At 44.0% G+C, this 144,179-nt stretch overlaps 1 protein-coding gene across 1 annotated transcript; it reads right to left on the bottom strand.

Annotated features, from left to right (window-relative positions):
* Positions 1-68,619: 68,619 nt before the first annotated feature.
* On the bottom strand, positions 68,620-143,937 carry LOC135521224 (R-spondin-2-like). The gene is made up of 6 exons (XM_064947152.1): positions 143,451-143,937; positions 142,858-143,156; positions 104,272-104,460; positions 91,326-91,469; positions 90,750-90,938; positions 68,620-69,906 (listed from the first exon to the last, which is right to left on the bottom strand). Exons 2-6 carry the CDS (start codon positions 142,955-142,957, stop codon positions 69,788-69,790), a joined length of 741 nt encoding a protein of 246 aa, XP_064803224.1. The 5' UTR covers positions 142,958-143,156; positions 143,451-143,937; the 3' UTR covers positions 68,620-69,787.
* Positions 143,938-144,179: the final 242 nt, after the last annotated feature.

The following is a 144,179-nucleotide window of genomic DNA, read 5'->3' as shown; positions in this document are numbered from 1 at the left end:
AAATCTCTTCCACACAGAAGCACCCTCATTTCTCACTGATTGCTCACAGGAATAAACATATGACCTTTTAGGGACTTTGTTTGAGTAGTTACCCGCTAGAAGAATGCTCAACTGTTTCAAGTCCATTTCAATCCATACCCTCTCTCTGGAGCGGAAAACATGTTTCCATCAGCCAATTGCTCCTCTCTCAGTAAGAAGGACCATCTTTCATTTGAATATAAATAAAAGTGCTATCAAACAGTGCTTGTTCTCTCGTACAGTCCTCCTTCACAGAGTATACAGACAGACACGTCCGTTTAAAAACTCACCGCAGCACAAGACTCCACATTAAAGAAGAGGTCCAATTAGGGCCATGGAAAACAACACACACTGTGACCATTCACACTAAATCCATTCCATCCTGATACCTTTATCTGCTATGCATTCTGTGCTGTGTGTGTGTGTGTATGTGTGTGTGTGGGTCCGAGTGTATGTGTGTGTGGGGGGGGGGGGAGTGTGAGTGTGCGTGTGCGTGTGCGTGTGCGTGTGCGTGTGTGTGTGTGTGTGTGTGTGTGTGTGTGTGTGTGTGTGTGTGACTATGTTTGACAGTGTTATTTTACAGATGAGTCTGCAGGAGCAATAAGATTACTCCTATATGTTGTCATTGCTTACTGAAGCCTTGGGGCAGCCGTCACAGACACATAGTGCAGTCAATAGAGCCTAACCCTGGTAGCCCTAGACAGAGGAACAGAGGAACAGAGGAACAGAGGAACAGAGGAACAGGGAGAGATGGAGGAAGAAAGAGAGGCATTGTGTCAAACACAGTCCAGGTGCAAACAGTGTTTTTCCACATAATTCCCGACAACAGTTGAATGAAAGTCATGTGTCTCCATGAAAACTGTTGCAAAAAAATGATGTGGGGACTCCTGCTTGTACGTAGCATATAATCGACCCGAGGTTGAAACTAAAGCAGGGGTAAAAAGTTATCTGGTACGCTGAGCTGTCACTCCATCAAACGCTGACACCTGTCACTCAGCTAAACTGTCAATCATGCCGCTTTCAAACAAAGATGGCTGAGAAACATCAAATAAAGATGTCACGTCATGTAGTTTGAGGAGAAGAGATGAGGTGGACAAAAACCATGACAGTAAGCGAATGGGACGGCTCAGCATTTCACCGACTTTATCAGCAGACTGCAGATCAGTCTGTTCAGCATGTTCAGAGGCTCAGATGGTGTGTGTGTGTGTGTGTGTGCACTCCATCACGTGTAATGTTTGACAACATTGTTAAAAACTGAATTTCAACAGACACATTACGCGCGAGGAAGTTCACACACACACACACACACAAACACACACACAGACAGAGACACAGACAGAGACACCGACACAGACAGAGACACAGACAGAGACACAGAAAGAGACAGACAGAGACACAGACAAACACAGACAGAGATACAGACAGAGACACAGACAGAGAGCAGATTTTACTGTGGGACTTGCTGTAATCCTAGCAAACAGAACAGTAGCTTCTGCACAGCTATGCCTCTCTGACAGGAAACGGACAGTAAATAATTGCGAAGGCTCCCAGCGGACTCTGCAAAGTCCATATAAGGCCGGAGGAATCTCTGTAAAGCATCTATTATCATCCCTCCTGGCCGGTCATAGCTGGAAGGGTCTAGCCATGACCGGCCAGGACGTATTCCAGCTTTTGTCAAATTAAAGTCCAAAGGTTAAAAAAAATGGCATTTTAGCTAACCTTAACCCTTTTCCTAACCTTAACCTTCTTTTCCTAACCTGATACGTTAATTATCCTAAGGTGCTGCATAAGTTCTCCTAACCTGCTACGAAAATCAAATCTGACGTTCATTTGACAAAAGCTGGATCCCGGCTAGCCATGACCCTCCTGGCCTTGAAGTGACCTCCCACCTGAGCTGTGTGTCAGTGCTGATCTATCCCGGGCTGCTGCCACCGGCCCTAAGAATGCTGACATGACAGGAATACAGAAACACATAGAGGCCGGGAAAAGACCCGGAATAACCCGCCGTCTTTCCCTCAGCATGGTTCAGACGCCTCTCAGAGTTAAGTCCGACGGAACAAAGGACTCTCTCTCTCTCCCACTCACACTTTACCCGTCTCTCTCCCCCCCACGCTCTCTCTCCCCCCTCTCTTTCTCTAACACACACTCCCTCGCTCGCTCTCTTTTTTCACTCTCACACAGTCTGAGCCCGCTGCATTTCTGCTGCAACGACTTCAAAGACATACTGTACAGAACATTTCCATTACTGAGATTTTCCTTTTCAATTTTTGCTCCGGAAAACTGCCAACTTAAGCTCTTTGAAAGGGACCATTTTGGTAGCCACTCAATTAAGGAAAACGTCCCCATAATGTCACACATTTTACACAGCACACATCACACACACACTTTGAATTTCTACCTAGGCACAATTGTTCATGACTTCCTTTAGCATTCACATGTCATTTGCGGTGCCTGGTTGACCTCTGCGTCAGTTCTGTGTGCGCGTGCGCGTGTGTGTGTGTGTGTGTGTGTGTGTGTGTGTGTGTGTGTGTGTGTGTGTGTGTGTGTGTGTGTGTGTGTGTGTGTGTGTGTGTGTGTGTGTGTGTGTGTGTGTGTGTGTGTGTGTGATTCACAGAGCTACAGCCATAGGGGCCACTGTAGGGCAATGCTTCAGAGGGTGAGGGGCGATTTTCGAGTAGACACAAGCACTGAGGGTACTACTGGAAAATCACAGGTACGTTGTCAGCAAAGCAATTTAAGACAGCACAGTAGGCTACAGCACCTGATTCCAATGCACCTGTGTTGGAGTCAATGAGGAGAGGGACAATGCTTACCTGTGAGATAGAACACAAGACAGACAGAGACACGTGAGCAGCATGGTTCTCAAATATATGTATTATTCAATTTCAGTACTTCTGCGGCAAGCTAAATGCAAGTGGTATGTGAATAGCTTCATACACACTGCATATGTATGGATTTCCATTTCAAGTGGTTACACAAACACACATAAAAGGGTATATTTAAAGTAACACTTTTGAGAGTCCTTAATTCAGCCGGTCGACGGGAGACGGACATGCATGGAGAGTCTTAGAGAAAGAGAGAGGGGGAGTAATAGAGAGAGAGAGAGAGAGAGAGAGAGAGAGAGAGAGAGAGAGCAGTGATTCATGGAGATCTGACGTGTCACTGACCCTGATCCTTAGAATCCCCATCACTTCAGCCTATCAGCCACAAGAAGCTCCTCGGGCCCACCACACACACATCACTCACTAGCCTGTCCATTGGGGAAACCTGATCTGCCAGCTCATATACACACTGAACAATAATATAAACGCAACGTGCAACAATTTCAATGCTTTTACTGAGTTAAAGTTCATGTAAGGAAATCAAGCAATTTAAATAAATTCAGTGGGCTCTAATCCAGGGATCATCAACTAGATTCAGCTACGGGACGATTTCTTTTGAGAGGATGGTCGGGGGGACGGAACGTAATTACAAATCATTTGTAGAGTGCAAATTGACCACAAGAAGCCGAATAGATATATTTTGACCAAAACATAATGATTTCAAACCTTGCTTACACTTGTATATGATCACATCTCTCTATTATGCGTGGAAAAACCTGGGAACAGATTTTCTAAATTAAAATCACTTGGAGCTGATTTCCTTGTGTTTTTACAGTTTTTTTATGTCTAACAATGAAAATAAAATATATATATATTTTTTTTTTTTTTTCAGAAAACTTGGGGGTCGAATAAAACCAACCAGCATTGGCTGCGCCCCTGCCCAGTCATGTGAAATCCATAGATTAGGGCAGGGTTCCCCAACTGGCGGCCCGCAAGCTGAATTTGACCCACGGGTGGCTTTATTTGGCCCCCCAAAAACATTTTAAAAACTATAAAAACACCAGGAAATCAGCTCCAAGTGATTTTAATTAGGGAAATCTGTAGTCTGTGGTTGTGAGGCCGGTTGGATGCACTGCCAAGATCTCTAAAACGCCATTGGAAGCGGCTTATGGTTGAGAAATTAACATTTAATTATCTGGAAACAGCTATGTTGGACATTCCTGCTGGCAGCATACCAACTGCACACAACCTCAAATCTTGAGAAATCTGTAGGATTGTGTTGTGTGACAACTGATCATGTGCTGTGCAGCTGTGTAATGATCATGCTGTTTAATCAGCTTATTGATATGCCACACCTGTCAGGGGGATGGATTATCTTGACAAAGGAGAAATGCTCACTAACAGGGATGTATACACATTTGTGCACAACATTTTTTGTGGGTACAGAAAATGTCTGGGATCTTTTACTTCAGCTCATGAAACATGGCACCAACACTTTACATTTTGCGTTTATATTTCTGTTCAGTATATACAGTATACGCATTCACTCACCGCTTTAAAGCAGACAAAGTCACGACAGTCGCACATTACATCGCAACAGTAGAATAGACACCACTGGTTTTAAATAGTTTGTTCATTCATAAAGCTGGGTGACTGACCACTTCCCAAAGGACTTTACACAAGGCCCCTAAATATAACTTAAGTCATCCACTGACAGATTCTTTATTGATCTATGGAGATTCATCAAGTTGGGCTTGTCACAACTCACCACAGTCTTTTCTTGTGAGCGCACCCCTCACTTTCTGCAACCTGCAACCTTTGCTTTTAGCATGAGTAATGATTCCATCATTCCATAGCATAAGCACATTTATATCAAATCAAACTATTAACCACAGTCCATATATGTATGTGTTTAATAACCCAGAATAAGATGGTACAATCAGTCTGCCCTCGAGCCAAAAATAACTATTTAATTGGCTGGCCGAATAAGGCTGAGGTTATATTTGGGGGTTATTTTAAGCCCCCGCGGGGCATAGGAAGGCGCCGTGGAAGATGGCGGTGGGAGAGAGCGTGGATGCCAACCGTAGTCCGCCTGGCACGTCCATCCAGACTGGGGCAATCCCCCTCACCGGCGGCCCAGTGACGACCCGTCTACATCACCTGCCGTCACAAATTGCATTAGAGGACGCTGGGAAGCCCGCCAGCCACAGTAGCCCGCGTGCCTCCCTCACTCCCTTCGCCATGCTGGGACAGTGAGACAGCACAAGTGAATGAAATAGGTAGAGCACAGGCTGACTAACTTCCAAGGAGGGATATGTTCCCTTCCCATTCGGGTGGCGCTCGGCGGTCGTCGTCGACGGCCTACTAGCTGCCACTGATTCTTTCCTCCCCCTCCTTATGCGTTTATTGGTTACACCTGTTTTGAGTTTGTTGTAATTAGTTGAGCTTTATTAGTCAGCCGGCCCGCCCGTTTCTTTGTGCGGGATTAATTATTGTAACCTTTGTGTTTGGTGTAGACGAACGTATTGGTGGAGTTTGCTGGACAGTTTTCGTCCCCCGTGTCTGGGGCGTTTGTTTTGAGCAACCAGTGTTTTGTGGGGTGGCCGTTGTTCACCGTCTGTGCATTGAAAGAGCACTATATTGAACTCTCTGTTTCCTGCGCCTGACTTCCCATTCACGACACCCAGAAAGTTACACACATTCGATGTACTGTACATACTGTGATGAATGTAAGACCCAAGTGTCATGTTGTCCATCTGGCGGTATGACAGAATGGGGGGTGAGAATTTTCAAATAGTTGTTTCATCACCTTCTACCGTAGATAAACTCTGACTAGTGCAATGGAGGAGCATCAGTACAAAGTACCAGAGCAATGGTTTAGCATTCTATTCAGACATATTTACCTCATCTCACATAATATGCATCACCAACTTTCTTCTCTCATTGAATATAATAATTTCTGAATCATCGGCTGACAACTCCACCCCAGACTTCGAGCGAGGTCATTCAAGTGTTCCATAATCTGGCACTTCTATGGCAACCACTCCTCCTTCTAACAGTGAGGCGAGGAGCACACTACAGCTCAAAACAAATGGGGAATTCTCCGGTGAGTGGTGAGTGTGGACAATGAAATTAAATCTCCCAGTGAAACACCAACACTGTCACGGTATGCTGCCATGGCTAAAGACGCCTGGCGGAAGAACAAACTAGACATGTGAACTGCGAGCCACCTGGCAATGTTTACCGACTAAATACTTTCTATTATCGGACATCAGCAGGCACACTAGGTCCTACTATATGCCGAGAGATACACAGAGAAGAACAAGAATAAGAGTTGAAGGCAAAAGGGGGTTTACAAGAAGTCTGATGAGTCATGACCTGAGATTCACCTGTGCAGGTTCAGATTAAAACAATTAACTCAAGAGACAGAATGAGACACACTGGGAGAGATGGCGAAAGACGGAGAAAGAAAGAGAGAGAGACAGAGATACTGGGAGGGATGGCGAGGGACAGAGAGTGGGGGTGATACAGAGAGAGACAGAGACTGGGAGGAATGGAGAGAGAGAAAGAGACAGACAGAGATACAGGGACGGACAGAGAGCAAAAGAGAGAGCGGGGTCTGAGACAGAGAGAGACTGGGAGGAATGGAGAGAGACAGATGAGCAGCTCATTGCCCCCCTGACTCCTGTGCCTTAATAAGGAGAGCAGAGCAGGACAGTCTTGCCTGTTCTACGTTCCTTGCCTGTAGGACAGATACTGTGAATACAGAACACAGAGGAACGTCTCAAATATAAACACCTGCCTGGCTGCCACCGTTCTTGGCCATGCGTTCTATAACCCCCCTGGAGTTGAGTCGCTTGGCGGTTCCCCCTTGTGATCGGTCCCCCAAAAAGCACACACAGACACACACACACGGTGAACTCAGCTTGAAATAAAGCAAAACACACGTGTATGCATGCCCGCCCCCCCCCCAAATAGTTCACAAACAGAAACCCACAAACGTGCAGATCCACCCAGCAACAGCTAAATTGATTCAGCACCGGGGCTCATTCTCCAGATTCTCTCGGGGGGAAGAAAAAAAAACTGGGGCGATATTTATAGATGAGCTCTCTGTTTTCTGAAGGAAGGACTGGCTGGAAGGACTACTTCCTCGGGGAAAGCAGAATGGGGATACATAAAGGGGAGCGAAATGCAGGGAGAAGGAGAGAGAAGGGACACCAGGATGAGAGAGATGGGGGGAGTTAGAGCTTTGATATCCAGAACAGTAAAGGAATAAGGAAAGACATGCAGAGAGATGGGGATATGGAGAGGAGTTATGGGTACAAAGACACACCAATGCAGGTGTGTGAAATAGCAATGGAGGAGTTCCGGGGCGTGTGGACGAGGTTTTCTGCTGATGAATGAGGCCTGATCGTCAATGGACGCAGTATGATATGATTGAGGTAGTGCATAATCACCTGTGCATCCCAAAACCCACTTCTGACTGGGGGCTCAATTCAATCAAGTCCACATTGCAGTATTGCATTTACACATTAGCTCTTTTTTCCCCATGGTGATATAAAATCACAGACTGGTCTGGGGTTGCTGTATAGAGCCCTATACAGACGACCAGGTAGACTCTCCACACGGGTACGCCTTCACTTTTCAGACGTGCGGAAGCAGGGTGACATTTTTAAACAAAGCCTCTGCACTGAACAAAAAGAGGTGATTGACATTCCAACCAGTGGATGTGACAGACTATGAACGACAGAGCATTCTTTATCAGGAACATTAGCCAAGTGGCTCAAAAGAGACAATTAAAGAGAACATTAATTGTATTAATTGTGGTAATAATTGACGGACAGTACATTTCATTGTAGAGAAACAACCCCTGTCCACGTCCCATGAACTGCAGCTGGGCAAAAGATAACACAATCAGATGAGCACTTACAGTACACGTAAGACCCTCTCCGCTCCATTTCATTAAGGTCAAAGGTTAGAATGGTAGACCTAGTTGGCTATGGCCACATGTCAAAGTAGAGCAGTGGAGTAAATCAACAGTGAACTTTGACAACCTCCACTGAGAGTGACCAGCAGAGTGGCAGCAAACGTGGTCCAATCAACACTTCACTCAGCACTCTGGAGGAGCCGTGTGTGGCTGGCCGCCTGCACTCCCTGTTGCACACACACACACACACACACACACACACACACACACACACACAACACACGCACACACACACACACACACACACACACACACACGAACACACGCACACACGCACACACGCACACACACACACACACACTTGACGTGAAGAAAGACAGATGAAGGTGCACAGGCTTATACAAACACGTGCTGTTAACACCCCAGTGCAGAGCTACCGATATCACACACTCTCCCTCTCCCCCACACCTCCTCACACACACGCACTCAATCCTGTCATCGCCGGCACCAGTAGCAGCAGTCACCCCTCTATGTGAGTGTGTGGGCCCTAGCTGGCATGTACCTTTGTACTTCTCCCTGACGTTCTCATACGCTTGGATGAAGTCCTGCTCCTCTGCATTGGGGGGCAGGCATGCGGGTTCGTACATGGCCATGGCCGGCGCTGTCTATCAACGGGGCACGTCACCCTCTGCTCCTCTTTTTGTTGTTCTCCTCTGCCTTCTTCTCCTTTTGAGGTCAGGGGGCTCCCTCTCTCTCGTTCCCTGTTCGTGCGACAACCCCTGCTGTCTGTCTGCCTGCTCTGTAGTTCTCTCAGTAGGTTATGAGCTCTCCCCAGCTCTCAACTTCATTCCAGTGGTCAGCACCCCCCCCCCCCCCTTGTAACAGAGAAATATGAATGCCAGGCTCCTCCTCTTAAGCTCTTAAAGACACATGGCATTGGAAGCACAGAGAGAGAGAGAGAGAGAGAGAGAGAGAGAGAGAGAGAGAGAGAGAGAGAGAGAGCACACAATCAAACCATTGCATGGTAGTAAAGCACCACATGGGTTTAGCATGTACTTTCCTAACCAAACTCACAGTCACACCCAGTAACAACTCCTACACAAATGAATACACAAGCTGCTACAGCATTTCTACAGCGGGCCCAATTCCTGACTTAGGGTTAAAAAAGGAAGAACAAATTCTCAACATAAGATGCAAGACCCAAACACAAACAGTGAAAAAAATTTTTTTTATATATATATATATAATCAAATGTACAGTATATGCAATTCTAATCACAGAAACAAAATAAAAGCTCAATTTAATTATAAAAAACAAACCAAATAAAAACAATTCTCATGATCAAGGATATTTTTCCCTCCCTTCCTCAGTTTATGCCAATGCACTATGCTGTTGCTGCCTAGCTGGCGTGTCCGGGTCATTCACCAGGCAGTGGACGTCAATGTTTTGATGCTGCTGCCTCTCAATTGATGAATACGTTAAAAACTAGTTACAATGCAGATATGCCCTTGTCATCCTCTTGGAACAAGCTCCTTCGAAAGCAGGCAACATTGAATATTCAGCAGCTCCTCTACTTGACAATCCAGGGATAACTATTATTTATTTTTTATGTCATGACTTCATCAATTTAATATCACACCTGATTTGGCGGCCTCACTACGGTACCCATACAAGCCACATAACAGGTTTGGTGAATCATCTGTATCGGTGCGAAAGCAATAAAACAACTAACAATGCTGACATTTGACAATGCTGACATCTTCCAACCGTTGAAAGTGCCGTGCCCAGTTGATAATCACTCTGATAATTACCTCGAAACGGAACCTAAACTATACTGAAACTAATTTCACACATGCAACAACAGATTACAGTTTTTTTCGATTGCTAAACGACAGTGGGCACAACTGGAGTCACATGTGCAAAACTCTAACTACAGTCTGCACTACCAACAGTCACCTGAGCTAAACAGTTCACATCACCTGCAAAACTCATTCCAAGCAACACAACTCTTAACACATGGCTCAAAACACACTCAGTGCAGCCAAACACTATGCACAACCCTCACTGAGATAACACACACTGTCACTCAGAACACACTGAGAGTAAAAACACTAGCATCAAACACCAATACAGAAAATGCAAACTTTTCATCTTTACATTTGAACAATTTCAGTGACTTCATACAAAGTAATATTTTCTTCAAAGAAAAGTGACATTCTTTCATATGATTTATTAAACTTTTTAGAACATAACAATTATTTAAGGTAAATGAAAATTAGCAGTTTGCTTCAATAGTCTGTAGTAATTTACGGAATTACAGTAATGAGAAAAAAAGGTAGAAACTAAAAGTACATACTGTAATTCGAACAAATAATTGAGGGGCTAATCCTGCCTCTCTCTAGCATCAGGCCACAGGTTTTCTTCAACATCACATCTAATGTTTTCTCTTGCCATGCACCTGGGGAAGAACCTTCTGGAGTGCCTTATCCATCCCTGACAGTCCTCTGGACTCGTGTCCTCACATCCGGCACGCATGGCTTCCAAAAGAGACATTTGGTCATGTGGGTGGTGACCAAACACTTTCCACCTCCAGGCAGAGAAAAACTCCTCTATTGGGTTGAGGAAGGGTGAATATGCAGGCAGGTACAAAATCATAAATCTGTGATGTGCTGCAAACCAATCTGTGACAGCTGCAGAGTGGTGAAAAGCAACGTTATCGCAAACTATGACAAAAACTTGGGGGTTTCTTACTGGCTCCCCTGTTCTGCTGGCACTAGCTGAGCATAGAGCTGTTCTAGGAAAGCTATAAGCCTTTCTGTGTTGTATGGGCCAATGAGTGGTGTGTTGAGAAGCAAACCATCATTGGCCATTGCAGCACACATGGTGATATTTCCCCCTTTGGCCTGGAACCTCCACAGTGGCCCTTTGACCTATAACATTCCTTCCTCTGCGCCGTGTTTTGGCAAGGTTAAATCCAGCTTCATCGATAAATACAAATGAATGTGGTCTTTCCAGTGCTTCCACCTCCATTACTCTCTGAAAAACAGTAAGTGCACAGTTTTACTGTAGAAATGCTAGTGTTTTTTTTACTGTAAATATTTTGTATAGCTGTGTACGTAACCTCAGACGTCTTACCTGGACATATTGGTATCTTTGCTCTTTTACCCGTTCACTGTTTCTCTCAAACGGTACAGTGTATAACTGTTTCATTGTAACTTGGTGTTTCTTTAGGACTCGAGCAATAGTTGTTGTGCTGACAGAATTAACATTTTCAAATATATCATTATCAGCCAGCACTCTATCTTGAATCTCCCGCAGTTTTATTGCATTGTTGACAACAACCATGTCAACAATAGCATTTTCCTGCGCATCTGAAAATATTTTTCCTCTTCCTCCTGTTGGGGGCAGCCTTTGGGTCCTGTTGTAAAAATATATTTTACAGTCAAACTTACTGTAATATATATCTGTGTAAATATTCTATAATTGCAATACAAAATAGATTCCTGTAATGTTTTCATTTACTGTAAGGATGTAACTCTCACCTGTTTGTATGATGGAAAATTCGCATTACAGATGCCACTGTGGATCTTTGCAGATTGGGTTGCACCCTCAACCCTGCCTCTCTCAATGAGAGACCATGGTTCACGACATGGTCTATAAGTGTAGCCCTTATTTCATCTGAAATAATAGCTCTTTGTCTTCTTTGTCTTCCTCCACGCATCCGCCCTCTCCCTGCCACCCTTCTCCCTCCACGAACCCATCTTCCTTGTTCCATTTCCAAAATCAGTCTTTCTGAGCTCTACCTATATATACTGTAATATGTGTGTGTGGTCACTAACAAGTCTAAAACAAGACACCTGGTTAGCCTTTCAGCTGAAATTGCAATCAGCAGTGTTTGAAAGGCACAAGGCTGAAATCTATTCCGTTTTGAATGTGTGGTTCACAGTTTTGACAGCAGTGTGTTAGCATTTGGACAAAGTGCTGTAAATCCACAGTGTTTTGCAGGTTGTGGTTAAAGTCATGGGATAAGTGTGTAGAGTTTTGAAAACTGTGTTCAAGCAATGAAAAACGAACTAGAGTTTGGTCCACATGAACTGCTGCTGTGCAGACTGTAATATATCCCATTTAGCAGACGCTTTTGTCCAAAGCGACTTACAAGTCGGCTGGGGCCACTACTTTTGCATATGGGTGGCCCCAGTGGGAAACGAACCCACGACGCTTGGCGTTGCAAGCGCCATGCTCTACCGACTGAGCCACACAGGACTGTAGTTAGAGTTTTGCACATGTGACTCCAGTTGTGTCCACTGTCGTTTAGCAATCGAACAAAACTGTAAATAAATTATGTAAAAGCATGATGGGGAGAAAGGGGGGGGAACGGATGAGTTGATGAACGAGGGGATGCGAACAACACATAATTATGTAATCAGCCATTGTGAATGAAGAACAGGGCGGCCCATTCTATTGTATTGATCCTCTCTCATTCTAATCTTAAAATTGTATGTACCCGACATCAGTCCTTCGAATCAAAGCAGTCCTATCAGTGTTGCAGAATGTGGTGAGTGTTGCAGAATGTGGTGATGAGGCAAGGGGAGAAATGTCACTATGGCCAAGTTGCTTGCAAAGAAAACAAGTCTGGCTGGCACCGTGAACAAAGCTCCCTCCCTCTGCGCAAAATAAGGCCCCTATAAAGAGAAAACCGGAGACCATTACGCACGACAACCAAACAAAGGTATGTCAAAGTGTGTCAACGAGTGAAAGTTACAAACATTTTGTCAACTGTTAGGACAAGGGATAACAGCTAAATGAAATCCAACTAACTCCGTTGCGTGAAGACGCACACAAGCACATGCTGATAATAATTGACTATTTTTGACTGCAGCCATATCGACACTTATATTCATTATAATGTCATTATTGCTTTTGTGCTGAGTTTCACTATTTATCAAGGCCACTTGGTGCATATAATGATGTTTAGGCTACCAATGTTTTCATCAGTTGACCGCGCATCTTGACCCTGCATCTTGGTGGCTGGGCTATTTTTAGTCTATTGAGTTGTTATAAAACGAAGCTGTTACCGTGTTCAGACACATTTCTGCTTCATAGTTCTAACAAACACTAATAAAATTGATTGAACACGTATTTATTTTACATGGAGCCTACTGTAACATAAACTGATAATTAGATTTTGATATAAAATATTATATTATAAAATAATATAAAATAAAGTAATCTAACGTTACCCACAGCCTTCATAAACACTACCAAATTATTATTTTTGCAAAAGCATATATGAAATGTATTAATTACACTGTTAGAATGTTGCAGTCAGAATGACTGCTCATTAGCTTGAAGGGGGGTCCCTCGAGGCCCAATGGTTCTAGTGTTAACTCCTCCAAGTATTGTTATATTTCAGTGTCTTTAAACATCAGATCCCCTCAGCAGCACAATGACAGGGAGTAGAGGCAGTACCGTAGGAATATCCCCCTCGTTGTTTCACTGCTGTCCTGGCCGTTCTATCAGCGAGTTTCTCATGACCAAGGCCAGTCCCTGACATCAGCCAGGGGGCTTTCCTGTGAGGAAACAGGATAAGTCCAAACGCCTCACTCGCCTCTGGAAAAGGAGCCGTTGTTGCCGTTCCAGACAAACGCCCACACTTCGACAGGAAATGGAAACTGTTTCACTACTGGCACAGGATAGGACTAGGACTACACAGACCTGATCTAGCCTGGTCCCAGATCTGTTGATGCTGTCTTGCCAACTCCTATGAACATTGTTGGTCATTCCTCTGATCACTGTCCCTTTCCATCTTTGGAGGATGCACACACTCAAAGACTTGGCCTCTATTGGTTTACCTGACTATAGCTAGGCTACTCATAAGGATGTGTTGCTTGTTTTTTTAAGCACTTTCAGCCTGTTATGAAAAGCACAAAATAAAAAAATGTTTTCATTATTATTATTATCAAGCTAAACATTAGCGACTCAGTGACCATAGGAGTTGGCAAGTCAACACAAACAGATACGAGACCAAGCTTGCATCCATACTTTACTGCACTGTTTGTACTGTGCTGAAGCTAACTCTAGTATTCTATCGTTGCCATGTGCCATAACAATAGAAAACTCGAGTAGCCTTCGGCATATGGTAGATGCGGTAAAGAGGCCAATCAAACTCGACTAAAATAATGAAATTTCCATGGAAACGCGCGGGGGAAAGGGCCATGGGGGAAAGAGTCTCCTCATTGCCCCCTTGCAAAATTAGCCTACATTTAGGTTATTGTTTGTATGTGTATTTAACACTATGTTGAGGTAGAAATCTGAGTATAATTGTTGTATGGATGTTAACCCCAACACATGTTCATGTCATCGTTACCAATCAATTGCATTACAGTTCAAAAACGACGTTGACTACCACCGCCGATTTCTGTATGCTAGCTATGCTAACCATCTTATACAAACGGGAATTAGCATTCACTTCTTCTAAACCTGAAATGGGAAAGACCTAGGCAATTGTACAACTGAATGCTTTAACTGAAATGTGTCTTCCGCAAATAACCCAAGCACTCTTTAATCAGAGAGGTACGGGGAGCTACCTTTGTTGACATCCGCTGCCCTGTTCAGGGGTAGAACGACAGATTTTCTTTTACCTTGTCAGCTCGGGGCTTTGAGCTTGCAACCGCTCGGTTACTAGTCCAACTCTCTAACCACTAGGCTAAAGGACTGAAGGTATTAGAAGACTGTACTGTGGCTTAACATATGGGAGTGGAGTGGTGTGTTTCTGTATAAACCCATTTACACCATTTCTCTACACCTCACCTGGAGATGAACACATGCATAGATATACACACACACACACACATCACGTCACACATTCATACTTGTTACTGGTGTTTCAGCAACAGGCCCTTTAGAAAAATGTACATTTACACTTACTTCTTTCCGTGCCTCGACATTTCATCTAACCCCCTAAAAATAGGTGAGTTGTGAGTTGTTAACAAGATACAAGTTAACGACATCTTTGAGGACTCTCCAGTTGTCTATATGAGGTGAAAGATGACCAGTGTGTGTGTGTGTGTGTGTGTGTGTGTGTGTGTGTGTGTGTGTGTGTGTGTGTGTGTGTGTGTGTGTGTGTGTGTGTGTGTGTGCGTGTGCGTGTGCGTGTGTGTGTGTGTGTGTGTGTGTGTGTGTGCGTGCATGCGTGCGTGTGTGTGTGTTTGAATGTGCATCTATGTATATCTAACTTTGTGTCAACACAATCTGAGATGATTGTTTGCAGTTTCCCAGCGCCCAATGCAGACAACAGGTGTGCTACGCTGTGTGCTTAGGTATGGGGCAGTTTGCATGTGGCTTGAGATACTCACACACACTGTCCACATGAGAGGGTTTGAGAAGGTGTGCATGTGTGTGCATGTCTATTACATTTACATTGTAGTCATTTAGCAGACGCTGTTATCCAGAGCGACTTATAGTTAGTGCATTCTTCCTAAGATCGATAGGTGACACAACCACATATCACAGTCATAGTAAGTACATTTTCCTCAATAAAGAAAGTATCAGCAAAGTCTGGTAGGAAAGTCAAGAGCAAGATTCTTTTTTGTGTGGGGTTGGGGGTGTAGTGTGTAGTAGTGATGAAGTTGGTTGGGGGTATTAACTATGAGAACTATGAAACTGAACTATGAAACTGTCTCTAACCACAATAGAAAGAGGAGTGGGAGGCCCAGGTGCACAACTGAGACAGAGAACAAATACATTATAGTGTCTAGTTTGTGAAACACAAGTCCTCAACTCGCAGCTTATTAAATAGTACCGGCAAAACACCAATCTCAATGTCAACAGTGAAGAGGCGATTCCGGGATGCTGGCCTTCTAGGCAGATTTGCAAAGAAAAAGCCATATCTCAGACTGGCCAATAAAAAGAAAAGATTAAGATGGGCAAAAGAACACAGACACTGTACAGGAATTCTGCCTAGAAGGCCAGCATCCCGGAGTAGCCTCTTCACTGTTGACGTTGAGACTGGTGTTTGCGGGTACTATTTCATGAAGCTGCCAGTTGAGGATATGTGAGGCGTCTGTTTCTCAAACTAGACACTAATGTACTTGTCCTCTTCCTCAGTTGTGCACCGGGGCCTCCCACTCTTTCTATTCTGGTTATAGCCAGTTTGCGCTGTTCTGTGAAGGGAGTAGTGCACAGTGTTGTACGAGATCTTCAGTTCCTTGGCAATTTCTCGCATGGGATAGCCTTAATTTCTAAGAACAAGAATAGACTGACGAGTTGCAGAAGAAAGTCTTTGTTTCTGGCCATTTTGAGCCTGTAATCGAACCCACAAATGCTGATGCTCCAGATACTTAACTAGTCTAAAGAAGGCCAGTTTCATTCCTTCAATAATCAATTTGCCTTTTAAAATGATAAACTGGATTAGCTAACACAACGTGACATTGGAACACAGGAGTGATGGTTGCTGATAATGGGCCTCTGTACGCCTATGTAGATATTCCATTAAAAATCAGCCATTTCCAGCTACAATAGTCATTTACAACATTAACAACATCTACACTGTATTTCTGATCAATTTGATGTTATTTTAATGGACAAAAAAATGTGCTTTTCTTTCAAAAACAAGGACATTTCTAAGTGACCCCAAACTTTTGAACGGTAGTGTATACAGTTGAAGAGTCAGAGTCATTAAAACTAGGTTTTCAACCACTCCACAAATGTCTTGTAAACAAACAATAGTTTTGGCAAGTCAGTTAGGACATCTACTTTGTGCATGACACAATTAATTTTTCCAACAATTGTTTACAGACAGATTATTTCACTGTATCTAAATTCCAGTAGGTCAGAAGTTTACATACACTAAGTTTAAACAACTTGGAAAATTCCAGAAAATGATATCATGGCTTTAGAAGCTTCTGTTTGTCTAATTGACATCATTTGAGTCAATTGGAGGTGTACCTGTGGATGCATTTCAAGGTCCACCTTCAAACTCAGTGCCTCTGCTTGATATCATGGGAAAATCAAAAGAAATCAGCCAAGACCTCCACAAGAAAATTGTAGACCTTCACAAGTCTGGTTCATCCTTGATAGAAATTTCCAAACGCCTGAAGTACCACGTTCATCTCAGTTACACCAGCTCTGTCAGGAGGAATGGGCGAAAATTCACCCAACTTATTGTGGGAAGCTTGTGGAAGGCTACCCGAAACGTTTCATCCAAGTTAAACACTTTAAAGACAATGCTACCAAATACTAATTGAGTGTAGGTAAATGTCTGACTCACTGGGAATGTGATGAAAGAAACAAAAGCTGAAATAAATCATTCTCTCTACGATTATTCTGACATTTCACATTCTTAAAATAAAGTGGTGATCCTAACTGACCGAAGACAGGGAATTTTTACTAGGATTAAATGTCAGGAATGGTGAAAAACTGAGTTTAAATGTATTTGGCTAAGGTGTATGTAAACTTCCAACTTCAACTGTAGACATCAATACTAAGTGATATCCGTAAAGCCGTAGAATACACCACTGCTGTCATCCTTACCTCCAAGCGTTTATTCAAGTTGGATAGTCTTTGGATGCTGACAGCAGTTGTACCATTGGACTGTAGCCTACAAAAGCCTATTCCTGCTCTTTTCCCGCAATGCATCAAACCCATTTGGTGTGTCATCATAGTGTTCTCTGACTTGTGGTCAGACTCGCTCAGGTGGAACAAACTGAAACTTGCACGTCATTGAGAAAACAGAGAAGTATCAAAGATTTTTTTTGCAAACCTCCTCTCTGAATTTAAAAGTAATCCTCAAAGTAATCATCTAGTTTTTCAAAATATCTGTAATCTGATTACAATATTTTTGCTGGTAACGTAACAGATTACAGTTACCATTTTTTTTGTAATCCCTTACATGTAACAGATTACAAATAATCAGTTACTCCCCAACCCTGCGTGTGTGTGTGTCTGTGTGTACAGTTGGTGAGATGTCCATTTTAGCAATCGAATAACTATAGCTATGCTAGGTGATGGTTTGGTTTATCATGTAAATGTCTATGTAGAAGAAAACTGTAGGAGTAAGTGGAGAGGACTCAGGGACAGGTATCAGAGAGAGAGAGAATAGTGAGAGAGAAGGGCAGAGACAGAGAAAAAGAGATCTGGGTCAGCAGCTTCAGGCCAGCGGCCTTGGCGCCTCTGCCACATTCTTTCTTTTCTGGATCCATTTATTGTGCCTAGGGCAACGGGTGGCGATTTTACAGCCAGAACCTCTATGTCTTTCACAAGTGAGGGCGCCACCGGTGCATCAAGACCTTCTACGTCATCGATAAGTGCGACGACCACTGGTGCAGCGAGACCCTCTACGACGTCTACGTCATCCACAAGTATGACCACAACCGGCACCGGTGCATCAAGAACCTCTACGTCATCCACAAGTGTGACCTCCACTGCAGCAAGACCCTTTACGTTGCCTATGTCATCCACAAGCACAACCACCACCTCCGACGGTGCATCAAGAACCTCTACGTCATCCACAAGTGCTACCACCACTGCCACCGGTACAGAGATGGAAGACTAAGATTAACAACATCACACCAGGCGTCATTGTAAGTACCAGCCCCCAGATCCGCTCAACTCATTCCAGCAGATGCTCCTCCAAGCAACAGCGTGATTAAGACCACCTTCCTCAACGTTGGTCTCATTGTTGAAAGCACCTACTCTCTACTATCTTGACTATTTCTTATTGCAATTATTGCAAAAATATATTATAGGCTATCACAAGGGCCTTGGTCAGGGGTGACCAAGAACCTGATGGTCATTCTGAAAGAGCTCCAGAGTTCCTCTGTGGATATGGGAGAACCTTCCAGAAGGACAACAATCTATGCAGAACTCCACCAATCAGGCCTTTATTGTAGAGTGACCAGATGGAAGCCGCTCCTCAGTAAAAGGCAGATGACAGCCCGCTTGGAGTTTGCCAAAAGTCATCTAATGACTTTCAGACCAGGAGAAACTAGACTCTGGTCTGACGAAACCAAGATTGAACTCATTGGGCTGAATGCCAAGCGTCACGTCTGGAGGAAAGCTGGCACCATCCCTACGGTGAAGCATGGTGGTGGCAGCATCATGCTGTGGGGATGTTTTTCAGCAGTAGGGACTGGGAGACTTGTCAGGAGAGGGAAAGATGAACGTAGCAAAGTACAGAGAGATCCTTGATGAAAACCTGCTCCAGAGCGCTCAGGACCTCAGACTGGGGCAAAGGTTCACGTTCCAACAGGACATCTACCCTAAGCACACAACCAAGAAAACACAAGATTGGCTTCAGGACAAGCCTCTGAATGTCCTTGAGTGGCCCAGCCGGACTTGAACCCGATCAAACAACTCTGGAGAGACCTGAAAATAGCTGTGCGGCGACGCTCCCCATCCAACCTGACAGAGTTTGAGAGGATTTGCAGAGAAGAATGAGAGAAACTCCCCAAATACATGTGTGCCAAGCTTGTAGCGTCATACCCTAAAAGACTTGAGGCTATAGTCGCTGCCAAAGGTGCTTCAACAAAGTACTGAGTAAAGGGTCTGAATACTGATGTAAATGTGATATCATTTTTAAAAATCTGAATACTTTCCAAATGCACTGTATCCAGCTCAGGGCTAAAGCTATCCATTTGGTTTGCCTACTTGCTAGCTATGTGGCTAGATGTTAAGAACAAGCTTCTTGTTAACATCTTAGATTTCTTATAGTTCAATTCCCTCCTGGATATATATTTTTTTAAATAGCGCCCCTTGTGTGCACTTTCGGTAATACCATATGCCCCGGAACGGTACAGAAACGGTATGATGGTATGATTGTTGGATGTCTTTGAACACACTGTCATACATCCCTGCAACGAGCCATTGAAGAGAAGTGGGACATGAAGTCCAATGTACTGACCACTGAGAAAATGGAGGAGAGGCACACAGCTGAGAACCTAAAAAACTTAATTTACTACCCATGTTGCTGAGTGGGTGGGGGACAGTAATAAGGTGAGCGCCGTATGGTAGCCAAGACTGCGGTAGATTGAACTGAATGGCCCCCTAGTGGTCATATGCAGCACCATATCTGCATTATGAATTCACATGTACATTTTTTTGTTATTGTTTAAACTGTAAAACTGCAGTTTAAACGTTAAAACATGTTTACATTTGTCACATCCTTAGTGTGCATGTGTGTGATGTATGATTCTGGGGATGTATAACCCTGTACAAACCCATGTACACAACTAACATGGGAGTGAATATGTCCACTTCGGCCTATGAGGTGAGTGATATGACACTGCATGAACACGTTAACATGTAAACACAGCTGGCACAAACACGGAATTAAACATGCCCAACTTGACCTGTGACCTGTGCCCTTTACTTTGACTCAAGGTGGCTTGTGAGTCCTTCATAGTTTTCTCATGTGTGTAATGCCATTGATGAAGCCAGACAGGCTTGAAACATGACCCCTCAGTAACCTCACACCTCTAGGTCTCTGCACTCTCTGTTCTTCTGCAGGAAGTAGGTCTATACTTAGAGAAAAAGGTGCTTCCTAGAACCATAAAGGGTTCTTGGACTGTCCCTGTAGGGAGAGCCCCGTTTGGTTCCAGGTAGAACTCTTTTTGGTTCCAAGTAGAACCTTTTGTTTGGGGTTTCTTGACTGGGTAAAAGGGTTCTACATGGAACCAAAAAAAGTGTTCTCCAACCGGGACAGTTCTCCTACAGGAACAGCCATAGAACCCTTTATGATCCGTTTGTTGTTTTAAGAATGTATGTCATTAATCCCAGGGCCCGCGCCAACCTCAGCAGCTTTTATAAATGTATGTCTAAGTTATTAATGAATACTCTGCTGGAGGATAGTGGCGATGAGCGCATTTACTGTAAGCAGAGCGGGTGCAGGGACACTGCAGATTGCAAGCAAAGGCACACACACACACAAAGACACAAGTATGCACACGCGTGTACACACAGGTGCGCGTGCACATACACACGCACACACAGTTAAGCACAAACGCACGCGCAAGAAGGAGCTAATTTTGGCAGTAAAGGCGGGCCAGAGATAACAGACTCCTGAGCTGTAATTCTGAAGCCATAACTACAACTGTGTGTGTGTGTGGGTCTTTGTTTATGCACGCTATGATTTATAGTCCTTTGCAACGGGGAGGAAATTAATATGGCAAGTGAGAAATGAAACTGGAATTGAAGGGCGTAGAGAGATACTGTCCTACAGGGCTAATATTTCAATGTTCTATTGAAACAATATCAGCTTTTTTGGCAATTGCTTTTGCACTGGGTTAGGCACTCTTGCTTGTTTCAAATTAGATTTGTTTGCAACAAATCAAATCTGTGTCACAGACTAACATCTATGCCGATGACCAAGATGGCTGACACAATTACTCATGTCAGGCTACTACGTCACCCACATACTGTAAATGTGTCACCATTCTGTGTGTGTTTCAAAGTGACCTTCCTGCCAGCTGTCCCTTAATGCCTTGAGTGTGTGTGTGTGTGTGTGGGGGGGGGGGGGGGGTAGGAGGGCTACAGAGACCCATCTCTCAGTTTATCGATCGCTCCCTCTCTCACTCCTACCTCTTGACAACATATCTCCATGCTAATCAGTTACAGCCAGGACAGGAGTCTCTAAACATGTCTCGGGTTCATGTGTAATTACATATAGAATCCCTATAAGCCTCCAGCTTATATGGCGTATTCTGAGCAGTGTACTACTTGTCTAACGAGTGTGTACGGACTGTGCAATGATGTTGACAGTACAGGAGAATGCCATGGAAACAGGCTGGTGCCACCCTCTGGTTACTGACAAGTCATTCAGTCTGACATTCTTATCTTGGTGACATCAGGGACATGCCTATCTAGTCTATCTCATGCTCTACCTTGCCTCTAACTAGTCACCATCAGGCACCACTGTAATACCCCACCTTCTACTCTTCATACTCGTAATGTCATTAATTTGCGTGAGCAAGCAATGGGGCTTCGTCAGTGAGCCAATTTGTGTCCAAAAAGTCCTTTACCACACATAAAAAGGAAATTGAACCCCTCTGACTGACTTTTCAGTAAGTATAAAACTTGTCCTCTGTGAAATGAAAGGAGAGCCATTGTGGCCAATAAGATCGGCCGCAACAAATATGTAACACATTCTATTGAAAACGATAGAGAATGAGGCACATTTTCCAGAGGCTCAAAGGGTTTCCAGGGCTACTCCAGGAACCGGTTGGGAAACTTTCCCATGCGGACTGACACCTGGTGGTGAATACGGCTACTGCAGCCTGGAGGCTTCTGGAGGGATGGAGAAAAGGGTCCACTGACCCACGACAGGCCTCTGTTGAGCAAATGCCTAAGATGTTTTGGAGATCTGCGAGAGACAAATAAGACGCCTGCTGTACCACAGTGTGGAATGACAGACAGCCTGTTCTTTTTAGTGCTTCTACTGATGGCAGCCCTCAAGGCATGGCTTCAACCCAAAGTCCCTCAGTGACTGAGACAGTACCAATGCGTGTGAATGGTGGATTATTTATTACACTGACTGAAGAGACTCTCTTTCACTCTGTTTACAGCACAGTGAACACACTCTGAGAGGAACAGAGAGGACGCATGACTCATCCAGTCATCAATATGCAGTCAGTGCAGAATCACACGGCCCTATGAATCAAATGGCTCTTTCCTACATTAAAATCTGCTCTCTCTGTGTGTGTGTGTGTGTGTGTGTGTGTGTGTGTGTGTGTGTGTGTGTGTGTGTGTGTGTGTGTGTGTGTGTGTGTGTGTGTGTGTGTGTGTGTGTGCGTGCGTGTGTGCGAGCGTGCGTGCGTGTGTGTGTGTGTGTGTGTACGCGGCGCCGTGACTTTGACAGCTTTAGATCATAGCAGCTCTGTTATGAATAATAGACAGCCACTCAGTAGGGATGTTAGCCGGTTAAGTAAAGCCTTACCCCAGAGGAGGGCCCTATCAGAAACAGACACCGTTCACACACATTACAGCTCTGAACACAACAAGGCCGTCAAAGTGTGCAACTAGCATGGCACCAGATGTTGTAATACATTTATTTTAATGTGTCAACAGTGTCAACATATTTATTCATGACTCCTGTCTGAGGTGAAAGCATTGAATGATTCTCTTCAGCCCTCTAAAATCAAAGCTAGCATATCTAGCGGTGTTGGATGGCATTCAAAACACCTATTGTATTGTAATCCACAGTGAATTTTCTGGTAGGGGTATACACTAGTTCTACCAAGGCTGTACACTATGAATGGTGAATCTTCTCTCAACCACTGGGTAGCTGTCCTGAGTCTCTTCCTCTCCCTTGACCTTTTGGTGTGAGTGACTGAAAAGCGGGGACACTGCTCTGGAGTTCAGGTCCCAGGGGACACATTAAGGATGACACACATTCTTCGGCCCTGGCGCTTACACAACCTTTCACCTCCCGGTTCCCTAGTTTGACCTCACTTTTCACCCTTTTCAAGAACACTGGTAGAGGAGCTGAGAAGAACTCCCTCTGGGAGAATTGAGTTGAACTCAACAAGAGCCTTTTGACACGAGTGTAAATGAGACAGATTGAACCATTCCCAACTGTTCCAAGTGTGCCAAAGGAGAGTGCTATATGACAAATAGCCATACCCCACATGTCACTGCTAGGGGATGCAGCTTCATGGTATTTAATTTATAACCGAACACATGAAGGAGGAGCCCAACAACTCCCCTGCTCTTCTGAGCCAGAGAGCTCCCGTAAGTGATTCAAATCAGCCTCGATGAAGTAATTAGATACATAGTAGTACATTTTAAAACCTGTCTGTCTAAGACCCGCCACGCGAGGGAGACATTAGTGGATACATGTGTTTAAGGGAGAACTATCTGCAGAATGCACCGTTCTCCAGTTCCTGCCAGTATGCACACACACACCTGCCTCTAGGGAACACTGCTGCACTCAGAGCAAAGCCTACTAATTAGCGCCTGTCCCACACAGCACAGGAGGCTGGTGGCACCTTAATTGGGGAGGACGGGCTGGTGGTAATGACTGGAGGGGAACGGGTGGAATGGTATCAAAATACATCAACCACATGGTTTCCATGTGTTGACGCCGTTCCAATTGTGTCGTTCCGGACATTATTACGAGCCGTTCTTCCCTCAGCAGCATCCTGTGCCACACATACAGTGCCTTGCGAAAGTATTCGGCCCCCTTGAACTTTGCGACCTTTTGCCACATTTCAGGCTTCAAACATAAAGATATAAAACTGTATTTTTTGTGAAGAATCAACAACAAGTGGGACACAATCATGAAGTGGAACGACATTTATTGGATATTTGAAACTTTTTTAACAAATCACAAACTGAAAAATTGGGCGTGCAAAACTATTCAGCCCCTTTACTTTCAGTGCAGCAAACTCTCTCCAGAAGTTCAGTGAGGATCTCTGAATGATCCAATGTTGACCTAAATGACTAATGATGATAAATACAATCCACCTGTGTGTAATCAAGTCTCCGTATGCACTGTGATAGTCTCAGAGGTCCGTTAAAAGCGCAGAGAGCATCATGAAGAACAAGGAACACACCAGGCAGGTCCGAGATACTGTTGTGAAGAAGTTTAAAGCCGGATTTGGATACAAAAATATTTCCCAAGCTTTAAACATCCCAAGGAGCACTGTGCAAGCGATAATATTGAAATGGAAGGAGTATCAGACCACTGCAAATCTACCAAGACCTGGCCGTCCCTCTAAACTTTCAGCTCATACAAGGAGAAGACTGATCAGAGATGCAGCCAAGAGGCCCATGATCACTCTGGATGAACTGCAGAGATCTACAGCTGAGGTGGGAGACTCTGTCCATAGGACAACAATCAGTCGTATATTGCACAATTGAACTTTTTGAACTTATTGAACTTTTTGGCAACAATGCAAAACGTTATGTTTGGCGTAAAAGCAACACAGCTCATCACTCTGAATACACCATCCCCACTGTCAAACATGGTGGTGGCAGCATCATGGTTTGGGCCTGCTTTTCTTCAGCAGGGACAGGGAAGATGGTTAAAATTGATGGGAAGATGGATGGAGCCAAATACAGGACCATTCTGGAAGAAAACCTGATGGAGTCTGCAAAAGACCTGAGACTGGGACGGAGATTTGTCTTCCAACAAGACAATGATCCAAAACATAAAGCAAAATCTACAATGGAATGGTTCAAAAATAAACATATCCAGGTGTTAAAATGGCCAAGTCAAAGTCCAGACCTGAATCCAATCGAGAATCTGTGGAAAGAACTGAAAACTGCTGTTCACGAATGCTCTCCATCCAACCTCACTGAGCTCGAGCTGTTTTGCAAGGAGGAATGGGAAAAATTCTCAGTCTCTCGATGTGCAAAACTGATAGAGACATACCCGAATCGACTTACAGCTGTAATCGCAGCAAAAGGTGGCGCTACAAAGTATTAACTTAAGGGGGCTGAATAATTTTGCACGCCCAATTTTTCAGTTTTTGATTTGTTAAAAAAGTTTTAAATATCCAATAAATGTCGTTCCACTTCATGATTGTGTCCCACTTGTTGTTGATTCTTCACAAAAAAAATACAATTTTATATCTTTATGTTTGAAGCCTGAAATGTGGCAAAAGGTCGCAAAGTTCAAGGGGGCCGAATACTTTCGCAAGGCACTATACATGGCTTTAATTGGTGCCATACACCTGTGACTGACAAACATGACTGATGTGGGTCCCAATTCTCCACACTTTTCCCAAATGTGAGCATTAGCACTAACTACCATCGTTAAAGCCATGATATGGAATGTGCAAGTGCACACTTTGGGAGAAGTGTAGCAAATTCGGATGCACCCCAGCAAAGGATTCCCACGTAGTGTACACACACCCAAGTACCTGTGCAGTGCACACACACACAGATGTAGCCGCAGAGGCAGTCCACTTGCCATTTGAAATGTGCACACCCCAGACCTATCTTAATGCCCCGGCTGGCTGTTGGAGAGCTAGAGGCTGAGATATATGCATGATTCCCCGTACTGTCGGGGTTTATAGCCTTCTCTGGGCAGCATGTCAGCAGAGAATAGAACAAAGGCTGCCCCATGTGTGCTGACACAGCCGAACCAGGTCCTATGGCAGAGGAAGAGCATAGGAGATAGGAGACAGGAGACAACCCCCCCCCCCCACACACAAAAAAAAAAATGATAATCATACAGTATATAATGAAAAAGACTAGGCTATAACTTAGACTTATTTTCAATCTCAGCAGATGCAATGGACATGCTTAGGCCTCAAAGCCATCAGCAAATGCTGGGTAGATCTAACCTTACTTTAACCAGAGAGGAGACCAGCAAAACACGGAATAGTTTCATTGAAATGAGCTAGATGTCGATAATGATCCTGATGTATTAATGTTTCTTTGTGTTTGATGTCAAAAATGTTATAGTGAAGCAAAGGCACATTTTCACATGCATGGTGTGTGGACAATGATGTTGTTCTTATTCCAATTATGCTACAGAATGAGGGGAAGGAACATGCATTTCCTCCAAGCATCTAATGAAGACGATTTGTAATGAGCAGGGGTGATTTTAGCACTGTTAATTGCGACCAGATATGGGACTCAGGGGAAGGTGTAGGCACTCCAACGTGCACCTGAGGTCGTAAACTCAAACTCCATGTTGCCGTGGCAACACAATGGTGAAATGTAATCTGATTGGGCCATTGATGTCCATTACACTGCCATCAGGGACTTCAATAGTACAGACAGACTGAGTGAATATGGTGTCAGTATACTGTAAGGAATGTACAACCGTCCCCACGGTAGGATGTTCTCGGCTACCAGTTGAGGGACGCAGTTGTCACAAATATGTAACATAGATTATTTAATGTCTCTGAAACTGTTCTGTTGTCTCGCTGCACAACCACCCAACGAATTACGGTGTTATGGGTGGAGCAGCTAATAAGAAGGCAACATCAACGTTACGTGCTCCAACTATCTAAATAAATCATGTGAATTAGATATCCCTCTATTGACTGAGCCCTGTAAGGACAATCACACCTAACACTTGGGTATAGCCCCACACTCTGTGGACCCACACATCCTGTTCAGTTGGTGAAACTTAGTCCAGAGACACCTGCCTGACACAGCACTCGTACACACACACACACACACACACACACACACACACACACACACACACACACACACACACACACACACACACACACACACACACACACACACACACGCACGCACGCACACTCGGCTACTGCCAATGAAAACAGTCAACAAAATTCTACAGAAATCAACTACTTCAATGGCTGGTATGATAAACACACTCATACACAGAACGTGTCATTAGCCCCATTCAGACAAGGCTAGTTCAGACCCAATTTTCTAGCATGAGGCCTGTTGGGAACAATAGCATGGCAAAGCAGCATGTGTGAGAGGTGGCAGGAGGAGTGTCGTGGGGCTGCAGACAGCAGACTGCCTACCTGCGATGCGGATGACGGCCCGCTCAGCCGGGTCCAGGACGTCCCCGGCGCCCGAGGCAGACTTAGAGCGTTTGACCCTCTGGTGTTTAGCCAGGTTCCAGGGGAGTGTGTCCCCAGGGAAGGGGGCAGGGAAGCTCCTCTCTCCATAGCTGTCTAGCAGGGCCCTCTCCCTCTGCCGGTCCCTGTCCTTCTGTCTGTCCTTACGCCCCGACGCCATCACCTATATTACAGCACTGTACAACGACATGGAGGAGAGCAGAAGTAAGACATGGCACGTGTATAGGCCTATGCACACTTGAAACATACAGTACCAGTCAAAAGTTTGGACACACCTACTCATTCAAGGGTTTTTCTTTATTTGTACTATTTTCTAAATTGTAGAAAAATAGAGAAGTCATCAAAACGACTATGTAATAAACATGTGTTAAACATATTAAAATATATTTTAGATTTTAGATTTGTCAAAGTAGCCACCCTTTTCCTTGTTGACAGCTTTGCACACTCTTGGCATTCTCTCAGCCAGCTTCATGAGGTAGTCACGTAGAGTGCATTTCAATTAACAGATGTGCCGTGTTAAAAGTAAATTTGTGGAATTTCTTTCCTTCTTAATGCGTTTGAGCCAATCAGTTGTGTTGTGACAAGGTAGGGGTCCATATTATGACAAGAACAGCTCAAATAAGCAGAGAAAGGACAGTCCATCATTACTTTAAGACATGAAGGTCAGTCAATGCGTAATCATTTCAAGAACTTCGAAAGTTTCTTCAAGTGCAATCGCATAAACCATCAAGCGCTATGATGAAATTCGCTCTCAAGAGGACCGCCACAGTAAAGGAAGACCCAGAGTTACCTCTGCTGCAGAGGATAAGTTCATTAGAGTTTCCAGCCTCAAAAATTGCAGCCCAAAGAAATGCTTCACAGAGTTCAAGTTACAGACACATCAACATCAACCTTTCACGGGGGCCTGCGTGAATCAGGCCTTCGTGGTCAAATTGCTGCAAAGAAACCACTACTAAAGGACACCAATAAGAAAAAGAGACTTGCCTGGGCCAAGAAACACAAGCAATGGACATTAGACCGGTGGAAATCTGTCCTTTGACACCAAATGTGAGATTCTTGGTTCCAACCGCTGTGTCTTTGTGAGACGCACAGCAGGTAAACGGATGAGCTCCATGTGTGGTTCCCACCGTGAAGAATGGAGGAGGAGGTGTGATGGTGTGGTGGTGCTTTGCTGGTGATACTGTCTGTGATTTATTTAGAATTCAAGGCACACTTAACTAGCATGGCTCCCACAGCATTCTGCAGCGAATTGCCATCCCATCTGGTTTGTGCTTAGTGGGACTATCATTTGTTTTTCAACAGGACAATGACCAAACATACCTCCATGCTGTGTAAGGTCTATTTGACCAATAAGGAGAGTGATGGAGTGCTGCATTAGATGACTTGGCCTCCACAATCACCCAACCCAATTGAGATGGTTTGGGATGAGTTGGACCGCAGAGTGAAGGAAGAGCAGCCAACAAGTGCGCAGCATATGTGGGAACTCCTTCAAGACTGTTGGAAAAGTATTCCAGGTGAAGCTGGTTCAGTGAATGCAAAGCTGTCACAAAGCTTTCACAAAGGCAAATGGTGGCTACTTTGAAGTGTATAGATATATAGAATATAGAATATATTTTGATTTGTTTAACAATGCAGAAAATAGTACAAATAAAGAAAAACCCTTGAATGAGCAGGTGTGTCCAAACGTTTTACTGGTACTGTACATTGTTCATATTTGAATACTTTGAGATCCACAATTTAACACTGGATACAGTCCACGTGATACAAATATACACAGCCACAGGTACACACATGGTCAATGTCCATAACATGTTCAGTTGGAAGCCTTGCCTAACATGGGTCCAGTGGATACACTGGGCCTCCCGGGTGGCGCAGTGGTTAAGGGCGCTGTACTGCAGCGCCAGCTGTACCATCAGAGACTCTGGGTTCGCACCCAGGCTCTGTCGTAACCGGCCGCGACCGGGAGGTCCGTGGGGCGACGCACAATGGCCTAGCGTCATCCGGGTTAGGGAGGGCTTGGAAGGTAGGGACGTCCTTGTCTCAACGCACACCAGCGACTCCTGTGGCAGGACGTGCGCAGTGCGCGCTAACCAAGGTTGCCAGGTACACGGTGTTTCCTCCGGCACATTGGTGCGGCTGGCTTCCGGGTTAAATGCGCGCTGTGTTAAGAAGCAGTGCGGCTGGTTGGGTTGTGTATCGGAGGAGGCATGACTTTCAACCTTCGTTGACTTTCAACCTTCGTCTCTCCCGAGCCCGTACGGGAGTTGTAGCGATGAGACAAGATAGTAGCTACTACAACAATTGGATACCACAAAATTGGAGAGAAAAATGGGTAAAAATAAAAGTGGATACACTGGAACTACTGTGGTTTACAGTACGACTCTCTGGAATCGCCTGGCATGTCTGGCGGCATCGAAACAATTGTCCACCAATGACAGAGCATGCATCCATGTTAGTTGAAAAGATAGTCCAGACTGGTTTTCAGATATCAGTAGGATAATGACGACAGCATTCTATGATCTACTTGCCACATGATAAATGACAAGCCTCAGCCAACACAGTAGGATATCATCCAGCTGCTGCCAGTCAAGGTGCCTAAAAAGCACCCAACATTTATAACTGAGTTAGGGTCCGGTAGGCAATTCTCACGTGTTAAAGGAGGGACACTTTCGCTGTGACCCAACTCCCAGTTGATTATTAACCACCATGAAAATATGCAGCCAAGATAAATGTTAAGAAAAATATTTCCATATTACAGTCATAGAGTGGAACAAAGTGCAAACTACCATTTGCATCCCTTACTGTCCGTAGACTTGGGCACTTGATAGGAAAACGAGACGAGGCTGACTATGAACTATTGAGTTTCCTGGAAAAAGTCTGACTAAGTGGCCACTATCGGTAAGTGATGGACCTTAAGCTCTGATCGGAATGCAAAAACCCGCTCTGCTAATGTTACCCAATAACAATGCACTAATGTCGTTTTTGGGGGGGTAAAAACATGTAAGCGGTGCCAAATCTGTTAATATTTGTAATCAAAGTATTGGATTATACTGTAACTAGATGAAGACAAAAGCATAAGGCATAGATTTTTAGATGACACATTGGTCACACTTTCTTTGGATAGCCTGTAGATGCTCTACAGACGGTCATACTATCAGCAAACTATCTGTTGATAAGCAACTGCATGCTAAGGTTACGGTTAGGGTAAAGGTTTAGAATAAGGGTTAGGGTAACGGTTAGCATCTAGAAATGGACTATCCCCGATACATACGTTTGTTGTAAAGTAAATGAGAAACGAGTGTGATGTAAAGACTCTCATCTCGAAGGTGTGTTGCTATGACAACCAGGCCACGTGGGAGCACGTTTTGCGGCTTCAGTTTGTGATGTTTACAGGAAAACATAACTAATACACTATCTATCTATCTCAGCCTTGCTCTTCCCTGTGCATGGTAAGGATTCGTTTTAATTAACAGTCCCTGAAGTTATGATTTCCTGTTTTGTTGGGTGTGTTTATTTTGGTGGACAAGGAACTAAAGTCATTCAATTTTCTTGTTTATGTCTAATACATTGTCACTGCGCCGACATTGTCTAGTAGTTCATCAAAGAAAATGGCCATAATCTCATAATCTCCCAAAACCAAATCTCACATCTTTCACGAGAGACTATGGTATTTGCTTCACATATGGTCCTTTCGGAAATGTTGTAAATCCCAAAATTAAAGGGACCTGAAGGAGTTGCGGCTCCAAAATCGATATGTAAAATGGTGAAACACAAAGCAAAGAAAACAGCCACATATATGCAAAGTCGTTCCTGTACGACTTCCTGTACGTTCCAATTAGCATTTTGAAGCCAGCCGTAAGGCAAACCGCCACACCATTGAAGTCATGTGATGAAATTGGAAAATTTGCTCTGGTATTATGAAACTGAAACTACCCATCACATGACCAATCACCTTCAGTGCATAGTTTTATCAACTTGTCACTTTCTGACCATCGTTCGTGTGTGTTTTCCTTGTTTTAGTGTTGGTCAGGACGTGAGCTGGGTGGGCATTCTATGTTGTGTGTCTGGTTTGTCCATTTCTATGTTAGGCCTGATATGGTTCTCAATCAGAGGCAGGTGTTAGTCATTGTCTCTGATTGGGAACCATATTTAGGTAGCCTGTTTTGTGTTGGGTTTTGTGGGTGATTGTTCCTGTCTTTGTGTTTGTAGCACCAGATAGGACTGTTTTGGTTTTTGCACGTTTTGTAGATTGTTGTACTTTCATCTTTATTAAAGATGCACAAAACTAACCACGCTGCATTTTGGTCCGCCTCTCTTTCCCCACAAGAAAAACATTACACAACTTGTTCAGATTTCGACCCCTCCTGACCCCGGACATATTTACTTGCTTCCCATATAATCCTTGTTTGGCATGGTGACAGACAGAGAGGCTCTCTGGCAGTGGAATGTAGGTCTGACTGATACCAAACTCGAAGTCCTCCTGACTTCTGGAAAAGGCTGGAAAGGCTATTTTGATGTTGTCGGCACGATGTGTTGATAAAGAAGGCGGGTGTGCTTTTACTGATTGGTTCTCCTCTGTGTCGTTCTCACTGTGCGATGCCCCCTTCAATTACAGCTGTTGGATTTTCTCATGCAAACAACCCCCCCAGAAAGAAAGAAAAAAAAAACATTGGAGATAATCAATCAACGTGGCCACTCAATTTCTGAGCAAATATTGCATTAGCAAACGACCTCCTTTCCAGACCAGTGAGTCACAGCTCTTCTGTGTGGTCACTAGTAAAATGTCACACTACACAACACATGATGTCATACCCAGCTAGACAAGACCCCTCCCCATCAGCCCCTAACCCAAAACCTCCCCACACAGATGCACACACCCTCACATACTATGCACGCTATGCACACACACACACAGGGTGGCTACGAGCTATTAGTGATTACATTTTATGCCATTCCCACACACACACACTGGCGATACAGTGAAGCCAGTAAAATATAGGGGTACAGTGAAATTAACCTCAGCTATGAGGATGTGGGTCAGACTAGGCCTCATTATAGCCAATGGAGCAAGAGGGATTTCTGTTTATTCAACTGTGTTTCCTGAAAGGGTTACCAAAGAGATGGATAGCATGATAAGTTCACTAGTGTCTCACTGTCACCTCATGAAACGTGACAATCAGCAATGTGGTGTGAGTGTCAATGCCACAACAAAGACCAACTGTAGCTGATGTAGAGAAGAACCGTGGTATCTTCATAGGCATGCATATTGCATATTTGAGTTGCAAATTATTAGTACCAATGGCAGAGTGACACGCCTACTCTGACACATAGCATATGGGTGTAAAAGCAGTCCTGTGGCTCCAAGGTCCTAGACAGTGAAGCACTATCCCAGAGACATGCTACTGGGACGTGTCAGCCTGGACTGAGTGCAAATGAGTCCTTCATAGAGACATAGTGCATCTGGTGGCAGTAGATAGCCCAAAAACAGACCAGTAGCTGGAAGGTTGCTGGTTTCAGTTCCTCTGTATCATCTCCGGCCGTTATGCCCTCGAGAAAGGAACTTAACACCAACATATCTCCAAGGGCACTGCACCGCGGATGCCCTGTGCTCCATTCAACGTGTGTTGTGTGTAGTCTGGTGGACAGTCGTTAGCAGAGTAGAAGAATTCCCATTTCGGATGGACTAATAAAGTAAAATTCTATTCTTCTGTTCTATTCCATTCAACCCAGTATGTCTAGGTTTCCTTGAGAAATATGTAGTTTACTGTCACATTCTTACTGTATGTTACGATGGTTTAGAGATGGATTGGACCAAGGTGCAGCATGGTAGGCGTACATTTTACTTTTATTTAAATGACACTGAAAAAACAACAAAAATACAAAAACGAATGTAAAGCTACATGCGGTGCAGAAAGCAACTACACACAAACAAGATCCCATATGGATTGATGGCAGCATTCGCGTGAACTGGGCCCCGCCCTGTGCAACTGGGTACTGGACTTCCTGACGGGCCGCCCCCAGGTGGTGAGGGTAGGCAACAACATCTCCACCCCGCTGATCCTCAACACTGGGGCCCCACAAGGGTGCGTTCTGAGCCCTCTCCTGTACTCCCTGTTCACCCATGACTGCGTGGCAACGCACGCCTCCAGCTCAATCATCAAGTTTGCGGACAACACAACAGTGGTAGGCTTGATTACCAACAACGACGAGACGGCCTAACAGAAAGGAGGTGAGGGCCCTCGGAGTGTGGTGTCAGGACAATAACCTCACACTCAACGTCAACAAAACTAAGGAGATGATTGTGGACTTCAGGAAACAGCAGAGGGAACACCCCCCTATCCACATCGATGGAACAGTAGTGGAGAGGGTAGTAAGTTTTAACTTCCTCGGCATACACATCACAGACAAACTGAATTGGTCCACTCACACAGACAGCATCGTGAAGAAGGCGCAGCAGCGCCTCTTCAACCTCAGGAGGCTGAAGAAATTCGGCTTGTCACAAAAAGCACTCACAAACTTCTACAGATGCACAATCGAGAGCATCCTGGCGGGCTGTATCACCGCCTGGTACGGCAACTGCTCCGCCCACAACCGTAAGGCTCTCCAGAGGGTAGTGAGGTCTGCACAATGTATCAACGGGGGCAAACTACCTGCCCTCCAGGACACCTACACCACCCGATGTTCCAGGAAGGCCACAAAGATCATCAAGGACAACACCCACCCGAGCCACTGCCTGTTCACCCCGCTATCATCCAGAAGGCGAGGTCAGTACAGGTGCATCAAAGCTGGGACCGAGAGACTGAAAAACAGCTTCTATCTCAAGGCCATCAGACTGTTAAACAGCAACCACTAACATTGAGTGGCTGCTGCCAACACACTGACTCAACTCCAGCCACTTCAATAATGGGAATTGATGGGAAAGGATGTAAAATATATCACTAGCCACTTTAAACAATGCTACCTAATATAATGTTTACATACCCTACATTATTCATCTCATATGTATACATCTACTGCATCCTTATGTAATACATGTATCACTAGCCACTTTAACTATGCCACTTTGTTTACATACTCATCTCATATGTATATACTGTACTCGATACCATCTACTGTATCTTGCCTATGCTGCTCTACACCATCACTCATTCATATCTTTATGTACATATTCTTTATCCCCTTACACTGTGTATAAGAAATTAGTTTTGGAATTGTTAGTTACAGATTACTTGTTGGTTATTACTGCATTGTCGGAACTGGAAGCACAAGCATTTCGCTACACTCGCATTAACATCTGCTAACCATGTGTATGTGACAAATAAAATTTGATTTGATTTGATTTGCCAAAAATTAAAGGTGGAAAAAATGCTGCCTAAGTATGATCCCCAATCTGAGACAACGATAGACAGCTGCGTCTGATTGGGAACCATACCCGGCCAACAAAGAAATAGAAAATCTAGAATGCCCACCCAAATCACACCCCGACCTAACCAAATAGAGAAATAAAAAGGCTTTCTAAGGTCAAGGCATGACAGTACCAGACCGTGGATTGTCGCCGGAGGCTCTGGAACGTGGATCGTCGCCGGGGACTCCGGACCGTAGATCGTCACCGGGGACTCCGGACCGTAGATCGTCGCTGGGGACTCCGGACCGTAGATCATCGCCGGGGACTCCGGACCGTAGATCGTCGCCGGGGACTCCGGACCATAGATCGTTGCAGGAGGCTCCGGACCGTAGATCGTTGCAGGAGGCTCCGGACTGGGAATCCCCGCTGGAGGCTCTGGACTGGGAACCCCCGCTGGAGGCTCTAGGCCGCAGACCGTCGCTGAAGGCTCTGGACTGCAGACCGTCGCTGGATGCTCTGGACTGCCGACCGTTGCTGGTGGCTCTGGACCGCAGACCATCACTGGAGGCTCTGGACTGCAGACGGTCGCTGGAGACTCCAGACCTTGGATTGTCTCTGGAGGCTCTGGGCCATGGATCATCACTGGAGGCTTCGGGCCATGGATCATCACTGGAGGCTCCGGGCCATGGATCATAACTGGAGGCTCCGGGCCATGGATCATCACTGGTGGCTCCGGGCCATGGATCATCACTGGAGGCTCCGGGCCATGGATCATCACTGGAGGCTTCGGGCCATGGATCATCACTGGAGGCTTCGTGCAATGGATCATCACTGGAGGCTTCGGGCCATGGATCATCACAGGAGGCTTCTTGCAAGGAGCAGGCACAGGACGTACCAGGCTGGAGACACGCACTGGAGGCCGGGTGCATGGAACTGGCACAGGATATACTGGACCGTGGAGGCGCCCTGGAGGTCTGAAGCGTAGAGCTGGCACAACCCATCCTGGCTGGATGCTCACTTTAGCCCGGCAAGTGCGGGGCCCTGGCACAGGACGCACTGGGCTGTGAAGGCACACTGGAAGCCAGATGTGTGAAACTGGTGCATATGACACCGGACTGGTGTCACACTCCTCAGCACGCCCGCTCTGCAGTGCTCTCAACGCCCACACCTTTCTCCAGAATCTTTCGTCGAGTTCCTCACTTGACTCCCTGACTGGCTCTGGTTCACCCCTCGGCTCCACTGACCACTCCGTGTGCCCCCACCCAAACACCTCTCGGGCTTCCGTCGTGGTTGTGAACCCCGAAGTTGTCGTTGGTCCTTCTTCCCTGCCTCCGCCTGCTTCCGTGGCAGGGTCTTGTCTCCAGCCATAATCTCCTCCCATGTCCATGATGTCCTCCACTCCCTTTTCTCCCGGGCCCAGGATCCCTGCTCCTCCTGGCCATGCTGCTTAGTCCTTTGAGAGATGGATTGGACGGAGTTGGATTGGACCAAGGTGCAGCGTGGTAGGCGTACATTTTACTTTTATTTAAATGACACCAAAAAAACAACAAAAATACAAAAACATAAAGCTACATGCAGTGCAGAAAGCAACTACACACAAACAAGATCTCACAAACTAAAGGTGGAAAAAAGGCTGCTTAAGTATGATCCCCAATCAGAGACAATGATAGACAGCTGTCCCTGATTGGGAACCATACCCTGCCAACAAAGAAATAAAAAATCTAGAATGCCCACCCAAATCACACCCCGACCTAACCAAATAGAGAAATAAAAAGGCTCTCTAAGGTCAGGGAGTGACACTGTACCTTTGACCCCTGGAAATGAGCATGGACAATGTACTGTACAGATGTTGGATCTAAATTTGACCCATTTCGTCACAGGAGGAAAATAATCCTGCAGCAGGAGGATTTGAATATCTGAATAAATATTTAGAATCACCGCCAGGAGGGCAGCTGGAAGCGGTATTTGTATAACATGCAGTATCGTACCTACATTGTAGGCTACCTTATGTAGGCTATGGTGACAACGATGTAGACTGTGTGTAGCGGTTAGCGGTGAGCAGGAGCTCACCAGAGCTGAGTACTGGCACCTCAAGTTTTCTATTGCTTGAGCTCCTGTTCCTCTTATAGAATATTAGCTCAAAAGTATTGTGGAGCTCCTGCACCTAAATATAATCAGTACCAGCACCCAAAATGAGTGCTGGCACCTATTTCAGTAAACCACTGGCGGTTATGGTATGTAGGTTTGGTTTGGAACGTTTTTTTTGCCTGGTCACAGACAGCTGTTGTGTTATGCACCGAAGTCCACTAGAGAAGGGAAAAGGTGAGTGGAGCATGAAGATGCAAGAAGGAATTATACAACAAGCAAAGTGATGATGCTGTTTGTATGTGGCTGCTATGAAAGTGAACTGTGTGCGCGGTTGATCAGGGGTGTATTAATTCTGATTTTCTTAAAAGGAAGCAAACAGTACGAAGCGGTCATAAACCTACCTGAATTTGTCCAATAGAAACTCCTGTTTGGACAAATGATTACACCCTAGATCAGCTACATGCAGACAAGATGTGTCACTATTTGCCACCTCCAACTTGTCTCTCGACCTGTGCACCTACATTATAAACTTTTATTCATAGGCTGGGTTGTAGCAAGACGGGTATAGGGAAAATGTTTGTACTATGTAGTAGTCTAAACCTATCGATGTTACATTGAACTGGGTGAATGGAATATAAATGACAGTCTTCCAATATCCTTTCAAAGAAATAAGGCCATGCTCATTATAAAAAGCACACTCCCTAATCTTAAAACAGCAACAACTGCCACTGACGGGTTCCTACCAAACTATTGACCAATCATTGTCCCTTACATGAAGGCAATGATGCTATGTAAAAGTATAATTGTGTTGCACCATTAGGCCTAAGCTTCAAATTCTTGTGCGCAATTCAAAGTGACCGAACATCTCATGGAACTACCACTTTACTACTGAAAAAAGTCAATGATGTTTCATAATGAAAGTATTAAACACCTGCTGCAAATGGAGCCCATAATTCCCCCCCAGTGGATAAGTGAATCGACCATGGAACCTACAGTATTGATACACTCTGTAGTCTAGGCTACTCGACATTGCATTAAATAGTGATACACAAACTGAATATTAAAGTACAGTACTGTGTAGTTGTTGTGAGTGACAAAATAGCCTTACCGTACCCTATGTTGGTTCTGCTTGCTGCTTTACGGGCTCCTGTCAGATAGCCATGAATGCGGGTGTCCATACGACTTCGCTGCAACCGAAACAAATGCACTTGCTCCCTGTCAACGACCGTTCTTGCATGTGTAACGTTTCAATAGCCACTCCTTTTCAGGAGGCAGGGTATGAGAGACGAGCCGAATTGCAGAATCTGCAGTCCTCTAACCGTATTATGTACCCTCGGCGCATTTGTGAATGTGAACGTCTCCTTCGCTCTCACTCACCATCCCCTCCCGCGTCTGTTGTTGGATCTAAACGTTAACCGATAGAGAATATTACAAATATATACCACTGTCATCATTTAGAGATGGAGGCAGAAGATCAGACTTCATTGCGAGGTACGACACGCTCGGGAGCAATTGACTGTACCTTCACGGGCTGGGTCTGCTGGGAGAATCTGATGCAGTGAATTTAACCCAGAGCCCGTGCTTCGTTGTTCGATTAGTTATCCTGGTCCTGAGGAGAGCTAGAGCCCAGTCGAGGTTAGAGAGATGCTCTTGACGCATGTTTCTGAAATCAGAAGACTAACCTGAAATACTGATTAATCTAATAGAGTGATAGCCCAGTTGTCTTCGTCACTACCATCATCATCTTCCTCAGCATCAGTAGCATGCCTGTTATTGCGTGGCTGTTATTATATGTTCGAAATTATTACATGCAAATGACTATCCCATATAATACTTACTTTTTATTTTTCTAATTCCAAAAAACAATTATTGTGGGTTAGGCTATGATTTCGAAGATTCGGGTGGAAACAATTCATAATGGAATGATTGATTTCCCCCTATTTCTGTGCCCAGGTCCTCTGCCATGGAAACAGAGGTAAGTGAGAGTAGTATACAGAAGAGAGCGTAGCTGCAAGAGCTGAGCCCACAAGCATCAACCTCTAGGTCCCCCAAGCACAAGTATCATAATAGCACCATGCACAGCTGTGAAATGGAGAAGAAATCTAGTGAACATGCCATCCTTTTAATGAACATAAAGTGCAGTATTAAACTGGGAAAACCATAAGCCTGCAGTAGCATTTCACTGAATCCATGGCTGTATTCTCATGGAGAAATTGAGACACAGGGGAGAAGTCTCATACTGCACTGCAGTGATGAATACGTAGGCTCTGTGGGTAATAGGAGTGCTTGACAAAGCCCGATATCTTCTGCCACTGAGTCATCCGGAGATTATGTAGAATGTATTGCTGACTAAATGATCTTGCTGTCAAGGTGTTCTGAATTATTCCTCAAGAAAGCACTCCTTTAAACACACAGCCCAACCAGATTATACATCACTATCACACACTGGTAATAAACTTTGCAAATCATTCTGTCTAACGAACAGGACAAAATGTGCTAGGCTACAACCTAGCCCAAGATCTACTGTTAAAGGGTCCAATGGAGCCATTTTTTATCTCAATATCAAATCATTTCTGAGTAACAATTATGTACCTTACTGTGATTGTTTTCAATTAAAATGGCCAAAAAAAAAAAAAAAAAAAAAAAAAAAAAAAAAGCTTCTTAGCCAAGAACAATTTCTCAAGCAAGAATTTTGCTAGGATTGTCTGTGGGGTGTGGGAAATGGAAAACTGGCTGTTATTGGCAGAGAGGTTTGGAACTCTCTTTCTTATTGGTCTATTAACTAATTTACCAACTGGTGATGTCACCAAAACAGGCAGTATTTTCAAACAGCTCTTCCACTAAAAAAGGCATTATCAAATTTTTCACAATTTCACAGTATTATTAGACATCTCATTTTGTGGAAATATATATAAGACAAAGGAAAATCACATTTTTGACTGCACTGGGCTTTGAAGAGACAATTTATGATTAATCCGAAATTCTGGTCGGAGGCTTTGTATGGAGAGGCCAAACTTATGTATTTATTTTTCACTCCGTTTATAACAATGCCCAGGGCTCCGTATAGCTCAGCATTGACATGATTGGTTGATGGTAGGTGGGGGCATGAGGTCCCGTAGAAACACAAAATCACTTCAGCTCTGCACTGCTCCACGAAGTGCTGGCGTCTGGATACACTGTAAATGCTGGACCAATGCAGACGCAGATTGACCATGCAGGTCCTTTAAGGAGTCTAGGCTAGCCTACTCTTTTAACATCCAAGGACCGTATATGTTTTGTTTAGAGGTAAACTGTCTCTGGCAGCCAAAACATCTAAATTCTTCATCGAAACGTCAATCGATTCTCAATTGCGATACGGTTGTAGAAACATAAAGCCTTCTCCTTTCATATCACATCCGAATCATTTTACAAATACAAAATATACACTTACTGTACACTGTTTCAACACATATATATCAGACAGTATTTCTCAGTTACAACACTTTCCTGGCGTCCTTCACCTGTTATACACAGGTGTTTGGGGAGCTAGATAGCTAGTTAGAACAGGTGGTCATCTCTCTCTTCTGTAAACAAGCTGTAACATGGAAATAAGGCCGTGTCGAATCATGTTTCAAGGGCGTGTAATAATTGCCAAAACCTATCGCAAGCGTGGATTATTAACATGTAGACAGAGTGTTGAGACTGTTGTTAACATTCCTGTGCCTTCATTAATGGTTGAGCGAGAGCTAGGCTACACCAAACGAGGCCGCAGCTGATTGTCACCCACACTAACTCTCAGACACTGACAGGGTTGACTTTCGTTGTGTCTGACTATCATCATGTTGATTGACGTTGTGTTTGACTCACTGCAATTGATATGATCCAAACTCACTCATAAACAGTGCACAGATGTGACTCGGACTTCCTAAAGACTTGGACACTTTTTTTTGTCACTGGGCCGACTCACCTCTGCTTGACAAGAGGACAACTCGATTATGTTACATTTCCGTAGGCAGGATTTGCAGTCATTTTTGTTTCCACTTCTACAGTATTGTAGTGACCCTGTGTATATAACCGCTTGATCTACTCTTCCACATGAGCAGGCTTTTGTGGCACAGTCAATGGCACGCTGGCTACGGGCCAGAAGGTTGGGGGTTCAAATACCACTGTGGACAAGCACGCTTCCTAGCCTGGCTGACGCAACCCATGTGACTCAGAGTGCAAGGAGAGCTGTGACCACATTGGTCTGGAAAGGAGGCTGTCAATGCAGCATTCGCTCCAAAATTCGTTGATTGGTTCTCTCAACAACAACAACCATTATTGGGGGTAGAGACCTGTCGTTGTCTGTATTTGAAAATCCAACCGTTGTGTTGGAAGAGGGGCGGTGCTCGGGGACTGTGTGTGGCTGTGCGTATGAGTGTTTGAGTGAGAAAGACACAGAGAGCCAACCAGTAAAAGCACAGACCCCTTCATTATTGACACATTGTGCAGACAAAAACAAAGAACCATTCCGAAGTCAGGAGCTCTTCTTGAATTAGGTGTTAGCCAGAGTACACGCTCCCTGCCTGTTTCATCACACTGGTGCCGGAAGTGATCGGCCCTTGCATCCACCAACATGCGTGTGCTTGGCCGCTGAGCGTGTTCCTGTAAGGCGTGGTTCTGTTACGGCTAGAGCGAGGAAGCGCTCTTTGAAAAGAGGGAGTTGTGCAGCGACCCAGTGTTTATAAGCACGGATACCCCACCTGTTTTCTTTAAAACATAAAAGGTGGGCCTCCCGGGTGGCACAGTGGCTAAGGGCGCTGTGCGCCAGCCATGCCACCAGAGACTCTGGGTTCGCGCCCAGGCTCTGTCGTAACTGACCGCGACCGGGAGGTCCGTGGGGCGATGTACAATTGGCATAGCGTCATCCGGGTTAGGGAGGGGTTGACCGGTAGGGATATCCTTGTCTCACCAATGACTCCTGTGGCTGGCCGGGTGCAGTGCACGCTAACCAAGGTTGCCAGTTGCACGGTGTTTCCTCCAACACATTGGTGCAGCTGGCTTCCGGGTTGGATGCAGTGCGGCTTGGTTGGGTTGTGTATCAGAGGACGCATGACTTCAACCTTCGTCTCTCGAGCCCGCACGGGAGTTGTAGTGATGAGACAAGATAGTAGCTACTAACAATTGGATACCTTGAAAAAGGGGGTCAAACTTAATTTAAAGAAATATGTAAATAAAAAAAACATAAAAGGTGCACGAGTCCAACTCAGCTTCTTTTAGCCTTTTACGTTTCAACAGAGATTTTCAACAAGCAAAATAAAAAAAAGTCCTATCATTGGCCAGCCAAAGGGCTCCCGAGTGGCACAGCGGTCTAAGGCATTGCATCTCAGCATCACTACAGACACCATGGTTAAAATCCAGGCTGTATCACAACCGGGCTGTGATTGTGAGTCCCATAGGGCGGTGCACAACTGGCCCAGTGTCGTTTGGGTTTGGCCGGTGTAGGCCGTCATTTAAATAAGAATTTGTTCTTAAATTACTTGCCTAATTAAATAAAGGATCAATAAAAAGAGGTTTAGGCCCTCAAAGTTGTCAGGTGTAGTGATGGGAAGCTTGATACTGGAGCTGCGATGCTCAGATGCAGTTTTCAAAGTACAAAGTACTACTGATCCGACACAATGTGAGCATTGTGAAGCTTGCGGCATTAAGGTCAAATGATCATACAACTAATAAAAAAGTAAAAGTCCTCCTGAAATGTTTTTATTTGACCGTTACTGGATGTTTTTCTGTTTAAAAATCACCAAAATTATAGTTTAAAGTTACTGATATTTAAGTAATATAAAAAAACGGACTAACAATGAAAATCTTCATGATATGACAATGAATCCTATCAGTAGAGGGTCTGAGGATTACAAACCCATCTCTTTACTGATGATAACTTCTATAGTTCAAATGGTACAGTGGCAAATATGTGTAGAGAGCTGTAAATAAGGCCTTTATTGAGAATGTCAATTTTTGTCAGTGGTGACAGCTTTCTCAAAAAAGATACCAACAGGAGATTGCACGCCAGTGATTTAGCTGATCTTACTTTCATACCAGACAGCTGCAACTTTCGCTGTCTAGGTTCTCTTTTCCCACGCTCAATGAAATAACAATCTATCAGGAGTATAAGATACCATAAGGCTGATGTATGTCAAATAGTTATTATAAGAACCGTAGTAGGGCTATACTTCATTCAAACATTTCAGCGTAAATGTCAAAATATGTGCCATTTGAAACAACTTTGTTAGACTACAAAATCATTTGACTGAATATTATAGCTTACTTAACTCACGATTGACTTGATTTAGTTACACATTTCATATGCACAGTGTAGGGAGAGTTTGGCAGCAATCAGGAATACAAGCTGACTACTACATCCGCTTTAAGGTGCGGTCAATTAAGCCTTGTTCACATTGGCAGTTTGAGAACTCAAATCCTATTTTCATTTCAGATTTACAATCTGTTATTTTTCCTGCAGTCTGAACAACTTAAAGGCACATGAACCGGCAATTTCAAGCCACAAAGGTGGTTTGAAGTCAGATACAAATCTGATTCCAGGCCATGTAACTTGTGTCTGAATGGTCATATCAGATTTATTTGCCCTCAAGGGGTTTTTAGACTGTTATTAGGCATATTTTGTCGCTTGCTAGCTACTCTGTTGACAGATTGACAATAACATGTGTTAGATAACTAGCTTGTTAATTGTTTACAAATATATGAGTGCATGTGCTAGAAAGCTAAACAGCTAGCTAGCTAGCTAGCTGGTTGACTGCTTTGGCTAGCCAAAAATGACTTGCTTGGAAAGTTGGATGCATCACATCAGGCCGTGATTGGGAGTCCCATAGGGCGGCGTACAATTGGCCCAGCGTCGTCCGGGTTTGGCCAGGGTAGGCCGTCATTGTAAATAAGAATTTGATCTTAACTGACTTGCCTAGTTAAATAAAGGTTACATTTAAAATATATATAATAATTAAAAAGTAAAGTGTCACGGGACTCGTCTGAAGGTAACCCATACAAATGAATGGAAGTACGGAGGAACAAAATAGGGGTTAAATATGTGTCCAAAAAATAACAATTTTCCCGAGCTTTCTTTTATCTCTTAGATATAGGACATGATATGATTTATTTTTTGACTGTCATTTATGAATGTGTTAAATCAAATAGCTAGATGATCCATGGTATGACCATCTTAAAACAATTCCACATTTATTTATTTATTTTATTTTTATTTAACCTTTATTTAACCAGGTAGGCAAGTTGAGAAAACGTTATAATTTACAATTGCGACCTGAAATAAAACATGTTAGCTTTTTTTTACGCCAGGAGTATACAATTGAGATTTTCCATTGGTGTCCTATGGAGTTGTCTTCCTTGTGCTTTAGTAGAGAGTAAAGATTGTGGATAAATGAAGATAGTTCACTCAAGCCTTTTACCATTGAAGAAATGGTCAGTTCTGGTCAACTGTGTGTTTCTCCCATAGACACTAACGCAATAGCAGCTGGGTCTGGTCTACTTAGTTCATTGACCTTCATTGAACCAGAAAAAAACGACAAAATCCAGCGAGTGGGGTGTCTCGCTTCCTCTTCTGTCTCTGGTAGAGAACACCTTTGTAATTACAAAATGGCTACCACAGCAGTTTCCTGAGCTGCAGCCAGGATTTGTGTGACAAATTAGTTCTGGACAAGAAAGACCATTGGCAACCTTTATTCATGAATCAAAAACAAAATCCTTATTAGTAGGATGTTTTTATTTGATAAGGATTCAGAGAAACAATGACTTATGCGACAAGGATAACACAGCAACAATGAATGGCTGATGCAGATGTGTCCTGTAATAGAGGGGTTATGAAGAAGTACAGCCAGCCATCCTGAATTTATTTTTATTTTTTTTACCTTTATTTAACCAGGCAAGTCAGTTAAGAACAAATTCTTATATTCAATGACGGCCTGGGAACAGTGGGTTAACTACCTGTTCAGGGGCAGAACAACAGATTTGTACCTTGTCAGCTCGGGGGTTTGAACTCGCAACCTTCCGGTTACTAGCCCAACACTCTAGCCACTAGGCTACCCTGCCGCCCAAAATGCCACCCCAAATGAACCTCAACCAGAGATATAATTATCTATGGCTGATGTTAATGATACTTATAGAGCCAGAGAGAGAGTCAACCCCAAGATGAGTGTAAGCTATTAGCCAGGGGCCTCAGTGGAGCCTTATCACAAGTTACAGCAGTAAATATATTTTCCCCTTTGTTTTAAATATGAGATGTTCTGTTGATAACCTTAGTTTTCCAATGATCACTTCTCTGCCTTCTGCCCTACTGATTTGTAGAGAAACTGAGCGTTTGAGAGATCAGATAATGTACCTCTCAACCAATGTTTCATCACTATAGCTCCATGAAGCACAGCTATTTGATCGTCTCTTGGATAATGTATCTTAGGGCTATGGTTTCAATAGTAACAGATTGCATGTATGCCATCATTCAGAGCAGATCTCAATAAAGTCATGGCAATCTGACTATATCCTCAGTAATTTCCAACAAACTTTTCGCTTTCTTTGGGCAAATCTAACATTCAGCTCACTCAGTCCTCTCATCAGTCTCTCTGAAGTCTTTGTTTGGATCCAAACCATCACTATAAAACCCCTAGATTTGGCCATGCAGCCAAAAGCATCAGAATGACTGAACAAAGCTGTGCTCTGTGAGCGGTTAGGCTGCTGCTGCTCTTCTGCTTGTGTGGTGGTGCTGCTATTGCGACAGTTCATTCAGTAGCACAGACCCTGTGTAACGGACTGTCTGGAGCCTCACTCATCCAGCCGTCTCTCACCCCACTCTGGCTGGGCTCTTCAGTGTGGGCTTCAGAGAAACAGCACTGACACTAACTCTCTGTACCTAAGACCAATCTAGAAATAGCCCACTTGTCAGGAGTCCAAGCAGGCCCACTTTCACAGGGAGCTGAGTCATTGTAATGTGCTTGGCTTGTCCAGTAAGGCTGTCCCAAGAGCCAAGAGGAGTCAGTCCAGTCCAAAAGTCCCCAGACCTGACCTAAATCCCCTCCATATCATTCTGAAATAGGTTGACTATTCAATATTCACTGAACATCATATTATTTAATTACTTAGCTAATAATTTGACATGGGTGTTTGAGCTCATGCTTTATTTTTCTTTCACATATACTGTAATATTTATAGTTGTCTCTCACATATTTCCATAGGATATTTACATTTCGTAATCAAAAGTGTAACATCACATTTTGAGGAGACATTTGAGTGGTCAGTACAGGAGTGGTCATCTTCTTGGAGAGGGAAGGGTTAAGGCAGTGGGATACACACAAAGGATCTTGGAAACGGACGGGGAGATGATCGCAGACCCATGTACATTGTTATTATCAGACTTATGCTGTCCTCCAGAGGACAGAAGAGGAAATGCGTTACACAGAGCTGTTCCGTGCTCCCCCGTCTTGTTATTGTCTAATATTCCACCTGTATATCAAGTCATGATAACACATATGATACATATGATTGGACAAAGAGCTGTGGCACCCTTGTTGTGGTCGTCTTTTAGTCACGAAGATGGAGCCAAAAAGTGTCGGCAATGGATGGTCATGGCCACAAGACAAAGCGGTAATGTGGCATTTTGCTCTGACATTCCCAAAGTCGTCCCCAATCTCAATTTACACATCAGCCGGAGCATTTTGAGATCTGTTTGACAAGAGCACACTCTCAAGACATTTACTTCCATCGCCAATACCTAATGTCACCCTTGCTTCTCAACGTCTTTTTTATATTTAAAACATTATGAGTGCGTGTCGAAATGTACTTTTTGTAGCTTCAGAGAGTAATTGCGCCAACACGACCACATTTGACATAATGCACGGATGGAAACCTGGCAAAATGGGGAAAAGTAGTGTTTTGGAACGGATAGTAAGAATGATATGGTAGGGTACATTAGCATGTGGGCCCTGGAGGGCAGCAGAGTGCTTTATTTGGATTATATTCACTGAGAGGAATGTTTAGTTGGAGATACCCCTCCCTCAACCACACACGTGTACTGTATACGTGCACGCTTAGGGAAAAAAAGGTGCTATCTGGAACCTTACAGGGTTCTTCGGCTGTTCCCATAGGATAACCGTTTGAATACACTTTTTTGGTTGCAGGTAGAACCTTTTGTGGTTCCATTTAGAAGCCTTCCTAGAAAAGGGTCCAACCTAGAACCAAAAAGGGTTATCCTATGGGGACAGCCGAAGAACCCTTTTGGAACCCTTTTTACACACACACACACACAAACACACACACACACACACACCAGAAACATCCTCCCTCTGTGTTGCAGACCCAGACATCGTGTACCAGTGCACCTCACACAGGGAGCCACAGGCAGCAGGGGCAGTAGCAGTAGCAGCAACAGATGGGCACCAGCTGTATGCATCAGAGCCCTAAGTACACAGCTACTGAATGACACACACAAACACACGCATGCACACACACATATACGCACACACATACATATGCATCCACCAATACACACACACTTTTGTGAGCATAGTCCAGGAGGGCCACACTCACCGTGTACTAGCCACTGCTTATGAGCGTATTGCCATCCAGGGGGATGAATGGTTTACATACTACAGTGCACTGACCAGAACAGGTCTCAGTTGGGATATCGTTAGATTTACCATACTTACTGTAAGTCACAGCTTAGGAAATTGATTTATAATGACTATTATCACTTTGTCTGGTGAAGAACGGTCAGCAAAAACATTTTCATGGGTTCCCTCTCTAACCATGGGCCTACAGAACATTCCCTGATCCCTCAAACAACCCAGGCTTAGTGAGGGGGATGGATTCCGGAGGTGTTTTTCTTGACTTGCCCTCACCAACCCTATACTTTCTGATCCAACCAAAGCCGTTGACTTATATACTATGTATCAGCTGAACTGGGTCCTTAACATAATTCTAAAACACGACCTTGTGAAAACCTAAGCCCTCGTTCTCTGCTTACTGCTAATGCCCCAAATTCTGTTGTGCCTCCCCCCCCCCGAATGTCATTAGCTCCGTGTCTCAGTTACACTGCTGTTCCCTCTTATTAGATTGACTTTGAACACAAGCTGTCTCGTTAAGTAGATATACGGCATTGTGTAAAGTATACTTAGGGTGCAATTCATCAGTGCTTAAGATTCTGCTGTGACCACTGTGTCCTTCATCCCTGTGGGGCTGCTCCGTTGCAATAAAACCTGACATTAAGGATGACAGGACGTCACGGGTTCTGACTGGCTGATGTCAACGTCACGGGTCTTACGGTTGCCTTGCGGTCTCAAGTGGTAAAGAGGACTGAGCACGAGTGGGAGGAAAAAGAACAAAATGGAAACGGTATTGTGAGTGTGGCTGCCACGGTCGTCCTATGATTTCACCCCTAAGCCCCTGATGTGGTGGGCCCAGTGTGGGTTTAGAGGGCACTCTTCTGGAGCAGGAGTTTCATTGGGCCTGCCTCTCTGTGGTCACACAGGATGCCTTGTTGACCACAGTGTATTTGAACTGTCACATCTCACCATGTTACAGGTCAACCATACTCACTGGCACATGCACAACATGAAAAGGAATGTGCAGAGTTAAATAAGAAAAATATGAAAGCTTGAAATTAAATCCGGGAAATGTAGTCGCTGTTAAAAAGACCACAACTGTCTAACAATAACAATAAAGAATGCCTTTAGTTGTATATTCTTAAACCTGGTTTTAATCCCAGACAAAGGCATGAGGCCTTCCTAAATGTTAGATCTAAATTTAGAGGCATCTAATCTAGAGAACCGTTCTCATCATACGGTAACTTTGATGTGACCTCAGACAAAGGTTATGGACAAAACAATAGTAACAGTTTATTCCTGTGGTACCTGTCTATATAAGGTCCCACAGTTTACAGTGCATGTCAGAGCAAAAACCAAGCCATGAGGTCGAAGGAATTTTCCGTAGAGCTCAGAGACAGGATTGTGTCACGGTACAGATCTGGGGAAGGGTACCAACCAAGTTCTGCAGCATTGAAGGTCCCCGTTTTGTGTGCAGTTTGTTCTATACAAGACCAAGGTAATGCTGTTTAGAATTGTCTTTACTTAAGCATGACTCGGTAGCATGCATACAGCTCCATCCAGTGCATAGTAAGTCATGCCTAACTTGGCTAGCTAGTCCCAAAGAACACAGTGACCTCCATCATTCTTAAATGGAAGAAGTTTGGGACCACCAAAACTCCTCCTAGAACTTGCCGCCTGGCCAAACTGAGCAATTGCTGGAGAAGGGCCTTGGTCATGAGGTGACCAAGAACCCGGTGGTCATTTTGACAGAGCTCCAGAGTTCCTCTGTGGAGATGGGAGAACCTTCCAGAAGGACATCCCTACGGTGAAGCATGGTGGTGGCAGTATCATGCTGGGGGGGGGGATGTTTTCAGGGACTGGGAGACTTGTCAGGATAGAGGGAAAGTTGAACGGATGAAAGTACAGAGAGATCTTTGATGAAAACCTGCTGAGGACCTCAGACTGAGGCGAAGGTTCACCGCCCAACAGGACAACGACCCTAAGCATACAGCCAAGACAACACAGGAATGGCTTCTGGACAAGTGTAACGTCCGTCGTTCGAATGAGACCAAGATGCAGCTTGGGGTAGGTTAATCATATTCTTTAATGATAACCAAAAAAACAAGAAAGAGAGAACCAACGAAACGTACAGCCTTGTAGGGCTCAACAGCAACAATACAAGGACAAGATCCCACAACATAGGTGGGAAAAAAGGCTACCTAAGTATGACTCCCGATCAGAGACAACGATAGACAGCTGCCTCTGATTGGGAACCACACTCGGCCAAACGCAAAGAAATACAACACATAGAATGCCCACCCAAATCACACCCTGACCAAACCAAATAGAGACATAAAAAGGCTCTCTAAGGTCAGGGCGTGACATTTTGCTTTGTCATTATGGGGTATTGTGTGTAGATTGATGAGGGAATTTTTTATTTTTTTAATCAATTTTAGAATAATGCCTGAACGTAACATAATGTTGAAAAAGCCAAGTGGTCTCAATACTTTCCAAATGCAATGTAAATTCACATTTGTAGAGCATGAGGTTACCTACTACAGTATGTCCACAAGATGGGGTCACTGGTATGAGCATGTAGGAGCGTGAACCATAGTGCCTGACTCTTGTGGCAGCCAGAAATAGAAAACAATATGACCCCATTATGTGGTGATGGTTCAGTGACCGCAAGTGTTGATATGGCGCATATTGTTTCCATTTCTCCGGATTGTTGTTCAAGACCATGCGATAAGAAACTCAAAACATTTTCTACCCAAGTTTGATCTTGTGGGCTCTTGTGAAACTGGAAATGAACAGTGATTAGATATGATAAACTACAGGGTGTCATGTGAAATGTTGAGTGCCAAAGAACAATTGTTTTCTCAATTGATATTACTGGTGATTACAACATATTTCTAGGATATAAACTGAGTATACCAGACATTAGAAACACCTTCCTAATATTGAGTTGCACCCCCACCCCCCCAGCACAGCACAGCCTCAAACCCAGCAGCATTGCAGTTCTTGACACAAACCGCCCGGCACCTACAACCATACCCTGTTCAAAAGAAATTAAATATTTTGTTATTCCCATTCACCCTCTGAATGGCACACAACCACGATAAATGTCTCAATCGTCTCAAGGCTTAAAAATCCTTCTTTAACCTGTCTCCTCATAGCTTTCACCTGGATTCACCTGGCCAGTCTATGTCATGGAAAGAGCAGGTGTCCCTAATGTTTTGTATACCCAGTGTATATGTTTCCTTGTTGAAAGTATAGATGTTTTCAGTACTATGTGTATGTTGCCATGTCAACTGTGGGCAAAGGTGTATGCAGTTATATTACACCACGTTCTATTCTCTTACTGACAAATTCATGGACCTTTAGTACCTCTAACTTCCCAGCCTCCGTGTTGATGTGCGTTGCAGTGGGAGATTGCATTCTGGGGAGTGTTAGAGGGATATGGCTGTGATTAAAGCAGGCACTAAAGCAAAGGTGGTAATTGAGACCAATAAACACTCACTTTCCGTTCACCCCTCTAATGAAGCGCTCATGTTTATTTTGAGCGCGCAGATTCATCAAAAATACTGCCACCACTTAACTTCTCTTTAAGACATTTTTGTTGTTTGTTGTTGGAACTTGTAACACCTCTCACCTTATACCGTTCCTGAACAGTTGCACACACATGCACATGCCAGGATGCAAATCACACACAATTCCCCCGTGCATGCAGGCAAACACATGCATGCATGCAGGCGCGCACGCCTGCACGCACACACACACACACACACACACACACACACACACACACACACACACACACACACACACACAGCAGACGAAGAAACACTGGGACCTAGATCAGAACATCTGCTGCCTGGGACTGCTCCTTATTTTTCACATGGGAAATTGAGACCATAAAACAGAGGTCTTTACAGCAGTGAGGATGAGATACAGTAGCACTGTGGCTCAGAAGGCACGAGGGGTCAAACCCCGGCCATAACTCCTTGGCATAGCACTCATTTTCACCCTTTTTCTCTCCTAACATCCGAAAGGACAGCAGCGTAGCTAACAGATGATGGAGCTGTCAAGCGTGGCAGTGCAGAGTTAGTTTACTGCAGCTGTGGGGCCTGGCTGGCCTTCCTGACACCCCGAGTGTTGAGCTGAGACACAGCCATTGGGGTAGATAGCCCAGGAACTGGAATCTCATAATAATCATAAATATTAGGAGGATATTTACTTAGTTGCTTTTCTCATCAGTGCAGAAGTGTTTTCCATCAAGACAGAAGAGTAAAAGTCATAGCTTGTTCTATTGAGGCATGATACGGAGGGCTGTTGGACGGAGCCATAGTCACTGTCACTCTGTGTGATATTGATTTTAATAACGTACGTGTATTCCCCTCGCAGAATCAAGACATCCAAGATGTCAGAGAGGCTGAGTTAGGGACAACAACAAGAGTTTATGTTCACTGTTTTGACATAATCTTTATTATCATTGGAAGTCTTTAACTAAATATCACGTTTGCCACCTGGCTGCCGAGACTGAAATCTATAAAACATGACCTTTGCTTTACCCTTCACCGCAACATATATCTATTATGAAGTTCAACCGAAAAAGTCAACCGGACTTTTCCATTGTTAACGTGATTCTTTTTGGACTTTAACCGTGCGCCCAGAATCTAGGCACGTTAATTCATGGTAATCCTTTGAAGGTTTGACCTGGAGGAAGCACACTCACAGTGTTCCCCTCGTTGTTCCAACTCTAAATGCTTTGTGGCATGTTTGACATAGGGAATGAAACAAATAACGCAGGTTGTCAGGTAGGAAGGAGCTGGGCGGCTACGAGGCCACAGCAATTAGGAAAACTCTGTCCTGCGTTAGGCACGACTTCAATAAAATACCTCCAGCACCGCTTTTAAAAGCATTAGTCCAAGGCAAATTAAAAAGTCGAGCGCAATTAAAAGAAATCACTGTATAAATGTTAGCATGTGGAAGTTTTTTTATTTTCCCTTCTCTTCTCTTCTCTTTAGTGAAAAACAAAGAATGCCCTGGGGGCAGGGTTGCACAGCTGTTGAATATTACTACGTACATGTGTATTAAATAAGGCGCCGTTATAATCAAAACACAAAGTTCATGTATTTGTGTAGATTTTTTTAGTAGTTCATCGAATGACTTCGAGGAAAACAGCTTCAGCAGCATTCGTAAGTACAAAGGTAATGTATATTCTACAGTACATAAAGAGTGTACATTTTGTGAGCCTTATTCTTATCTGGGGACAGATGATTCTTGCACTTGAGTGCGCCTTGTTGTTGTGCTCAGTTTTCACAGTTTAGATAGACCTTTTCCGAATCAAACCTTGGGATTTCAGAACATCATGTAACAAACAGTTGGCAATAACATACCAAGGAGAAAAGAAAACAACCCTGTGTAGGAAATTGATCTCCACATGAGAAGTTCTTACACAGGCTCTTATCCAAAACAACTTTTAATCAGTAAATTCAACTTAAATCTAGAAGTAGGGCCTTATTAAATCCATGTGTTTTCGGACCTTCCCTTGGTCGTATTCTCGCTGGGCAGAAATCTCAGAGACCAATTGGTAAACTCTGATTTACCACCCCAAGATATTCCTGAACGTCTATTTGCGCCCCTACTGGATGGAAATTACAAATGTAATGGCTGTGCTCAATGCAATGGCACTTATAAATGTAGATCCTTCAAACACCCCCAAACAGGGAAATCGATCCCAATCAAAGGTGTTATTACGTGCTCCACCAAGGCAGTTATTTATCTTATAACTTGTCCTTGTGGTAAAAACTATGTAGGTAAAACAAAGCGCGAATTAAAAGTACGTATCTCAGAGCATCGTAGCACCATTAGGTGTAAAAACTTCACTTATCCAGTTGCGGCCCACTTCTTGGAGGCAGGCCACTCGATTTCGTCTCCGTGTTATATTGGCATCGAACATGTCACCCTCCCTAGGAGAGGGGGTGACCTTGATAATTTATTGTTAAAACGAGAGGCTGCCTGGATCTTTAATTTAAAGACCCTTGGGCCCTTCGGTCTCAACGTAGACTTTGATCTGAAGCCATTCTTGTGATTATTGTGACTTTGCCATTGTAATTGTTTGTAAATTTGTGTAGTCTAAAATTAATCTATGATCGTATGCTATCCATTTGTTGTTTGTATGCTGTTCTTTGTATGACATTTTAACATTTGATTATTAACCAATGATATTAGGCCACTCTTGGCCATGATTACAGACACCTGTGTCTTTTGACACTATATAAACGAGTCATCCCGCAGTGTTTGTGATTATACCCTGATGAAGATAGCTTGGCTGTCGAAACGTTGGTATTATATTTTTGCATCTGAGCTCCTAGAGTGTGCGGCTCTCTTTTATTTTCAAGTTTCTACTCCGCCAGCCAGCACCTTGTCTTATTAGGCATGCGTTTCTTTTTCTTCTAGATCACCTTATTAAATCCAAACAGGTAACCGGATATACACTACATGGCCAAAATGTATGTGGATACCTGCTCGTCGAACATCTCATTCCAAAATCATGGGCATTAATATGGAGTTGGTCCCCCCCTTTGCTGCTATAACAGCCTCCGCTCTTCTGGGAAGGATTTCCACTAGATGTTGGAACATTACTGCTGGGACTTGCTTCCATTCAGCCACAAGAGCATTAGTGAGGTCGGGCACTGATGTCTGGCGATTAGCTCTGGCTCGCCGTCGCATTCCAATTCATCCCAAAGGGGTATGATGGGGTTGAAGTCAGGGCTCTGTGCAGGCCATTCAAGTTCTTCCACACCAATCTCAGCAAACCATTTGTCATGCTGAAACAGGAAAGGGCCTTCCCAAACTGTTGCCACAAAGTTGGAAGCACAGAATTGTCTCGAATGTCAGTATGCTATAGAGTTAAGATTTCCCTTGACTGGAACTAAGGGAGCAAGCCCGAACCATGGAAAATAGCTCCAGACCATTATTCCTCCCCCACCAAACTTTACAGTTGGCACTATGCATTCGGGCAGGTAGCATTCTCATGGCATCCGCCAAACCCATAAAAGTCCTTCCAACTGCCAGATGGTGAAGCGTGATTCATCACTCCAGAGAACCCTGCTCCAGTGTCCAATGGCGGTGAGCTTTACACCACTGCAGCCAACTTTTGGAATTGTGCATGGTGATCAAGCTTGTGTGTGGCTGCTCGGCCACCATACAAATGCCTCTGGTTGTTTTAGCAAGGCTACTTAAAAATCAAGAACCTTGGCTTGTATATACATAACAAACATGATAATTTGTTAATGCAGAAAATAACGTAGACAACGTTGCTTCCAGAGGCATTTTGGAACTCTGTAGTGGGTGTTGCAACTGGGGACAGACGATCTTCACACGCTACGCGCTTCGGCGCTCAACGGTACCATTCTGTGAGCTTGTGTGGCGTACAACTTCGTGGCTGAGCCCTTGTTGCTCCTAGACGTTTCCACTTCACAATAACATCACTTACAGTTGACCAGGGCACCTCTAGCAGGGCAGAAATCTGACAAACTGATTTGTTAGAAAGGTGTAATTCTATGAAGGTGCCACGTTGAAAGTCACTGAGCTCTTCAGTACGGGCCATTCTACTGCCAATGTTTGTCTGTCGATTTTATACACCTGTCAGCAATGGTGCGGCTGAAATTTGTCAAATCCACTAATTTGAAGGGGTGTCCACATACCTTTGGCAATGTAGTGTAAGTAGAACATTACATTTCACATCTGCATTCTTACAGTGTACAGATTTTAATCCCAGGAACTCAGAGTTTGATTAAATAAAGACCAGTATAGAGGGCAATACGTTTAGAAGGTGCACGTCAGAGCAGGACAGTGTAGAATGCTGAAGGCTGTGAAAAGGCGAGCCACTCAAACCTTCCTCTTAAACCAATGTCTCCAGCTCCCTATTACCAGACCTCAGAAGAACCTTAATTTAAGTGACATAACTCTGTGCTTGCCCGAATATGCTCTCCTCTCCCTAAAGTCACTGGGTGTCGCCTCACATCAGCGAGAGACGAGAGTCGGGACAGATGAGTTTCCACATGAAGAACGAAACTGTCTGGCCAAATCCACTTTTCCCCCATATTAAAATTGATATTTCCGAGCTGTCAGAGGGTCTGGGTTTTGAGAGTGTCTCTCCGGTGAAAGAGGACTTCGTTTCCCTATCGGTTCTCTCTATCCCTCGCAACTCCCTCCCTCTCATAACATGTGGGCAGTGGGCTCCCCACGGATCACAAACCAGCGCGGCGCTTGGCTGGCAAGCGGCTCACTTTTCACTTAACTGCACGCACTAATTTACTGAGACCCGAGACTGCTCCGTGTCCGCGGTGCGATTCCTACGTTCCAGCTGAGAAAATATATCATTAGTCCCTTACCATGTAATACTTGCCACATTACGTTATAAAAGCTGGGTGTAAAGCAACATAGATAAAAAAAAGGAGCGATTTCCAATGTGCCTCATTTTGACAGCATGCTGGAAGAAATGGTGGGCGAGAAACCAACGAAAGGAGGACATAACGTGGTGTTGAAAAAGCCATTTTGCTTACTAAATGGTCCTGGGTGGCTGCAAGACAAGACTAAGCATTTCCACTGCGAATGTCTCCATAATGTAATACAAGTGCTAGTGTATGTCTTTACGAGTATGTTTTCAGAGTTCCTTTGCAAGCAAATTAAGATTTCCCGGCTAATTGCAGTCGAGTCTAGTAGGTAGGCTAGACTTACAAGTAGTAAGCTAATGAGATGTAGACAGAGGATAGAGATTCCACCACAAGCTATTTCCACCACTGGAGAGACATTGAATGAATATAGGATGTTAATTGGCTTGCCTGAGGTTTAGCAGCTTACTTTACAGTACTGTTTTGTAGACATGGTTTTTAGGCGCTTTAGTAGTGAAAAGTTTTAATACTTGTGTTCACTGACAGCTAAAATAAGAACAGGTTCGTGTGTAATTCCCTTGGGTAGATAGATAGCTGAAGAAACTTGAGGGCTGCTCTGGCTTCACTTAGCTGACATCCATGGGACCTATGATGACTGACTGTGACCTGTGGATTCGTTTTGCTCTTTCATTACGCCCTACTATTTGTATGTGAAGACCCTTTTTCGGCATGAGCACCACAGCTCCGAGAGGTTTTCACTTCACAAACATTTTTACAACTTCAACTGTAATCTCCAACCGAGAAGGCCACGGCGCACAGCAACCTCCTTTAAACAACCACCCCGCGGTGCCACAATAGACCGCTAAATATATCTGCCTCCATCAGGAAAGGAAGATATAAGAACAGTTGAGCCTGATGTAGGTACAGGACCAGTGTTGGGGAAGCTACTCTCAAAATATAGTTTACAAGCTACCAATTACTTCACACTAGAAGAAGTTAAGCTATACTAAAGCTACCCATAATAAAAAGGCAGTTTACTTCACTAAAGCTACTTTAATAAAGTAGTTCACCACATCCAAACTACTTCATGAAAAATAATCATAGAAATTGGAAATGTCATAGAACACAATTTGCAAGAACAGATCACTATGTCATCAGATGTTAATATAATGTGTCATTTATAATAATTTACAACATAATGTGTTCCAGTAACATGGTAAAAAAAAATACTGAAAACACTACCAATATTTGAATTTAGTTCAGCTACCACCAAGCTACTGCAAAATGTAGTTAAATGACTAGTTGAACTACGTATAGTTCACTACTCCCAAACACTGCACAGAACACAGTAAATAAGAGACCAACACAACTTGAGTAACTGGATGGATCCACATGGTGGCCACGATGTGATCAGCTCCTCTCACATCCCTCACCCTCCGTCTCCCACGCTCAGAGCCCCTTACCTAGATGATTGTGTTGTGTCGACACACTGGTCATTCCTCAGGCTTGGATTGTGTAGATGCTGAAGATGCGTTCAAGTTTGGCCGTGTCCCTTTAGGGCTCAATTATGCACCATAGGAACCTAATTTCAACCTTTTTGTCCCCTTCGTTTTCCAATCACAAGTGCACAAGGCGTTCATGTGGCAGCAATTTGGCCGGCTGACACCCAGTGGAGAGCGAGCCTGACCCCCTCCCTGCCCCCTCCAAACCCCCTGACACCCTCTGAAAAACCACATCTATAGGGCAGGAACCAGCAAAGCACTAACTGGCAGCCCCCAGCCCATTAAAGGAGGGCCGTCTGCTGTGTGCGCAGGTTCTAACCAGAGGCTCTGGGCAAGCTGTTCCTAACCAGTACAGCCGTCTCCTCAGTAATGACCATGGCAGCCTATTGTAACAGTATTAAACCAGAAACATGTCACCCTGCTCAGTACCTCAGTACCTCTATAAACCACTATTCATGCAGTCTCTCATGGCTGTTTTTAATGGATGCTCCAAACAAGCGTCCATGTTACCTAGCACATAATTAAAAAAGAGAATCAAATCAGCATGCTCTCCTTATGCAATCCCTCGTCCACGTTCGTTCATATATATTTTATCGGGGTTAATGCGATCATAAAAAAAAGGTCTTGAATTAAAACAAAAATCCACACGCACATTTTTATTGCATCCTCATATTATAAAAAATAAAGGAGAGCAGTTCCACATTTTGCTTCCTCGGTAGTAGAACACCGGATTTGTTAGTGCAAGTGCTCCCGTGAACTGGTTTCATTGCCACCGAATGAGAGAGCCCTTTGACACGGCGCAGAAGACATCATGCGCTTACAAGGTCTCACAATAAAAGCCATGCGTGCCACAATAAAGCTCTGCTTTGTTTCCAATACATCCACTTTAAAACATTTATTAGGCTAATTACACCAGTCTCCCATAGAATTTTCTTCCTGTGTTACAGTTGCCTTGGCAGAGTTCCCATGTCACAATGTATTTTTATTCATGGCTCTGGACATTGCCAGAGGAAGGAGGGAAAGAAACACTTTAGCCTAAATGTGAATTTTGGAGAGACGTTCGCCCTGGTTGCCCTTTGTTCACCTTCACTCTGATGTGACGTCACCCACCATAAGTGACACACTTTTATTTATTTAACCTTTTTTTAACAAGGCAAGTCAGTTAAGAACAAATTCTTATTTACAATGACAGCCTAGAAACAGTGGGTTATCTGCCTTGTTCAGGGACAGAATGACAGATTTTTACTTTGTCAGTTCGGGGATTCAATCTAGCAACCTTTTGGTTACTGGCCCAATGCTCTAACCACTAAGCTACCTGCTGCCCCAAATAGGTCAGCTTGGGTGTCACTATAAATATTAAATGTCACTATATTTGAGGAAATATAGTATACCATATGTGCGTGTATGCATGAGAGAGTGACCTTTGTAACAAGGAAGAGGCTGCTTCAACCAATGAAAAAACATAGATGAGAGCGGAATAACCCCGCCCCCCTTCCAAAATGTCTCTGATTTGCACATCCTGTAATGCAGGAATCATCAACTATATGTAGATTCAGTCGCGGGCCAATTTTTGTCTTGATCGGATGGTTGGGGGGGGGTCATAATTACAAATAATATAATTTATAGACTAAGAAGTTGTTGACTCAAATTATTTCAAATTATTTCAAACCTTGCTTACATTTGTAAACGATCACTTGTCGAATCTCTTAATAGCCTGTTGGTGACTTACCATATCAACCATCGTCAATGATTTGCTCCCACCTAGAACCATTTTGAGTTGTTTCAGGGAGAGACACTTTTAGTCAATATGGGGAGTGAATGGTTGTGTATTTTTTATTTTACCAGGATATCTAATCAAATTGTATTGGCCACATACACATATTTAGCAGATATTATTGCGGGTGTAGCAAAATGATTGTGTTCCTAGCTCCAACAGTACAGTGTATCTAACAATTCACAACAATACACTCAAATCTAAAAGTAAAAGAATGGAATTAAGAAAAGAAAATATTTATTTAATCATATAAATATTATGAAAAGCAATGTTGAAGTGGCATTGACTAAAATACAGTAGAGTAGAAGACGGTACATACATATGAGATGAGTAAAGCGGTATGTAAACATTATTAACATGACTAGTGTTCCATTGTTAAAGTGGCCAGCGATTCTATGTATATAGGGCCGCATTCTCTATGGTACATGGTTGAGTAACTGGGTGGTTGCCGACATGTGACGGCTATTTAACTGTCCGATGGCCTTGAGATAGAAGCTATTTTTCAGTCTCTCGATCCCACCTTTGACGCACCTGCACTGACCTCGCCTTCTGGAAGATACCGGGGTGAACAGGCCGTGGCCTTGATGATCATTTTGGCCTTTCCTGTGACATTGGGTGCTAAAGGTGTCCTGGAGGGGTTAACACTCCAATATTTGAGGTCAAGTTACATGTAAATGTTTGTTGTTCATACTATCCTTCTGACCTCTTGTCAGGTCGGCCTTACCAAAGACGTTTCTAACCTTGGGTCTTTCCTGGTTAAATATTGGTTCAAGAATGATCACAGGGAAACAGAACCTTTATAAAACAGTGAAGGCTTTGAGCCTACCTCTTTCCAGCCTGGAATTTCCACTCGTGTACCACACAGGAGAATGGAGAGCCACATAGGAAAAAGCTTGTCTACAGGCTCAACACACCGGGGCAACTTGATTTTCCTAGGGTGGTCTTCCATCCAAGTGCTAACCAAGCACAGCCCCACTCGCCGTTATAATGGCCACTAAGTTCGTTAATGGCATGGTGTTAATTAGGTGAGAAAATTAAGTGTAGAAAAACACAGACTGAGATGTGTTCACACATTGTAATCTGCTGTCAGTTGCTGTGGCATACAGTGGGGCAAAAAAGTATTTAGTCAGCCACCAATTGTGCAAGTTCTCCCACTTAAAAAGATGAGAGAGGCCTGTAATTTTCATCATAGGTACACTTCAACTATGACAGACAAAATGAACAAAAAAAAAATCTCATTGTAGGATTTTTAATGAATTTATTTGCAAATTATGGTGTAAAATAAGTATATGGTCAATAACAAAAGTTTATCTCAATACTTTGTTATATACCCTTTGTTGGCAATGACAGAGGTCAAACGTTTTCTGTAAGTCTTCACAAGGTTTTTGGCCCATTCCTCCGTGCAGATCTCCTCTAGAGCAGTGATGTTTTGGGGCTGTTGCTGGGCAACACAGACTTTCAACTCCCTCCAAAGATTTTCTATGGGGTTGAGAACTGGAGACTGGCTAGGCCACTCCAGGACCTTGAAATGCTTCTTACGAAGCCACTCCTTCGTTGCCCGTGCTGTGTGTTTGGGATCATTGTCATGCTGAAAGACCCAGCCACGTTTCATCTTCAATGCCCTTGCTGATGGAAGGTTTTCACTCAAAATCTCACGATACACATGGCTCCATTCATTCTTTCCTTTACACGGATCACGACGGGCCTGGATATGTACTGGCTTAAGCAGGGGGGCACGTCTGGCACTGCAGGATTTGAGTCCCTGGCAGCGTAGTGTATTACTGATGGTAGCCTTTGTTACTTTGGTCCCAGCTCTCTGCAGGTCATTCACTAGGTCCCCCCGTGTGGTTCTGGGATTTTTGCTCACCGTTCTTGTGATCATTTTGACCCCACGGGGTGAGATCTTGCGTGGAGCCCCAGATCGAGGGAGATTATCAGTGGTCTTGTATGTCTTCCATTTCCTAATAATTGCTCCCACAGTTGATTTCTTCAAACCAAGCTGCTTACCTATTGCAGATTCAGTCTTCCCAGCCTGGTGCAGGTCTACAATTTTTTGTCTGGTGTCCTTTGACAGCTCTTTGGGGTTGTGGACAGGTGTCTTTTATACTGATAACAAGTTCAAACAGGTGCCATTAATACAGGTAACGAGTGGAGGACAGAGGAGCCTCTTAAAAAGAAGCGTGTGAGAGCCAGAAATCTTGCTTGTTTGTAGGTGACCAAATACTTATTTTCCACCATAATTTGAAAATAAATTCATAACAAATCCTACAATGTGATTTTCAGGATTTTTTTTCTCATTTTGTCTGTCATAGTTGAAGTGTACCTATGATGAAAATTACAGGCCTCTCTCATATTTTTAAGTGGGAGAACTTGCACAATTGGTGACTGACTAAATACTTTTTTGCCCCACTGTATGTGTGATCTGTCTGATTGTAAGTGGATGTCAATAGTGTATGTGTGTGGGCACTAGTAAACCCATGGTCTCCATAAGCCTGTTAGATTGGGGCTTAACCCCACCACAGAGACTGGAGCCTGCCTGCTAGACTCCCACAGAGACTGGAGCCTGCCTGCTAGACCTCCGAGCAGCCAACCATTGCAGGGGGTTGAGCAGTACACTGCCATGCTTAGCGCCCAGACAGATGCCCGCTATACACCCCCGTACCAGCACAAAACCGCTGCCAAGCCGAGCCACACAGGGAGACAGACAATGAAGGCAGAGAGCTAGGTCCGGCAGCTGTCTCGCGCGCGCACACACACACACACACACACACACAAACACACAAACACACACACACACACACACACACACACACACACACACACACACACACACACACACACACACACACACACACACACACACACACACACACACACACACACACACACACACACACACACACACACACACAGACCATGTGGTTTATTTTTATTTCACACAATGCATACAAGCCAGGCAGGCAACAGCAATTAAATGTCTGTCTCATTGGTTTGCTCCAGTATACTGGCCTTATAAATCTTCACGGTAGTGTTATAAAGTGCAGGCATTTCCACACAGGGCGGTAAAACTGAGGATCCCACAGGATGCTGCCATTGTTAGTCATTTGATTAGCAGACACTCGTCGCTGGATGCGTTACAAAACCGGTTAAATGCTACTGAGGGTCCTGCTGAAGTACTTTATTTGATAGTACAACCTGAATATGGCGTTACTGTATATTCTCTGCTCCAATGGCTTAACTGCTTACTCCTTGGCTCTCCCAGCTAATAAGTACATGCTATGGATATATATGCCAGAACATCTACTGTATGTTTGTTTGGTAATGTGAGACTTGGTAGGAGGTGGATTTGCTCAGCCTACTGTAAAAACAAATCACTGTGATAATGAGACAACCACCTTAAAATCCACGCACGCACGCACACACATTAACACATACACACACACCTCAGAGGGATGTAGCTTGTGCATGTACTGGATCATTGCTTGTTCTGGAACTTATTAGCATTTAACTTAAACTGATTGTTGTGGATAATGTGCAGTTATATGGATTGCACTGTCTGTCATTACTTTCTTACAATTGATCACTTTTACCAACAAAGAGTCCTGAGTGTGAACTAGTGGCTGAACCACAGATCACACTTCACACCAAGGCTTGGGAACCATTGACATGAGGTCACGACCTCCCCTATGGTTAGTTGATTAAACCCATTTCTGAGACCCACCGCACAATGCAGCCAATAAAAGCTGGCGCTGGCTGCTAAGGAGGACTGACGGGCAGGCGGGTGTCTGAGGGAGGCTGATGGAGTGGAGGGTGTTCTATGGCTGGCTCCATGGCTCCAGACAACAGAGGAGTCAGGAGAGACAGCAGCCATGACACCCTGCTGCAGCCTGGCCCGGCTCCAGCCCAGATCAGACCCACACCTACCACCTCTAAGAGGAGACCGCCATCGCTGGCTGGAAGCAGGAAACAACAGGCTCCTTATTGTGGTGTAGATTGTGTGTGGTGTGTGTGTGTGTGTTTGTGGGCGCACACGCGCGTGCATATGTGTGTGCATGCGTGCATGTGTGTTTATGTGCGTGTGTGGTGTGTCTGGATGAAGATTTCCACTCAAGACCCTCCAAGTCGAGGCAGAGGTTGACTATGAAGCATGGCGCTGCATAATCCCCCTCTCAATGAAGACATGGGGGAAGGTGAGGTGAACATTCCAGGACAATGAGACCCTCTTACCCTCTACTTTATACCCTCCTAACCACCCTTACCCCCTCTCACCATGAATGCAGGACTCTTGGCTCTCATGCCTAAATGGCCCCCACTGGAACCTGTGCTCCCCTACACGATAGCGGACAGCCCCTTCTTCAGGGGCCACTTGAGTCAGCTCCATGGAACTGATATGGCCCTTTTGGGCCTTTGCTGGTCACATTATATCCAACACGAGTGGTCTTAACATGGTTTAATAAGAACTGTTTTTGATTAATTCTCCCTTGAAACCAGTGGTAACGCGGCTACTAGGCACATATAAAAAGTCAATGAATGGAGAAGGGCTGCCAAAAAAAGGGGGGGAAAATAGTAGTCTTCGTGGACGTCCTTAGCAGCTGGCTCCCGAGGTAAATACAGTTATGCCAATGGCTCTCTGTCTGCCAGTAAGGGGAATTGTTTGCTCCTCTAGGTGATCACTAATGTGTTTTAAGTGCACAGTATGATTCAGCTGGGGTCATAAAGACCATGTGTGTCACATCCTGAATGGAAGGACAGGGTCCCTGTGCTTATTTCCCTCAGGTGGGGGTGAGGGACAATGGTTGTGTGTTTTCATTGTTTGGGCCTCACTGTTGATTTATTGAACCTGAGGGAAAAAGCAACACTCGCTCCGGGGTGCTGCTGGTGGTGGTTCACCATCAGTAAAATGAGTCATTGGAAAGGAGATGAGGAATGTTAGGTGAAACAGGCCGAAAACGACTGCCAAGCCCTTAAGTAAACCTCATACCAGGTCAGGAATATAATGTAGATTTGCTCTTCTGGGGAGTGTATTATGGAACTGCATGGTCCCATTTCTGCACCTGTTGAAATGTAGCCAAAGAAACACAGCCCAAGGAAATGAGTCATAAATATCCCCCTGCTTGACAAAGTCGGTGTCTGGACATCATAAATATCCCCCTGCTTGACAAAGTCGGAGTCTGGACATCATAAATATCCCCCTGCTTGACAAAGTCGAAGACTGGACATCATAAATATCCCCCTGCTTGGCAAAGTCGGAGTCTGGACATCATAAATATCCCCCTGCTTGACAAAGTCGGAGTCTGGACATCATAAATATCCCCCTGCTTGGCGAAGTCGGAGTCTGGACATCATAAATATCCCCCTGCTTGGCGAAGTCGGAGTCTGGACATCATAAATATCCCCCTGCTTGATGAAGTCGGAGTCTGGACATCATAAATATCCCCCTGCTTGATGAAGTCGGAGTCTGGACATCATAAATATCCCCCTGCTTGACAAAGTCGAAGGCTGGACATCATAAATATCCCCCTGCTTGGCAAAGTCGGAGTCTGGACATCATAAATATCCCCCTGCTTGGCGAAGTCGGAGTCTGGACATCATAAATATCCCCCTGCTTGGCGAAGTCGGAGTCTGGACATCATAAATATCCCCCTGCTTGACAAAGTCAGAGTCTGGACATCATAAATATCCCCCTGCTTGACAAAGTCGGAGTCTGGACATCATAAATATCCCCCTGCTTGGCAAAGTCGGAGTCTGGACATCATAAATATCCCCCTGCTTGGCAAGTCGGAGTCTGGACATCATAAATATCCCCCTGCTTGGCTCGGAGTCTGGACATCATAAATATCCCCCTGCTTGACAAAGTCAGAGTCTGGACATCATAAATATCCCCCTGCTTGACAAAGTCGAAGGCTGGACATCATAAATATCCCCCTGCTTGGCAAAGTCGGAGTCTGGACATCATAAATATCCCCCTGCTTGACAAAGTCGGAGTCTGGACATCATAAATATCCCCCTGCTTGGCGAAGTCAGAGTCTGGACATCATAAATATCCCCCTGCTTGGCGAAGTCAGAGTCTGGACATCATAAATATCCCCCTGCTTGACAAAGTCGAAGGCTGGACATCATAAATATCCCCCTGCTTGACAAAGTCAGAGTCTGGACATCATAAATATCCCCCTGCTTGACAAAGTCGAAGGCTGGACATCATAAATATCCCCCTGCTTGGCAAAGTCGGAGTCTGGACATCATAAATATCCCCCTGCTTGACAAAGTCGGAGTCTGGACATCATAAATATCCCCCTGCTTGGCGAAGTCGGAGTCTGGACATCATAAATATCCCCCTGCTTGACAAAGTCAGAGTCTGGACATCATAAATATCCCCCTGCTTGACAAAGTCGGAGTCTGGACATCATAAATATCCCCCTGCATGACAAAGTCGGAGTCTGGACATTATAAATATCCCCCTGCTTGACAAAGTCGAAGGCTGGACATCATAAATATCCCCCTGCTTGACAAAGTCGAAGGCTGGACATTTGAAAGAATCGAAACAGAGCATGATGAGGGCAATGTAAACAGGAAACAATTGACTTCAGTAAGAGTCATTAGGTTGGTCCGTCTCTCTCCAGCAGGTGGGACAGGTGTATAAGAGGTCAGACGGCTATAGTCACGAGCACTGCCTAAGATAGCCACCTTCAAAGCATCACTTCAGCTGCACTCAGGCAGAACACACCAGCATTAGCTATGGAATCCCATTACCGGGCCTGGTCCCTTTCAATTTCCCGTCCGATTTGTCTCCCAAGAACGCAGAGAGAGGGTCACAGACAATTACCTTTTATTGACGTATTTATTTATGCCTGTAATAAACGTGTTACTTAGCAACTTTCTCTTAATGAAGCCAATCTGCTTTTCAAAAGGAAGTGGATACCGGATACCATTTTGCAATTACGAGGGAATTTGTCCGAATTTGGTGGATGAAAGACACAGCGTCTATGCCTCCACTCAGTACCCCTGCATATGATAGCTGACATATGGTAAACTTGTAGAAGTCTTAGACTGGTTTCATTGTACCTACTCTGTGCGGCCTGCAAAAGGCTGTGCCAAGCGTCATCATAACCCATGTGAACGCAAATAGTTCCAGATTTCCTTCAGCTCAAAGGGCAACCGATGCCCAATTATATAGTTATTAAACACAGCAAATGATTTCAACGTTTATTGTCCCAGGCAATGTTATTAACCCGCCAATGGCATAACTTCCACTTCTGCCATCTGGGGTTGGAACGAATGTGTCACTCACAAAGTGCTGCACATTTGAAGTAGCTGAAGAGAGGGACTGCAATATATGTATGCTTGAAAACCTTAAATCCGTCATCTGCATTGGCCGTGCAGAATTTATGGTGATATGGCAGAGCAGAGCTGCAGAGCTGTTGAGCAGAACTGTTGTGAAGGAAGCTGTCAAGGAAGTGAGTTTGTGTTTCGGCAGGACCTCCCACCCCCACCTACCGTCAACCAATCATGTCAATGCGGAGCAATATGGAGCCCTCCAAATTGTTAAAATAAAATTGGAGATAGAACGAAGCTCGATTTGGCCTATTCATGCCTTCGGAGGCACCGCAATTGCGTCACAACCTCCATTCGGAGCATAAATTGGCTTTTACCTTTGTTACCTGCAAGATACACAGTTCTTAAAGATATAGCCATCAAATTTACAAAAGTACATGATTTGGGCATTTTGGTAACCTGTCAAAACTGGATGTTAGTATACAATTTAGGTGAACTGTCCCTTTAACAGTACTTCACTGTGCTCCTCCTGTATTACAGTATGGCTCTCTAGTGTGCAAAGGCCACTGGGACATTTCCTGTTTGTGGTTTCACTTGTTGGACCTTTGAAGAGGGCTTTAATAATAGGACTGAACTGAACTAATGACAATGCACCCAGTCACATGAAAAGGGAGCGTCAGCCTCAACAACCTAGCTATATCCTTCAACCACACACACACACACACACACGGTGAGAAACACAGACGCTTCCTTTAAGCTGCCTCGAAGTTTACAGAAGTGGTTTCACTAATAAAAGGGGATTAGCATGGCTACCTTCTGATGTCTGGGTGAGCGTTGATGCCCTAACCAACATTAAAGAAACCCTGAAGGCAGTTTCTCACCGATGACCCAAATACACCCAGAATGGATGACAGACAGAGGAATAATTGGAAGCGGAGAGGTAAGGGAAACAAGACATTTAGAACTATGTATTGTGGGGTCCCCTCCCTCCCCCCCACTAGACATTGTGTAGTGTTTCAGTGGTGTTGGTGGTCTTCTCCTTAATGAATCCACTTCAGTGCAGTTCATTCCCAGTCTGAAGCAGTGACAGTCTGGCCCTGGGGATGACATCTGTAAATCGTTCATTAACTTTTAACCAGCAGCAGACGTCTTTTAAAACACTTAGTACTTTTACATTTCCATTCACTCTTCACTCACTGTTCTGCATTCTAGGCTTTATGGATATCTCTACTTGCTATAAGGCGCATCAAAGAGGATATTCCCCTTTTATGACAATGAGTACCGGTACATTTCATCAAGGGGAAAGGAAGTGTTGAACTGTAAAAAATGAAGAGCACGTCAAGCATCCTACTCCGTGCTCCTTTCCAACACCTGTGAAAGACCTTGTACGTTGAGGCATTCGCCGTTCCTAGCGGAGGCTACTGTTTCACTGTCAGAGGTTGGTTTCAGTCCTTTTCAGAGAAGGCTACATGGACAAACCGGGTATTATGGGTTATTTGAGCATCAACACCGTCACCCCTTTCCCTCTGGAAATATCATGTGTGACTTCAGAGGATTACTAGAAACAGGAAGCCTGCGGTCGGTGTCTCCTAGGATAATATAGGACACAACGTTGATTCATTCGCTACTGTGCGTCCATAAGCTGTCTGGCAGATACGGCCACACATTTTCTAAGGGGCAATGATTATACAGTATGCATCACTAGGTTAATTAGCCGTGACTGGCGTTAAACCTTTCTTGGCAAGCCAGCACATTTTAGATTTATATATTTATCTGATGTTTTGAAACCCCTGAAAAGGAAAGAGATCTGATGAGTGCACAAATAAAGAGGGGGTGAATGTGTGTGTGTGTGTGAAGGAAGCATAGTAGGCATTTGTATGGCCAAATCAAGTGTAAGATAATGAGGGTGGAAATGAATGATACGCTGGTGACGTGTGGCATTGCACCATCCGCGAGGTCAAGAGGTCACGTCACGATGACTTACAGGCCGTCCACAGTGACGTCATGGTCAATTGACCATATCAAATCTCCCTGGCTCGAAGGCAGCTTGTGTCATTGCAGCGCACAGTGCATGAGTGGTATCACAAATGTTTTACAAAATGACACTATTGTACACTAACGCGGGAGGGACAAGCTAAAGCTAGCGCCCTTCGCTATTCATGAACAATAATGCTGAAAAGCTACAACGACAGTCACATGAAATGTATTTTAATAAAACAAATGCACACATGTCGTCCCATGACCATATATTTGTTGAATCCTGAATATCAAACCTAAAAGAATGTCAAACGAAGTCCGCATTTTATTTTGCCGTTTTTGAAACATTGAAATCGGTAGATGAGACCAAATGAACGCGATGCAACACTCAAACTGTTTCGCATGACCAGACACAAACAAGAGGCTCTTTTAAAGATATCTGTATTGTGGGATTCAAATCATATTTCAGCACAGAGTAGTAACAGTATGAGACAAAATTGTCACCGAACACAAAAGTACAAAATAGAATCAATAAATAAATCAAATATATACCATATAAATGTAATAGCTATGTGGTGGCTATGTTTATTACTTTGTTTTCAATCTTTTTGAAACTGTGGCTTGATATTACAACCTTTTCACTAAAACATTTAGAACGCTGAAGGAGAGTCAATACCGAAAACACAGTAATAGGTTTTATAATTGGATAAACTCATCAACTATGTACACATGAGTTTTTTTTGCCATGCTAAGTCAAACAACTACATTTATTTATCCACACCATACAGTTAGAGAGTTGAAGCGGTTCTGGACGTAAACATTTTGTGCTGAGAATAAAATACATTGCAACTATGCATGGCATTTCTTAACATGACTCTCAAAAATGTACATAGTGAACAAACAGGCAGTACATGGAACACACCGCCTCCGACGGAGGGAAAATAAGAGTTGGCCTTAAAATAAATACAGAAAAGTCTAAATGATTTAAAGATGTCACTTAGAGACGTCACCCTCGTTGCTTCTGCCAAATCTCTCCTCTTCTCTTGATCATCCTCTCATTCCATCTCTTTGCACGCTCTTCCTCTCTCCGTCGGAATCGTCGTCCCGACGTCTTCCATTGCCCCCTTAGCTGGACCGTCATCACTATTATCAACATCCATCTCATTCCTCATTCTCCTTCTGCTCCTTCGCGTCCTCAGTCCGTCAGTCTGTGTGTGTCGGTTGCCCCTCGTTTGGTTTGTTCTAACCAGACGTACATGACGTGTGAGCAAAGGGAACAAATGTTTCTATGAGTTCTATGATGTCACAGTGGGCTCAAAGGGGGAAGCTGATTGGCTGATCTGTCAGCGGTACACTACGATGCGGTACTCTACGGTACGAGGGAAGCAGCAGAAGGCAGAGAGAGACAGGGACAGAGGGCATATGTGTACTTTACTACAACCATAGACATGTGTAGGGTCATTAATAGGGTGTAGTGTAACTGTGTGCTGGGGTAGGGGGGTGGGTTGACGGGGGGGCGGGGGAGATTTGTGGAGCAGCAGCTAGCAGCTTTGTGTTGTTCAGGTTCCAAGGGGAGGGGGGGGTTCCAGTCCTCTACTGGCTGGAGCTCATGGAGGCCAGGTGGTCACTGTGCTGGTTCTGGGCCTGGAACCGGAGCCTCTGCTTGTTGGACTTCTTCTTTGGTTCTTTGGGTCGGTGCTTCCCTGATTCTCCTGAAACACAAAGACAAGAAGAAAAAGAGAGCCTATTAGAAAAGCAGTGCATCAATGTAATCAGGGAACACGTCCCTTTGGTGTCTCTAAAACCTGCTAATGTATTTACACTACCGTTCAAAAGTTAGGGGTCCTTGTTCTCTAAAGAAAAGCAATTTTTTTATGTCCGTTAAAATAACATCAAATTGATCAGAAATACAGTGTAGACATTGTTAATGTCGTAAATTACTATTGTAGCTGGAAACGGCAGAATTTTATGGAATATCTACATAGGCGGACAGAGTCCCATTATCAGCAACCATCACTCCTGTGTTCCAATGGCACGTTGTGTTAGCTAATCCAGTTGACAATTTTAAAAGGCTAATTGATCATTAGAAAACCCTTTTGCAATTATGTTAGCACAGCTGAAAACTGTTGTCTGATTAAAGAAGCAATAAATCTGTCTTTCTTTAGACTAGTTGAGTGTCTGGAACATCAACATTTGTGGATTTGATTACAGGCTCAAATGGCCAGAAACAAAGCCCTTTCTTCTGAAACTCTTCAGTCTATTCTTGATGTTATTTTAAATGGACAAAAAAAAAGTTGCTTTTCTTTCAAAAACAAAGACATTTCTAAGTGACCCCAAACTTTTGAATGGTAGTGTATATACCATATATCTTGGTTCCCTCCTTACCCACTCACAACCAGCAGAGCTATGCCACTGGGCAGAGGGACTGGTAGGAGGATTCTGCCTTTTTTCAGCCCCATCACTTCTCTCTCTCACTTTCTTTCTATCTCTCTCCATCACTTCCACTCACTCTGCTAGGGTCCACAGGGGGGAGGGAAACTGGGGAAATTGCATAACACTCTTTCCGGACTGGAAAGGTCCTCGTTCGCAAGCCCCGGGTTAATGTAACTTAATGTATCCCAGGTGTCATTGGTGTGGGGCAAAGCATGTTGGCAATCTGTGCTATTGGAACCGTGTGCGGTGATACCTCGGTACCCATGGTTTGCTATGACAGAGGCGACTGCACCAAAAGGCAACAGTTTTGTCTGCCAAAGGACACAAATTATATAATGAGGTGTGTGTGTGTGTGTGTGTGAGTGAGTGTAAGTGTGTGAGAAAGATGGAGAGAGAGAAGTAAAGAGGGGGAGAAGTGATGGGGCTGGATAAAGGTTGGCTTTGGGTGGTGGCGGGGGGGGGGCACAATCCTCCTGCCAACCCCTCTGCCCAGTGGCATAGCTCTGCTGGTTTTGAGTGGGTAAGTGATCTGAGTAAAAATAAAATCTGATAAGGGGGGGGGGGTAAACTAGAGTCAGGCTTGGATGATGAGATGCTATCTGGATCCTGATTTGGCACAGCAAGAAACAAGGCATGCTATGGTTCGCCGAGGGGAGAAAATACTGAAAATGCTACATAAATGGATGTTTCAATGGTAGATTTGCAAAACTTGGCTCCGTGTCCTATTATTGCACTTGCTCATGCCATTTCACTCAGGAAAATAAGGCTAAAGTGTGTCATATGTGGCAGAATTACCTCTAATTACCTTCTCATATGGCCTGGCCAAACGCCGGCCATTTAAAGCCGCCCCAAAAAGTCTGGTTCAATTGAACATCTCAATATACACTGTAAAATATATTTGAAAATATTATTTCCAAGAAATGGGGACGTATAAAATTAGAAAAAAATATATCTGTTTTCGCTCTGTTAACGAGAGTAATTTTACAGTTGCACAAATGTCAAACAATGTCACGTCCACATTTCACAGCCATTTCCTGCAATTAATTAGCTAGCAATTGTTGGTCACATCAACCATTCCGAGGGCGAAAAATAATGTTGCCTGTACGCAATATCTTATTCAAAAAAATCCCCTCTTCAGAGCATAAAGGCTTTAAAATCACATCTCGTGAGGAAAACAAAACATCTTGCTCTGAACTTTCCGTGACCTCCAACTGAAAAACATTAACAGCAAAGTTGCTATGCTCGTTTAGTAAATGTCGCTTTCGATTCTTTGGGTAAGCTACTGTATGGTTATGACTGCTAGTGCAGGCATAACGCTCAAGTCAATTCGGACCACAGCCTTCAATTACGATCAACTCAAGACAAATTACATTTTGGTGGCTATAAAGTACACCTTGCTGAATTAAAAATACCTCCGTAGCTGAGTTAGGCCCACATGGGCCATTCCTTGGAGCCATTAGGCTGTTTGTGTGTAGCGCAAATAAATTTGTGAGAGCTCACGCTTAACAGTATTGATTAACCTGGATAGTCGGGTACACAGAAACGATATAATCCGCACGGCTTTAAGATGTTTGTGAACTGCATAACACGTGTCTTACACCACAGACAAACATGACTACAGCATGTTCATGGAAAAACAAGGCGTTTGCACATCTCCATGGCATTACATAGACCGTGATTCCACATCACAGTACTGCTCATCTCATAAGATGTAAGCAAGTTGTGTAAGGAAGTCAACGCTGCCTCCAGACCTGGGTGAAAATATACACACTTTGTCAAACCCTTTTAAAAGCTTGAGCCGTGCTTCATTTGGTTCCCCCCCAGTCCAACGTAACCAGTGGGTTAAAAAAAAAAAAAAACACACAACGTATTACCTTGACATGTTATGTATTTGTCCCAGGTCCGAGGTCTGTTTGCCTCACGTCATTATATTACGTTTCTCATATCTCAAAATATCTTGTTTATTCCAGGACAATGTGAAGTGTAAAAACCAAAAGTTCGGGAATGTCATCAGGGCTGTCCAAGTGAGCTGATGAACTCTTCTGTATCTGTTTGACCACCGTGGCCATGAAAGCATGGACCACGCTGGGTTATATTTCATAACCAGACAAGAGTTCTCTAGGCTGACAGCTAGAGGGCAACCAATACCAAGAGAACTGAGATCTTCTGCCCTCCTGTGCATCTGATATAAGGCTTGTGAGATGGTACATCATCTCAGGGTCTTGTCTCTTTCACTTTCAGCATTTACCAGGGCGTAACACAGAGTGAATACACAACGCTTTTATGATGTCACATTTACAACCAATGTAATCACTTAAGATGATTATGCAAGCCAGAGTTTCCATCAGGAAAAAAAAAAGAAGTTTAATTTACCAGGAAATAAATGATTAAGAAGTCAACTCGATTACTTTCCAAACAAGGAACAAATTCATAAATCTTAGAGCGAGTACAGATAATTTGCCTTGGAAGAAAAATAAATCTTCAAATAATTGTTGCTATTTTTGTTTTACCCCACACTGACCCAGAATTTAAACTTGCTGCCAAAATTGAAGAATGGCTTTCGATTCATTAAATACTTGTACAATTTTTTTCCCCCCATTTTCTTTCCAGTTTTGGCCACAATCGTTAATTGCATAATGTCTGTTTGTTTTTTGTAGATACAATCTGCCAACTAAAGCTTTGCATGTGGACAGGTTCGTAGTCAGAGTAAATTGAACAAACAAACAAAACATTTATAAGCAAATCTAAATGTTTTGTAGTTTTGAATGAAAAGCAGAAGCTGTTGTGGTAGCAGAGGATGACCCCACCATTATCACTGTGTGTGTCTATTATAGACGTGGTGTGTGTGTGTGTACATTAGTATTTGTACCTGTGTGTGAGGAAGCTCAATCTTGGTCTCACTGCATGAGCCAGGTCTGGTTCTGGTAAAGTTCTTGCTACCTGAAGAAAGCCCTGGAATGCGCTCCAAGCCTGCTTTGTATCTGTGTGTTTGTCTAAGACGAGGATATGTACGCTCTTCAATATCAGCTCAAGGTCTTTTAAGACATGTGTCTTGGACCCTCTAGTGTCAAAGCACCTGGCAGAGGCAGATTAGACTTCCCTTACAGGCACTGGGGTGGGAGTTCCACCCTGACCTCTGCTGACTGGGATATTCCAGGACCAGTCCGGTTGAGATCCATCACTTTCCATTTCTCTTTCACATCTCTCTCTCACGCGCGTTTCTCTCTCTGTCCATCTCTGATGGTAATTGAGACATAGCCAGATATCCAAACAGGAATGCTGTTCTGTAGGCTTGTTGTATAGTAACAATAACACTATGCTATCTCTCAGGAGATATGACACTCTGAGTTGCGGTCCATTCAACTTGTCTAATTGAATCACAATAACATTTTATACAGGGGAGAAAGACGGAGCCAAAACTCCCTTCACCTATCTCCAAATCCAATAACTTTGTTTTGGAGAACCAAATAAACCGGAGAAAATGTATTCTTTACAATGAGTGAGTGTTTTGAATTATGTAAAAAAATAATAATAATAATTTGTTTGTTGCATCATTAGGTCAATGCTGTGTTCTTCACGCTGCCAAAGAATGGCTCAGTTCAATGAGGACATTGACAAAAACAGACCTCGATAGAGACAGAAAAGGAAAGGGATTATTATTTTGATACGGACTTGGTGGCTGCCACTGTGGGAGTGTGTACCTGCATGGAAAATCTATAATCAATGAGGCCATGACCACCGTGTGTGTGTGTGTGTGTACTGACTGACGGCATGGCCAAGTGACTTCATCCACCCAGTGCTCGGGCTCCAGCAGGCAATGCACCAATCGAAGGCCTAACCTTATCTGCTCCGCTTGCGGTTGGAGGAAATCGATGGGACCAACCTTGAGAAGGCATTAAGACAAACGGTAAATGGGTTCCTCCTCTGAAGTAAACACTCTCCTCTCCTGTTTGTTACCTCATCCCGCCAGTAAACGCCGCAATCATCCTGAGACCATCAATTAATATGTTTCTTAAGAGAAGGGGGGTTGAGGGTCAAAACAATTCCGAAGAAGATTCTGGTGGATTTAGTACGGTAAAAGCTGGAATTTTTTGGGCGGCTCATCTTCTTCATAAACATGCCAAAGCGAAAGCCATTATTTGTGAGGGAAGGAGGGGACTACTGGCGCCAGCGAGATTTGATTTCAGTGGCAGAAATTGGATTAGCAGCCATTAAAGGCCTCCTCACACATACATTTATAATGCCGTGAAGGGGAACGTATCTGTAGCCAGCTCCTCTCACTCACACCGATGAGCTCTACTGTCTGGAATAAGATACACTGCATGGACAGTCTGTGTGTGTGTGTGTGTGTGTGTGTGTGTGTGTGTGTGTGTGTGTGTGTGTGTGTGTGTGTGTGTGTGTGTGTGTGTGTGTGTGTGTGTGTGTGTGTGTGTGTGTGTGTGTGTGTGTGTGTGTGTGTGTGTGTGTGTGTATATGTAAAATGGTAAGGACATATGGTGAGCCAAGGTCTACAGATGTTCACATGAAAAGATATGATCTAAAAGTGACAGAGAGTTTAGAGAGTGAGTAGTAGGGACGAGGGGGAAGAGGATGAGTATGAAGAAAAGGAAGAAATGTAGGGGGGGCTTTTGAGTGACAGTGTATGAGAGACAGAAAGGTAGGAAAGAGGGCGAGAGAGGGGAGAGAGATGGAGGGAAGTTGGAAGGGGGAAAAAGGGGGAAAAGTTGAGAACAGGGAAAGATACACCGAGATGTGCCGGCAAAAAAACACCCTCTTTGTCCAGAGAGGACAATATTTTATGAGAACAAGTCCGTCTTGCCAACAGGATGACAAGAGCCTCTCTGCACAGCATCATTTAGCCTAACAAGATTACTCTGAATCGTACTTTCTCTTCTCTCTCACTCTTCTCTTTTCTCATTCTCTTTCCCCCAGTGCTCTGCTTACAATCACCCATCCTGCTTAGCAGGAATGATTTAAAACATACGCATTCCGATTTAAAAAGCTAATGTTGGGATTAGGTGGGTCATTATTTTCTCATCTATGCGACGGAGGCTCTGTCGGGAGATTAAGCAGCAGGTTAGTCCACCGGTCCCCGCCTTTGAAGCTCTTTTTTTGCTGACAATAAGTCAAATCGAAAACCCAACTCGGAGATTAACGTCTTTAGCAGGGAGAAGCCCCGGCAAATAATGCATGACTGACACCGTGATTAATCTGCCCGGTGGGTAATATGGAGTTGGGGTTCTTCTCCTTGGAGCTGCTGAGTGACTGTGACAAAGACAATGGAACGTTCCCCTGGAACGGTATCCAGGACTGGTCCGGTATCGAGGAATGGTCCAGCGTTGAGGGAAGGACACTGTCTGACGATGAAACCACATTCAACTTTCAGTCGACGCTCGGTCAGTTTCTGATCTGTCACTACTGAGTCTGTATGCTTAGACTTTGCTAATGAGAGAGCTACCTGTAAATATTTGGTCAATATTTGGCGAACCGCTAACACCACACCGCCAACAACCTTAATATAGGCAAGCCAGCAGACCAGGCCCCAATTGTGGAAATCAAAACTGAAACCTCTGCAGAGTCACTCACAACTCTACTCCCCTGAACGGTACCCCTCTCCGGGTAAAAAAAAATAAAAATTGGTGCTTGCTCACCACCTCTGGCTCTACTTTACGGATGGTGTCACCACGGCAACGGCAGAGGGCCACGCAGAGTGCAGGCGTGATCACTAGGCCACCGTGTCTGATATGCCTGAAACTCAAATTCATCTGCAGTCTGCTATCGCTCCCCCCGACTGACTCACACACACACACATCTGGGCCTAAATACACAGAGCTGCTGACAAGCAGGAATAATTAGCTTTAGTTAACTATAATGAATGGCTAAATGTTGCGTTTCATTTCTGACGGGCAAAATAGCTCTGTTATGTGTGTGTGTGACTGTGGACATGCTTGCTTGCATGCAAACATGCGTATGTGTTCGCGTGCTTCAGTGTGTGTGTGGCTCAGCTAGTGTGTGTGCTGGTTGCAAGCGGGTGTGTGTAGGTGTGTGTGTGTGTGAGTGTTAGCGAGCTGTGGATAGCTGTAGCAAACCAGGGGGTGGTGTAAAAGTGGGCCGGGGGTCCAATTAAAAGATCAAGGGGACTATGGGTAGAATATTACACATTTATCATCGTGGCTGGAATAATAGGGGAGATGTCAATTACGTTCCAATTCAGTCACATAGCAGAGGAGAGGGTGGGGCTCTCATACTCATGCTGTCATTGTGGGGCGTCTTCCATTTCCAGGTCACAATAAATGATTTGATCTCACTCATTCATTTAATTGAATCAATTTTATGTAAATATTTCCCGCATGCCTTAGAAAGGTGCCTTGGGGGGTAGAAACAGAATCATTGATCTTCGTTCCATGGCAATTGATAGACGCAGGGTAATTCCCTAACGAAACGAACCATTTTAAAACAGGGAAACATTGGCGCTGACTCGGTCGCATTCTTGACTCTCCCTTTGTTTGGAGTAGAAGTACAATGATTGCCTCTGCGATTCATTATCTTACGCCATGCCATTAAACAGTAAAAGCTCATAAAAACAGGACTTGGCAGTGCACTTTTACACACTCTGCTGTTGCCTTTTAAAACCAACTAAAGAGAATGAGGAACTCACACTCCAGAGCACCCTGACCTACCCAGTCTTAACTGTATACTTTGAAAAGCATGCTCGCTAGCACCGAGATGGCAAAACGTGCGTAGTCCTGCCAAGGAGGTGACCTCCTCACACCAAGGATTAAACATTGGATGGAACATTTGTTTTTCATTTCAAGGTGGTGAAGATGCATTTCCTGTTGCCTGCTGGGGGTGTTGAGTGGGCCTGGGTCAGGGGTCAGGGGCCCAAAGTGGGCAGCAGAACAGGGAGAGGGGGCAGGCAATACGTGGTCTGGGTGGTGGGATGTCTTTTTGTGGGGCCACAAGGCGGAGGGTTCTTCTGCTAATGCTCACGGGGCCATCTGGAAGACCCTTCCTTACACGCACACGCAAATAAATGGTGTCAGATATACTATACTTACACCATCATGAGCCCTGCTGAGTACGTATGTATTATAGTGCAGACACACACAAGCACGCACGCACGCACCCACACACGATGGAGTGTGTTCTCTTCCAGACAGAGGGGCTCACATTCACTGAAATATCAAGGCTGTGTCAACAGTGCATCATACATCCATAAAGAACATTGTGTCTCCCTTGTGAGGACACCAAGGGGGCATAAGGGGCGACTCAGAGTCTGTCACACAGGCTGTCGGCTGTCTGGGGCATGTGTGTGTGCTCTCCTCTCCCTGGCCTGCAACAGCCCCTCTGGTCTACCCCCCCTTCCACCCCCCACACACACACCTACCACACACACACACACACACACACACCACAACATCCCCCCTTGGCCTGGGGGGCTTGGGGGGATCTAGGAGGAAATTGTCCAGCATGATTCACTGCTTTATACCTAATTTCTCCACCATGTCCCTTCATCCCCCTATCCTCCACTTCATCCCCTTCTCCTCTGGGAAAATGAATGGGAGGGGAGGAAATCCCCCACATGTCTGGACACGGAGCACAACTGTCCCGTGAAGAGGAACTAGGCCCTAACGAAGAGGGAGCCATGCTAAATCAGACGGGCTTAGACACTAAACCTGTGGAAATCGTGGCACAATCCCCGTGCTCTAGCGGATGACAAAGGGCTCAAGGATATAACCTTGTTTTTGTGTTTTTATCTTCTTGGATTGTTTGGGTAACTCTGGACAGTTTTCACCCCATCTCCTTGCACTCACAAAGTGTGAAAACACTACAAACCATTTTGTAAAAATAGTTACTTTTGACTAGACAAAGTCTAATTTGAGCCTTGAAGTGTCAGTCTGTTTGATGTCTTAGCAGAGCTCCTGTTGTGTGTGTGTGTTTTCGTTAGAGACCCAGAGCAGTCCGCTCTCAGTAGTCCCTGATCCTCACTAAGGCCTGAGCTCTATCAGAAGCCTGTCACGCGCCAGTCAAGGTGACAGCTGAGTGAAGCTGACAGATCTCACAGATCCCGTATGGTCCAGCTATAGGCCGCTGCTGTAGTCTCCTCTCCTCTTCTACCCAGACACCAGCCGCCTCCCTGTCTGTCAATAATACTCCCAATTACCCCTCCACTCGGTCAAACACAAACAGGGGCTATCCTGACATCTTGACATGTGGAAAACATTTGATGGGTTTGTTCTTTAGCCTCCTTTGATTACAGTGCCATGTCCATTTCGATGTACGTTTCAGGGTCTCACCGAGAATGAGAGAGAGGGTTGTGTATTTCAGGCAACAACATCCTCCCAGAGAGGTATGACGGCATGATGCTCATCGAGTGACTCGTGATTCCATTCAACGGCAATACCCAGCCTCAATGCCTATTGGGGTGGGGTTATGATCCCAAAGCCTGCCACCAAGAAGCAAACTAGGTGCACTTTACAGGGGATTTAAAACATCAACGATAGGGCACCTGGGATTGGTCAAACTCCCTTTTGAGTAATTCACATAGAGGTCTGAGAGGTCGGATGAGCCATGGGAGGATCTATGGTTTCTCAAGTTTTCCTTTCAAATCAAATCAAATGTTATTTGTCACATGCACCGAATACAACAGGTACTACGGTGAAATGATTACTTACAAGCCCTTAACCAGCGATCCAGTTTTAAGAAAACAAGAGTAAAGAAAACATTTACTAAATAAACTAAAGTTGAAAAAAGTAACTCAATGACATAACAATAACGAGGCTGAAACATTATGTACAAAATAACACACAAAATAGCACAATTGGTTAGGAGCCTGTAAACGACAGCCATCCCCTCACCTCAGCCGTGTAATAAAACACGTAGTACAGTTACAGACAGCCCGAACGGTTGCCGTCTCCTCAGAGCCCATGGTGTATTGCCTTCGTGTGCTGAGCTGAGTACAACCTTTATGAGCGGGCCTCAACTTAAGTGCTCTGCTTCTCCTTCCCTGTATTTGTCTGTGTTCACAAACACCGATGCACACACGCACGTATGCTCGCACACACACACACACACACACACACACACACACACACACACACACACACACACACACACACACACACACACACACACACACACACACACACACACACACACACACACACACACACAGCAGCAGCTGGTAGGCCTGTACTTGTTGCTTTGTTGTGTCTGTGTGTCTGTTCCCTGGGTCCAAGCTCCTGGACATGAGTGGGTCAAAAGCCACAGCCTCTCTCTGTGAATCATCAGGCTCTAATTAAAAGCTGTGATGTCTCTATGAAGACCAGGCCCGCCAGAGGTGGATGGAGAGGGGGGAAGAGAGAGATAGAGGGAGAGTGAGAGAGAGAGAGAGAGAGAGAGAGAGAGAAAGAGGGGAGAGGGGGGAAGAGAGAGATAGATAGAGGGGGAGTGAGAGAGAGAGGGGAGAATGGGAGGGGGGAGAGAGAGCTAGAGGGGGGAGTAAGAGAGAGAGCGAGAAAGAGGGGAGAGAGTGGGAGGGGGAGGTAGAGGGGCTTCTGGTGGCTGAGCCGGTGCAACTGTGCACCAGATGTTCCTAGCCGGCCCCCTTCCCTCCTCCTTACAGCCAGCACACTCAAGGGGGCGGACGCGGGCATGCCAATGTTCCCCTAGAAAATGTACATGCTCTCCTGTGTTGTGTGCACTGCACATTGTCTGTCATTCCGATTGTCTTTGTCATATAGTGCAGTGCTTGCATGTCTGAAATGTGTGTATGTTTGAGTGTAAGAGAGAGAGAAAGAGAAGACAAGAGTAGAGTAGAGTAGATAAACATAAGCTACACTATGTCCTTGTCTGCTTGAGGTCTGTTTGTCTGATTGTGTCTGTGTACGTCGGCAAGTGTGTGTGTTTGTGTGTGTTTGTGTTTGCACGTGTGTGTGTACGTGTGTGTGCTAAGACGTGTGTGTGTGTTAGTATGCTATGTGTGGTCTGTATGTGGTGAAGGAAGCGTGTGCGGGCCACAGTCAGAGAGCTGGAGGTCTGGCAGACAGAGATGCATCCCGGGCATTGGCCACACTGGGGGCTTTAAGGCCCTCACAGGGGCCATGGAGAAGGTTACTTACATTTGAACACATCCCCTCAATGCGAGTCTGTTGAAGCACCGAAGACTGCCTCCGACCTCATCTCTAGATACAGAAACCACTGACAAAACATCAACGCCCTAAAACCTCCAATGAACCCTCAGCAGAGAACCTGACTTTACAGCCCTAACGATGTCATGGACAACATCACACTGTGACAGTACGTGTCTCCCACTTGTGAAACATGTTGATGGGGACTTGAAACGTTTTCCTTCTGCTCTGCTCCCCCTCCAGTGTGCTGCCACTTTGTTTGTTTGTGTACGTTCTGTTTTTGATGGGGCTGTTGCTGTTTAGACATGTGCCGCCTCATTTCCTCCCAGCCAGAACCTCAGACAGGGAGGCTTTCCTGATCCGTGCTGTTTCGCTCTACGCACACTGCCATGGACAGACACGCATACTCGTTTACATACACACGGTCCAAAACAGACATGCAGTCAGGCACCTGGACGGGCTACTCCGTGACACACAAATCATCTTGCTTAAACCCATTCAGAGTCCGTTGTTCCGTGGATGTTTCATCATTCAACGTGTCAGATTTCGTCGTAGCGCGCCCCTAAACGTCCTCGCCTCACGTCAGAAAACCAAAGCAATAATTCATATGGTCATCGCCGTTAAAATGAACTAGAGAAATGCCTGGGATTTCCATGCTGTAATGTGACTACATGCGCCTAGCGAGTCCGTTCAGTAAAACGACTAGTTTGTCGGGCCAATGAGTGGGAGAAAAAAGCCCCCCCCCCCCCCCTCGTTCTTCCTGCTTGGAACCGACCAGATGACAATAACGTGGAGTATGGAGCCCCAGTGAGCACTAATGCACCCCCTCCTCCTCCACCCCCCTGGTCTTTGAAAGGCCTCCACATGTTTATGGCTCATGCCTGTGGTATGACGATGGATTCTCCATATAAAAGCCAGCAAGGATCATGGGGTGTTTCAAATATTGCTCTCCGAAGACAGTTGCTGACAAAATGACAGCGGCCATATTTATTTTGGTCAGGGAGCAGGGCACTTTGTGGGGAGTTAATCAGAGACTCCCTCCTCCGAAGCCTCCTTTGAGGAATGCAACCACGGCAGAGAAGGACCGGAGACTACTGGTAATGACTTTCTCCTCCTGTGGAAGATTTAACACCGCGAAAAACGCTCGAGAGGCAGAAAAATAAACCCAAAGTTTGGTCAGGGAACCGTCAGTGTAAATCAAGTGTTGATTGGCTGTGCGCTTGGATAATCAATTCCCATCTGGTTAGGAGACGCAAGAAATAATATAATAAGTGCTTATAGGAAAAGGAATGATCTACGGCAGCGACTAGTGGGGACTGAGGATGACTGAAAGCAGAACTTGTGCGTTAATTTGTGAGTGCGACCGCAGCGTTTGGCTATAACTGCCATTGGCCCAGGGCTGCAGGCCAATCCAATGGCAGGTTGATGTCTTTCCTTCTGACCCGTGATCCTCTATCTGAGTCTCAGAAACACGGCAGTAAACACTCTCTAACCTCTCTACCTCGCCATTCCAATATATCTCAAATCTCAAGCTCAGAGGTGAAATGAATGTCACACAGCGCTCAACGACGGCCTCATTATCGTCGAGAGCTACCGGTTCCCTGAATATCCTGACTCGTCACATCTTAATGAATCATTTCAGATACATTACATAGTTAATGCATGTCACCGTGTCACCAGCTCTGGAGAACAGTGGCGAATGGTAGATGTCAGAGGGGGACAGAGCTGCCCCTGTGGCCGGGAGGAGAGGGCGAGGCGGGAAGCGTCAGGGCGCGGCACTTCTGAAGGCCCCACTTAGTGGCTACCGTGTCGGCCCTGCCGTGCGGGCTAATTAAATGAAGATTAGGCCATGGCTCTCGCAGTCGCAACAGGCTGCCGCGTGGGGCGCGCATAATCACCCTGACAGGCCAGCAGCCAATTAGTGCTCTCCATCTGCCCTGGGAAAGCACTTGGCGGCTCACATTTATCACTTGGCGGCTCACATTTACATTAACCCGGGCCGGAGTTTGCCTGTTAATCATCGGCCCCATTCCGGATTTGCCACGGAATCATCAGGACTCGGGAATCATCATCTACAAATCATCTCCTTTTTGTTTTGCGAGAGCATTCAAGAGGTGTGGTAGCAGAGGCAAATCCCTTGCTGTTCAGTGTGGACGAGGCCTGTCCCGTGAACTTCTCTGGGGAGGAAAAGGAGCGCGCTCCATAAGAGAGGAGTTAGCTCTTCTGTAAAAGTCTGTCAGCCTGTGTTCCGCAAACTGGCGTGATGATGGCAGCAGGAGAGGAAGTGGGGTATGTCTGACAGGCACACAAACATCCAGAAATTTGTTGGGGGATATTGGTTTTCCAAACCAACAAACACGGGCCAGAGTCAGATGTGATCAGCGGATAGCCTTTGCCAGCACCTAAATCTCTTGGCTTTCTGACCGTAAACAGGCAAATTCTGTGTGACACAGTACACATACACACACACACTAGAGCTTGTAAGTAAGAACTTGAATGTAAGCATTTCACTGTATGGCTTGTATTCTGTATTCTGTATGGCTTGTATTCGTTGTATTCTGTCATATGAATCAACTTTGATTTGACACACACACACACACACACACACAAACACATCAAGCGAATCCTAGCTTGAGATTGTTGGTGTCACGGACGGTGTGTGTTACAGACAGGCGGCCGCGCTTCCTCCCAAACGGATTTGGGGCAGTCACACTTCTCAGTGCATCGTTTTACAGGAGGACCAAACCGACCGCCACACATGGTTCCCAGACGGAGACGGCCAGGGGGTCCACAGAGCTGTGTGTTCCCTACAGAACCACACTGCAGAACCACACTGGGGTAGACAAAATCTACAGACCCACACTTAAGGGTTAGACAGAACCTGGTCCACAGCCATGTGTGTTCACTTCACAACCACACTGGGTTAGACAGAACCTGTGGACACACTCTGAGGTGGCTGCTGAGCACAAAGCTGCTGCCTATCACTCTCTGTCCGATTCCATAGCTCTTTAATGGCTGACGAAGACCTCACAGGCCTACTAGCTTTCATCTAGCCATGTTACTTTATATGGACACTGAAATACTGAAATACTACTAATATTGAAATACTAATACTGTACAACAAGTCACAACTTTTTTCATAGGCTGACAAAAGGTACTGTACAGACACGGAAACAGACACACCCACAAGTGGTTTTCCAATGAGAAGCATTTGCTGCCTGGCGAAGGCAAGGCAAGTGCTCGGGGCCTGTTCTGAGACGTTTAGCTAAGTGTATGATTGATGATAGTGCGATGGAGGGCTTGGCCTCAGATGAGCTCTACAGCAGAGAAGGTTTCTCCTCTTACACACAGGGGAGATCATTAGCCCCCACCACACTGGCCTACTACTTCTGCTCCTCTCCGCTTCCAGCACAGGTACCTAACCCAATGACCGTAGACAATCATTATGGGGTCTCTCTTTCACAGGTACCTAACCCAATGACCGTAGACAATCATTATGGGGTCTCTCTTTTTCTAACAGTCTACCTTACACTCTCCAAATCCACGCTGTCGCCATGGTGCCTGGGAGTCTTGGCTCATCTCATGTCTCCGTCTTTTAGAAATGATCCCACTCTGGGCTGGCTAGTCATTTTTGTTTGCGTATTTACACAGAAAACGCAAACAAGAGTTACCCAAATGTCACGCTTGTCAATGACAACTGGCGACTTCGGAGCCGTCTGTGAATCTGAGAGTGGATTTGCAGAGCAGTAGAAAATTAGCCAATGAGGTTCAATGGTGTGTTTGTGTAAGACCTGACTACTCAGCCTAAATCCAAAAACCAGGGATCACAGAAAGATTAAGTAGGCATTTTAGAGCTTAAACATTTTAAGTTGTTTACACAGCATCTAATACTATTAAAATGGAATAACCCATCACTTGGAGGTTAGGGAAGGGTGGGTGGGGGGGCTGTCTGCAATGAATTTAAGCAGAAAGAGGAAGTTACAGTGTAAAAGAGAGAGAGACAGACACAGAGACAGAGACAGAGAGAGAGAGAGAGAGAGAAAGAGAGACAGGGGGAGAGAGTGGGAGAGAGATAGAGGGAGAGAGAGTGACAGAAATAGAGAGAGAGCGAGAGAGCGAGGGGGATATGGAGAGATGTACATGTTATATCTCTGTTTGTAAACCAGAGTCTGATGACAGGATTAATGTTTCTATATTTTTAGGATTGCGGTGAAATCTCCTGAGGGAGAATCCTAATTGTGTCAACACTGAGCAGCTTAAGACTCCAGAGAGAGAGAGAGAGAGAGGCCCCAAGAGCAGAATTTAGACAGCTGGAGGTGAATAATAAGAACACATACATTGACTATACATTGCAAGAGCACAATATGTACTGCAGTTTTGACTATGCTGTGCGACGTCTCTTGAGCTTGGCAACAAAAACAATAACAACGGTGGTGGGGTGGACGCTGCGCTGTTTCCACCTAATGCAGATTTAATCTTTAACTAAATACATAATTAGTAATCGTAGCCTGGCAATTGAAACAGGACGCCACAACAAAAACATGGCTGGCCAGAGCGACTATGTCATTACAGTGGGTCGGGAGAAATAGAAGTACACTTTCTAATCTTTTGGCCCATACATATTGGTTCGAGATTCCTTCTTCCCCAAATGAAAAATGTAAATGTTCCCATTCACAGAACGATCAAACAAAGAGACACTTATACTCTATACTTTTGGGGGAAAGGTCTGATATGTATTAGTGTGCAGCACAATATGCCACAAGCTAAAGGAAGAAAGTACTTCAAACAAAACAGATTCTCCATGTACTGAATTAGATTTCTGAACGTTCACCATTATTACATTTTTGTTTTCAATTCTTGTTGAATTGTTGCTTTCCTAATTGTTATGTATCACTTTGCTTTGTCAACATTGACCTTGTTATCATGCAATGAGAGAGAGAGAGAGAGAGAGAGAGAGAGAGAGAGAGAGAGAGAGAGAGAGAGAGAGAGAGAGAGAGAGAGAGAGACTGCTAGTATGATATGAGTATGATGTGTTATGTTTGGTATGGTTCCATAAGACACAATATTACAGGAGGTTGTTACATCTACCCCTGAGTCCAGGTTACAGAGACGCCGTGCGAGCGGAGTCAGAATATACCCACTCATATCAACGTGGATAATTGGCTAATAGTTGTTTGACATTGATCAATGAGATTACAACCTATATTAACCCACTCAAAGACAGCCAAAAGTTAGTTGAATTTCCAATATCATATTACTATGATTTCAACCATCTAAAAGCACAACCAAATTCCAATAATAATAATAATTCACCCAATGTTTATCACAGTGTTTTCAATCATTTCAAAAGCATGGCAAGGTTCAAATAGAAATACAGTGTCAGATATTATGTTTATTTATACCACAAATTAATGTGTAATCACTGTGCTTCATCTAATAGCACAACCAAATGACCTGGATTGCAGATTCTACACAGATTATTACAGTGATTGTGAAGATCTCACAAACCTGCGACAACCAATTCATGCCATCTTGAACATGTACACTTGATGATTACATGTCATGACAAGTGTGGTTACAGTAACCTCAAAATGTGGCCATGGATGTGTAACTACTTTTGAGGTTGAACGTTACATTAGTTTGTAAGATAGCCTTAACTTTAGGCTATTTACTGTAAAAGTAATATTGAATTGTGTTTGGTTGACAACGCAACAAATTATTTACGTTTAAAAGAGCAGTATCTACAGTACTGCTGGAAAAGTTCCATTTGAGCCTTTAGCTGAAACCCATTTTTCAACTTTCATTTTTGTTTGAGTTGGAGACGTGAATCCAACATGTCATTTGTTAACTGTCGTCAAGTTAATAGGCTATTTATTTGACTTCAAATGTGATATTGAATTGTTTGGTTGTCAACGCAACCAAATATCAACATTTGAAGGAGATGTATCTTCTGTTTGGATAGTTCCATCTGTGCACTGACTTGGTCTGGCTTTAATTCCAGTTGGTCTACAAATGAATAATTGCCATGTTGGATTCACGTCTCTATCTCAAAAAAAAAAAAATCTAAGTTAAAGAAGAAGTTATAGGACTAAATCAAGTCCAACGTTAAATGCACTTTAATCAAATTAAGTTTGATTTGTTTCACTCCTATTCTTTTGGTAAACAAACATACATACTGTACTCAACCAGACACGACACTACAGGTTTCTTCATGGTTCCCAAACCAAAAACAGATTTAATGCGTTGATCAGTTATGTATAGAGCCGTGTCATCGTGGGATGCTCTGCCACCAGAGGTTCCTCATGCAAAATGTAAGTTTAGCTTGAAAAAACAGATTAAAAAGAATATTGTATCACAGCACCTCCTCTTTCTAAAGATCTCATTTAACTGTACTGGATATAAGAATATGTGAATAGTGCATAAATAGTATTTTTTTCTGTCTCTTGGTGTCGTGAATATATCAGACACCCTTCAGACACATCTTTGCATTTCGTTGAGAAATGCTTTGTTTCTTGACGTCCTTGACATTATCTGGGCTTTGACTATCTCTCTCCATGTACATTTTCTTGATGAGGGATTATGTCTCTCAGAAGACACTGAGGAAGAAAGATCCTTGACTCGAGCTGGGCCATGTGTGTCAGAGTTAAGATGGGTGACATGAATCTGGAAATGACTTCCTGTGTTATTTAAGTGCATGGAAATGCAAGCTGGAGGTGATCAGATAAACATTAGCATAAATAATGTACACCTACATACACGTAATATCTATATCTATATCTATATATATCTATATATATATATATATATATACACACACATATATACATATATATATGTATATGTATACATATGTATGTATGTATGTATGTATGTATGTATGTATGTATGTATGTATGTATGTATGTATGTATGTATGTTTATCTGTGTATGTATATATATGTATGTATGTATATATATATATATATATATATATATATATATTACGTGTATGTAGGTATACATTATTTATGCTAATGTTTATCTGTATATATATATATATATATATATACATTGATTATGCAAGAATGGGCTGCCATCAGTCAGCATGTGGTCCAGAAGTTAATTGATAGCATGCCATGGTGGATTGCAGAGGTCTTGAAAAAGAAACGTCAACATCGCAAATATTGACTCTTTGCATCAACTTCATGCAATTGTCAATAAAAAGCCTTTGACACTTATGAAATGCTTGTAATTATACTTCAGTATTCCATAGTAACATGTGACAAAAATATCCTAAAGACACCGAAGCAGCAACCTTAGTGGAAATTAATATTTGTGTCATTCTCAAAATATATTTCCTGTCTCATTTTAATCCATAGCAATCTAACCCAATACGTATCCCAAATACTGGTGTTCAGTGGGAAGAAATGACATGCAGTCCAAATTATATTTTCTTAACCCAACCTTTCCTCCGTGTCACTCGGGATTCTACTCTAGTTCACACTCTACAACAATACAAACCAAAAAAAAAAAAATCAGTTAAAGGTATATTTAGAAGAAAAAAAACATACATTGTGGTTATAGCCTGGGAAGAATCCTATTTACATCTTGAGATGTTTGTTATATTGCGGAGCAAAGCCATGGTGTATTAGATTGCATTGGAGGGACTTACTGTCCAAAGTCCCTTGAATATGTTGTAATTTAAAAGGTCAACTGGAAGGTATTTAATAATGAACCCGGGCGTAATGAGGCCTTCGCATGAACCTCTTGATCTTCATCCACCGGCTTGGACCACTTCCTGGTCACCTGCACACCAAAGGGAAAAACAGACATTCCTCCCATTGGATTACTCTTCACTATCACTTATGTGAAGTGATTATTTTACAATGTCAGTCGGTCTGGAACTGGGACTGGGTCCATGCTGCCTGCCTGAAATGAATCTCTGTGCTGGTGGAACCCTGAGGATTTCTTGTTCTTTTCTTTCTTGACATTCCCTTATCCCGCTCGACTTAAATGGCTTCCATTTTACATAGTATTTATTTAAACAGCTTGACATGGACGAGTCTTTCGTTTCACAGGCTTAGTTTTGGGGGATAGGATTTTTCACTACCACTTGAGCGGCTTGAGGGTCGGGGAGTTAACAGTTCCGTTTAAGTACAAAACTCAACTTTATGATACGAGCCACCTCTGCCATTCTTGTAACCAAAAAGAGTACACAGCAACGACTACAGACAACTTTAACAACACAACTCAATTGAAGCCATGGACCATTCCCAGAAACATTGAATGGGGTGAAGACACTAATAGATGACCGTGTCAACCATGAGACAGGAGTGATAAGCGAGGGTGACGTTAGAGGCCCCCACACTTGGTTTCTACAGGCTAGCAGAAGAATAGCTTTGCTATGCATTCAATTGAGACTTTTCACAATAACTCCCCATCACTGACCTCATACTAGATAATTGATGCCAGTAACACAGGCCCAACAATGGCAGGTTTTAATTAAAGAAGACCATAAAATACTTTGGAAAAGGTCAAGCAAGCAGTGCTAAATTAGGGGGAGAAAAATTCCTAAAGAAAAAAACAGAACAGGGGATAGGAACACATAATCACCCCAATGGGCACACATTATTTGAATCAATGTTGTTTATGCATCATTTCAATGTTTCCACGCCAGTTTCACTGGGCACAGTTAATTCAACGTATTTTCAACGTTGGTTCCATGCACATGGCCCAGCTCGAGTCAAAAACTGCCAAGTGGGACAGTTTCCAAGCCAGAAAGCACTGCCTGCCTCAATATTGCTCAATCATGGTTTATTTCAAGTTTATTTACTCTCTCACCACCTCACTAAATGGTACTCGGATTTAACATGCAATACCAAAAATGGAGGAAGATCCTGGAGAGAGTAGGATATTTTCCTGCTTTTTTTTAACAATGTTCTCTTTCATCATTTTCCGGGATGCTTGAACCCAATCTGCCGTTCTGTCCCTATAACTCCTATATCTCCTTGTTTTGCCTAAGGAAGCGTATACATAGCACATCCTAATCCAAAATCACATTGACTGGAGTTAGGGACATATTTGAGTGAGGGGCAACTTTTCTGTCATCACCTCGTCAATAAGCACACTTGAACGAGGCCACCGCTCTAAATGGTGTGTTTGGATCATCTGTGAAGAACTGAATACCTTCAGAAAAAATATTTTCCTAGCTGTATTTACACAAAAAATATTTCCAGATCTGACTTCTCATTTAATGGTCAACGTACATGCTGTGCGTACCGCAAATAACTTTCAAATGGACGGGAGGAAACAGAGAGTGCCATTGAGGAAACCTGCAGTTCATACTTTGAAGAATTCCACTGAAAAGAGAGAGAGAAATATACCCAGAAAAACCTGATGAGCTGGCTTGAATGGGGCGGCCATGGAAAAATACTGATCTTTCATGCATGAAAACGCCACTGTGCATCTAAAAACCAAAAGGTTAAAAAAAAAGGCAGAACGTGGTGTGTTTGTGTTTGAGGGACACACAGGGTTAATGTGGGCTAGAGCAGCAGACATACCTGGTGGGACTCTGAGACCAGAGAGGGGAAATGGTTTCTCCCAAGAGGGAGTTCTGGCCCCTTACCCTAGATACAAGTCTCTAAAACACAGGTGTCAAACTCATTCCACGGAGGGTCGAGTGTCTGCAGGTTTTCGCTCCTCCCGTGTACTTGATTGATGAATTAAGGTCACTAATTAGTAAAGAAATCCCCATACCTGGTTATCTAGGCCTTAAATGAAAGGAAAAAAACAAATACCTGCAGACACTAGGCCCTCCACGGAATGAGCTTGACACCGCTGCTCTAAAGCACTGTAATCCTTGAGGTGAGGCTAGACTTGCACATGACAGACACACCACAGACCAAAAACACCCTAAAGATAGAGATGGATGACACAGACTTGCACACACACGCACACATATAATCCATCTACCCACCCAAACAGCTGTCTGCCCATATGGCGTAACGTCTTACCTCTCCTGCAGTGCCTAATGGCCATTTTGCATCTCTTGGACTCGGCGATAGTGGGGCAGGGTATAGTGTCCTTGGGCGGCTTCTTCACGATGTGCCGCGTCCGGGTCTCCAGACCCCACTTGAAGCCGCAGGTTTTGTTTCTCCTGGTGCAGGACCCCCACTCGCTCCACTGGCCCACCTCGCAGCCTTCTGCGTGGGGAGAGACATGAGTCATTAAAGGGTAGCGCCAGGGAGACTCGATGGAGGGTCCAAATCAAGGTTCCCTACAGTACATAGTGAATAGACTAGGATGGCCATAACCTCCTGGTGTGTGGTCCTTTCCATCCTTCTACTGTTTCATTCAAAAACATATACTAGAGGTTACAAGGTAAAAGACTGTTGGGTAAAGCCATAAGTTCTAGGAGATCCTGCCTCAATGTGATCCACATTGTCGACTTTCCACATTTCAAACACAGTATGAATTACTCCAAAAAGACACCCTATTCCCTATATAGTGCACTACTTTGGACCAGAGCCCAGTAGTGCACTACATAGGGAATACGGAGACACACACGTCTTTGCTGTTTCCCGTCTTACCTCCACACTCCATGGTGTCCTCCAGGGGCGCAAAGCCCTCGGGGCACTTCTCGGAGCAGCGCCCTTTGTGCAGGTAAAACCCTGCCTTGCACTTGGTGCAGAAGTCTTTACTGAAGCAGGACTCACAGTTATCTATCCTGCACCCTGTGGGGAGGGAAGAGGAGACGAGATGAGAGGCGACGCGGGGAGAGGAGGGGAAGTGAAGAGAGGAGAGAAGAGGTCTCGGCAAGGCCAGAGCTAGGCAGCGGTACAGTGCAGTATACACTCATACCATCTGGAGTTGATAGAAGACTAAGGGGGTTTGGGGAAGGAGATGGAGTTCTTGAAAGGATTACTGCCCCCCTCCAAAAGAAAGCCTCTGTGTTGATGTCCTGTGAATCATATAATCATATATCTCCAGGGCTGTGCTATATTTCAGCACACTCCGTTTTCAGTGTGAGCGGGTGAAGAGTGCGAACTGTGAAATAACAACAGCAAAGTTAGTGAAACATTACCTCACTGTGACCCCTTTCAACACAGGCAGGAAAACAGATCACTAGCCTGACATCCAACAGTCTGGAGACAACACAGAGGTCTGGGCCTGGTTCTCTTGTCCAAGCCATGAATGGGTTTGAGGGATTCCATTTTGTTTTGGTGGGTGGATTCTATTTCATTTTGGTTTTAAATATATTTTTAAAGCAAGTTAGTATTACCCATGCTTCCAATGTATGTTTGATATGGCTTATTCTAAGCTTAGTGTTATCAGACATTGCATCATTGGTGGGGGTAAGAATGAACTATTGGTGATTAGGAAGATGGCATACAGCTGTGATAGAATCCTTGGTTTTGTGTCAGTTTGGGTTGGGGAACAAAAAGATTGCGAGCCCCTGCCAAACGAACTAACCAACGCTGATGTCTTTGGTGAGAAACACAACGCCACACTTATCGTCCCACGCCCCACCCTGCCGGGCTGAAACGCAGCACTGTGCGGCGAGTCATCAAGCCTTTTACTCTGCAATTAGCACGTTCAGGCAGGGGCCCAAATTACACGAGCCGCACCGACGGGGCGACGCACTGGGCTGCATGATTAAAAGGAAGCCCTCACCCGAGCTGTCTAATTTGTGACACTCCTCAGAATCCCTAAGTCGCCTGATTGGTTGGCTAACCCCAATCTATATCAGAGGAGGCCGGTGGGAGGACCTATAGGAGGATGGGCTTATTGTCATGGCTGGAATGGAATAAATGGAACGTATCAAGCATATCAAACTTATAGAAACCACATGTTTGACTCTGTTCCATTAATTCCAATTCAGCCATGACTATGAGCCCATCCTCCTCCTCCCACCAGCCTCCACTGACCTATAGGCTAGCGAACTAGCAGCAGTCATCTCTATCACTCGCTCTACTAGACTTTCTCAGGTATGGTGGTGACATCTGGTCTTCTCTGTGTCTCTCGGAGAGTCACCATGTGTCCATGTGAGTGTGTGATTGTGTGTCGAAGTAATTATCCACATGTAACAGATATAGAGTACAAGGCCCAAAACTCTTATCTAGGACCCTATTGCGGGCCCGGAGAAGGTTCTCACAATCACACCCCTTAATTACACCATCTCCAGCTAACCATCGGGCCTCCTCTGCATTCCTCCGCAACGACAGAGGTCCCTCCCCTTGTCACTTTGAACCCCTAAGTATGGCCTCTACCCACTCACTCTGACTCTCACGCTTTTCCAACCCTGACCAGTCTAAACAAACCCGCCGCAAACACACACATAAGTACACAAGTACGCACATATACACACGTCACGTCATGTACACACACAAACATACACACGTGTACACACACATAATTGAAAACACACAACCGTACACACACGCACATAATTATATATACACACACACACACACACAGAGTTGGTTGGGATCACACCCATCGCGCTGTCGCCCCTGTTGCCTTCCTACTGAAAAGATGACAAGATGTTCGAATACCAGCCTCAACACCGTTCTTGATTCTTTACCTAGATACAGCTGGTTCTCTGGCTGGTCATTGGCATAATGCTTGATTATCACCCTCAAAGTTTAATGGATGATGTTCCTGACACGATATGTATAGGCCTGCTGTAGGCCTATATCTTGAGTTTCAATGGAGAAAAAAAATATATATATATATATATATATATATATATATATATATATATATATATATATATATATATATATATATATATATATATACACACACACACAGTTGAAGTTGGAAGTTTACATACACCTTTATCAAATACATTTAAACTCAGTTTTTCACAATTCCCGACTTTTAATCAGAGTAAAAATTCCCTGTCTTTTGGCAGTTAGGATCACCACTTTATCTTTAAGAATTTGAAATGTCAGAATAATCGTAGAGAAAATGATTTATTTCAGCTTTTATTTCTTTCATCACATTCCCAGTGGGTCAGAGGTTTACATACACTCAATTAGTACTTGGTAGCATTGCCATTAAATTGTTTAATTTGGGACAAACGTTTCGGGTAGCCTTCCACAAGCTACCCACAAAAAGTTGGGTGAAATTTTGGCCCATTCCTCCTGACAGAGCAGGTGTAACTGAGTCAGGTTTGTAGGCCTCCTTGCTCGCACACACTTTTTCAGTTCTGCCCACAAATTGTCTATAGGATTGAGGTCAGGGCTTTGTGACGGCCACTCCAACACCTCAACTTTGTTGTCCTTAAGCCATTTTGCCACAACTTTGGAAGTATGCTTGGGGTCATTGTCCATTTGGAAGACCCATTTGGGAGCAAGCTTCAACTTCCTGACTGATGTCTTAAGATGTTGCTTCAATATATCCACATAATTTTCCTCACTCGTAATGCCATCTATTTTGTGAGGTGCACCAGTCCCTCCTGAAGCAAAGCACCCCACAATATGATGCTGCCACCCCCATGCTTCACGGTTGGGATGGTGTTCTTCGGCTTGCAAGCCTCCCCCTTTATCCTCCAAACATAACAATGGTCATTATGGCCAAACAGTTCCATTTTTGTTTCATCAGACCAGAGGACATTTCTTCAAAAAGTACCATCTTTGTCCACATGTGCAAACCATAGTCTGGCTTTCTTATGGCAGTTTTGGAGCAGTGGCGTCTTCCTTGCTGAGCAGCTTTTCAGGTTATGTCGATATAGGACTCGTTTTACTTTTATTTGTGCCGGTTTCCTCCAGCATCTTCACAAGGTCCTTTGCTGTTGTTCTGGGATTGATTGCATTTTTCGCACCAAAGTACATTCATCTCTAGGAGACAGAATGCGTCTCCTTCCTGAGCGGTATGACGGCTGCGTAGTCCCATGGTGTTAATACTTGCGTACTATTGTTTGTACAGATGGCCGTGGTACCGTCAGGTGTTTGGAAATTGCTCCCAAGGATGAACCAGACTTGTCGAGGTCTACAATTTTTTTTTCTGAGGTCTTGGCTGACTTCTTTTGATTTTCCCATGATGTCAAGCAATGAGGTACTGAGTTTGAAGGTAGGCCTTTAAATATAACCATAGGCTAATTGTCAATTGGAGGTGTACCTATCAGAAGCTTCTAAAGCTATGACATAATTTTCTGGAATTTTCCAATCTGTTTAAAGGCACAGTCAACTTAGTGTATGTAAACTGCTGACCCACTGGAATTGTGATACAGTGAATTATAAGTGAAATAATCTGTCTGTAAACAATAGTTGGGAAAAATTACTTGTGTCATGCACAAAGGAGATGTCCTTACCAACTTGCCAAAACTATAGTTTGTTAGCAAGAAGTTTGTGGAGTGGTTAAAAAAAAGAGTTTTAATGACTCCAATCTAAGTGTATGTAAACTTCAACTGACTTCAACTGTATATATACACATACACATGTATATATGTGTGTGTGTGTGTATGTATCCATGCATGTATGCATGTATGTATGTATGTATGTATGTATGTATGTATGTATATATAACAAATTTTAACCTTTATTTAACGAGGCAAGTCAGTTAAGAACAAATGACGGCCTAGGAACAGTGGGTTAACTGCCTGTTCAGGGGCAGAATGACAGATGTGTACCTTGTCAGCTCGGGATTTGAACTTGCAACCTTTCAGTTACTAGTCCAACGCTCTAGCCACTTGGCTACCCTGCCGCCACATAGATGTACTGTGTGTATACATAATATATTTGCCATGTGAATGCGGTATATAAAAGTACCATGTCTGTAGTATGTAATAAGTCAAATGTATGTACGTGAAGAAAAAAACTGAAAAAAGGTTACAAAAAAAAGGTTTCATCTTTGGGACATGAATAAAATCAGCTGCAGCCTAAATGATCTAATGGTAAAAGCACAGTGCAACCTAGGGCAATATAATGGCATTTAATATAAGCTTTTATCCAAAGGAAAAGAGAGAAACTCTCCGGAGGTGACAACCATATGTGACAACCAGCTGGGATTTGCAGAAACGGGATGTTGGGGTAGGAACCGTGTAAATCCAGTGCTACTGGAACGGATGTGCGGATGTGGTATATGGAGGCATACAACAGTCACTCTCCGATTCAAGAGGTGGTCTGAGGCAGCCTGTAAGACCTCACTGCACTCCTGGATCTTGTTCATTAGGGCACACTGTAAGGCAATTCCGCAGTAACAGAGTGATAGTGAGACTCTTTTTTTTTTTTAACTTTAAAAATGCATATCCAACAAAAACCAATGAATGAAAAGTTATACAGACAATAGAACTCTATGCCTAAGGGACAACAATTAGCAACTTCCACTGAACATTTTACAAAAACACATTTACTTGAAGAACAGCGCTGATGCAAAGTTTGGTAACAGAACGGAGCCACAAACAGCACAAAGCGTCATTCTGTGTGTTTAACTTGGCAATCATTGTTTTTTTTGGGATATACTGTACATCATAAAGTGAAAAATCTGAGTCTCGGCATCACTCTGTGACAGTGGAATTGCCCTACACTGGACAAGTACAAATGTTTTTTTCCCGTTTGGTACCAATTGAAGACAACCTAGACAGAACAAAACAAACGACACATGGAAGGCAGCCAACATTTACAATATAGACATTTCTGCCTTCTCACCATCTTATCCATGGTCCAACATATCACACACACACACTTGCTTATCCCTTGCTTGATAAACACACTGAGCCAATAGAGTTCCGCAGTGCTGTAGAGATTTTGGCATGGAATGAGTGGAACAGGGAAGGTAAGGCAGAGGCCCACACAAATGCAGGATGCACTCGCTCTCCTTTCCCTCCTCCCTACTTAAAATAATAATAATATAGCTCTCATCCCTCTCTCCTCTCCTCTCCGTTCCCGCTGAAATTAGATATTGGTGGGGCTCGGTGTCAATACAACGTCAGGCCCAAGACAGGGACCCAACAGCCAATAAATCAAAGGAGCAAATTGGAAAGCAGCGCTCCTCTTTACCCCTCAAACACAAGCCTTCCCAGGCCTGTCATCACCGAAGTCTTTTTCTTTATTTCTGAAGAAGTAAAAGAAAAAATAACATCTGGCACTACTACACTCTCAAGCACCGGCATGTTGCACAACCTGCTGTTACTGACAACAAACAGGAATGGAGACGCTGGTACACCGAAACACACACGACAAACGAGTGCCACAGCATTGAAGGTCATCTTACAATATAGAAGTCAAAAACAAGCTTATAGTGAAATTTATTTGCAAACACCGGTGGTAGCGATTCCTGTCCTACTCCTTATCAGATATAATCAAATAAGATACAGCATTCCTTTACAGATATATGACATATGCATAACACAGTGGAAGTCGGAAGTTTACACACACTTAGGTTGGAGTCATTAAAACTTGTTTTTCAACCCTCCACAAATTTCTTGCGAACAAACTATAGTTTTGGCAAGTCGGTTAGGACATCTATTTTGTGCATTACACAAGTCATTTTTCCAACAATTGTTTACAGACAGATGATTTCACTTATAACTCACTGTATCACAATTCCAGTGGGTCAGAAGTGAACATACACTAAGTTGACTGTGCCTTTAAACGGCTTGGAAAATTCCAGAAAATGATGTCATGGCTTTAGAAGCTTCTGATAGGCTAATTGACATCATGAGTCAATTGGAGGTGTATATGTGGATGTATTTCAAGGCCTACCTTCAAGCCCAGTGCCTCTTTGCTTGACATCATGGGAAAATCAAAAGAAATCAACCAAGACCTCAAAAAAACAAATTGTAGACCTTCACAAGTCTGGTTCATCCTTGGGAGCAATTTCCAAACGCCTGAAGGTACCACATTCATCTGTACAAAAAATAGTACGCAAGTATAAACACCATGGGACCACGCAGCCGTCATACCACTCAGGAAGGAGACGCGTTCTGTCTCCTAGAGATGAACGTACTTTAGTGCAAAAAGTGCAAATCGATCCCTGAACAACAGCAAAGGACCTTGTGAAGATGCAGGGGGAAAATAGGTACAAAAGTATCTATATCCACGGTAAAACAAGTCCTATATCGACATAACCTGAAAGGCCACTCAGCAAGGAAGAAGCCACTGTTCCAAAACCGTTTACAACTCCACATTGGGACAAATATGGTACTTTTTGGAGAAATGTCCTCTGGTCTGATGAAACAAAAATAGAACGGTTTGGCTATATTGACCATCGTTATGTTTGGAGGTAAAAGGGGGAGGCTTGCAAGCCAAAGAACACCATCCCAACCGTGAAGCACGGGGGTGGCATCATCATGTTGTGGGGGTGGCAGCATCATGTTGTGGGGGTGCTTTGTGGATATATTGAAGCACAATCTCAAGACATCAGTCAGGAAGTTAAAGCTTGCTCAAAAATGGGTCTTCCAAATGGACAATGACCCCAAGCATACTTCCAAAGTTGTGGCAAAATGGCTTAAGAACAACAAAGTCAAGGTATTGGAGTGGCCATCACAAAGCCCTGACCTCAATTCCATAGAAAATATGTGGGCAGAACTGAAAAAGCATGTGCGAGCAAGAAGGCATACAAACCCAACTCAGTTACACCAGCTCTGTCAGGAGGAAATGGACAAAATTAACCCAACTTATTGTGGGAAGCTTGTGGAAGGCTACCCGAAACATTTGACCCAAGTTAAACCATTTAAAAGGCAATGCTACCAAATACTAATTGTATGTAAACGTCTTACCCACTGGGATGTGATGTAAGAAATAAAAGCTTAAATAAATCACTCTACTATTATTCTGACATTTCACATTCTTAAAATATGTATGTATGTATGTATGTATGTATGTATGTGTGTATGTATGTATGTATGTATGTATGTATGTATGTATGTATGTATATGTGTGTATGTGTCTGTATGTATGTCTGGGGTCAGAGTTGGGTGGATATGAGGGAAGTTCCCACAGGGAGCTGCATCTGCCCGGCTGCCCAACGGAGAGTGCCAGACGAGGCCCCCAGGGGCCCATGGCCCTCAGATGCATAGGAGCAGGTTATAGCCCTCTTTGGGATTAACCTCTGTGCCACCTCCAATGTCTCGTCTAGGTGCCTCTGGGAGACTAATAAGAAATAATGAGGTCATCAGATCTGGCAGGAATCTGATGAAAGGAAGGCTCAATGTTCTTATTGAGGCTTAAAACACATATCCTCTTACCCTTGTTTCTCAGTTTTTAACTCAACATCAAATCATTTCTGGGTAACAATTAAATACTGTACTGTGATTGTTTTCAATTAAAAATGGTCAAAAGGAAAAATAAATAGCTTCTTAGTAATGCAATTTCTCAAGCAAGAATTGCAGTAGGGCTGTCTGGGAGTGGGGAGGGGAAACTGAAAAGTAGTTGTTATTGGCAGAGAGCTTTGGAACTCTCTTTCTTATTGTTCTATTATGCCAAAACGCCAACCTGCCAAAACAGGCTGAAATTTCAGGTGGTCAACATCTTTTAAGGGAAAGTCATGGTTGCACTTGTATGAATGTGACTGTTTCCATTTTTTTGTTTTTTCAGTTTGTGGTTTTCATGTCAACTACATTTGGAGTTGAATCATGGAGCTTTAAAAGCGTGATCTAACCCTGCGAGTCTAGCTGGCAGCGACTCTCCCCTCTCTCTCTGCTGTGGTCTGGATCGAAAATCAGCAAATTTGATCAGGGACACTCAAAGCAATTGTCAATTTCAGAGGTGTTCTGCCTGAGATTGAGTTGACATGGGACATATGCCATCACTTGATTTATTTCTAAGAATATTCATGTTAAAAACTGTAAATCATTTTTCATAAGATGGAGAATCTGTTGGGAGCCCAGAGAGGGCCTTTCTTGTAATCTATGGGGGTTAGGTTGTCAAGCCAATCATCAGTCTAATGAAAAGTCACAAAGTCTTCCAGGATGCTAACCAGGACTGCTGTTGAACAAGCAGGCAGCGGCAGTGTCCATGTCCATGATCAGACAGAAAGAAGCTCTGGCACTCAAGTGGGGGAAAACAAACCCCATTTTTCCAGCCTTCCTCTCCAAGCGAGTCTGAGTGAAGCAGCTAGCCTTGTGCTAGCCTAATAGCGCTTTGACCTACTCCCTAAATCAGACGGTTTGGCTGGCATTTAACCCTGGGCTTACTAGCTGCCACCCGGCCATGTCATGGTGGATTGATGGATGGCAGGAGTTCTCCCCTCTGACATCCACGTGGATGCTCTCCAAACACACTGGCGTGGGGCTGCTGGGCGAGACAGAGCCGGTGTTCCTGTCAGTCAGAATGGGCCAGTGGAGAGGAGACACGACAGGACTGTCAGTTGGTTGTGTCCATTGTGTTGTCTGGCAGTGTGTCTAAACTGTGGTTTGTAAAAGCTGTGATGATTAACTGTCCCTTGGTAAGGCGCAAAGGCCAAAAGCAACTGGTATTTTTCTGGTTAAAATGTGCAATGGAAATACCCACAGGAAGACAGAGATGCAGAGTAGCTCGTTTCTGCCTGTGCTGCCAACGTAGCTCATGGTATTATGAGTTAGTTCCTTTACAGAGCTTCATACTTCGGTACTCAATTGGCCCGGAGAACTGACGTGTGGCTACTGTCCACCTCAGAATCCACCAAACTCCCACGATGCACTTTAAAAATGAACTATCTTACAAAGGTATAACCAGTCATCCAAAACGGGACAAACCAGAAACAAAATGCAACAATGATATTCAGTTACCAATTTGTAGTACAAGAGAGGCAATACAAATAAAATCAGAAATGGAGTTTTAAAAATCACCTCGGACAAGGGGAGTCTCGAGTGGCATATATTTTGGCACAGGACGAGCTGTGATATTTGAACCACACTTCCAGAATATTGGCCATATCTATGAGCTCAGCTCGACATGGTTTCCATCCTGGCAGGGGGGTGATCGTTGCTGGGGTTTCTGTGAGCATTACAGCTGTGTGTGTGTGTGTGTGTTAAATGGGGTGCATATAGGGACAATCTATCCCAGACTTAAAGCCTTGTCCACTAGGACCCCCCCCCCCCCCACCTCAGCAGTGTGTAAAACCATTATTACAGCCCCTGGGAAGAGGTTTTGCTCAGAGTATTACTCTCATGCTGTCCCTGTCAACACTTTCCCTACCGTTAAACTCCGCACACTGTTATCCACCATTCACCCCCTCTTCCTAATATTTTAAACCCATATGAAAATACAGTTGATGCCTGATACAGTCTATGCCATAGCTTGGGAATTAAATAATGTCTTAAAACCCTGCGTTAAACCTAAATCATGCAGATAGATGTCCCAGACAATTGGAATGATTAGTTTGCATTAGCACTGGTGCAAATGCAACAACCTTACACATAGTTTGCTAACTTACACATCACTTACTGTATATACTTACTGTACTTATCAGGATTGGGCTCTATATAAAGCATATGTGAATCTCTATCCTTAGAAATGTCCCTGGTAGAGGAGACTGACATAGAGACAGATGAGCATAGAGCAGTATTAGCCTGTTGAGCTGATAAGTGCCTCCATGACTGCAGCTGGACTTACAGATCACATCAAACTCTTCACCATTAGCTGCTAAAAGGTGTGTGTATGTGAGTGTGTGAGAGTGAGTGAGAGAGAGAGTGTGAGTGAGAGAGAGAGATGCACAAAACACAGACGGAATCACGTACGCCAGACAAATGCATCAGTGATTTGTACTTTCCTGCAACTTTCTCAAAAGGCACAGGAATGCCCTTGTCTGTGCTGTGTACAGTGGGCGTTTATCTAGTCTACACTTTGTGTAGCCATTAGCATGGATGCTAATGATAATCATCTGCTGGTATTGCAGATGGAAAGGCTTTCACCAAAACCTTCTGAACTAAATGTTAACTACAAAGTAGCCTATACCTACCTGGCAGAATGATAGCCATTTGTTTAGCTAACTCTGCAATCCCATGAGTGCTACAGAAACACTGCTAACCAAACAAACGTCTCTGGCTGGTGCACACTTGCATTAAAGGGTAACGACACCAATATTTCTTTGATTTTTCCCAGACCTTAAAAGTGTTCTCCTGGTGGGGTAAAACATTGTTGTGGACTTAGAACATACAGTTGAGTGTGTTTTCCATTTTTTTTAAGTGTGATTAAGAGAGCGAAAATGTAAATAAATAAATAAATAAAATGAAACCTGGAAAAACTACATGGAGAAAAATGCATTTGAGAAAAAAACTACGCTGAATCAGGCATCTTCCTCCCCTCACATTTCCCAACCATTAACTTTCCCCCTCTCTCTTCTAAATTCAGCCACTGGCTGGTTCAGTTGCCTGGTTAGCTTCAGTCACCTAGTCTTACTGCACATTGGCACACAGGTTAAAGTGTGTGGCTCCACTCTTCCTTCTCCTAATGCCAAGCTGTCAAGTGGAGGCTGAAAGAGAGTGAGGAACTTAGCCATGGGGTTCCAGCCTCATCACGGCTGGGCCTGGGAGTGAGTGTGTAAACTTCTCTATCGTGTGGCTTTGCTTTTCCTTTACCCAGGCAGTCCAAAAACATTCTTGAATGAGATAAGATCACACAGGCAATCTCTGGTGTAATAATAAGCAGCTGCTCCTTAAGTGATTTCAGAGGCTGTTTTGAAAGACCATGATAACAGAGACGTAATGCCACGTTCCCGGCCTCTTAGAGAACAGGGGCAGGCACTGGCTCTGGGTCTGGGGCACTGGTGGCGGGGAGGAACCCCGGTGTCTTTGAGCTCAGAGGAGAATCCAGCTGCCTTGTCAGCCCACAAATCGTCCCAGTGACCCGACAATTAGCTTCGTAGAGCCGAGCTGATAGAACGTCCCGTTATGGCCGACAGACCCAAACTGTTTAGTGGAAATTACATGAAGAGTGCAACTTAAGGAGGAAGGTCAAATGCGAAGTGGGATTACAAAGTTACGACTCCAATTGCAATCACATCAAAGAAGACCTGGCCGCCGAGATTTGATGCTACTTGACAATGGTAAGATTTTTGTTCTGGGATCAGTTTGTTCTGAATAGGACTCAGATTAACTTGCCACACGTTGATGCCGCACGTCGGTAACGCTTAAAATCAAATTTCACGCAGGACAGAGAGACGGTGTGGGGAGGGATGGGGAAGAATTACTATCCGCTGAAGAACAAAATGTCTTTCTCCTCGGATTTTCCCTGACTTGTGAAGAGGGTGAAATGACTGCAGGCCCTTCCTTCTCCTCTTTTATTGTGGGGAATGGAGAGATGAGAATGTGTGTGCAGGGGGAGTGGGTGTCTCGGGGAGGGGGGGGGGAATCCAATTGATACCAGCAGTTTACGACAAGCCAGGCATTTCAGTCGTCAATCTGCTCTATTTTTCTGACTGACAAAACCAGCGGACGTATTTGCATGGAGGTTTTGGAGAGAGAGAGCGAGCGAGCGAGCGAGCAAGCAGCAAAATGGTTTCTCCTCCGGTGTCTGCAGTGCGTCTGGATTATTGGGCCTAGAGGTCCTGACACGCTCCTCTGGGGCCTCATTTCAGCATGTCTGTCAGGAGTTTGGCTAACAGAACCCAATGGGTTCAAGTTCTTTCGCAGTTTTCACATGAAACACTCAGCCAACGCCTCGGGCTCTCTATAAACCTATAAAGCCGGTCTCTCTCAAGCCAGACTCCATGTTAAAATAAGGTTATGAGATGGGGGCGCAGCCTGGTCCAATAGGAGTGGAGAGGGATACATTTAATTAATTTGATATTGTATTATTATTATTTATTTATTTTTTAGCCCATTGTTGGGTTTTAGTTTTTCCCCTTTCAGTTTTTAATATAGACAACATAATTAACAAGATCTGCGTCTAAAGGTGACTGTTTAAGTTTGTCATGAGACCAAAACAATCCTGATATCGAATACAGCTGACTACACACAGAAAACACGTTGAACACACGAGTACATAAATCCCACAAAAAATGACGTACATTTATACTATTGACATGGATGAATAGAAATATCTAATATGCTTGATGTTTTTTCATCATCATCAGGATAGTTTTCCCTCAGAATGACATCCCCCGGCCCTCTGCGAGTGCCTTAACCTAATTCCGCTTGCTTTAATCTGCACATGACAGCGTTCCGTTTGTGCAAAGTCTACAAACTATTGGTAAGCGTTACTAATCTTCCATTAAAACGAAACACCAAGATATGCCTGGAACTTGAATAACAGCCCGTTTAAGTACGTCTGAATAGCCTTCGTTCTGAAGCCCATCCACAACACCCTCTAACGAGCCTCTAAAATGTTCACCAAGTGGGACTGTTGGTTGAGAAGCCTGGATTAACCAGACATCTCCAGCCTCAGATCCCACATCCGGGCCTATACTGGTCGCCCCTGGAGGAAAGGCCCTTCTTAATAAAGTCTCTGCACTAACATCCACCTGTGTTAAAGGTTCAGCCGTTCAAAATGTGAAGCATGTGTGTCTCCCTCTTCCCTGCATAAGGAGCGTGTGAACGTGACAATAGATCACGTGACGAGAGAGGAGATAGATGGAGGGGACGGAGGGGATGAAGGAGGGAGGCCTTACGGGAGCACGTGTTGATCTCCGGAGCTCGAATGCCATAGTATCCCGTCGGACATGCGTGGAGACACTCGCCGTACTGCCTCATCCTCTCCCTCCGCAGGAACAGGAAGAGCTTGGGCTGGCAGTTCACGCAGCCATTGTCCTTGGAGCACACCGAGCAGCCCTTGCAGATGGGGTACACACCATAGCTAGCTGCAGGAGAGAGACGAGAGACAGAGGGCACAAACAGAAAGTGTGATTAGTTTCGACTACATGTAAAGCAATCCAATCAATCAATCAATCAGTCGATCAAATGTACTTACAAAGTGCCGCACAGTAACTCAGTTTAGACCCCAAAAAGCACAGTGGCAAGAAAAAAAAAACCTGGAACAATGCTTGAGTTTGAGAGTGTGGAATACAGGCACCGTCAGTATGAATGATAACTGCCTTTTCTAGTATATTCCGCTGTAACTACTGTACCTAACATGTGATAGTGCAGCTGAGTTCACTGGGCCTAACAACAACATTGTCCTGTCACGGTGGTAAGACAAAACTGCGGATGGCCTCAGAGCTGAGGACAACAGTTGAGGAAACAGACTATACCAGAGGAAAAGGTCAGCCGTTGAAAAGTCCATCACACAGTATAAAGCCAAACAATAGTAACAGATATGTAACAAAGATATTTTCAAATTTGTAGGAAATCCGTCTAATTCAGCAATTTGTCATTCATGCAAACTTTGGTTGCCCCCCTGCAACTTTGAATACTGATCGGTTTTGAATGTGAATATTGCATTCATTCTGGTCAGAACTGGCCCTCCCGAGCGCTGTGTTGACGCTGTGTTGAGACAGCCGATGAACGCCCCAAACCACATTGACTCTGGGCCCGGATCGAGTTGCCGGCGGAGGACAAAGGAGCCAGTAACAGCCTGTCCATTCCACAATAAGCGTCTCTTAATGTAAACTCCGTAGCGATCCCGTTTACAAGAAAATGTCCTTGGGCGAACACAATAGCTGCAAACGAGAGACACTGCTATCGATCGGAGCCAAGTTTTAAATATCACAGGCAGATATAGGGTAACAGCTTTCACCGAATTGGCAATTTACCACAGTGCTTAATAAAAAAAATCATAGAGGAGAAGTCAAGTGACTGAACAGAGCATGTTTCTCCATTGGCCATGAATTCGCATATTACATATCTCCAACCCGTTTTAAAGATGACAATAAATTGCTAAGTGGAACTATAAACAGCAGTTTGTAATCATGTGAGAAGCAGCACGACGGAGATGTCAGTGTTTGACATGGAGTTCACTCTTCCCCCGCAGTGTTGAAGACTGAAGCAGAGTACTGAGGATTTACAGAGGAGAAGACCCACCTGGCAGACTACACGCAAAACACACCAAATCTGTGTTGGGGAGAGATGAGATGGAGAGAGAGCAGAGACACTGAGCTTTAGTGTTAATCAGAGTGTGTCTGTGATCGTCTCCAGGGATTAAGTTCACCCCGACACCTCGTCGATCACGTTCAGATTAGCACCAACTGTATTCCGTGGCCTATTTATCACTGATTGCTCAACTCCACACTGCACGACTACTCACTCAGCAACGAGCAGAGACCTCAATACATTAGACAGATAACACAGCAATGATTACATCAAGCTCGTGTCTCCACAAGGTTGTTGGATGCATTTTCTGTTTGTTTTTTTGGTTGTGCTTCAGATTATTTTGTATCCAATAGAAATTAATGATAAATAATGTATTGTGTCATTTTGGAGTCGCTTTTATTGTAAATAAGAGTATACTATGTTTTTAAACACTTCTACATTAATGTGGATGCTACCATGATTACGGATAGTCCTGAATGAATCGTGAATAATGATGAGTGAGTTGTTGTAGATACAGAAGCACAACCTCTCGCCAACACACGCTAACATCTCGCCAACACACGCTAACCTCTCACACGCTAACCTCTCACACGCTAACCTCTCACCATTACAATAACAGAGAAGGTTAGCATTTTTGGGAGGTAGGATATTTATGCCTCTAACCTTTTCACCCATTCACAATCCACAATCATGGTAGCATCCATGTAAAAGTGTTTAGAAACATATTCTATTCTTATTTACGATAAAAGTTACTCCAAAATGACACAATACATTACTTTCTATTGGGCACAAAATAATCTGAAACACACACAACAACAACAAAAATGCATCCAACAAGTTTATAGAGTCACAAGCTTGATGTAATCTTTGCGTGCTAGAAATATGGAACCAAATACAAAACTTTTGACCTACTTTAATACATATATAAGTGAATTTGTCCCAATACTTTTGGTCACCTAAAATGGGGGGGTACTACGTGCTAAACGTGCTGTAATTTCGAAACGGTTCACCCGATATGGATGAAAAATACCCTGCACCCTGCACTTTGACCTCATAGTCATTGTATAATTTCAAATCCAAAGTGCTGAAGTACAGACACAAAAAATATATACAGTTGAAGTCAGACGTTTACATACGAGTTTTAATGACTCCAACCTAATAAGTGTTTTTCAACCACTCCACAAATTTCTTGATAACAAACTATAGTTTTGGCAAGTTGGTTAGGACATCTACTTTTTGCATGACACAAGTAATTTTTCCAACAATTGTTTACAGACAGATTATTTCACTTATAATTCACTGTATCACATATCCAGTGGGTCAGAAGTTAACATACACTAAGTTGACTGTGCCTTTAAACAGCTTGGAAAATTCCAGAAAATTATGTCATAGCTTTAGAAGCTTCTGATAGGCTAACTGACAATTGGAGGTGTACCTGTGGATATATTTCAAGGCCTACCTTCAAACTCAGTGCCTCTTTGCTTGACATCATGGGAAAATCAAAAGAAGTCAGCCAAGACCTCAGAAAAACCATTGTGGACCTCCACAAGTCTGGTTCATCCTTGGGAGCAATTTCCAAATGCCTGAAGGTACCACGTTCATCTCTACAAATAATAGTACGTAAGTATTAACACCATGGGACCATGCAGCCGCCATACTGCTCAGGAAGGAGACGCGTTCTGTCTCCTAGAGATGAATGTACTTTTGTGCGAAAAGTGCAAATCAATCCCAGAACAACAGCAAAGGACCTTGTGAAGATGTTGGAGGAAACAGGTACAAAAGTATCCACAGTAAAACAAGTCCTATATCAAAAGGCCGCTCAGCAAGGATGAAGCCACTGCTCCAAAACCACCATAAAAAACAAAGATCGTAAATGGGTCTTCCAAATGGACAATGACCCCAACCATCCTTCGAAGGTTGTGGCAAAATGGCTTAAGGACCGCAAAGTCAAGGTATTGGAGTGGCCATCACAAAGCCCTGACCTCAATCCTATAGACATTTGTGGGCAGAACTGAAAAAGAGTGTGCGAGCGTGGAGGCCTACAAACCTGACTCAGTTACACCAGTTCTGTCAGGGGGAATGGGCCAAAATTCAGCCAACTTATTGTGGGAAGCATGTGGAAGGCTACCCAAAATGTTTGACCCAAGTTAAACAATTTAAAGGCAATGCTACCAAATACTAATTGAGTGTATGTAAACCTCTGACCCACTGGGAATGTGATGAAAGAAATAAAAGCTGAAATAAATAATTCTCTCTACTATTATTCTGACATTTCACATTCTTAAAATAAAGCGGTGATCCTAACTGACCTAAGACAAGGAATTTTTACAAGGATTCAAATGTCAGAAATTGTGAAAACACTTGAGTTTAAATGTATTTGGCTAAGGTGTATGTAAACGTCCGACTTCAACTGTATGTGTCACTGTCCCAATACCTTTGAAGCTCACTGTATATCTGGCTTCATGGTGTCAATCTCTCTATATGGAGAGAAAATAAACGGGAGTATTTTTCTTCATCATCGCCTCACACAGCCATACATTAACGTAGAATATACACTCTGGGCATGTTTACATTGACCTGACATCCACTGTAAATTGGCCAAATGTACTCCCCTTTCCCAAACCCCATCCACACATGATTGCTAACACGCAACGTTGAGAGCAGGGGAAACCGGGCATGGAATGAAGATGGAAACTGTGAGAAGTTAGCGAGTTCATTTCCCACCCATTGGGAGAGAAGGGGTTCTGGGTTCTAACAGCTCCGAAGGCAGGTCACGACTATCACAAAGCATGTCCCTTTCTTTCGTCATCTGGGCGGGTTAGTTACTCTCTTGATCTGACCAGCTGTGCCTCTGGCTCACCTCTTTTTAGTGGTTGAAGGCCTACCGCCTTCTATTAACAGCCATTTAACTGTGTGTTCATTATGCCTGATCACCTCAGCCCACTGGTCAATCAATCAGCGAGAAAGTTGTCAGTGAATCGCTTCATCACATCTCTGGGCTCACACTCCATGCCTTTCCTCTTTGATCCGGTTGAAAAAAAAAATGTTTTGCTCGTTGCTAATCTTGCAACACATGTTGATTAAGGATAACAACAACCATGCATGTACTGTTTGGATCCGATGCCGATCCCACATCCTACAGTTAGAAATGGAAAGGAGGAAGGAAACACTCTGCAGGCGAGCAAGATTTTGTTTTGTTGGTAACTGTTCTTTGGAGACTTCTTTGGATCAGGTCGAAGTCTGGAGTGCATTCGAAGCACAGCCCGCAGGTATGTCAGAGGGGAGGCAATGATTAAGTCTATCCATCTGTCTGTCTGTCTGTCTGTCCGTCTGTCTGTTTGGAATTGCCCTGTCCAACTCAACTCGACCTACTGGAACGGTGTCAAGCGCATTCAAACATCAACATTGCCAGCTGGTTTCAGTCATTCATCAGTTCTCAGACACGTCGATGTCAACCAAACATGAAACAAGCTCAAAAAAGGACGACAAGGTGTCCAAACGAGTTCTCTCCAATTTCATGCCTTCATAAGACATGGATATTTAGCAGGAACATATGTTCAAGATACAAACCTCTCACAATATTCGTGCAGAAAACCAACAATATCCTTGAAAAATCCCAATAAACAAAGTTTAGAAAATCAACAATTTGGGGGTTTTCTAGAGGAATATGGCATCCACCACCGGCAGCCCAGTGCATTGTAGAGAGAGACACCGTGCCAATGGGGAGATAGATCCATGGCGAAGCGATCAGATATATCAAAAGAGAAGCTTCTACTCCCTTAACTCGCATGCTACAGGGCCTCCAACCCGAAACAGTGAAAGCCATTGGGCTCTGATGTGTAAACAGCATCTATAGCCATGTTTTCAAGTCACACTAGAGAGGAGACGATCAAAGTGCGTTGGTCTGGAGGAATTTCGGGCTCGCTGAAAATGACAGCATCGTAACCTAATTTGGCACCCATGTGAGCTTTAAAACGCACAGCGATGGTATGTTGTGTGAACTTGCAACGCACATCGTACATAAATAGTTTTCCGAACAGCAGATAGATTTGAAACCAGCCAATCAACTATTGCAAACCATATTTTGACATATTCACATGCTAGACTTTTTCAAGGCGTCTGCAGTAGCTCAGGTCTTTTCTTTCATGTCATCTTTCATCACCAGAACATAGGCCGAAATGGTCATCATGAGATTATGGATGCCATGGAACAGCCTGTTTTTTTGTAACTGTGGAGAGAGAGAATGTAAGCAGTGAACACACCATTACAAATGCCACTCCCTCTCCATGATCAACCAACATAGTTTGCCGTTTCAACCACAGAATAAATAGGACTTAAAACAAAAACATCTCTGCAGTCCCCACTTCTGATGGTTATCTAACGATCCCTCTGTGCCTCAAGTATTGCATTTACAAAAACCAGGGCCTCTTTGAACATCGCTGGAGAAGACACTACCGCGATGGTTCCTTAGTACAGCAAGCCAACCGAGCAGACAAGACAAATATTACAAATCATTTGGAGTGTGACGGTTCTACAGTGAAATGGGACTGACATATAGCTGCTAGTTAATACTGGTCTTCTACTGGCACCACATACAGTAGATAATGTGAGAAACCCCTCCCCTTGCCACAGACATCTAACTGTTTGCTGTGGTGGGTTTGAGGTTTCTCCATGTATGTGCATGTGTGAGAAATGCAGGGAGCAATTGTACATATACCTGAAGTCCTCCACTCTATTGGCAGCCTCAATTCTACTACACTGAGTTTCTCAACTGAACCAATGTGTGTTGTGTTTTTGTGTTGCTGGGAAGTCCTGATAAGTTTCTACGATTCAACTGCCTGGGTTGAGTAATAATCATTCTTCATCTGACTCGCACTTTGGGCTTCAATGAGACTCCATTTAACAAGCAGTTCTGGTAGAACAAACTGTGCAATTTGATCTATGAATGAGAGCAATATCGACGACATTCAACAATGATTTCAGGCTCCAGACTATGAAATCAAATCTAATTTAAACTGAGAGGCACCATGTTCCTCCAACAGAGTTCCAGATGCACTGCCCAGTTTGGAGAGAGACATTCTAGTTCATTCAGGTGAACAAAGTTTTGGTCCTCCATTCATGCAAAACACAGGCCCATAATGTGAGTTATGATGACAACATGTTTGGAGGGTAGTGGTTTCATTCAGCAGGGCAGCGGTGCTGTTGCTGGGAGGTTTGTTTTGAACGCAGCTCAGGAGCAATTAGGCCCACTGTGAGATCCAGCAGGAACACAGTCTGTCTCAGGTACGTTTAACGACTCTGAAACAAGCGTAATGGGCATCACCGGCAGTTGCCAAAGCCCCACATGCAGGCAGGGGAGTTAGCCGGGCCTGGTCTGAGCCAACCACCTCCTGCCTCTCACGCACCTACCACTCTCCATGACATCATCAACCACACTGACTCATTATAACTTTCTGCAACCTATGAACCATAAAAAGGCAAATTGCAGATCCGTTTTTGGTGTTTCTTTTATGTGAAAACTTTGATTGTTCCCTGTAGGAATCACACACTGACTCACCCCTCGATCCATCCACCGCCCGGGATGGAAATGTAAAAGGGAGCATCCCACCCACATTAATAAGGCTAATTTACTGTTGATCCCATTTGTTGAAGTTGTGTGAGGCAGGGATAGATGGGATGTCATGAGAGGGCAGAGGAAGAGGGGTGCCGGGGCCAGGGATCCATTCTCTCTCATCATTGGGCTTTTCCTAAGTGAGTAACTAAAGCTGCTATGCATCAAAACCCACTCAGGGTCTGATTAATGACTAATGTTCATCTGTAGAGGGGGAAAACTCTTACTCAAACTGTTGTGACTGGGAAACTTGTGCTAATGATACAGTACAGGGGATTCAGGGTCAAACGCACCAAACACAACAGGTTATATCCTTATATGTCTCCTTAGCTACTCAGGAGGGCCCTGGTATGTCAGTCTAATAACACTAGGATAGTTATATCCCTAGTAGCTAACCAGGGTTTTGGAAGAGTTCTACTCTAGATTAATGTATGGATCCAATCATATTGGATGCAAACGGCGAGGGAGGACACAGTGCAGGGAAACCTCAGGCCTCATATGTCACAAAGCCGCAGCCTGGTTAGGAGGTTCACTCTTCTTATGTGGTGAGAAGAACATTTCGCCAACAGAACTAAATATGTGGACTTTTCTTCATAGCATCTAGGCGATTATTGTATTATTATTTGTTTTTTTACCCGCAATGATGGTATAAGCCTACTGTTATTCAGTCAAAAAGAGAGAAGCCGTATCCCTCTCATTTCAGTGGGTCTGGATGTGCTACCCCTGGGCGAGAGACGTGCGGGACACCATCACAACCACCAACAGGCTGGCCTCGTATCGAACTTGGAGACGCGACCGCTCGCTGTATCCCTCTTCAAACCACGTAACCCTTGAGGCTTACACGCTGTAGCAGCGAGAGGCTGAACAGCCAATTCTACAGTGTAAAACTCACAGACCATCCACTCAACGTTAACCAGCCCCCGGAACGGCTACACATTGTTCTAGCTTGTTAAAAGTCGGTACATGGAAAAGGACATCAAACCACCCACATTTTAAGCATATGACTTTATTTGTCACGGTTCTGGAAATCACACTTCGCTCAAAATTAGGGGGAAAATCTGAAAGGTGGGGGGGGGGGGGGGACACCAGCCCTGTGCGCTGAAGGCACTTTTCTGTTCCAATTTAGCAGAAAATATGTTGGACTCAGCTCCGACTCCTTTCCAGCTGGAAACAGTCAGGATTTAGGATCTATGTTTTTTTTTCAGAGTTTACTTTAACAGATCGTACTGTATGCACATGTTTATAATTTAGGACAATTCTGCTGCTTATAATGATTTTGCAGCATGTGTCTGAGCAAACACATTTGTGTTCAGACACATTATTATAGCCAAAGTGTTCCTGTGACACAGACCCACCAGGCAAGGAGAGATTTGATCACATCACTTGAAAGGAGCTAGAGATCTCCAAAGCAATGGGGAAAACAGGCAGCTATATGAGTAGGAACCTGCAGCTTATAATAGGGAATAGGGTGGGCATAAAGAGTTGTGGCACAGCCTGTACCTTAGCATGTGTTCTCATTTCCATGCAGAGAAAAATGACCCTGATAGAATCACTGACTCAATGTCAGGTGGATACACATCCTTGGCAGGCCATATTAAATTGACTTGTGGGGCAGATTTGGCCTGCAGGCCACAAGATGAAGACTCCTGGCCTACAGTAGGCCTCAGCATAGCTTATTTCTGGCTTTTACCTCCCTCACTCAATCAATTACTCAAACAAACCATGACTGATTCATATACTCTCCTCTCCCTTAACCAAGTCCAATCAGTCCTTATACGCCCTTTCCCTTTTAGAATTCAAACTGTGTCACAACACAACTGTCAAGATTTTATTCACATACTCTTTATAAAATAGGCCCTTGGTATTCCTTAACAAAAAGCATATTTTACTCAAGCCTGACTAATATTCAATCCTATACTTCTGTTTTTATTTTAATTTAATTATTTAAACTTTCGCATACAGGTAAGTCATTTAACAACAGATTAAAAACAGTTATTTGCAATGATGACCTGTCAAGAGGCGAGCATAGCAGAGATATAGTAAAAACGGACTGCTCAGTTACACGTGCAGTTGGTTTCTCCGATTGAAAATAACTCCTCCGGGGATTCAACATGGCTACGTGAAGACGCGTTCCGAGGCCTCTCCACGAAGGGTTGACACTTTTGTGTTTGAACCTTTTACCTATCAAAACGAGAACACACTTTGCACACCTACTGGCTCTAGCAACATTTAGGTGGCATCATTGGATACGTCTGCAACCCGGGAAAACGATACGAAACGGTAAACAAAGAAGACATGATGAAAACCAGCAAAACGACGTTATGGAGACGCTTGTCACCATCCGCGCAGAAATGGCCAGACCACGCTCTGATTTCATGACCCAGCTTTGTTCCTCTGTGTCAAGTCTATGAGCTGAGATTATGACATACAACTATCGCGACACAAACCCCCAAAAATAAAGGATATGGAAAAGTTGTTGACCGACATCAATAAGCGGTTTACCGAATTGGGAGACCAAAAAACGACGAGTTTACCTCCGAGAACGTGACGCTAAAGGTTAGTCTGGGTGAACAGGAAAACCATTCCCAGAGAAAGAACATACGTGTGGTCGGAATCCCAGAAGGGCGTAATCTTACCGAGTTCATGGCCTCTTTCCTGCAAGGCGTCCTCGGCAGAGAGACTTTTGACAGAAAAACCACAGCCCGGTCGCCCTCCCAGAGCAATGCTCGTCCGCCTATATTACCTCCAAATCTTTGGATCTCCCGCGAAAGAGGGCAGCTGAACTACAATGGCAAGCGGATCCATATCTTCACAGATTACTCGGCAGATCTGGCAAGACGCCAAAACTGCATACAAGGATGCGAAAGCCCACCTTCACAAGGCAGGAGTCCGATTTGGCCTGATACACTCCGGCTAAATTGAGGATTATTTTCCAGGGGGCTAGCCACACATTTGACGACCCCCAGTCTGCGCTCACCTTCTACCGGGACAATATCCACTCAACAGCGGCACAGAACCCAGATCTGTGAAGGCTTCTAGTTATGTTATTAAGGGTGCGCACACATGGTCAGTTTATGGACGTGAACATGAGTAACATTTATTTGCCCTATTTGGGCAGTCCATGCACCGCATATAGATGGCTGACTAGCTCGGGATGGAACAGTCTACCATGGTATATAGCTAATAAGCGTTATGGTGTAATGTAACTAAGCTTTTCATTTTTTCATGAATGAATAAGCCAAAGCCCTATGATGTAACTGTTACTTTGCTACTATAGTTGGGCCTTAAGGTAGGCAAAGGGGTGTAATTATGAGGCTATGTTCATTTACTTCAGGCTTGCAATTTGTATGTTTTTAAATTTAATATATATATGCTAGGCTACATGTGACTATATGGTGTGTGTGTGTTCGTGCATGTGAATAATATAGCGTTAATGCTTAGGACAATTTAAACAACTAGGCTATTCATTTTTCATCCACATGTCCATAGATCGATGTTAATTCCCCTTTATTCAACATAGGACAGGGTAAAACATGTTTTTATTTTAGCAATGTGACAGAAAACATTTTCGGGGTCTGTCATTTCATTTGGGGACTCGGCATCAGGGTTTTTCTAAATTGTTTAATTTTAGTTTAGGGTTACACAAATGTTTTATTAATTGTTTTGTTTTTGTGATGCACTATTTAGTCTGGTTTAAGTTATTCTTTAATACTACTGAAAACATAAACGGTTCACTTAAACCAGTCTCCTGGACTGTTCAGGGCAGTGAGCATGTGGTCAAGAGGAAGAACATTCTTACATTCTTTAAAAAGGAAAGGGTTTCAATTGCTATGCTACAGGAGACCCATTTATCTTCAACAGAACATACTGAAGTGGGACTGGGTGGGCCAGGTGCAATTTTCTTCTTTAGTTCAAACAAAAATATCCCATTTATATTTGAGCACCAAGATACAGACCCTGAAGGACAATTTGTTTTGATTACAGGTAATATACTTGGTCAACATATTACTATACTAAACGTATATGGCCCGAAACAGACTCCCCCCAAATGTAAACTCAACAAAAAAAATAAACGTCCTCTCACTGTCAACTGCGTTGATTTTCAGCAAACTTAACATGTGTAAATATTTGTATGAACATAAGATTCAACAACTGAGACATAAAACTGAACAAGTTCCACAGACATGTGACAAACAGAAATAGAATAATGTGTCCCTGAACAAACCCTCCGATCCAACAGGTCCCAGACGTACTCAATGGCATTGAGATCTGGGCTCTTCACTGGCCATGGCAGAACACCGACATTCCTGTCTTGCAGGAAATCACACACAGAACGAGCAGTATGGCTGGTGGCATTGTCATGCTGGAGGGTCATGTCAGGATAAGCCTGCAGGAAGGGTACCACATGAGGGAGGAGGATGTCTTCCCTGTAACGCACAGCATTGAGATTGCCTGCAATGACAACAAGCTCGGTCCGATGATGCTGTGACACACCGCCCCAGACCATGACGGACCCTCCACCTCCAAATTGATCCCGCTCCAGAGTACGGGCCTTGGTGTAATGCTCATTCCTTTGACGATAAACGTGAATCCGACCATCACCCCTGGTGGGACAAAACCGTGACTCGTCAATCAAGAGCACTTTTTGCCAGTCCTGTCTAGTCAAGCTACGGTGGGTTTGTGTCCATAGGCAACATAGTTGCCGGTGATATCTGGTGAGGACCTGCCTTACAACAAGCCCTCAGTCCAGGCTCTCTCAGACTATTGAGGACAGTCTGAGTACTGATGGAGGGATTGTACGTTCCTGGTCCCGTAGGTGTGATGTTCGGATATACCAATCCTGTGCAGGTGTTGTTACACGTGGTCTGCAACTGCGAGGACGATCAGCTGTCTGTCCTGTAGCGCTGTCTTAGGCATCTCACAGTACGGACATTGCCATGTATTGCCCTGGCCACATCTGCAGTCCTCATGCCTCCTTGCAGCATGCCTAAGGGCACGTTCACGCAGATGAGCAGGGACCCTGGGCATCTTTCTTTTTGGTATTTTTCAGTCAGTTTATTGCCTACCGTCTGTAAACTGTTAGTGTCTTAACGACCGTTCCACAGGTGCATGTTCATTAATTGTTTATGGTTCATTGAACAAGCATGGGAAACAGTGTTTATACCCTTTTACAATGAAGATCTGTGACGTTATTTGGATTTTGACAAATTATCTTTGAAAGACAGGGTGCTGACTTTATGTTTGACATAATTTTGTTATTTAATCAACACTGCAAGGGACTTGGGTTTATTTCAGGAGATTAACTGTACTTTGGGTAAATTTGATAAATCATCAACTGTTCCAGTCTCAAATCATAGAGCCTCAAATGCTCTCAGAAGCGTTGAGTAGATGTATGGAGAGAGCTAAATTCTAATGTCAGAGACTATACTTTTACTCATGACCCCATTATTCATATTCTAGATTGGACTTTTTTTATGCCCTCTACTAACATGCATGTTGTCCAGTTATGTGCTATTGGTTCTATAGTAAGTTCTGACCATGTCCCAGTGTATATAAATATTGAAATTGGCAAAAACAAATCCCAAAACGAGATATTGGAAAGCAACCATAAGGGGTTATATCATTTCCCAAGCCTCTCTGATCAAGAAGCTTAGAATTGGTTGGAAAATAGGGAAAAATTGGAGGATGAAGCAAAGCATTTAGAATTTTTTCATAAACAACAACCAACCCAGGCGAACTGGAATTCACTAACTTGTGCTAAGGCCAAACTCAATTTAGATCATACAAAGCACGTAAGCATTTTCACCAAGCAAACATACTATGAGTTCAGTAACAGTCCAAGTCGTCTACTTGCACACCAATTTAACAAATAACAGAATGAAATATTGATTAAGTCTATAAGGATGGCAGATGGCTCCACTTCTTATGATCCATTGCTTGTCTATAATGTGTTTTGCGGCTTCTATAAATCTCTTTATACTTATACAATGTACAAGATCGAACGACAAAATGACTGAATATCCGAATAAGATCCTCTTGCCCATTTATATCAGATGAGCAAAGACTTAGACTAAATGCCCCCCCCCCCTTTACTCCTAAAGAGGTTTGAGAAACTATGAAAAAAAATGTTTACCTTTATTTAACTAGGCAAGTCAGTTAAGAACAAATAATTTTTTACAATCACGGCCTACCGAGGAACAGTGGGTTAACTGCCTTGTAACACCCTGATCTGTTTCACCTGTCTTGTGTTTGTCTCTACCCCCCTCCATGTGTCTCCCATTTCTCCCCATTATCTCCTGCGTTTTCTGTTTGCCTGTTGCCAGTTCGTCTTGTCAAGTCCTACCAGCGTGTTTTCCCGTTTTTGAGTTTCTATAGTTGCTGTTTTCTAGTCCTCCTTGTTTTGACCATTCTGCCCTGAGCCTGCCTGCCGTTCTGTACCTTACTGACTCTGCCCTGGATTACTGACCTCTGCCTGCCCTGACCCTGAGCCCGCCTGCCGTTCTGTATTTTACTGACACTGCCCTGGATTACTGACCTCTGCCTGCCCTGACCCTGAGCCCGCCTGCCGTTCTGTACCTTACTGACACTGCCCTGGATTACTGACCTCTGCCTGCCCTGACCCTGAGCCCGCCTGCCGTTCTGTACCTTACTGACACTGCCCTGGATTACTGACCTCTGCCTGCCCTGACCCTGAGCCCGCCTGCCGTTCTGTACCTTACTGACACTGCCCTGGATTACTGACCTCTGCCTGCCCTGACCCTGACTGCCGTTCTGTACCTTACTGACACTTCCCTGGATTACTGACCTCTGCCTGCCCTGACTGCCGTTCTGTACCTTTCTGACACTGCCCTGGATTACTGACCTCTGCCTGCCCTGACCCTGACTGCCGTTCTGTACCTTACTGACACTTCCCTGGATTACTGACCTCTGCCTGCCCTGACTGCCGTTCTGTACCTTTCTGACACTGCCCTGGATTACTGACCTCTGCCTGCCCTGACCCTGACTGCCGTTCTGTACCTTACTGACACTGCCCTGGATTACTGACCTCTGCCTGCCCTGACCCTGACTGCCGTTCTGTACCTTACTGACACTTCCCTGGATTACTGGCCTCTGCCTGCCGTTCTGTACCTTTCTGACACTGCCCTGGATTACTGACCTCTGCCTGCCCTGACCCTGAGTCTGCCTGCCGTTCTGTACCTTACTGACACTTCCCTGGATTACTGACCTCTGCCTGCCGTTCTGTACCTTTCTGACACTGCCCTGGATTACTGACCTCTGCCTGCCCTGACCCTGAGTCTGCCTGCCGTTCTGTACCTTACTGACACTACCCTGGATTACTGACTGACCTCTTGTAAATAAACATATGTGATTTGAACTGTCTGCATATTATTCTACAATGTAGAAAATAGTGAAAATCAAGAAAAACCTTTGAATGAGTAGGTGTGTCCACACTTTTGACTGTCACTGTATATCTGGAACAATAAGAAACCTGGAACCAAATTTACCAACCAAATTAGGCCTAAGGATTTAGGAGTCTTTGACAAATCTGCAATTATAATACTGTTCTGCTCAGATCAAGCACATGATTAGTTGGTGCCTCGACAGATGCCACTCAATTTCGGTTGAGATGGAATCAATAGCATGTCATCCAAGCACATTGGCTTCCTTACCATTTATTAATAGCCTTGAAAAGATCCTGGCCTTATCTGACAATTTTGCACAACACAATACACTCTTAGCTTGGAAAGATGCAAGGAGGTATTTGCAGATTCCAGACCATATATCACTCTGGTCACCGATTGCCCTTAATCCACATTTTCCCCCCAAAATAAGGAGTATTGGACTTCTGGACTGGAAGACAAAGGGTATTGCTGACCTTAACTCCTTTATTTACCCAGGACACTCAATCGTTTCAACAGATAAAAACTGAGTTTGACTTACCCAAAAAATATATATTTTTTAAGTACCTACAACTTAGACACTTCATAGGAGGTTCAGAATAAAGTCGATAAACTATGTTTTCAAATGACTGAAGTTGAAAAACTATTTACAAATACTACTGTTCGGTGAGTTTTAATCTCAAACATAGATTCTATTTTATTGAACAGAAGTGCCTCAGCCTATGATGTGTTGAGACATGTTTGGGAGAGAGACATTGGACATGCATTTGTGAGGAAGAATGGGCTTCTATCTGCGAAAGGGTCTACCCCAAATTAACCTCCATAAGCATACAATAACTACATTTCAAATGTTTTCATAGAACCTACTATACACCTCTCCGCCTTCCCTAAACGTTTCCCAATGCATCACATTTATGTTTCAAATGTAAACAGGACACTGGCACCTTCATACACGTTTGTTGGTGCTGTAGCAAAATCCAGTCTCATTGGAATGATATTAATTCACACATCCAGAAGATCTTAGGTAGATTATTTGGTAGACAACTTATATTTGCTCTGCTTTGATTGTAAAGTTGTGTTAGACTGAACGTCTGTTCAATACCCTTGTTTGTTTACCCCCCCCCCCAAAAAAAATGCATATCGTTATTATGGTCCACACCTGAAGTACCATCTGCAAGAATGCGGCTTTCTTAAGCTTCTGCTATTCTACCCCTGGAGAAACTTACCATTCATCTACATCAGACACATTTTGAAAATCTGGTCTCCATTGTGGTCCTATGTTGAAAACCTCCCATAAATGACCCACGTTATAATTGTGATGTTTGTACATTCATTTTTTTCTCTCCGTTTTATGACTGCCTTTTTGTGTGTAATATTTTTGCTGTATCCTTATTCCTTTTATTGTACTTAGTCTGTATGGAGCACTTTGTTTGGTTGTCTATGGAACCCTTAGAAAATTACATTCTAATAAAAATATCCTAGATTCAATACAAAAAAATAACTCCTCACCTGGAAATTAGAACCCAGTCAGTCTACGACCATAATACCAAGGTTTCTCTCTCTCTCTCTCTGCAATCCGGGTCCATATTATTGCATCAGGTCGTAGTGAAACGTAGTGCGTTTCAGACACAATCTGGAAACACTCTGAGAACCTTTCACCCATCTGTCTAACTCGGTGAGGGGCTCCTCTTAGCTCTCACCCTATGCATTCTTTCCACATCTTATGTGAAGAATCCAGGTTGGTTCACATTCTTATTAATTTCTTTATGATGGATTCTGCCTAAAGTCCCATGTACCCGGGTGAGATCCGACATCTGGATTTCCTCACGTGAAAGAAACCTCATTATTTTTGCTTTTATGAAAATTGAAAAGGTGACTGACCCAATGGTATGGTAGTATGTGTTGCGGTCTGTTCCCACGTTTCATCCAAGTTGTGGAAAACCAAATGAGAATAACCTTGGCCATCAAAAAAAAAATATATATATATATATATACACATACATACATACACTAAATATATTTTCTATTGTGCACATTTGCAGCTAAAAAAGCTGAATTGCAGCATACATAGGCCTATGAAAGTAAGGGGGGTCCTGTGTGGCTCAGTCGGTAGAGCATGGCGCTTGCAACGCCAAGCGTCGTGGGTTCGATTCCCGCTGGGACCACCCATATGCAAAAGTAGTGGCCCCAGCCGACTTGCAAGTCGCTTTGGACAAAAGCGTCTGCTAAATGGGATATATATAAGTAAATAAAATATAAAAAATATGAGATGTACTATAGCACTGGATGGACAAAGCAGGTGTAGATTGTCAGAAGGTCTCCGGGGGAAGGTTGAAGTGGCAAAGACGGTTCATCATGAAGAGCCTTCGGATCCCTTTGGTGGTAATGTCGGCGACGTGTGTTTCCCATTTTAGGTTGGCTTGGAATGTCACACCGAGCACTTTGGCACTGGACACCACCTCAAGTGTGTGGTCGGAGATGGATAACGGCAGTGGTGGGTCAGGATTATGGCTGGATCAGGTACACATGACTGCATTTTGTTGGGTTGAGCATCTTGTTTTGTTCTGAACAGTCGGCTAGTTGGTTGAGATCCTGCTGTATGGTGGAAATGTCACATTAAAAAGGTACAATTTGCAATATCCTACAGCTGTGGTCATTTCAATGAATTCATAATATATACCTATTGATTCTATAAGAACCTTACTTATAAAGCCCCATGAACTTAGTGCAATTGTCTTACCCCAACATGTACTTGTTTTTTACTCAATAGTTAACAGTAGTCGTTGTAAACGCAACACGTATTGCCTCAAAATACCTCTAGCATAATAAAGAAAATGAATGAAGGAGGGTGCCTTTAAAGAACTGGAAAGACTCATAGCCCCATTTGAACTGGATTGCACAGGAAAAGCAGTGAGAACTGCCTTGACGTGCTGCTGATAAGTCAGTGTCATCTCTACATGAGGTCCCATCAAATACTTTATCGTGCAATCAGGAGAGGAAAGTAGAAACAACAGCAATACTATTTAACGTCATTAATCACATTACTTCAACATCCCATTAAAAAGCATGACTATGTTGATAGCATCATTTACAAACACGACTAAACTATATTACATGATGCATTTATAACTGTGTATAGTTGTCCCTCTGTGGCACATCTCTAGAGAATTATCTGTGATCTACTCCTACTGTGACTCTGAATGATCTTCCAGCTACTGACTGGCACGGTGCTCTTGTCTATACAGCATCTGCCTCTGGTTTTCATGTTGCTATGCTGTTTAGATGCCCGTATGGCCAATAGGTCTGTGCAGGTGATACAGGGTTTACTAATCTCCAGAGGAGAATAACAGAAAGAGTTAATGGGTGACTCAACACAATGGATCTTATCACTCTCTGGCCATGCTCGAAGACACAAACATGTGGTTTATGTTTCTGCCCTGTGGTTTATGTTTCTCTCTCTATTCGCCCTTCTTTTTTGGGGGAATTTTTTTATATTTGGCATTTTCCACTCCCCGAATTCCTCTCAAGCTGCGAGAGTGAAATGTGTTTTCCTCTCTCTGAAAGGGGGTTGAAATAGAGAAGGGGTGGGTGGAGGTGAAGTGGCTTAAATTAGCACACCTGTTGGTAATTTATCACACATAAACCTCACACCTAATTTTCACACCTGTACCGCAATGTGCTGCGAGTCCCAGTAATTCACTCCCACGTGGTGTTTGAGTCCTGGGTTTCCCCTCAACGCCTGGCTCGGAATGAGAGGAGAGTGGACATGACAGCCTATGAAGAGTGGACATGCATGCTTGGCATTTTTGCACCACATGTAGCATGGAACAGTCTGGCCTCTTCCATCCCATCCCCTCCCCTTCCTTTCATACTGCTTTTACTCTACCAGCCATGGATACTACAGGTTCTTCACATCTGAAGGAAAAGGTGGATGGATACCAAGCTTCTCCCTGCTGTGTAGCACCAAAACAAACAACCCTGAGGGCTTGGTTCTATTTGAGACATCCCAAACAAACAAAAACATTCACACAAATTAACACACACCACACACACACACACACACACACACACACAGGGCTCTAAATGTAAATGTTTACTTGGTAGCACTGATGCTTCCAACCTAAAAAATGTAGGAGCGCAACAGAATTTAGGAGCACCAGAAAAGCAGACATTTTTTATTGATTGAGATAAAGCCTATATTGGGTCTAATATGAATTATAGCTACTTCTGAGGCACAATGATGTGCCCTAGACACTAATAAAGACATTGTTTATTATAAAAAGCTAAAACGTTTATACAAATAGCTGTAAACCGAGATTTACTGCAGATTATTTTGTTTAACAGAACAGCTTCAATGCACCTCAACGTAGATTCTACAAGTGTCTGGAACTCTATTTGAGGGATGCGACATCATTCCTCCATGACAAATTCCATAATTTGATGTTTTGTTGATGGTGCTAGAAAACACTCCAGAATCTCCCAAAAGTTTTCAATTGGGTTGAGATCTGGTGACACAGAAACTTGCACACGCTCCTTTCAGACCCCTCCTTCAAAGTAACAGATCTCTTCTTCTAGCCATGGTAGCCAAAATAATCTCCAACTGTGCATTTTTATACATGACGCTAAGCATGATGGGATGTTAATTGCTTAATTAACTCAGGAACCACACATGTGTGGAAGAACCTGATTTCAATATTATATTGTATCCCTCAAATTGGGCAGTTACTGTATAGGATCACACTGGCAATAGAGCAGGTGTTGTATTACTCGTGAGGCACAGCTGAGTGAGCCTACATTGAAATAATTGGCTTTTTTAAATATTACTGGACTGATGTTGTCTGCATCTGATCGTCAGTTTCAGCAGAGGGAGGGAGCAGCAGAGGGAGGGAGCAGCAGAGGGAGGGAGGGAACAGAGGGTATGCCTCTCACCATCCCTCCGTTAGGACTGACCGTGACCAAAAAGGGGACGCCCACTGGGCACACACTGGTTGAATCAACGTTGTTTTTTTTAATGCCGGTTTTGGAGCAGTGGCTTCTTCCTTGCTGAGCGGCCTTTCAGGTTATGTTGATATAGGACTTGTTTTAGTGTGGATATAGATACTTTTGTACCCGTTTCCTCCAGCATCTTCACAAGGTATTTTGCTGTTGTTCTGGGATTGATTTGCACTTTTCGCACCAAAGTACGTTCATCTCTAGGAGACAGAACGCTTCTCCTTCCTGAGCAGTATGACGGCTGCGTGGTCCCATGGTGTTTGTACAGATGAACGTGGTACCTTCAGGTGTTTGGAAATTGCTCCCAATGAAGAATCTGACTTGTGGAGTTCTACAATTTTTTTCTGAGGTCTTAGCTGATTTCTTTTGATTTTCCCATGACGTCAAGCAAAGAGGCACTGAGTTTGAAGGTAGGCCTTGAAATACATTCACAGGTACACCTCCAATTGACTCAATTAGCCTATCAGAACTATAGTTTGTTCACAAGAAATTTGTGGAGTGGTTGAAAAACAAGTTTTAAATGGCGAAATATTCACTACCGTTTTACCGGTCAGGAAAAGTATGGCTTCGTTCCCAGAACCAATGGTAAACCAAAAACTTCCAAGGAACCTAATATGCTAGCTGGGTCTCTAGTCATGGTTTTAAAACTTTTGAAATCTCATAGTATCAGAGCTCGAGGAAGTTGCAGACATGGTAATCTGAGCAAATCGATTAGCCAGCCGTAGGCCTATAGGTGCACTTGATTTGCTCTCCAGGCACGAGGGGTATGGCACTTGGAGGCAGTGGTACAGCAAAGCCTAATCATAACAACAATTATTCTGGTAGATTTTTTTGGTGCAAAACATTTAGGAGCATATGCGACCAAAATGGTTGCACGTTAGAGCCCTGCACACACACTGTATACATAGTCACACTGACTACCACTACGGCCCTCCCTCTCTCCACTGGGTGAACATGAAACGTGCCACAGTTCTACCTCATTAACCCTTTAACAAGATACAACCTCACACCCCTGCTCGGCCCTGCGGCCCGGAGGGAGATCTGAGGTGATCCACAGGGTCAAAAGTGGAGCGCTCCACAGGAGGGGCCGATGGCCGAGACACGGTCTTACTTTTACACATGGTCCACGCCACAAAAAGACAACTTCAAAGCATCGTTCCCTGGCTCCAATATCTCCAATCCCACCACCACCTTTCACTTGAGAGTGAGAATTGAACTGCCATGGGTTTTCAAACTTCAGTAATTAAGGACTGTTTCTTACCCTTTACAGATAGACTTCATGGTATGTCGCCTGTAAAAAAAAAAAAATCTGCCCATTTTTTTTTAGCCCAATTCATACAGTCCCATTTTACCATATTCTTGTTGCAATAAGCCTTTTATATCTCCGTGCACATGAATTTGTGGACATGGGCCAATGTGGGTGGACTTTCTATTTTAATAAATCCATTATTCATTTGTTTTAGGCAGGTCCATAAGACATAAGACTAATCATTTATTTTCAACAGGATAGAATGGCTTATTTTGTGTGTGTAATGTCGTTACTGGTCTGTGCAGCCTATATGCTACATGGCTGTGCCATGCCATGCACATGAAATCAATAGTTGTTGTGCTCATTAAACAGACGAGACACTTAGGTTACCCTGATCACAGTTAACACAGACGGAGATTCCGTGAAACAAAATCACATTGATTGATTAAGACGAGTCATAGGCTTTTTGGTCGGGGAGAAGCCTAGGCTGCTAAGTGACTGCAAGTGAAGAGCAACATTATCCACTTGTTAAGCTACAAAACATGCTGACAAATGTTCTGTTCACCAGTGCTTATACATGAGCCAACGAGACAAGATGATCATGAGCAGCATTCACCTCGACTTAGCTAACATTTTTCTACAGCCTAATTGTCTCCAATATTCAAATGTGGATTCAGTGAAGAAGAAAACAAATCTGACATTGATTGATTTATCAAGACGAGTCCCCGCCCATTGTCTCAATAAAGCGTGAAACGGTGCTGAAATAGTTGACCACACGCGGGTAGGCTATTGCTTCAAAATGTATCATAACTATTGGATGACTTTCATCCTGCGTTTCAGTAAGAAACATTTTGATGCCTTCAATTGCATGGGCTTACTTTATTGCAATGTTTTCGTAATTCAGTGATATTTACTGGAACAGTCATTTTTTATGGATACGCCAGTTGTGGTTAAGAAAACAGTGCATGCGGTGGGCTGAGAAAGAAAAAAAGAGATGGGTGAAGTGACATGCCTCGCAAAGTTTAGAACTGGCTGGGGAATGGTAGTAATGGGCGCTGCCTAGCAACCATCAAGAGCTTAAGAGAGTAGTCCGTGTCAATGCCGCCTCAGCATTATGGCTACACTTCATACCGTCGTCGGAACTTTACTGCAATTATGATTAGGACGGTTGGCTTTTAGCAAAAAGTTGGCGGGATGCTAAAGTTGGCGGGAAAAAAACGTACTGGTTTGAAAGGTGTATAAGTGTCACGACTGCCCTCGCTACCCCTCCCGGCAATCGGAGGTGCCCAGGCTCCCCAGCACTACGCACTCCTGCCACCATCATTACGCACACCTGTCTTTCCCCGTCACGCACATCAGCGTATTATTGGACTCACATAGACTCAATCAACTGTTTATTACCTCCCCTATATGTCAGTTCCCCATCTCTGTTCCCTGCTGCTGCAGTGATTGTCGAATGCTGGTGTTTTGCCCGTGTGCTGACGTTGTGCCTGTCTTGTTTCATGTCTGTTCCTTATTAAATGTTGACTCCCCGTACCTGCGTCTCATCTCCGGCGTCGGGCCGGAATGCAGCAGCCATCTAACGAATCATCGGGGAGTGCTGGCGTTCTGGTTGGTGGTGACGTCGTGTCCGGGGACGGCCGCTGATGGAACCGGGGGTGCCTAAGCCAGCCCGTCGGGCTTCCACGCACTAGCTGGCTCAAGAGGTTCTCGTCCCGGTTGGCTCGGTAGGCACCCATCCCACGTCAGGCCACAGCCGGATCGCCAGGGTTTTACGCCTCAGCCGGCTTGCCAGGCATCAACGCTTCAGCCAGATCATCAGGCTCCCACGTGCCAGCAGGATCATCAGGCTCCCACGCCTCAACCGGGTCGTCAGGCTCCCAGGCCTCAGCAGGTTTGTCGGGATTTTACGCCTAGCCGGTTTGTCCGGTGCCCGTGCCTCGGCCAGCCCGTCAGGCTCGCCCAGGTGGGACACCAGGGGGTGCCCCTAGAGGGGGGGATACTGTCACGACTGCTCCACTCCCCCTCCCGGTGCTTGAAGGTGCCAGACCCCCCCAGCATTACGCACTCCTGCCACCATCATTACGCACACCTGTCTTTCCCCGTCACGCGCATCAGCATATTATTAGACTCACATAGACTCAATCACCTGTTTATAACCTCTCCTATATGTCAGTTCCCCATCTCTGTTCCCCGCTGCTGCAGCGATTGTCAAATGCTGGTGTTTTACCCGTGTGCTGACACTGTGCCTGTCTTGATTCATGTCTGTTCCTTATTAAATGTTGACTCCCCGTACCTGCTTCTCATCTCTGGCATCAGTCCATACAAAAAGAGTCCTATTATAGAGCATTTCCCATAGAAGTAATGAAATCGGATGGCAAAGTACAGAAACATTTTTAATCACTCCACACCTCTAGGGGCAGTATAGTATGTGCAATAGGTGTTCACATTAGGATGGTGAACTGTATGTCTAATTCACAGGGATGGTTGACATATTAGAGCTGTGATGGGCAACTTTGATGGGGGTAGGGGCCACAAAAAATCTGAAATCATCATGAGGGGCCGCAGTGGTTTGCGGTTCTGTGTTCCCACACATGCAGTCATGCCTTGAGGGTCCTAAATGAAAAAAATGTTCTTTGAAATTTGAAACATTTGCAGTTTTACAGCTAATTTCCTGCAATTTTTCACATTTTGCCATAGTTTGGATAAAAATATTTGCAGCTTTGAACATGACATCTGAGTGAGAGTGACTAACAAAACCAATGGGGGCCACTCGGTCAGTAATTCGACCATGATTAGTACAAATTTAGATAAGTTAGTCTAGCTAACTATCAATCAATTTTTGTTGTTGCTGTCAGGCTAATTGAGTGACTGTCAGTGACTGACATAACAAGAATAAAACTGCTGATGCACAACCAAATTTCGAAATTGCACCTGGTGTACTCTACTATTCTAACTCAACAGTAAGTTGAGACCCCAACCGAGTTCCTAAAAAAAACAAAAAAACAAAAACAAATCAAGACTTGTTCGATAGGATAGATAACGCGATATGCGTGAATTAGGTGGTGGCTTCCATCCAAAGACATGGGTGGTAATGTAAGCCCTGAGTGTCTCATCACAAAGAGGTCATCAGCATAGATTAGACCAAGTTCCTACCTTGCAGGTGTCAACATACCACACTACTTACTGTTAAAAATGAGCAGCAAATTGTTATTTTATGCAAGAACTGCTGCTATTACACAAGCCCCCCGAGGCACTGGTCTTGCTAAGGAGTTATGATAACTCAAACCACAGGAGTCTCTTCTCTTGTCTAAACAATCCTGCCTGATGGAATTCCTAGCCCTGCTGTGGTAGGGTTACCATACAGCGTCAGAAAACTACACTCTTAAAAAGAAGGGTTCCAAAAGGGTTCTTCGGCTGGCCCCATAGGAGAACCCTTTATGGTTCCATATTTTCCCTGAGTTTCAAGTAGAAAGACCATGTGAACCCTCTGTATGGGATCTACTTGGAACCCAACAGGGGTTCTACCTGGAACCAAAATGATTCTACATGGAATAGAGTTGCAAAGGCAGTTGCAAAGTTTACCAGTAAACTACTACAATTTTGGCATCTTTCAAGGATTCAATCTCAACCACACTGCACACTGCCCTAACCCATCTGGACAAGAGGAATACCTATGTGAGAATGCTGTTCATCGACTACAGCTCGGCATTCAACACCATAGTACCCTCCAAGCTCGTCATCAAGCTCGAGACCCTGGGTCTCGACCCCGCCCTGTGCAACTGGGTACTGGACTTCCTGACGGGCCGCCCCCAGGTGGTGAGGGTAGGTAACAACATCTCCACCCCGCTGATCCTCAACACTGGGGCCCCACAAGGGTGTGTTCTGAGCCCTCTCCTGTACTCCCTGTTCACCCACGACTGCGTGGCCACGCACGCCTCCAACTCAATCATCAAGTTTGCGGACGACACAACAGTGGTAGGCTTGATTACCAACAACGACGAGACGGCCTACAGGGAGGAGGTGAGGGCCCTCGGAGTGTGGTGTCAGGAAAATAACCTCACACTCAACGTCAACAAAACTAAGGAGATGATTGTGGACTTCAGGAAACAGCAGAGGGAACACCCCCTATCCACATCGATGGAACAGTAGTGGAGAGAGTAGCAAGTTTTAAGTTCCTCGGCATACACATCACAGACAAACTGAATTGGTCCACTCACACAGACAGCATCGTGAAGAAGGCGCAGCAGCGCCTCTTCAACCTCAGGAGGCTGAAGAAATTCGGCTTGTCACCAAAAGCACTCACAAACTTCTACAGATGCACAATCGAGAGCATCCTGGCGGGCTGTATCACCGCCTGGTACGGCAACTGCTCCGCCCTCAACCCTAAGGCTCTCCAGAGGGTAGTGAGGTCTGCACAACGCATCACCGGGGGCAAACTACCTGCCCTCCAGGACACCTACACCACCCGATGTTACAGGAAGGCCATAAAGATCATCAAGGACATCAACCACCCGAGCCACTGCCTGTTCACCCCGCTATCATCCAGAAGGCGAGGTCAGTACAGGTGCATCAAAGCTGGGACCGAGAGACTGAAAAACAGCTTCTATCTCAAGGCCATCAGACTGTTAAACAGCCACCACTAACATTGAGTGGCTGCTGCCAACACACTGACGCTGACTCAACTCCAGCCACTTTAATAATGGGAATTGATGGGAAATGATGTAAATATATCACTAGCCACTTTAAACAATGCTACCTTATATAATGTTACTTACCCTACATTATTCATCTCATATGCATACGTATATACTGTACTCTATATCATCGACTGCATCCTTATGTAATACATGTATCACTAGCCACTTTAACTATGCCACTTTGTTTACATACTCATCTCATATGTATATACTGTACTCGATACCATCTACTGTATCTTGCCTATGCTGCTCTGTACCATCACTCATTCATATATCCTTATGTACATATTCTTTATCCCCTTACACTGTGTATAAGACAGTAGTTTAGGAATTGTTAGTTAGATTACTTGTTGGTTATTACTGCATTGTCGGAACTAGAAGCACAAGCATTTTGCTACACTCGCATTAACATCTGCTAACCATGTGTATGTGACAAATAAATTTGATTTGATTTGGATTTTATGTACTTCAGATTATCACAGGTGTCTGTAATTATCTCTGTCCCCCTGTGTGGCCTTATCACATGTAAAACATATGAAATAATGAAATAAGAATTTTACAATAAAAAATGACAAAAATGAAAAAATATTATCCTAAATACAAACCATCAATTTAGTGAATACCATTGATGTTTAATATGAGGGTTTCAGCATGAAATATCCTTTATATGTTCTTACATGTCTTTATTAACTATGTCAATATGTATTTGTAGTCAATGTTTTGGCATCAAGCTGGTGGATTTTATATTTCGAAGTTAATTGAAAGACATGTCATTTGATTAGATGCTTTTTTCAATAATTGGACTATTTTCTCTTGAACCATATGGTCTATCTACTAGAAACTCATGGAAAATATGGGCACAGATATAATAAATTAATATGGTATGTGAATACATTATTATAAATTACCAAAGGTACTCAAGATTGCCATAGATTGTTAATTACCGAAATTACTCAAGATTCCATTAATTTACTGGTTGGTTTGCAACCCTAACCTGGAACCAAAAAGGGTTCTTCAAAGGGTTCTCCTTTGGGGACAGCCGAAGAACCCTTTTAGGTTCCGGATACACTCTTGCTATCCTCCTCTTCATCCTGTCTCTGCATCCTAAAAAAAGCTGATGAGTTTTTAGGTATAATCCTTCCTCTGGCTCTTACATTTAAATTGTGTTGTTTTCAACCAAACACTGCTTGCTAAAACCACACTGTACAGTGTGTGCGTGTGCGCGTGTGCAAGCGACTGTGCTTAAATGATGATATCCAGCCCTAAATGTCCATTACGCTTCGCTACTGTCCATTACGGCATCATGGCCGTGTCATCCCGAAACCCGTTAGTGCGTAAACATGTACACTCCATGTGACCCCTGCCTACTTACACCTATTAGTTAGGGCTCCTGTCTGTGAAAGTTGTTTATACAGTGTGCTCATGAGACCTGGCTGCCGTTCAAAGAAATCATATTGAGTTCAGGAGAAGTCGGCCAAGATGTAATACAAATAGCTGTAAGAAAAAGAAAGAAAGGAATTTGAAAAATGTTAATGGTTTTTTATTTTTTTCCTTTCACTTTTTCTTCACCAATCTTCCATACCGCAGTTTTGTTCCATTGTCTGGTCCCTAAACCAAGTTAGCAAAAAATATATTTTTTCAATGAATGGAGTTCAGCACCGCAACAAAGAGTATTCAGTAACCAAACAAGCTGGAAATGTGGGGTAGCCACACGTGACATTAAAATCATAATGCAGCTTGTAAATTTCCCTACACTCTTTCTCATCTCTCTCTCTCTCTCTCTCTCTCTCTCTCTCTCTCTGTCTGTCTGTTCTGTGTGTCCTGGCTGTGTGGCATGCAGCCAGAGCAAAGCACACAAACAAGCATGGCTTTGAGTCAACACCAGACAACAACAAGACAAACAACAACAATGACCTCAACCACGCACTGACCAAAACCCAACAAGCTATATTACAGACACTCTTATGTCTGGGCCCTTGTGGAATGACTTGGGATGCATTCCATCTCTGACAAGGTCTGACGAAGAGGAGAATGCTTGTTCTGATGAGCAGAAGCCCCAAGTACACAAGACTAGGAACCATGGTTTTAACGAGCTCTGCCTTCACTGTATTTGGGTCTTGCCGGGACAATCATCCAGAGAAAGTAACTTGGTGCATCTAAATGGGACATTTCATTTTCAGCACTTGGTGAGAATATCTCACTGTTCTCTATCTACAACTCTGTAACTACATACTGTATGTAATGCCAGTGCCACCCATTTGGTTTGGTGCATGGCATGACTAGAGGGCTCTGTTCACTTCTGTTAGAGCAGAGTGACGGTGCTGTGTTGACAGCCCTTTCCAGTATGGGACTATCAACTGTCCACATTGTTAATAGCAGCAACATTGTGAGCCTAATTAGATGATTGACGAGGCATCTCATTTGTTCGTCTTGACAATCTCTCTCGCTCTCTCTTTCTCTCTCTAAGCTCAGCATCAGGGCCCTGTAATGACTACCAGCACTTGGCCCCAGCCCGAGACCTAATCCTAGATCCAACCTTGTGCCCAGATCCTTAATAAATACAAATACTGCCCCGGTTCCAGCCTCAGCCCCAGCTGAGTAGTCCCAGCCTAGTTCCAGCCCCATACAGCACATGCCCAATATCCCATCCTAAGCTTCAGCACAAGTCAAGCCCCTGTCCAATTCCAAGACCTATAGCTCTAGCCTCAGATCGAACCCATGCCCTACCCCCAGCCCAGCACCAATCAAACTGCAGGTCCAGCCGCAGGTCCAGCCCTACCCCAGCCCAGCCTCAGTCAAGCCGCAAGTCCAGTCCCAGCTCTACCCCCAGCCCAGCCTCAGTCAAGCCGCAAGTCCAGCCCCAGCCCTATCCACAGCTGCACTCATCAATCCAGAAGCCTCACTCAGTGGGTAAGGTGGGTTCGGGAGCACCACAACCACCACCACCTCCACCTCCAGTAGAGTACATCCATGTCCGGCGGAGTCCTAAATTACAGGCAAGTTCCACACAGTGAGACAGTTTATTGCATCTGACCAGCTCACTTCCTCCCCATACCGAAGGCATTGCATGCTGGGCCTTATTTTGATGTGGCGTGTAAGCATAATTAGAGGTCCAATAAAAGCAGAGAGGGGGGAAAAAGGAGGCATGTCCATCTGTCGAGTGTTAAAGGGTGGGGAGGGGGTAGAGAGAGCCCTGCTCTGCACTCCGGATCACACAGCTCCACCACGCCTCCCTGTATGTTGTTGTAGCAGCCATTAGAGCAGGCGTGGATGTAAATACTCTGCCGAGCCAAAGACCAACCCCACACACTTGTCTGCCTGCGTGTCGTGTGTGTGTGTGTCTCAGAGGGAGGGGGGCTCCTGATCTCCAGTTACCAGGGCCTTGCAGAGATCGATCCAAAGTAGGTACTAGTCCAGCACGCACACGGAGAAGAACACACACAGACATGGCAAACAAGAGTCAGATATGTGGCTCACTGCAGTAGTACAACAGTGGACCATCCCTATTCCCTCCCTGTCCTTGTGTCTCTAGCTATGTCCCTAGGAGCGGTGATGTTAATGCAGCCCAACAACTGGGAACCTGCTGGTAATCGAGTTCCAGCTTCCAACATATGCCCTCCTTTTTTAATACTGTTCTCCATACTTACAGTATTCCTTAAGAATCACACCAGTTGTGACCATGTTATTGTCAATACACTGTTCTGAGTAAATGCTTGAGTGTTGTTCTTCACATGAGTATAGTGAGAGGTTCGTTGACGAGGGCCTCCCTCTCTCTGTCTCTGGTCCGTTCTCCTACCTCTGAAGCCCTCGCACGACTCGCTTCTGTGCTTAAATGCTTCTTTTGTGTTGTTGTTTTATGCCCGCCACTTAGAAACGATCCCCAGATTATGACTTTTATGGCCTAATAAACTCAAGAGTATCGAACCAAACTGGCTGGTCATATTTAGTAGCTTTATGCAAAAACGTATTAAGGTGTAATTGCTGTAGGCAGGCGCGCTATTGAGGGAATAACATAGGTGAGGGCTACAAAATTTCCCCTCGCACTCGAAGGGGACACTGGACCTTTTGTCTGCTGCTCTGGAGTTTCCAATCACCACTGGGAAATATGGAGTGTATTATAAGATTTATATAATAAGTCCATTTTATTTCACATTTCCGAAAATGAACTTTTACAGTGTGGTAAAATGTAGCCGGAAAGAAAAACATCTGTTTGGCATTTAGCGTTGCCAACATAATGGAATCCTCTGATGACAATGATTGAGGGTGGAAGAGAAGATCCCCTTGTGCATTGCCCTGAGAAAAAGAAAAAACAGGGACCGAATCTACACACAGCGACTGTTTCTCTGCAGTGACATGATAAATGGAAACGTGTAGAAGAATTACAAAGCCAGCCTTCTCCTCTGTGTGAAATGGATCCTCCTCAGTCTTTGCTCAAGACACGAAACAGCGCACAGAGGGGAAAAAAGAGAGAAAGCGTGAAAAAAAACTAAACCCTCTAGTTTGCGAACCTACTGCAAACGCCATCGAATCAGAAAGCTACATGTTGGTGCCAATTTAAATTAATTAGGGCGAATTGAGTTTATCGGGTGAAGGGGGCTAGGTAGAGGGTGAATAGGCAGAGGGTAAACAGATTTATTTATTTTTTTATGGTGAGAGATAATGAAGACAGAACAGAAACAGATAACCCTCAGCTTGTCACGTGGGTCCTGAAGAATCTCTCCGAGCCTGACTACAAGTTCATGACACCTGTGTTGTTGTTTTTTGTGTGTTTTTTTTTTACCTCAGGGGGAATTTCCACCAGTGTAGCAGGACTGAGAACCCTTTCACTGGCTTCATTTGATACGGCTGTGACTGAGACCTAGTAGGTCTGCTACACTCCAGACAGACAGGGTGGACATGCTTGGGTCAGTGGGTCCCACCAGACTGACCTCGCCGCAACAGGTACTGTCGTTCACAGATTTTGTTTTTGTGACTGAATTTATTTGTCAATGCAGCTGAAAACTTGAATTATCTGCCATGATTTTCCACAAAAAAAACTGTCCAGACGCAAAAACACACCTGCATAAAGACTTGCACGCACCCACAAACATATCCACACACACACTCACATTAACGGCTTGGCTGATGGGGCCTGGAAAGAGAAAGGGAACACGGCTCCTCTTAGACGCTACAGTCGGGGCTCAGGTCAGGACTTGGCGAGCAGTAAATCCCTCTCAGGTGATGCAGCTCACATTCAGCCACATCCAGCTGATCTGCTTAAATATGTTCTCTCCCGTCCCCGTCCCTCCACTCCCTCTCATCTTTAAAAACGCCCCCTCGGCAAGGAGCAGAACTTGGGAGGATGGACGACACTGCTATTCCACACCACGAACCAAGGATCGCTTTTCAGCGTTTGCGTAAAGTGATCGTTCCATGTGCCGCTTGGCGCGCTGACACAACGCACAGGGCTCCTTCATAACCAGCCAGGAGAAACGCACTGCTGCTGTGGAATAAAAAAAAAAGTCACACAGTCCTCCTGGCTTAGGAGAGAAACGCAGGATACAAGGCACCCATCCCGTGGATTAGAGTGGCATTATGTGAGAAAGCCTTGTTAAAAGACATGCCATCTGCAGCCCCTTTTCACTTTTTCCAAAGGCAGAGTGGCAAAGCTGCTTTAAGAGAGGCCCTGTGGAGCATTCACTGGGGGGGGGGGGGGTAATCACTCAAACACACATTAATTCTCTCCAAATCATCTCCAACTTAAATTACAGACCTTCTGACTCACTCCTTCACATCTCTCTCACTCACTCACAGTCAGTTTAAAATGGCTTCATGTCCACCAAACAATAAGAGGGACAATAAGCTATTTAATAGACAGTCATAAACTATTAATATATAATAATATATGCCGTTTAGCAGACGCTTTTACCCAAATCGACTTACAGTCATGCTATTTGTATCCATTTCTCTCACGGAAAATTCTGAGTATTAGCAAGTGCGGTCTGAGTGCTTTCAGGATGGCAGGTAGTCTAGCGATTAAGAGCGTTGGGCCAGTACCCGGCTTGGTGAAAAATCTGCTGATGTGCCCTTGAGCAAGGCACTTAACCCTAATTGCTCCTGTAAGTAGCTCTGAATGAGTGTCTGCTAAATGACTAAAACGTAAATGTAAGGCATATCCTTCTAAGTATTACCCACACTGTACTGCCATGTCAAAGAGGTGCTCTTGACTGTCCTCCCCCTTTGAATGTGTGTGTTCATACTACAAGCAACAGGAAACAGGGAAACAAAAATGAGTGTCTCTTATTGGTAGTCCCTCGCTGTTTCAGTTTGTTTGCTTCTGCTTGGTGACTAATGAATACAACTTCAGCAGGTACCGTACTAACACATCTGATGCTTGGTGACTAGTGAATACAACTTCAGCAGGTACCGTACTAACACATCTGATGCTTGGTGACTAGTGAATACAACTTCAGCAGGTACCGTACTAACACATCTGATGCTTGGTGACTATTGAATACAACTTCAGCAGGTACCGTACTAACACATCTGATGCTTGGTGACGAGTGAATACAACTTCAGCAGGTACCGTACTAACACATCTGATGCTTGCTGACTAGTGAATACAACTTCAGCAGGTACCGTACTAACACATCTGATGCTTGGTGACGAGTGAATACAACTTCAGCAGGTACCGTACTAACACATCTGATGCTTGGTGACTAGTGAATACAACTTCAGCAGGTACCGTACTAACACATCTGATGCTTGGTGACTAGCGAATACAACTTCAGCAGGTACCGTACTAACACATCTGATGCTTGGTGACTAGCGAATACAACTTCAACAGGTACCGTACTAACACATCTGATGCTTGGTGACGAGTGAATACAACTTCAGCAGGTACCGTACTAACACATCTGATGCTTGGTGACTAGTGAATACAACTTCAGCAGGTACCGTACTAACACATCTGATGCTTGGTGACTAGTGAATACAACTTCAGCAGGTACCGTACTAACACATCTGATGCTTGGTGACTAGTGAATACAACTTCAGCAGGTCCCATACTAACACATTTGATGCTTGGTGACTAGTGAATACAACTTCAGCAGGTACCGTACTAACACATCTGATGCTTGGTGACTAGTGAATACAACTTCAGCAGGTACCGTACTAACACATCTGATGCTTGGTGACTAGTGAATACAACTTCAGCAGGTACCGTACTAACACATCTGATGCTTGGTGACTAGTGAATACAACTTCAGCAGGTACCGTACTAACACATCTGATGCTTGGTGACTAGTGAATACAACTTCAGCAGGTCCCATACTAACACATCTGATGCTTGGTGACTAGTGAATACAACTTCAGCAGGTACCGTACTAACACATCTGATGCTTGGTGACTAGTGAATACAACTTCAGCAGGTACCATACTAACACATCTGATGCTTGGTGACTAGTGAATACAACTTCAGCAGGTACCGTACTAACACATCTGATGCTTGCTGACTAGTGAATACAACTTCAGCAGGTACCGTACTAACACATCTGATGCTTGGTGACGAGTGAATACAACTTCAGCAGGTACCGTACTAACACATCTGATGCTTGGTGACTAGTGAATACAACTTCAGCAGGTACCGTACTAACACATCTGATGCTTGGTGACTAGTGAATACAACTTCAGCAGGTACCGTACTAACACATCTGATGCTTGGTGACTAGCGAATACAACTTCAACAGGTACCGTACTAACACATCTGATGCTTGGTGACTAGTGAATACAACTTCAGCAGGTACCGTACTAACACATCTGATGCTTGGTGACTAGTGAATACAACTTCAGCAGGTACCGTACTAACACATCTGATGCTTGGTCACTAGTGAATACAACTTCAGCAGGTACCGTACTAACACATCTGATGCTTGGTGACGAGTGAATACAACTTCAGCAGGTACCGTACTAACACATCTGATGCTTGGTGACTAGTGAATACAACTTCAGCAGGTACCGTACTAACACATCTGATGCTTGGTGACGAGTGAATACAACTTCAGCAGGTACCGTACTAACACATCTGATGCTTGGTGACGAGTGAATACAACTTCAGCAGGTACCGTACTAACACATCTGATGCTTGGTGACGAGTGAATACAACTTCAGCAGGTACCGTACTAACACATCTGATGCTTGGTGACTAGTGAATACAACTTCAGCAGGTACCGTACTAACACATCTGATGCTTGCTGACTAGTGAATACAACTTCAGCAGGTACCATACTAACACATCTGATGCTTGGTGACACATCTGATGCTCTGATGTGACTAGTGAATACAACTTCAGCAGGTACCGTACTAACACATCTGATGCTTGGTGACTAGTGAATACAACTTCAGCAGGTACCGTACTAACACATCTGATGCTTGGTGACTAGTGAATACAACTTCAGCAGGTACCGTACTAACACATCTGATGCTTGGTGACTAGTGAATACAACTTCAGCAGGTACCATACTAACACATCTGATGCTTGGTGACTAGTGAATACAACTTCAGCAGGTACCATACTAACACATCTGATGCTTGGTGACTAGTGAATACAACTTCAGCAGGTACCGTACTAACACATCTGATGCTTGGTGACTAGTGAATACAACTTCAGCAGGTACCGTACTAACACATCTGATGCTTGGTGACTAGTGAATACAACTTCAGCAGGTACCATACTAACACATCTGATGCTTGGTGACTAGTGAATACAACTTCAGCAGGTACCATACTAACACATCTGATGCTTGGTGACGCAGTGAATACAACTTCAGCAGGTACCGTACTAACACATCTGATGCTTGGTGACGAGTGAATACAACTTCAGCAGGTACCGTACTAACACATCTGATGCTTGGTGACTAGTGAATACAACTTCAGCAGGTACCGTACTAACACATCTGATGCTTGGTGACTAGTGAATACAACTTCAGCAGGTACCATACTAACACATCTGATGCTTGGTGACTAGTGAATACAACTTCAGCAGGTACCGTACTAACACATCTGATGCTTGGTGACTAGTGAATACAACTTCAGCAGGTACCGTACTAACACATCTGATGCTTGGTGACTAGTGAATACAACTTCAGCAGGTACCGTACTAACACATCTGATGCTTGGTGACTAGTGAATACAACTTCAGCAGGTACCGTACTAACACATCTGATGCTTGGTGACGAGTGAATACAACTTCAGCAGGTACCATACTAACACATCTGATGCTTGGTGACTAGTGAATACAACTTCAGCAGGTACCGTACTAACACATCTGATGCTTGGTGACGAGTGAATACAACTTCAGCAGGTACCGTACTAACACATCTGATGCTTGGTGACTAGTGAATACAACTTCAGCAGGTACCGTACTAACACATCTGATGCTTGGTGACTAGTGAATACAACTTCAGCAGGTACCATACTAACACATCTGATTCCGGGATGTTCTACATAACTTTTTCCATCAGATGCATCATCACTGTGTTTCATCTTATCTCACATCAATTTAGTCCGTTTCCTCAAATAAGCCCAAACTCCATATTCAAGTAGACTTTGACACAATCGAGATAATTTATTATCACTTAGTGGTTACAAAGTTACTTAGAGATGCAATCTCAAGTTTTGTATAATTTCAGCCAGTAGTTTTGAAAGTAGTGCCGTTTTCTGTGTACTATGTCATCAAATGATGTAAATTTTTCATTCTCATTTTAGTCATTTAGCAAATGCTAAATCCAGAGCGATTTACAGGAGCAATTAAGTGCCTTGCTTAAGGGCACATCGACAGATTTTCACCTAGTCGACTTGGGGATTCGAACCAGTTATGCCCTGGAAATATTATTATAATATTTTTATTTTTTTTGCAATTGGTATGAATGATACATTACGAATTTGTTCTGCTTAAGATCCTGGAGTACATCTTTGAGTATCTTCATCTCAAAATCTGTTTCATATCATTTTGAGAAAGAAGAAGAGTAGGCGGCCAGTACGTTGCAAATAACTTTAGTAAACTATTAACAGAATGCACTTGCAAAATACTACAGAGCAGTCAGCATAGTACATCACAACTGGACACACAACTGGAAAACGCACTTTGACTACTAGACTCTTCCTCAGGCAACGTTGGAAAAATAGCTGAAGATTATTATTTGAACGAATCTGATTCGGATTCTTTTATTACTGTAAAAAAAAGAAAAGATTGTGGGGACATTCAAAACCGTATCATTTCTATGGTCTTTTGAAACAGCTGACCTACAAAATCTAAATTCACCTTGGAGTGATTACAGAACACACTAAGGGTACATTTTGTATTCAGTGCTGTACAGTCTTTCACTACTATAGCCATGTCCTAGGAGTGGATTTACAAACTCCCCTGACCCATGGTGCATCTCTTCCTCCAGGCAACATTGGTACTTGAGTCTGTTTTTATGTAGTCAGCAGGTGGCATCATTAGCCAGAGAATAAAAATGAAAACCAATATCCTTGAGTCGAGCAATGATATCTTGGCATGATTGCCTCTTTTTTAGTGGGCGGAGTGTGGGAGTAAGGAGGTGTAAATCATTGGTTTTATATGAAGAGAAAAAACAACAACTACAGTGTAACAGAGGATTGAGTCATATAGTAGATTATGCGAGCTGCTTGCAAGACATGATCAAACCATTTACACCACAGATTCCCTTCATTTAGCCTGAGCCTGACTCACAGTTTGCCTTTGAACACAAACTGTTGCTGACTAGAACAGCCCTGCTTCTCACTCTTGCATCCTCTTACTATACACCCATCTCCATCCCACACACTTCCCAAGCTAATCCAATTACATACTGTATGTCAACGGCAAAGGCTCTACTACTTAATTCAGCCAATTTATTTGAATTTATTTCAGCCTGAAAGGTAAAGACATTTGTTCCTCCACACACGGGATATTTTTCTTTACGCATAAAAATATATATGCCTGGGGAGCTTAACGTGACCAATTCCATATTCCGTTTTTAAAATGTGTCTGGGACTCAACACTCCAGACTGATTTGGAAACCTCACTACGTTACTGCTGCGTTCCAGAGCTGTCATGGTGAACCTTGAGGGCAAGGCACAAATATTCAGCCCTCTCAGAGTATATTGAACAGTGATCTCTCTCTCACATTCTTCTCTCAATAACCATAACAAAATAAAGGAAGGAAGTGAAAACCTAAAGCCTGGCTGCCTGCCAGTGTCTGCTAAATGTCGCTTTTGGCCTCAGTTGGACCATTCCAATCCAAAACAACAGGAACCAATCCTCCACCATCCATCAAAAAACAATCTGTACAAAAGCCATACATTGCTGAGGGCTGGGGCATCCAGTCAGAGGGTCAAATGTAAGAGTTAACATTTTGCTCTCATCCCCACCTCCAGCCTCCACCCCTCCCTCTCTCTATCTCTCAGACACACACACACACACACGCACGCAAGGGTTATACCTCTCTAGCCTGTTAGCCAAAAGCATTTCAACCACTTCTATCAACAGCAAACACAGAAACACAGACAAACACACACATCTATGCCATTATCAATTTGCCTCTCTCCCTATAACATCTCAAACTTAACCAGTTCCACTCTGTGCCAAAATGTTTGGTCCCATTTAAGAACATTATATTACGGCGCATCTGAGATGACCCCAATCCTAAGAGAAAAATAGAGGAGCAGAGAAAAGTGTGTCTGTGCAAGTACCCCACAGTGATTGCTTGATTATTTGCAGATGGGCAGTGTAAGGCTTGCAGCCAGGAGTGGAGGTTCCCCCTGGCATGCCTTGCATATGATTCAATCTGTGATTGCCTTACATTGTCTTGCATTGAGAAGAGGACCATCCTACTGTACTCCACACCACACTGTATAGACCTAACATGTTCTGTTTAGGGTATTGGTGCTATAACCAGGCTACCATGGGATCAATAAGGAATAGCACATGCACTTCAGATTAAGCAGTGTTCCCTCTCTCCCTTTCCACCAACGGAGTAAGGACCTTGCTTATGTCACAGATCCAGAGGGGTGCTGCTAACAGCAGACTCACTGATGGTCACAGTCTGCTCATTTATTCCACATTGCTGTTTTTACCAATGGGCTAAATTCACAGAAGCGATTGTTATGCATGTACCAACTGTTCAAAGATAACTGCGGTTATAAGATCAATTAAAACCAGCTTAGGAGGTTGGAGAGGTCGAATTCATATGACAAGGGAAGGGAGTTCCGCATCTATTCATTAAAACTCCCACAATACGCACCCCTAAGCCGCTGCGCTCCACAATAGATAGACAGAGCCGCACTACCAGCGTTTTACCGTCTCGTCGCTGTAGCCTACTAAGCAGTACCACATTTAATTAAAGACACAGACCTTTCTTTGTTGGCACGGACAGTCGGACAGGTAAGAGCCCGAAGCAATTTGGGGTAAACTAGGCTATTTGACCAAACAACTCACCAACAGCAACTATGTAAGAAATATGAAGCAGATAATATCACAAATCTTATCAGGCATTTTATGGTTGGCAAACCATGACGGTTATGTGTCCAATACGCACATTTTGCGCATTTGCCAAAATGTTCCCAAAACTGAGCTTCATGAATGACCTGTAATCTAGTAATACAAATAACAATGTCTCTGAGTGGTGAAGTCTCAAAAATGTTCCAATTTAGAAAAATAGTTTCCACGTTGAACTCACGAAGTTCCGAACAGTTGCCTCGTAAAACATACCCACAGTCTGGACAGACTCGGCTACTGCTTTACATCGCTGTGGGACTTTTCGTTTTTGGCGGGATGGATATATTAGCTGGATCGAATACATTTTTTCACTGCGCTTTTAATCTTATACCGGCAGTCGGGTGATAATAGCAGAATCCAGGAACTCACGAGCGCATTTACCAGATATGCATCACCTCAAATAGCCTAGCCCTAGTCTACAGGATGCTGGACGGTCACTGATCAGTATACCGTTCTCAGGGCGATTATAGTGTCAGTGTGTAGGAGACGTCCCAACGAGTTTTGTTTGAAAACATTGGCACGGTAATTATTTAATCATGGTGATGATGACATCATCATAAGCAGAACCGGATATACAATGGCAACAAATGTTGATTAAACTCTTGGTCTCAGAATGTTCAATATTATCTTTCCGACCATGTCGATTTTTCTTTTTCTAATGTTGCTGTCTCAGAAACTATCCAAAACTTCTCGCTTTCAACTGTCACATTGTCATTGATGCACGATTTTTTTCACGTACCTCTTTTGTTCCTCCTCCAGCGATTTGACTGCGTTTGACAGTTGCTGTACTCCATACAGTTCAACACGATTAAAGTCAATGAGAAAAGTCGAAACTGCATCTGGACGGCTGGTGTTCCGACTCGAATAAGAAGTGCCAATGGTGTTTGGGATGAATTATCTGGTTCGCTTCCTCCAGTTTCTTGAATGATTCCAATTTGTCACACATTAAACGAGCAGCGACAACATAGTATCTCACCGCGGGATAATATCATTTTATGAAGATCACCGTTCCTTCATTCACAAGTGTCCCTTTGCGTGCTGTAAAAAAAAAGATATGGGTTATTGTGATAACACATGTGACGATATCCACATCTATCAAAACATGGGAAAAATACTTGATCTAAAGAGTTTAGGAGGCTAAGCCTACTGTATTTAAATACACTGCAACAATGAAACATTTTTTCCTGGCACACGTGTTAATTTACTCCATTTTCGACAAAAAAAAGAGCTTGGCATGAAATGAATTCTAACGCCTCTAAAAACAAGCAATAACCTTCCAATATAATGAGCGCAAGAAGCTGTGTTTAACAGTGAACACAATATGAAACATACCTGCATATGTGACAGTCTAAATCCACTTCAGAAAGCCATAGCGGGTCTGGAGCATACAGCATCACCTCTTGTATGAAAAGTTATTCTGAAGAGAACAGAGGTCCGAGTGATCTCCCTTCTCCTTGAGACGCACGCGAGTTTTATTCCGGTAATACCTATTTCCCCGCGGAGAGCGTGTCCTTTTTCACTCCAACTTGTCTACACCATTCGGACGTCCCGTTTATCGTTGGGGTTTTTAAAAGCAAAGGATGTGAAGCCAGGAGATTCTCCTCTAGATTGTCTGCATTTGCGCTTCGAGCAGATGGTGAAGTGGTAGGTTACGACTGGTCCTGATGCTTGGGCTGCTTTCTCATATAGCTGCTCCTGTCACGTGGAGATGTCAAGATCTTTGGGGCTGCTCAGAATTAGAAGCCCCTTGACCAGAGTGAAGTGTTTTTTCTTATTATTTTAGATAATGAAGATGACACATGCTATTTAGCAGCCTAGGTCCTCACGCTACACCGAGGCTCCCTCAGGGTCCTAGTGCATGAATCAACTCAATCGCAGCCGTTTTGATTCTCGCGTGAAATTACGCACAACCCGTGACGTTAGAGTGGGGTATTGTTGAAGGCTATCAACCCCTAGTTTGGACGTTGAATGACCGAAAGACTCTCTCAAATTCCAAATGCTAAAAACAAATAATACGCTACTTTACGTTTAAAAAAAGAAGAAGTTTTCTATGGGGTTTGG

Source organism: Oncorhynchus masou, chromosome 29, assembly GCF_036934945.1.
Source record: "Oncorhynchus masou masou isolate Uvic2021 chromosome 29, UVic_Omas_1.1, whole genome shotgun sequence".
In the NCBI taxonomy this organism is placed as follows: domain Eukaryota; kingdom Metazoa; phylum Chordata; class Actinopteri; order Salmoniformes; family Salmonidae; genus Oncorhynchus; species Oncorhynchus masou.
This window is presented reverse-complemented; position numbering and strand designations above follow the sequence as displayed.

Excerpts from the sequence above, each read along its gene's own strand:
- LOC135521224 (XM_064947152.1), bottom strand. The coding sequence starts at position 142,957 with ATGCAGTTTCGACTTTTCTCATTGACTTTAATCGTGTTGAACTGTATG. Across the intron at positions 104,461-142,857 it reads CTGGAGGAGGAACAAAAGAG|CTAGCTATGGTGTGTACCCC; the intron begins GTACGTGAAAAA and ends TCTCTCCTGCAG. Across the intron at positions 90,939-91,325 it reads GGACACCATGGAGTGTGGAG|AAGGCTGCGAGGTGGGCCAG; the intron begins GTAAGACGGGAA and ends CTCCCCACGCAG.